At 43.7% G+C, this 144,179-nt stretch overlaps 2 protein-coding genes across 3 annotated transcripts; one reads left to right on the forward strand and one right to left on the reverse strand.

Moving 5' to 3' along the window:
- Positions 1 to 4,898: 4,898 nt before the first annotated feature.
- On the forward strand, positions 4,899 to 8,130 carry DUSP28 (dual specificity phosphatase 28). Its single transcript, XM_077488358.1, has 2 exons — positions 4,899 to 5,360; positions 6,691 to 8,130. Exons 1-2 carry the CDS (start codon positions 5,016 to 5,018, stop codon positions 6,781 to 6,783), a joined length of 438 nt encoding a protein of 145 aa, XP_077344484.1. The 5' UTR covers positions 4,899 to 5,015; the 3' UTR covers positions 6,784 to 8,130.
- A 7,964-nt stretch (positions 8,131 to 16,094) lies between these two features.
- Positions 16,095 to 106,288, reverse strand: LOC143988647 (claudin-15-like). Of its 2 annotated transcripts, XM_077488359.1 has the most exons (6): positions 106,140 to 106,288; positions 100,643 to 100,885; positions 48,004 to 48,168; positions 19,915 to 19,996; positions 17,217 to 17,327; positions 16,095 to 16,797 (listed from the first exon to the last, which is right to left on the reverse strand). In XM_077488359.1, exons 2-6 carry the CDS (start codon positions 100,860 to 100,862, stop codon positions 16,689 to 16,691), a joined length of 687 nt encoding a protein of 228 aa, XP_077344485.1. In that variant the 5' UTR covers positions 100,863 to 100,885; positions 106,140 to 106,288; the 3' UTR covers positions 16,095 to 16,688. The 2 variants fall into 2 exon arrangements, with proteins under 2 accessions (XP_077344485.1, XP_077344486.1); XM_077488360.1 differs by lacking the exons at positions 100,643 to 100,885; positions 106,140 to 106,288 and adding an exon at positions 72,703 to 73,041.
- Between the last annotated feature and the right edge of the window lie 37,891 nt (positions 106,289 to 144,179).

Genomic DNA, 144,179 nt, shown 5'->3' on the forward strand with positions numbered 1-144,179 from the left:
TACAGGTTTGTGCCTATGGAGTATGGTGGGGGAATGTTGCAGGTACTGAGAGAAAATGTTGATTGGTCAGGAACATCTATCCCAGCTATATAGGGATTTCAGAGCAGGTTCAACCATTGTCATGAAGTAGCCTTCAAATGTATAGAACATAAGCAGAAGGATTTGGTAAACGTTCTTTGTCTATCAACACCACTACTAAGATGAGGAAAGTCCAGCTAGACTAATGCCGCGTACACACGACTGGATTTTGTGGCAGACTAGGCCCGATGGTCTTCCCGACGGACTTTCGGCGGAGTTTCGACGGACTTTCGACGGACTTTCCAAGCGAAAGGACTTGGACACATACAATCACACCAAAGTCAGATGGATTTGAACGTGATGATGTACGACTGGACTAGAATAAGGAAGTTCATAGCCAGTAGCCAATAGCTGCCCTAGCGTCGGTTTTTGTCCGTCGGACTGGCATACTCACAAACGGATTTCTCATTAGGGACTGGTTTCGGCGGAAAAATTTGAAACGTGTTCTATTTCAAAAGTACATCTGATCTTTAGACAACAAAGGTCTGATGAAACCCACACAATTGTCGAATTGTCCGGTGGATTTGTTCCGTTGGACCTTTGCTGTCAAAGTCTGGTCATGTGCACGAGGCATAAGAGCTCTGTTTGTCAAGGCAAAGTAGAGGAACTCTAGGGTGGGAGCTTTGTTTTTTAGCCAAAGTATCCCTTTACTACAGGGGTGTGCAAACTTTTCTCAAAGAGGGCCAGATTTGTTGAAGGGAACATACGTTAGGGCCGACCATTTTGCCTGACATTCTTTGAACCATTAAAATTCGTAATACATGTCCAAAAAAACAAAAACAAATGTATTCATCAGTTTAGGCCAATATGTATTCTGCTACATATTTTTGGTAAAAAAATTGCAATAAGCGTATATTGTTTGGTTTGCACAAATGTTATCGCAACTATAAACTATGGGAAAGATTTATGGACTTTTATTTTATTTAAATTTTTTTTACTGGTAGTGGTGGCAATCTGCGGTTTTTAGAGGGATTGTGGCAGACAAATCTGACCCTAAGTGACACTTTTTGGGGACCAGTGACATTATTACATCAATCAGTGCTAAACTAAATGCACTGATCAATGTATAAATGACACTGGCAGGGAAGGGGTTAACACTAGGGGCGATCAAGGGGTTAACTGTGTTCCCTGGTTGTGTTCTAACTGTGTGGGGGCTTGGTTTACTGGAACACCATAGAGATCGCTGGTCCCGATCACTGGGAACAGCAGATCTCCATGATGTCTCCTGTCAGAACAGGGATCTATTTACATTACTCTGTGCACCGCGATCGTGGGTCACCGGCGGACATCAAGTCCGCGGGAACCGTGGGTGAGTTACCGTGGCGTTCAGCAGGTGCGCGCCCACAGTTTCACATGCGCAGACTGCCATACGGGTACGGCGGTTTACGCAGTTGAGCCGACCTGCTGCCGTATATATACAGTGGCTGGTTGGCAAGTGGTTAATGCAGAACTTTATCCATAGAAATTTGATCAAAAATAATGTCCTTTAGCAAGGAACATACATTCCACATAAATAATGATGCTACAAAAATGAGTGTGTGTTGTAAATTGCCTCCAACATTGCTCCTCTTTCTTCTTGCCGAAGGTTACCATTTTGCTGGAGCCCAGAGCCCCTGAAAAGTACTGAATCATTACGTGGAACTAAACCCATTGATTTAACAGTTTAAAAAAAACTGTTACACTCCTGGAATCCTGGGGTATCTAACATTTACTTGCGTCCTCAACTAAAATGTCATACTATGAAATGTCTGGTGTAATAACTGATCATATGTGCAGCTCAATGGCAGGTGCAGATCAAACAGAAGCAGCTTCTTGGGCTGTAAAGGATAGGAGGGTTTAATTCTGCTTTAAACCTGTCAGTAGATCGGCCTCTACAAATTCAGCAGTGCCTAAAAGTGCCTTAACATGAAGAGCAACTGAGCATGTGCAGAGCTGAGTGAAACAGTGTATTACTGAATTTGAAACAGTATGTGCACTTACTTTTAATGTTTTTTTTTTACATAGCTATCCATACCTGCAAAAAGGGCCAGAAGTCATTTTCTGACTAAAGCTCCACTTTAAAATGGAATTTAATCCTCCTATCCTTTACAGCCAGGGAAGCTGCTTCTGTTTTATCTGCAACTGCCATGGAGCTGCACATATGATCAGTTATTACACCAGACATTTCATGGTATGACAGTTTAGTTGAGGACACATGCAAATGTGACAGCCAGCAATCCCGGCATTCCAGGAATGTAACAGTTTTTTTTTTTTAACCATTAATAGATGAGTTTAGTTACGCTTTATAATTTACTGCTAGGGCTTTGTGCTTCAGCAAAATGGCAACCTCCAGCAAGAAGAAAAAGGAGCAATGTTGGAGGCAATTTACAGCACACACTAAGCAGCTGCTCCTGTAGATGACTGATTGGCTGGGGGAAACGCGTTGGGTGGGACTACCAGTGACATCACTTCCAGCCCGTGGAGTGCACACAGCATGGTGCGTCTGGGTTTACATGTGATTCTTTGCAATACCTATGTAAGTGTGATTGCAAATGTATTTTTTAATTAATAAAAGATACTACGCTATGTTGGTTCCGCCTTTGTTCCTTTATTGTCTATTAGAGTGGTAAAAAGCTCCTAGGAGGATCGAGTGCACCATGGTAGCTGGAGGAGAGGAGTAGAGTGAGTGACATCTGGTGACCAGCACAGGTCATTACCCGGGAGGGTGACATTTACAAGTGCAGGTTGACTCATTGCTGTACAGCAGGGTTTTTCAAAATATGGCCCTCCAGTTGTTCAGGAACTACAATCCCCATCATGCCTAGTCATGTCTGTAAATGTCAGAGTTTTACAATGCCTCATGGGACATGTAGTTCCATAATAGCTGGAGGGCCGTAGTTTGAAGATCCCTGCTGTACAGAATAGGTCTCAATTGCTTTCCGGTGAGCGTGGAAAAAAGCACATGTTGTTTTTCATGGAGCACAAAAAAGATTGAATGTAATATCACACAGCACTTATGAGCTATTTTGGCAAGAGCACTTTGCATCTGATTAATGGTACTTGTTATTCACCAAAGGACTGAATTGTATTATAGTTACTAATGAGATTGAACACATTTTTATTAGAGATCTTGTACATATGAGCTGACATCTCTGTGTGTTAGTAATAGTCAGCAGAATTCAATACCGAATACAGGTGATTGATGAACAGCAGCAGTCACAGATACACATTGAGAATATTTAGAAATTGAAGTAAAAGATATCGTAGCATGGGTGTACACATACACACAGTGACTAAAAATGCCTAAAGATCAAGAGCAACTGAGCATGTGCAGGATGAGACAGTGGAGTTGATTTACTAAATCTGGGGAGTGCAAAATCTAGTGCAGCTCTGCATGGTAGCTAATCAGCTTCTAACTTCAGCTTGTTCAATTCATCTTTGACAATAAAACCTGAAAGCTGATTGGTTTCTATGCAGAGCTGCACTAGATTTTACACTCTCCACTTAAAGTAAATCAACCCCAATGTATTACTGGATTTTAAACAGCATAGTCATTTATTTTTAATGTTTTACATAACTATACCTGCAAAAGGGGCGAACCTGATGTGATCTAGCAGGACTAAATTTTATGACTTCCACTTTAACCACTTGCCGACCGGCTCATGCCGATATAAGTCAGCAGAATGGCTCTGTTGGGAGAAACCCAGAATGGGTACATTGTCCCCTTTAAGGGCCCACAGGGGGATGTGTGCGCACGCCGGCTGCACGGTGGGAGGACCCAATGCGTGTGGCCGGCAGGCATGATTGCCACCGGCTGCCTGCAATCGCGTGCACGAGAGCCAGCACGGGTTCTGTGAGGGGAGAGGAGACATATCGTTTGTTCCTACTAAGTAGGAACAGTGATATATCTCCTCCCCTAGTCAGTCCTATCCCCTATTATTATTATTAACACAGTTAACCCCTTGATCGCCCCCTAGTGTTAACCTTTCCCTACCACTGACATTTACACAGTAACCAGTGCATTTTTATAGCTCTGATCACTGTATAAATGTCAACCGTATTTCTTGTGGGAAAAAAAAAATGTCAATGGTCCCAAAAATGTGTCAAAAGTGTCTGATGTGTCTGTCGCAATGCCATGGTACTGTTAAAAATCGCAGATCACCGCCATTACTATTAAAAATAAATAAATAATAAAAATGCCATAAATCTTTCCCATAGTTTGTAGACGCTATAACTTTTGCACAGACCAATCAATATACGCTTATTTCAATTTTTTTCCAAAAATATATAGAATAATACATATTGGCCTAAACTGATGAAGAAATTTGTTTTTTAAAAGCATTTTTGGGGATATTTATTATACCAAAAAGTAAAATATATATATTTTTTTCAAAATTGTCGCTTTTTTTGTTTATAGCGCAAAAAATAAAAGCCACAGAGGTGATCAAAAGCCTCCAGAAGAAAGCTCTATTTGTGGGAAAAAAAGGACGTAAATTTTGTTTGGGTACAGCATTGCACGACCACGCAATTGTCAGTTAAAGCAACGCAGTGCCGAATTATAAAACATGCTCTGGTCAAGAATGGGGTAAAATCTTCCAGGGCTGAAGTGGTTAATTCGCCAATTTGAAACACCAGGATAAAGATCCTTATTTTAAAAAAGTGACAGTTCTTTTCATCTGAGTTCAAAAGGATTTGAAAATTGGAGTCACATTATCTTGTGTAAAGCTTTGTGACTTGAGCCTATGACTATTTTTATAGCTAACAAGGAATGCTTTCCTCGCAGCAGGGATATCTTGTCAGAGGCTCAGATCTTAAAATAACCATGAAAGATCTGGCCAGGACAGAGCCTGGGCTTCTAGTACAACCTAGCTGCAGGTGTCAGGAAGGGATGTATTTCATGTTGGAAGTTCCCGTGCTGCCCCATGCAAGTAACTTGTTACTTGTAGATTGTAGGTGATATGTCTAAACTGTATACAATTACAGATTCTTTATTGATAAGCAATGCTAGAGCTGCCTGCAAAAAGGAGCTTCTCATATCAGAGGGAGTGACGTGTTGCATCAACATTTCCAGGAAGCAGCCATTCCCAGACTATAATCTCCATACTCTTCGGATTCCTGTGTTTGATCACCCACTGCAAAACCTGTCTGAACATTTTGACCAATGTGTGGATCTGATAGACAGCACTGCTCGCAGTGGGGGAAAGTGTCTGGTCTATTGTAAGCACGGACGTAGTCGATCAGCTACAATCTGTATTGCGTACTTGATGAGATGTAAAAACTTGACCCTGTTGGAAGCCTTCCAGGTATAACAGTCTCATGTTTTTGTCTTTAGTTTGTATGTATTTCCATCGTTTGAAGTCCATTAACTATGCAGCTTGTGTTTGCAGTAATTTCAGTGTGTATGCTGTTCCTCCAGTTGTATACACGTCTTTTGGAATGACAGGGACTCTTTTTGGATCCAAATCCCTCTATCGCATTTCCCTCTCAGTCATTCCCCTTTTAGATCAGCATACTTTAAAATATGAAAAGTGTACAGTGCCTTGAAAAAGTATTCATACCCCTTGAAATTTTCCACATTTAGTCATGTTATAACCAAAAACATAAATTTATTTTATTGGTATTTTATGTGATAGACCAACACAAAGTGGCACATAAAATTGTGAAGTTGAAGGAAAATGATAAATGGTTTTCAATTTTTTTTTACAAATACAGATCTGAAAAGTGTGGCATGCACTTGTATTCAGCCCCCCTGAGTCAATACTTTGTAGAACCACCTTTCACTGCAATTACAGCTGCAAGTTTATTTGGGGATGTCTCTACCAGCTTTGCACATCTGTAAGGTGAAATCTTTGCCCATTCTTCTTTGCAAAATAGCTCAAGCTTGGTCAGATTGGATAGAGATAGAGCAATTTTCAAGTCTTGCTACAGATTCTCAATGGGATTTACAGTGCTTTGAAAAAGTATTTATTTCGCAACTCCATTTTACTATTTTACATTTTAAGGAAATATGTAATTGAGCTTTATGACTGGACTTAAGTTAAAGTGGTAGTAAAGTCCATAAAACTATGGACCAGTAAACTATAATAAGGCTTACCTGTAGGTACAGTGAATATCTATTAAACCTGCACTGTTTAGGAGATATTCACACGAGATGCAGCCTGTGATGTCACTAGCGCATGCGTTCTGAAGGGATGGTATACCCGTCCAGTACCTTCAGAGCTTCATGTCGGGGCCAAGACTCCTGCGCGCATGCGCAGGAGTGACTTCATCACGGCTCAGCTATTCATACAGCCGGAGCCAGGTGACAACGTGCCACTGGAAGGCTTCATTCTAAGGTATTTCATAATGTGCTAGCATGCGATGCATACTAGCACATTATGTATTTGCCTTGCTGGGGAGTTTTTTTTTAAATGCCCAAGCTTACTACCGCTTTAAAACGTAAGCTCAATATAAATAAAAATGGTATGAATCTTCTACACAAAATGTGTTTTCATATTAAAGTAGTGCTTCCGTAATTTTCTTTTGGTATTTCCAAGACCAGTGATAAGACCCTGGAATAGCATTGGATATAGGGAGCATTGGGAGAATTTTGTGAAATAAGTCTCACGTGAATAAATATGTTCTCTTTTTTAGATGGTTAAAACAATAAGACCATCGGTAGAGCCCAATGCTGGATTCTGGTCCCAGTTGGAATCATATGAAAAATCTCTTCAAAAGAACAAGTGAATGCAGAATTACTGTGTGGTCCAAACTGTCATATTGTGTATTAATATGCTTTACAATCTAATTTTCAATACAGTAATACTCCCATGCTACCGAGTGATTAAAGACATCACATGTAGGTCTCCTCTTGAACATCATGTCTCCTGAACTGACAAGTACTGGGATGGGAGCTCCTGAGACTACATGGTATTTTTTTATGAATTTCGTCAACCAAGAGTTCCATCTGAAGTGTAAACATTATTTCACAACTTTCTATATTAAGTAGATGTAAACCTAACTGGATGAAATTTAGTTTGCTGAATCATTGAGCATAGTAAACAATGTCATGTTTTTTATTTTCAGATATACTTACATTTTTTCATTTATTTGAATCTCAATGCTGCTGATCTATTTCTCTTCTTTTGCCAATTCCTATTTACATGCATGTGCTTCAATGAGAGCAGCATGTAATTATTCAGGAAAGGTTTCCCATTGATGGCGATGACATTGTGATATGTGTCAGCATAGCATTAACAGTCTCCACCAGTTCTTGGCTTTTTCATCAAAGGTGCATGTGACAAAGTGACAACATAGGAGAACAATTGGAAGACAGGGACATAGTCATCCTGTAACAGAAAATGGCTAACCTAGGACCTTTACAGCAGGATTTGCAAGCAATATTATATTAAAATCTGTAGATTTTAAAGATTTCAAGAGATTAAAAACTATTTTTGAAAGGTAACTTAAGAAGGCAAGAACAAAGTGGATAGCAGGGGCTCTGGCGAGGACTACGGTCAAAATGGCATCCACAGCAGAAAGCCTCTCTGTCACTAAGACACCAGCCAAATATGAGAGTAACCAAGAAGCCTACTTATCCCTCAACCAAGCCCAGATCTTTGCTTCACAAAGCTCTGCAGACCACATCTAAACAGATAACAGGTAGACCCCTGTGTGAAAATAGGGAGCTGGAGCAAAAGACATCATTACTGTGGTTAATGGCCACGAGAAAGACCTGGCATCCCTCCAGGATGAAAATGCCCTGCTCCACTCTAAGGTAGAAGTTGGTGAGATCAGATCTGTTGGCCACTTTAAAAAAAAGAAAAAACTGCGCTATTCAGTTAAAAGATTACCAAGCTGCAACTCCAAAATGTTATACAACACTAAACACAATAAAAACCAAAGAGCTACGCTAAATGATTGACGCATAAGGTGATATTCCGAATAATCACTGCTGAAAACACCAGTTTATGGCAACAAGTGAGACCGTGAAATTCCAGAAAAAATCATGACTCACCCAATGTGGGTGCACTCAATAATATATAAAAAATATGTGCAAAAAAGAAGTGCCTGTGAAACACTATAAATTACTCACATAGGCTAGTATCTACATGATCAAAATACAATTATAAACATACATAAAATTTACATCCAATGTAGTGATGATAACCCAAAATGAGGTTAATAAACAGGTGATTAAATTAAAAATTAAATTGAAACAGAAAAGTCCATATAAATTGATAGTGAAAAGTGGTTTCTTCCAGAGTGATGAAATTGAAAGTATCCCACAGAAGTGTGACAAAAATAAAGGCACCTCCACTACAGCAAACACTGCCACTTACCAGATGGTAGTGGTCCATTATTACAGGGAACCACAATATGCAGATGGCTATCACCTCAGCCCGTGATCTCTAAGGACTCCTCAAAGCTCAATGGTGATGATCTCCTCGCAAGTCAATTCAAGTGCAGCCACAACATCCACATGAAATGATAAAGGCCCGCAATAGTGTAAAAAACCTTAGCGTTTATTAAATAAGAGTAAAAGACAAATGCGCACTTACATTTAAGTAAACGGAATTCAGCATAAAAGAAATCGAGCCGGCCACCCTTGAAAAAGCCTGATACTTCCGGGACTACAGCGTATAGCGGTGACGTCAGTACATCACTCCTACACCCTGTGTGTTTTGTCACAAGCAGGACGTCGTCACTGTTGGGCACTTTGTCAGTCCTCCTCCAAGAGCTTGCTCATAATATTCCAGTCAAATACATAGGGATCAAAAGAGTCCACAGAATTCCCATCAAAAGCAGCCAGTGAAATCTTAGAGAAATATTTTAGTTAAGTTACTATTATACCACTCGAAGGACTATCTCCTGCTAGCCAGCTCTTATTTCAAGATCATCAGTATCAGCTTTTTACCGATATAAAATCTTTCACAATCACCAAGAGGAGAGCCATAACACTCTCTCTGGAAACATAGAATTCATTAAATATGGGGATTTTCATTTAGGCTCTTTATACTGTTAATAGCAGACAGCAGTATGCCTGCACTATCCCAAAAGATGTACAAGTCCGCCTAACAAGTTCATAACCTACACACCCTAACATTCTGGTACCAGGAGCCCCACTGTGAAGACCTCATCTCCTAAGCCACAACAAGGACTCCAAAAAGAGTGCATATCATGGCACCTTCATCAGCCCAAGCCCAAAGCCAGCATTTTTGGGATCTCATTCAGCAGGATGATCTGTGCCTCTTCAGTCCTGCAGGCTTCTCCAGTTTCTCCTCTGCACCTGTGATCCCGCGTTCAGAAAAATATTTGCCTGATTGACATGTTAGGCCACTAGTTTAGGAGAAACATGGGAGACACTGTGATTTTAACGTCCCACTGCTAAGGTTCTGCATTTTCAACAGCCCTGCCTTACCAAGCATTTCAGTTCATGTACCTGGGGCTGCATTGCAAACAGCCTTCCTCTGATTTCATGAAACTGGTGGACATCCCTATCCCCTGTTCCACTAGGCCCCCATTTGTTCTGCCTGGTAACTCCTTTGTGAAACCCCACTCTCCCTTAGAAGAATAGACTGTGTAATTTGTCTCTGTTCTGCGCCACCTAATCCTATACAGGGATGCAGGTGTTTATTATCTAGACATCTGGTGAAATCACTCCACACTATGCACCGCAAAGGCTTATGACAATAATCTTTATCCTGTTTCCAGGCCCAGTCCCTTTCAAGGAAAACTCTGCTCTGCTTAGGTCATTTGCATTCTTAGTTAATTGTACTATACCTCTATACCTTTTGGGTATTCTGGAAAGTGAAGTTTTGCCTGGCAGTGTTTGCAGGGAGGAAAATTTGTTTGCGATTTGCAGCTTTTTTAAATTTACCTCCTCCTGGCGTCTCTCCCAGTCTTGATTCCTGGTGGTCATCTCATGTATGCTTTTTTGCCCTCTCCTTCTTCCAGGGGATACAGCTGTCAACTTTTTTCTGATAACAAAACTGATGTTGTTGGCAATATAAGCATTCAGACCTAGACATGTATCCACTAAATGTATTTTGTTCAACGTTTGATATTTAAAGTTCAATGTTATTTCAAATAACATATAATATCATTTTGTTTGTGCTTGTTACTGCATAGCCTTCTGTATTTAAACGTTCCTTGTCTGTAATTGAATTGTGTTTCCATTAATATGAAGTACAGATAGTATGATAGTATTTCTAAAAATGTATGTGATTCTCTTGTGTTGAATAATTCATAGATTTATTCATATACATTTCTCGTCAATCTATGTATTGCTTCTTTGATGAAATAAAGCTGAAACTCATGTCTTGAGGAAGTGGATATGACCATGAAATGCATTGATAAGGGTTTCTGTATAGTAATGTTGTATTTGTACATGTTACTGTTCAGTTTACTGTGAAACATTGACTACAATATAGGACAAAGTTTGATACTGATTTTACTGTTCTAGTTGGGTTAACAACTTTTTCTCTGTACCACACACATTCTCAGCTGCACTTCTTTCAAACGGGTACTGTCAATCCATCCTTATTTTTTTCCAATTTTCAATACTTCTTTTTACCTCCTTAGCTTTTACATATTCTATCAACACTTCTGTGTCTTACACCTCACTGTCTGCTCCCTTTTTCTCAGATGACTGGGGTTCCATAGTGCACCATTCCCTACTGATACTCTTGAGAAGTCGTACATATATAATTAAGTGACCACAATGAGGCTAAACATTCTAAAAACTATGAGGCCTAAATTAGACCAACGAGAACTTAAGCTTTCTTTTAGTTTTGATCTTTGCGGGTAGATAGTAAATGTTTACTTTAGGGCCTCATTTCATACTATACACCTAATATGGATCAATTTCTCTCACATTTCCTCCTGATGATCACTGCCCATCAATGGGAAACACTTGCAGTCATATGAAAAAGTACACCCATGGAAATTGAACACATTTAAACATAGTTTAACATATTTTAAAAGCAAACCTTCATTCAAAAAGTGCTTACAGATATAAGTGACCACTTCTCTATGCAAAGTTTCTTCAGTTGCACAATGCTTGTGGGTTTCCTTGCATGTACTGTCCCTTTTAATATCCCCAACACAACTTCAATAGTATTCAAATCTGGGCTTTGGCTAAGCCAGTCCATAACCCCTTGTTTTTACTTTTTAGCCATTTCTTATGAGGATTTTCTAGTGTGCTTCATTTTAATATCGTATTGAAAGACCAGTTTTTGGTTTAACCTCAACTTTCTGATACATATCCTCATATTCTCATTAAGCACACTTTGATATGATACAGAGTTTATAGTTGACTTGATGACTGCAAGCTTTCCAAACCCTGAGTCAGCAAAGTAACCCTAAGCCACAGTTAGCATAAAGTATGAGAAAACACTGCTCTTAAAGTGATTATAAAGTCCTGTTTAAAAAATAAAAATAAAAAAAAAATAACAAACATGTCATACTTACCTGCGTTGTGCAGTGAATTTGCACAGGGCAGCCTGGATCATCCTTTTCTCTGGTCCCACTTCGGCTTTCTAGGCCCCTCCCTCCTGTCAAGTGCCCCCACAGCAACCTGCAGCTGTGTATGTCCATTCAGACACAGAGCTGTGGTTTGGCTCTGCCCCCCTCTCTTCTGATTGGCTAACTGACTTTGATTGACCAAGACCAAGGCTACGAAAGACCAAGGCTACCTGGCCATACCAGGTACCTTCCTAAATTATTTGGGGGCCCCAAGCATAATAAATCACTACCCCCCCCCCCCCAAGCTACACAATTCAAAATATAATGCCACTACAGAGACACCTCTGTAGAACTTTAATATAAATGTTACAGTGAATTATCTGAGAGACAATATTTTACAAAATATTGTATATTGGCTGTACATCATGTAGGCAGCTTGGTTAGGCTGCAATTTAAGAGGGAGAAATGAGGTACATTTTATCTTGAACTACAAATTAGAGTTCATCATCTGAGAGACATTAACCCAAAGTATTTCATAGTATCTGGAAAGTAAGTGAGCAGTTTGGTTAGGCCACAAGTTAAGAAGGATGGATGAGGTAGTTTGCATTATGAAATAAACATTAGGGTTTATTTTGTAAAAGACAATAGCCATGAATACATGAATATTGTATAGTGGCTGGACAGTATGTAAGCAGGCTGATAAGGCCACAATTTAAGAGGAAGAGATATGGCAGGTTTTATATTGAAATAAAACTTATGCCGCGTACACACGACCAGACTTTTCGAGGGACTAAGTCTGACAGACTTTCGACGGAGTTCTGACAGAGTTCTGACAGAGTTCTGACGGACTTTCCGAATGAACGGACTTGGCCACACACAATCACACCAAAGTCCGACGGATTTGAACGTGATGACGTACGACTGTACTAGAATAAGGAAGTTCATAGCCAGTAGCCAATAGCTGCCCTAGCGTCGGTTTTAGTCCGTCAGACTAGCACACACACGAGCGGATTTCTCAGTAGGAACTGGGTCCGGCAGAGTTCTGTCAGAAAAATTTGAAACATGTTCCATTTCTAAAGTCTGTCAGACTTTTGCAAATCAAAAGTCCGCTGCAGCCCACACACGTTCGAATAGTCTGCCGGAATCATTCCGTCAGACTTTTGATGTTGAAAAGTCTGGTCGTGTGTACGGGGCATTAGAGTGTATTTTCTAAAAGATAATAGGTACAAATATTTTATAGTTGCTAGAAAGAATGTAAACATCTTTGTCCATCTCTGTCATCATGATCTGGCTAAGTCTTCTGGGTTCAGGCAGCTGGAGCATGCCAATTCAACCCACTGTCTGGGGAGGTTTTATTATGGAGAAACAAATCCACCTCTGACCCCTTACAGTGTGGACTGGCTCACTCTTATTAAAATGTCATGGTTTACCAATGACTACTAACCTCCTACTGCTGATGCCACAGACTAAACTTTTAAGGGTCACTCAGCCAACCCACCGCCCCCCCCCCACACACACACACAAAAAAAAGAAAAAAATTGATACTTGCCATCACATACTTGCTTACTTGTGCTATGACTCAGATGCACTGTGAACCCTTTGTGTGGCAAACCAGAACCCCATCCCTACTGGTAGCTACACAGCTACCTAGATATCCAAGGGAACACAATTTGTAGAGTTTAGTAGGCAATGTTTGTTATGACATGATTAGCGCTTATTGATAAATGTACCAAAAAGAGTATTGTTTTAAATTAGCATACAGATATGGCTGCAGCAAAGTTTGTTCTCTGTATAGATTAAATTGTACAAAATTTCCTTATCTGAAAGATTTTAGGCTTTGAGCATGGTGTAAAGATCAATGGAAATCAGTAGTATATAATTTTTCTTTAAAAAGGGTCAAATAAATAATTATTTTATTATTTTTTCTCTTAACTGCCTGTAAAGCCTCTAAAGCATTGTAGATTGTGGGTGCAGTGTCAGGCTCCTGCAGACTGTCAGTAAAGTGGTCTGCCCATACCTCCCATAAGGGCAGATGGTTACTGAAGTCCAGAAAGATAAATGAACCCAGAGAGTGCTCATGAATCCCCTCATAGTTAATTAAGAACTACAAGCCATCTGTCATGCTGGAAGACGGTACTTGTAGTTCATTCATTCACAGAACCATGAGGGCCGAGCCCCACACAGCCATGTTGTTTTTGAATTCTGACAGCAGGTGCGGGCAGAAGATCCCCCGTCCATTGTCACAATAGGGGATCAGGTCTGGGTGCGGGCAGGTGATTTAGTAACATGTTACATATTACACCCTGAATTTGGCTGTAACATGTAACATGTTATTAAAGGTAAACTTATCCTTTAAAGTGTAAATAAAGTTAAAACATTATTTTTTAGTTTTGGATAGAGTGGAGAGGGATTAAAACACTACTATTACTGTGCCTTGTTGGGGAGAATCACCCTCTCTATTTGTCCTGTTTACCGTTATCATTGAAAGTGAAAGTAAAAGAAAATCCCAAATTTTGAATTGACATAAGAATACTAATAGAGGGGGAAATTGTCCATTAGTTAGTTCTGGTGACCCTGGTGACACAAACTCCGGGATTCCTTCACTTTGGAGGTATTTTCTCTCCCTTCTTGTTTTGGCTGTGGGACAGGAAGTGAAGGGAGATCTTCTCATTTGGACACAGATGGCAAAAACCAAAACTGACATGGGCTTTAACTCTCCCTTAAGCCCCGTATTCACAGGCTGAATATCAGGAGATATCGGCCAGTTCAAAAAACACCGGCTGACATTCAGCCAATGTGTATGCCACCCTGTCGACAGAAGCCAGTCGTTTGGCCAGCTTCTTTCAGACGAGCATGCTGGAAAACCAGCAGTCTACATACTCCCAATCAGCACTCTCAGCCAATGTCAGAGAGCACTGATCGGAGTGTTCTGATTGGGGGCTGTCCCCCTGTCAGAACACAACAGCTCAACAGGAAAGATCTGACCGGAGCTGACAGTTTGTTTTCGTTCAGCCCACTGGGTTGAATGAAAAAAACTCATAGTGTGTACCAGGGTTTACCCTATCCAAAATGAGAAAGACAAGTTTTGCCTTTAGCGACACATTTTGTGTTCCTTTGTGCCTTAACACCACACCTTTAGCATAAAAGAAAAAGTAGGTCCTTGAACATGCTATGTGTGTATATTTCTTAATAATAAACCATTGTTCAAGGACTCACTCTATCGGTAGTTACACACCATTGTACTGCAATAAAATAAACTGTAAGATGTAACAGATAAATCCTTCGGGACAGTTTCTATATTACACAATAGTGCTGTGTTGTAATATAGTTCTGAACAGCATTCAGGGTGTAAAGGGAAAATTTCTAGTTACTTGCAAAGTAGCATTTGCAGGATATAATTTTTTTCTTTTCTTTCTAACCTCTTCAAGTGAACCTTTCACTATAAAAAGTAACATCAACTTAACCAAAATTGGACCACCGGTGTAAATGTAAAATGTGTATTTTACTAGATTGGGGATGCAGTCATAAGTAGTATAGGATGTGTTTTATAAATGTAAATCATAAAATGATTTCTTCTTCTATCTATATAATTATCTTGTTTTTCCTAGGTAAGAGGTACAGAGGTAGTTTATTAGCATATAATAAAAAGTTTAGGAGCCACTGAGCTCCTTACAGAGGTCTTGAAACATAATTTTCATTGTCAACTGTGGGAAAAACTAAAATAGCTAAGCACCAGTTGAAATTGTGTTACCTCATAGGCTACTTAGCTTCTAGGATTTGGCCAGCCCTGGCACAACATGATAGCACAGTCATGTTTTACTCACAACTGCATTATATCAGAGATAAAGGAAATTACTTACTACAAAATATGGGTGGTAAGCTACCACACATTGCATTTTTATTTTTGTATTTCGGCCCGCATTACATTTTGAACTTAAGCTAGCCATACACTAGTAGAATTTAATTTGAAACTTATCATTTTCAAAACACTTTCTAATTTTAAGTGGGGTCAAAATGAAGTTCGGTTTTGACTGTTGACAAAAGTTAGAAGGCAGGGGATGTAAAAATTTTCTTGATCAGGCAATTTTTTATCGGTGTAAGTTATTTTCATTCAGGAAAGTCCGGTCATTTTTTTGTTAAAAGCAAAACAAATTTTTGAAGTACTTTTAAACAACATTTGTCAAATTATTGAATGTACTGGGAATTTTTATATAAATGATCACGTGAATAAACATTTGTTTGAGAATCTACTAGTATATGGTCAGCTGTAGGATAATAAATAGTGTTAGATTTTTAGGGGTGACATTTTTATTTTATTGCTGTGATCAGTTATATATTTGTGTGTGATTAAATATTTTTGGGTTAATCAAATAGTAATATTGTGCCCAAAACTACCATTTTATTACTGATTGTGAAGTGTCTTCAGTTTTCCTATCAGAGTTTTTTTTGGTCTCTAAATGCACATCCATAAAAGGCTAACAACTTCCTCAACACCTCATAGATGGAGGTCCTGAGCATGTCTGGGGGTAGCTACACACATTGAGCCCAAATAGGTTATAATGCTGTTCTTGGTTATCTCTCAATTGAACATATACATTTTAAAGAAAATTTATTAGGAATAAATATTCTTAAAACAATATCATTCATTTTCACCAATGTTTTTAGTGGTCCCAAAAATGTTACATTATACTAAACACTAAAGGGTTGGTTCACAGACAAGACAATTTGCTTTTTGTCTAATTGCTTCAGTTTAGACCAACGCACTGCATTGGTGTGTGCTGAAACAAAGTAAGGCAAGTTGAATTTTTGCACAGCTTGTTAAGGCATGCTATAACACATCACAATGGTCTGCTGAGTATAAATTTGAACTGTCACGTTTAATACAATTTAAAAAATGGGGGAAAAAAAGCAAGCATTGTGATGCATTGCACACCAGTGGGCGTGCATTAATTCACACTTTAATGTGCCCCATTGCTGTTAATGGGCCCTTAGGTAAGACATTTATACAAAAGCCTAATTGTAGTATATACTGAGTTCTTTGTCAGTGCTTCTTATTTCTGCCTATTTTATGTACACAGAACAAATTCTAATATCCATGGTGCTTAACAAATTGAACCATACAATAAAAAGCATAAACTACATGCAAAATTGTGAAACTGAACACAGTCTTGAGTCTGGATTGCAGATTAAACATAGGCTCTGTCCATTGAAGCACCTTCTTTCCTCTCTTTCCTCTCTTTGAATTGGGTGAATTCACTGTCTGGTGCTCCTCCTGGATAGTTGTATTTGTAGATTCTGAATAAAGAAAGCAATGCAATATTTATAATGTTCAAGTAAAACATGACCATCATCACTAAAGTCATAACTTCCTTCTGGTGATTTTGTAACAAGGACTGCTACTATGTACAGTGTAATAGCTCTCTGAAGTCTGACAACCCTCATAGTCAGTATCCCCACTCTTGGCCAAAGCACTTTGGCAACAGAATACGCTGTCTGCTGCCTGCTAATAATTATTCATAATGCACAAAGAAAAAGACATCAGGATTAGTAGATAAATTGTGAAAACCCCTTGAAAAACTGCAATCAGGCCCACAATCCTGGGTATCTGTTTGGACCTTCTGAGTGCTATCAAATGTTTGCTTAATTTATACACTGTTCTAGATTTCCAACCACTGAGATCCCCTTCATAGGTATCCATGATAAATGATACATACCCTTTTTTGGCAGTTTTTTTCTTCTTGCATGAGCAGCACAGGAAAGAACCTCCAAGAATTGCCAGAAGAGATCCAGCCCATCCAATATAGAGAGCAGAGCCAAGCTCATACCTGAGATGGTAGAATATACATACAGTGGTGAATAAGTCAGACTTTCTAGAAATTGGCACGGTTTAGTGCAATCCAAGCAATACATGTTAACAGTTTATGTACCTGGCCTGCATATGTATTGCCAAAACATTTTAAGCCCCTGTCATTGCTTTTTTTATTTGTTTTTCCATTGTTGATTGGGTAGATTTCCCTTCACTTTTTATTGAAAATCATAAAAGGGTTATAAAACATATCAAGTTTACATTTCAGTAATGAATTGCAAACAATATAAAGAAATTAGATCAAAATCTGGTTAGTTATTCCCCAGAGTCTGAGCTTGTTATTGGAAACAAATATATGGAAGGAGCTAAGCGCCAAGCTAGATTGACAGACTAATAGATATTTTTAATCATGAATACAATTAAAGCGTGATTTTCCTTCACTTTCTGGCCTGGAGATACTAAGGAAATACTTTAGGAAGTGAGAGTAAATTTCTGCTTAAATAGGTGTCCCCATTGGAAGACTTCCTCTCTATTCCGGTTAAAGTGACAACTGTAAATTTTGGCTATACCACCTGCACCTGAGATAATGATCATCAGGGAAAATAGAGAGGATAAATCTCTCCAGTGCGGACACGGACGATCTAACTGAAACAAGAAAACAAAGCATTTTCTTTAGCTATACCTTCAATAGGAATTTCATGTATTGATTAGACTAGTCTACCACCTAACAAAATGCTGATCTGTTGTGGATTAAAGTAAAGTTGTCATGGGAGAGACAGGAAGGCTGCCATTGTTGGTCTCTCTTTCAAAAAATGTTAGTTGCTGACTGCTTTGTTGACCTCCATGCTTCAGTACTTTTGGGCACTGACCAATGTTAGCTCTTGAAGCTCGTGACAGGTGTACTTTAAAATATATGTAAAGGCATTTTTATTTTAGCTTGGATAAGAATAGGGAAGGGTTAGATCCTCTATCAGGTTTTAATTGGTGACTACAAATAATTCACCCCCCTATTTGTCCTGGTGACAAAATGATTAGAAATCCAAAAATGTTGTTGGCATCAGAGCAGTGAGGGAAAATTTGGGGGCACCTGTTCTTGTGACAATAGTTTAAATTGGAGTTTCACCTCAAAAGAAAAAAATATATATTAATGTGCTTAAAAAAAAAAAAAAAAAAAAAAAATTGAGATTTTTTTTTTAATCAACTCTAAATGCCTGTTGCTATGGGGTCCCTCGTAGTCTGCTTCCTTCAACGCCTGGGCTCCTGACGTCACTTCCCTTGGCCCAGGAAGGGAGATCGCCTCTCCTCCCTCCCTCTTGTCAACAATCTGGGACACATGACAGGTCCCAGATGATTGCGCAGACAGTCGCAGTGCACGGCTCACACATGCTCAGTGGGTGCCCGGCTGTGAAGCCACAGCCGGGCGCCCACAGTTAAAATACCAGCGCCACCGAGCGGAGGGGGAGGTGAGTGGGGCTTCTATCCCCCACATCGCTGGACTCTGGGACATGTAAGTGTCTGATTATTAAAAGTCAGCAGCTGCAGTATTTGTAGCTGCTGACTTTTTTTTTTTTTTTAAACGGAACACCGCTTTAGGCCGGGTTCACACCGCTGCGATGCGGGAACGCCGCGAATCCGCGGCGTTTTCCCGCATCGCATTACTCCCGCCGGCAGTTCACACTGCCCTATGCGGACGGCTGGGAGTGTCAATGTTATGTTAATGACACCCCCAGATCCGTCGGCATATCGCAGTGCGATCTGCCGACTCGCACAGGAATCGGATCGCATGGTGTGAACCCCCATGCGATCCGATTCCGTTGCGGACCCAAAAAAGGGTCCCGTGCGAGTTTGCTGCGGGACCGCTGCGAGTTCAGCCATACTATCTGTATGGCTGAACTCGCAGCGCTACGGAGATCGGATGTGATTTGCTGTGCGAGTCACATCCGGTTCTCCCCCCCGCAGCAGTGTGAACCCAGCCTTAAGGTGGAAATTCTGTTCACTTTGGAAAATTCTCCTCTCATTTCTTGTGGTGTGTCTAGCAAAGGAAGTGAGTTGAAATCTAACAAATGGGACATAGATGAAAAAAAAATAGCTTGACAGAGGTTTTTACCCTTCCTTACTCTATTAAAAAAAAAAAAGTTTTGGCTGGATATAAACATTTAAGTGTGCATCAGCAATATATAACTCATCAGGGATGTATTATAACCCACATAAATATATATGGGGGCAGCATAGATTCTAAGTCATTGCTAGCAGTACCTTTGTCCCTTTTTTCTGACAGACAAGTAGAGTGTTGTGTCTCTGTATTGTAATGCGATTACCAGTTCATTGTATAACAGTGTTTTTTAATAAATAGAACATGGTTACTTCCCAGGTGATAAACCAGTATATGTTTTTAACTGATTTCTGTATACAGTAGGTAGTGCCATATATCTCTTTCCTGACGTATACATTGACCATTCATTTATTCCCACCCCTGAAGGAGTGTAATAATCCAATGTCTGTCACTTTAGAAAAAATCTATTTTTTGTAACACATGCAATATATCTTTTTTACCCAATGCAAATCGGATAATCACTCAAATATAATGTAAAACAGAAATCACTTACTTCATTCCAATGTAGCGAGGATCGAAGAACTCTTTGGTGATATTGGCTGCATACCAAGACACTGCCACTAAGCAGGAGAGCCCTATGTGTGCAAAAAAATAATGTTAGATCTCTAGTATTGCACAGATTTATAACTATTTTTCACTGTACTATGCTGTATATGTGCCTAGTGACTTGGATCAGTTGGTTCTAGGAATCTAAAAGCAAGGAGTTTTACCAAATGTTACTGTACGGTTTGTAATTATATATGTACGCATACCGCAGCCAAATTATACAGCTATTGGCAGATCCTACTTTGAAGGCAACGTAGGTAGAGTGGACAGCGAGATAGTCTGAGACCCTATAAGAGCAGTCACGGTCCATGTAACAACCTCTCGTGTCCAACCCTCAAAGCACAGGCACACCCCAAGCTCTAGGCAAGGTCCTACTCACAATGTCCAGTGCCAGCTCCCCAACCAGCTACCCTGTGACATTCATGAGTGAAAACAGTCCTTCCCCAGCCCAGCTTTCTAAGGTAGTGTCCTCCAGCAAATTATTTTTAATCCAGGCTCCTTTAGGCACTCAGCCAAGAACATGCTGAGGTCTAGCAGCAACCGTTCTTAATTAACACGGACTGCCACCCAGGGGTAGACTCTGATCAGGCCTTCCCAAACATTTATCTTCTCCCCGGCCACACCTTTGAAGCTACCTCCCAGGAATTTTCTGCAATCAGATAAAAGTTCATAACACAGGGACTGATCTCCCCACACAATTTCTTGAAGCTTCTATCAGAAACAGGCAGGAGCAATCAACCCCCAGGCTTAGCGAGAGCCTGAACAGACCTAAAAGTACAGGTACAGCAGAGCCAAAAACAAAATTTATCCAGCTTATGGCAGGAGCTCTACATACATATGAAGAACGACTGTGAATATATCATAGACATGTGTTCTGCTATAAATGTTGGTGCAGAGTGTTGTCTTAAAAAGTTGGAAGGTACATTGGCTCATAAACAGGGGCGGACTGACAACTCATGGGGCCCCCGGGCAATAGGAGATTATGGGGCCCCCAGGCAATAGATTATGGGGCCACACAGTAAAAACACACACACACATACAGTATACACAAATAGACATACAATGTACGCACACAGTATACACACACAGGATACACATACACACACTGAAAGGGTACTGGAGAGGCGGGGAAGCTATAATCTTGGGATTTTTAAATAAACACAGATTTTTACATACTGTCCCTGGTTTTATTGAGGCTGGCAACCCTGATGGGGCCCCTTGGGCAGTGCCCAAGTGCCCAAATGGTCAGTCCGCCCCTGCTCATGAAACATGCAGGTTGGGCTTCTTTCTTAGTTGTTATACACAGTGATTGTGTTTTATGATTTAGTCTGATCACACTGTAGACCAGCCAATCTAAACCAAGGCTCTGTGAAACTCTAATTCCGCGTAAACACGAGTGGACTTACGGCAGAAAAGGTCAGACGGAATGATTCAGTCGGACATTCGGCTTTGTGTGTGGGCTTCATCTGACTTTTTTTTTTCAAAAATTATGACGGACCTAGAAATAGAATATGTTTTAAATCTTTCCGCCAGAACCAGTTCCTATCTAGAAAATCACTCGTCTGTATGCTGTTCCGACGGACCAAAAACGACACAAGGGCAGCTATTGGCTACTTTCTATTGAACTTCCTTTTTCTAGTCCTGTCGTACGTCATGGCGTTCTAAGCAATCAGACTTTGGTGTGATCGTGTGTAGGCAAGTCCGTTTCGGCGTAACTCCCTCGAAAAGTTCTTCGGAGTTCAGTCCGACGAGAAGTCCGCTCGTGTGTACGCGGCATAAGGTTCCTTCTTCAGAGGTTGCCAGGGGTTGATTGACCTTCCATCTGCATAGTTCTGTGTTCACTGGCACTTGGTAGATCAAGCAAAATGACACCAATTATCTTTTTAGCTGTTAGGAAGGGTAGTATTCTGATCACCAATGTAAGGGGGGCATCCTTCCTGTTGATACCAGTAGAGTTAACTCTAGCAGGAGTTCCCTGAGATCTAAAAAATATTTCAAGGGTTCCTCAGTGGTAAAAAGGTTGAGAAAGGCTTCATTAGACATTATCTCAGCAATCCTTCAGTAGGCATGCTACTCACATCTCTTTAATCAAATAGCCATTAGATGGAACATCTTTCAGGGATACCTATCACAATTTGACCTTTTCTGTTGATTGTAATTGCCTTCCATTTTTTTAAGCCAACATCACTGGCACAATCATACATTGAAACGGCAAGTAGCATGTAAGAGTAACATAACTGTACTGATTCTGTAAGCAGCAACTCTAATCAGCTAAGTACACACTACAAAGAACAAAGTAGATTTTAGCATATAAGATTATACTGAACTGGGAAGCCTAGGGTGGGGGCTATTTAGAGTGCCCTGTACCTTGAAGTACCATTTTTTTTCTTGGTGCTTGGGTGGCGGATCTGGCCAAGGAGGGAGTTTAGTAAATAAAAGGGCAAACACATTAAGGTTAGCACCAATCTTTTTTTACCAGAATAATTGCACGACCAGTTACAATGTAAGAGAAAATGATTCTCTTACAAGTCTACAAATCTTCATATTAAAGCAGAGTTCCACCCACTTTTGAAAGGTGGTCTTAAACTAAACTCACTCGCCCCCCCTTTCCCTGCGACCTGCCAAGTTGCATGGTTGAATAAGGGTCTTGTATGGATTTTAGGGGGGGGACCCCCACGCCATTTTAAACAAAAAGTTTGGCTTGGAGTTCCTCTTCCTATCCATACCAGACCCGAAGGGCCTGGTAATGGACTGAGAGGGGGGGGGGGGCACCCACACCATTTTTTTCAATGATTTTTTATGTTTATTGCCAGGATCCAACAATACATTACAGCCACCAGCAATTTTAAATGACATTACTTTTCTTTCTAAATGTTATTTTGCTGCGGTACTGTTATAAACATGGGAAAGAGGTGCTACTTTACAGGGAGACTAAGGGAACCCCTAGGCACAATATTTAAAGGAATATTTAATTTTTATTTTTTCACTTTAAGCATTAATTAAATGACTGCTCCTGAAAAAACGTCCATTTGAAAAACTATTTTTTGCATTGATACATCTCCCCTGGGGCAGTAACCGGCTCCCCAAACACTTTTTATGGCAATAACTTGCAAATAAGCCTTTAAAATAAACACTTTTGATTTTTCACATTCGTGTCCCATAGACTTTAACAGTGTTTGCATGTTTGCACAAATTTTTTGTCTGTTCGCATGTTCTGGTGCCAACTGAACCGGGGGGGTGTTCAGCTCATGCCTACTGGAAAACTCATTCCTGGTGTAGCACTTTACATCTCAGATTCATTCAGACCCAAATCAAAGAAAATTTGGAGATCTTTTGGCATGCCATTTCCCAAATCTAGCAATATTGTTTTTCTGGATTTGTGAATTCAGGAAGATTGGCACTGGAAGCCTAGGGTTATTCTATGTATATGGGAATGTGAAGTGGTGTTCAGACAGAGTATTTGGATTCTCAGCAGCTTTTTTGGTGGACAGAATGTTCAGCTGAAAAAGTAATCCAGCTTTTTCCGTGGACCCTTCCAGGTAGTGTTAAAGGTGAGATCTAAAAACTATGGGGTGGATTTACTAAAGGCAAATATTTTGTGCACTTTGCATGTGCAGTTGCACTAGTTTTCCCCAGAGCTTAGAATATCCATTTGAGTGCAAGGAAAATGAAAAAAAAAACAGCATTTTTGCTTGCACATGATTGGATGATGTAAATAAGCAGAACTTTACCACATTTGCTAAGCTCTGGGGAAAAATCTGTGCAACTGCACTTGCAAAGTGGGAAGCCTATTTTTCCTTAGTAAATCCACCCCTATGTCTTACAGTTTCAGACAAAAGAAGGTTAGGATAGAGCACAGAGCCCAAGGAAGATTCTGAGATACTGACCAAGTTAAAACAACATAGAAATTCTCAGTTTTAGTAACCGTATGGGCATGAAAACTTTAGACTGGTGCCATGGGCCATATGTGTCTCTCTACATACATATATATATACATATATATATATATATATATATATATATATATATATATATATTAATACTGTTTATACAGTATGTGTGTATATATATATATATATATATATGTAGCACTGACCCCCGAAGGAGCGGATGATTTGTTGACCTTGACCTCGTGTAAATCAAGGGGGTTTCCCGAGGTCCAAAATGGCCCAAAGAATTGTAGAAACCGACAGTGGATCCGCTTTTGGGATTTTTATTTGCAAAGAGGGAGTAGACAAAACACAGTCTCTAAATGAGGGTTAGAAGGTTTAGGTAGAAAGTTCAGGTACTCTTGGAACTGCTCAAAATAGAAAGTCTCTCACTATAGAAATCCAGAGAATAGCCACTCACAACTGGATTCTAACAGCTACTGGATAGACCTCCTCTCACTAGACCCAGCAGCCGATAGAGTGTTCAGATAAAACAAAGCCACTGCTTTATCTCTGCTATATTTGTCGGGGTTTCCACCCATGGTGATACACTCCCCGAATTTAGGGCCAACCAACCGGAGATACTGCAGGTTGTGGCAACATCATCCGCGTTAGCCCAAAGCATCTCCTGGGACATTGTCTCAAAGAGGTCATCATCCCCAGCTTCAGAAAGAGAGTCCAACTCCGAATCCCTGAACTCCTCTGCTGGCAAATAATTTCTCACAGTCCTGCCCAACACAATGGCCCCAGATCTCTCACCATCAGTGTTAGTAGACTTCTCTGATACGATCTCCTTCCTCCGGTCCAGTCCAGGTGAACTTCTGGATGGTCCTCGACTGCAGCCGCAGGAGGACTTAACTCTACCCACTTTCTCTAAAGCAGGCAAGGGCGTAGCGGTATTGGTGGACGAAGCGGTGACCATGACCTACGGAGTAGTTCCTCCGACATTGGCAGTAGTAGTAGTAGTAGCCACATCTCCCTCCGGGATGCTGACAGCAACAGGCATCGTAGCTGTGGTAGGCCTCACCAAACGAGTATAGACAGCAGACTCCCTCAGTGGCCACACTCGTGGTCCAGTCCATGCGGTAGGCCTTTGGTGATACAATGGGCTGTTCCACATTACAAGGGCACTTTCCACAGCCGAGACAATGAACGAATGGCCGAGAGCTTGTGATCAGTCCTTCACACTTGCCACAAAGCATTCCAAGGGCCTCGGTGTCACCCGATGTGTACAGGATGAAATGCCCTTGAGGTGCCAGGCGAATCCCTGTATAGGTCAACACAGTTCCTGGGAGTCTCACACTCGCAGGGATCCCCGCAGATGGCATTCTGGGGCCCATGGTGGGTGATGTTCCCGGAACTCTAAAGATCTTTTTCTCTTCTGCTTCCGCAACAAAGCACAACCTCCTTCCTCTCTCTCCTACGACACTCTCCTGCAGTGCCTCATGTAGGGAAAGGAAATAGACAAGACTCCTCCCACTTGCTCCTCTGGTCATACAACTCGCAGGCTTTTTCCAACTCCACCCACAGTTTACACGCCAATAGTTCCAAAATTTCAACCCTCTACCCTGTAGTTACCATGTGTACCGTTCTTTCGTTGCGAGGGGTAACAGAAAATCCCAGACCTAAGCCCCCACATGTAACACTGCCCCCCGAAGGAGTAGCTGATTTGTTGGGCTTACTGTTACCTTCTTGACCTCGGGTACGTCTAGGGGTTTCCCGAGGTAGCTGGCACAAAGAATTGTAGAAACGAACACTGGATCCACTTTTGGGATTTTTATTTGCAAAAAAGGAGTAGCCAAAACACAGTCTCTCAATGAGGGTTAGAGGGTTTAGGTAAAAAGTTCAGGTACTCTTGGAACTGCTCAAAATAGAAAGTCTCTCACTATAGAAATCCAGAGAATAGCCACTCACAACTGGATTCTAACAGCTACCAGATGGACCTCCTCTCACTAGTTCCAGCAGCCAATAGAGTGTTCAGAAAAAGCAAAGCCTCTGCCACAGACTTGCATGTAGAACATTTGAACAAAGTCTCTGCCACAGACTTGTTGTAGAACACTGGTTGAATAAAGTCTCTGCTACAGACTTGTTGTAGAACACTTGTTGAATATAGTCTCTGCCACAGACTTGTTGTAGCTGAAGGATGTAGACAAATTTAGAGAGCCCTCATACGGTATCAGTATCTTGAAGCCGGTCCGGCGATACCGTACGAGTGTAGATTCACTTGGTGTTTTTCAACTAAGCCTCCGGGCTCTTATTGAGAAGACAGCCTTCAGTGTGGCCTTCTCCGGAACAGTCCTCCCCTGGTAGCTTCCTCAGTTGCTGGGCCTCTCCACAGATGAGACGGTACTGGACCACCTTTAAATCCTCCTTCCAGTTACTTTGCCTCGGGCTAGCCAGCCCCAAGACTCGGAATTGGATGGATCCACACCCCAGGCCAGGAGAGCCATGGGGGCTGGTCAGGAGGACCAGGACCAAACAGACAGAAAGATCTTCTGGACCGGAACCCAGAAGCATGTGATCTCAGCACCTTAAGTACCCTCTCCCAGAATGCACAGCAGGATGACACTCCCGATGGGCTGGTTCAGAGAAAAAGTGGCACTCAATGCACCCAGTTGAACTGCGTTCTCACACTTGCCAGTGATGACAGCGCCACCTGTGGCTAAGCAGAACACAGTGCAATCCAGCTAGACTGGTACTGTAACCATAATTTGGTATAATTAAGCCCAAAACCAAACTACGGTTTTAGGAACTTTAAATAGAGAAAAACACATAGCACGTGCCCCACATTTTTGTAAATATTTCATTATATCTTTTCATGTGACAACACTGAAGAAATTACACTTTGCTACAATGTAAAATAGTGAGTGTACAGCTTGTATAACAGTGTAAATTTGCTTTCCTCTAAAAATAACTTAACACAGCCATTAATGCCTAAACCGCTGGCAACAAAAGTGAGTACACCCCTAATTGAAAATGTAAAAATTGGGCCCAATTAGACATTTTCGCTCCCCGGTGTCATGTGACTCGTTAGTGTTACAAGGTCTCGGGTGTGAATGGGGAGCAGGTGTATTAAATTTGATGTTATCGCTTTCACTCTCTCATACTGGTCACTTGAAGTTCAACATGGCACCTCATGGCAAAGAACTATCTGAGGATAGGAAAAAAGAATTGTTGCTCTACATAAAGTTGGCCTAGGCTATAAGAAGATTGCCAAGACCCTAAAACTGAGCTGCAGCATGGTGGCCAAGACCATACAGCAGTTTAACAGGACAGGTTCTACTCAGAACAAGCCTCGCCATGTGAGGGGTAGGGATGAGCAGAACACCCCCCGGTTCGGTTCGCACCAGAACTTTCGAACGGACCCCAAATTCGTATGAACTTTAGAACCCCATTGAAGTCTATGGGACTCGAACATTAGAAATTAAAAGTGCTAATTTTAACGGCTAATATGCAAGATGCTGTCCTAAAAAGGGGTTGGGACCTGGCTCCTGCCGCAGGGGACATGGGTCAATGCCTAAAATGTTTTTAAAAATGGCCATTTTGGCGGGAGCACTGATTTTAATGACGATTAAAGTGAAAAAAAAAAGTGAAATATTCCTTTAAATATAGTGCCTGGGGGGTGTCTGTAGTATGCCTGTGAAGTGCCACGTGTTTCCCGTGTTTAGAACAGTCCCTGCACAAAATCACATTAAACGGAAATAACATAATTTAAAACTGCTTGCGGTTTTAATGTTATATCTGGTTCCTGCAATATGGTTGAAAATCATTGAGAAAAATGGCATGGGTAGCCCCCCCTGCCCGTTACCAGCCCCTTTGGGTCTTGCACGGATATTAAGGGGAACCCCGTACCCATATTAAAAAAAGGAAATGCGTGTGGCCCCCAGGCCCTATATACTCAGAACAACAGTATACAGTCGGTGCAAACAGGGACTGTGCAAGTTTGTTGTGTTAAGTTGAATCTGTTTGTAATTTTCAACTGGTACATTTTTAAAGTGTAGCTCCAGTCAAAAAAACGATTTTTAAGCTTTTTGGAAAACATAGGGAAGGGTTATCACCCCTGTATAATTTGTTTTGTAGTCCATCTTTTTTCATCTCACTTGCTGTTGTCTCCTTCCGTTTGCAAGTAGGAGATGTTTGTAAGTTGGATGTTTGAAAGTAGGGGCCTGCCCTATATGCTCTGCAGAAATGGTGGAACAAGGTGTTGGTTTTGCCACAACATTGTAAGTCCTCAAAGTGACTCTTGGTGGGCGCTGGAGCGCCCTGCTGTGAACGATTGTATCAAGAATTGTAATTACATGCCATTGTTGAACAGTGGTAGAAATATTGACCTTTGGTGGTTGTGGTGCTGGTGCCACAACACTATAAGTCCTCACAGTTACTCTGGGTGGGCACAGGAACGGGCCCTCCTGTGAAATATTATATCAAGAATTGTAATTACATGTCCCTGTTAAACAGGGGCAGAAAAATTGGGCCTTAGGCACTGGTGCTGGTGCCACCACACTGCAACCTCTCCCATATACTCTAGTTTTATTGCATGAATTAGCCCTGCTGCAAAGCATTGCATCAAAAATTGTAATTAAACGCCCCTGTTAAACAGGGGCAGAAAAATTGGGCCTTAGGCACTGGTGCTGGTGCCACCACACTGCAACCTCTCCTATATACTCTAGTTTTATTGCAGCAATTAGCCCTGCTGCAAAGCATTGCATCAAAAATTGTAATTAAACGCCCCTGTTAAACAGGGGCAGAAAAATTGGGCCTTAGGCACTGGTGCTGGTGCCACCACACTGCAACCTCTCCCATATACTCTAGTTTTATTGCAGGAATTAGCCCTGCTGCAAAGCATTGCATCAAAAATTGTAATTAAACGCCCCTGTTAAACAGGGGCAGAAAAATTGGGCCTTAGGCACTAGTGCTGGTGCCACCACACTGCAACCTCTCCCATATACTCTATTTTTATTGCAGGAATTATCCCTGCTGCAAAGCATTGCATCAAAAATTGTAATTAAACGCCCCTGTTAAACAAGGGCAGAAAAATTGTTCTGATGGCATCACCCAGAACCAGAAATGTTCTTCCAACATATCAGCGGAGGAGGAAGAGGATAGACAATAAACATAACAGGACAGTCACTCAGCATCAGCATAGGCAGTCTTGAAGGGATGTGATATTTCAAAAAAAATTATTCGGTTACATCAGCTTCAGGTGCTTGGTAGCTGTGGGTGATCTAAGACTGATTCATCTTGATGAAGGTCAGTCGATCAACTGATTCGGTGGACAGGCGCACCCTGTGATCGGTAACAAAGCCACCAGCAGCACTGAAGGTGCGTTCCGAAAGAACGCTGGATGCATGACAGGCCAGTAGCTCAATTGCATACTGTGCAAGCTCTGGCCAGTGATCCATCCTCAAGACCCAGTAAGCCAGAGGATTTTCGGTGGGAAAGGTGTCCAAGTCTGACCTTGCCCCTAGGTATTCCTGCACCATGTAAATCAGACGCTGGCGATGGTTGCTGGAACCAATCATACCTTGGGGCTGCGGACTAAAAAATTGTCAGACGGCCACCTTCTCCACCGCTCCTTCTGACCGATGCCTCAGCAACACGTTGTCCAGGACCAGGAGTTTGTAACCTCCTAGTCTCTGGGAACGCGTTGCACAGACCTTTCTGCAAGGCCTCACGGAGATGTCTCATCCTCTGCTCCCTCTGCGATGGCAAGATAAGGTCGGCAACCTTACCCTTGTACCGTGGATCAAGGAGAGTGGCCAGCCAGTAATGGTCCCTCTCCTTGATCCGAAGAATACGAGGATCCTTCCGCAGGCTTTGCAGGATCAGGGAGGCCATGCAGCGTACGTTATCTGAGGCATTCGGTCCGGAGTCCTCTGGGTCACTAAGGACAACATGATCCGCAGCTACCTCCTCCCAGCCACGTACAAGTCCACGGGTTTCTTGGGACTGTAAATCATCCCTACAAGACTGTTGCTGCTGCTGATGCTGAGTGCCAGCCTCCACCTCCATGCTGACACAATCATCCTCCTCCTCCTCTTCCTCCTCCTCGTTCTCTTCCTGTGTGATGGGTGGCACAGCAGGAACACTGTCTGGATAAAGGGGGCCTTGAGAGGCAAGGAAGTCCTCCTCTTCCTGCCTCGTTTCTGCCTCAAGTGCCCCATCCATTATTCCACGCAGCGTATGCTCCAAGAGGTGGACAAGAGGTACAGTGTCACTGATGCATGCACTGTCACTGCTCACCATCCTTGTGGCCTCCTCAAATGGTGACAGGACAGTGCATGCATCCCTGATCATGCCCCACTGGCGTGGTGAGAAAAAACCGAGCTCCCCTGACCCTGTCCTGGTGCCGTCGTCGCACAGGTACTCATTGATGGCCCTCTGCTGCGTGTGCAGCCGCTGCAGCATGGCCAAGGTTGAGTTCCACCTGGTGGGCATGTCACATATAAGGCGGTTCTTGGGCAGGTTCAACTCCTTTTGGAGCTCAGCCAGCCGAGCACAGGCATTAAATGATCGGCGGAAATGCACACAGACTTTCCTGGCCTGCTTCAGGACATCCTGTAATCCCGGGTACCTGCCCAAGAACCGCTGTACCACCAAGTTAAGGACGTGAGCTACACAGGGCACATGGGTCAGTTGTCCCTGTCGGAGGGCGGAGAGGAGGTTTGTGCCATTGTCGCAAACCACCATTCCTGTCTTAAGCTGCCGTGGCGTCAACCACCTCTCGGCCTGCCCCTGCAGAGCTGACAAAACATCTGCCCCAGTGTGGCTCCTGTCCCCCAAACAAACCAGCGCAAGCACGGCATGGCATCGTTTTGCCTGCGTACTTGCGTAGCCCCTGGAACGCCTACGGAGCACCGCTGGTTCTGAGGACAGAGCACTGGAAGAGGCCATGGAGGAAGAAGAAGAGGAGGGGGTGGAGGAGAGAGGTGTGTCACAACCAATAGTAGCATTTTGGAGGCGTGGTGGCGGAACAACCTCCAACACTACTGCACCTTGTCCTGCATCCTTCCCAGCTGCCAGAAGAGTGACCCAATGGGCCGTGAAAGACAGGTAACGTCCCTGTCCATGCCTGCTGGACCATGAGTCAGCGGTAATATGCACCTTACCGCTGACCGCCCTGTCCAGCGAGGCAAGGACATTGCCTTCCACATGCCGGTAGAGAGCCGGAATCGCCTTCCGTGAGAAAAAGTGGCGTTTGGGGACCTGCCACTGAGGAACCGCACATTGTACAAACTCACGGAAGGGGGCCGAGTCTACCAACTGAAAAGGCAGCAGTTGAAGTGCTAGCAATTTAGCCAAGCTAGCATTCAACCGCTGGGCATGTGGATGGCTGGGAGTGAACTTCTTTCACTGGTCCAGCAGCTGGGGCAGGGACATTTGCCTGCTATAATCGGATGTGGGTGTACTGCTAGCAGAGTGCCTGGAAGCACTTGGCTGTGACACACCTAATTCTACACCTTCATTCCTCTCAGAGCAGGTTTCAGAGAGGACTGAAGGTCTAGTGGGGTTGGAGATGCCAGCTGATGAGGAGCAAGGAGAGGTCTGCTTTGTTATTTGGTGTGGGTCTTTGAGGTACGCTTGCCAACGAGCTGCATGGCAGGTCAACATATGTCTGGTCAAGCATGTGGTGCCCAAGCGGCTGATGTTTTGGCCACGCGAGATACGTTTGAGACATATGTTGCAAATAGCAGAGGTGCGATCTGATGCACTCGTCTCAAAAAAGGCCCACACCAAAGAACTTTTAGAATAACGCGCAGAGGCAGCGCCCTGCACAGGCGGAGCTCTGCGGTGTGATTCAGTTGGTGTGCTGCCCCTAAGCTGGCCCCCGGAGGGCATCCTGCCTCGTTGGACATGTGCCTCCTCCTCTCTCCTACCAGGCACCCACGTGGAGTCAGTGCCCTCATCATCCCCTCCCTCTTCATCGCTGTAGCAAACCTGGCAGTATGCTGCAGCTTGTGGAACATGACTGCCAGATTGCTGTGCTTCTTGAGCATCCCCTCTCTCTGCATTCACGCTACTGCCTTCCTCTAGCTGAGTATCATTATCAGAGCCTACAAAACACTGGGCATCCTCCTGAAGCATGTACCCAACACTGTGCTCAAAGAGTTCAGGAGACTCCTCAGGAGGACGTGGTGGGTCTTGGGAAGGAGTCACTGATGATGACATTGAGAGGAGGGAAGACTATGCGTTGGCAGCTGCTTTGCTAGTACCCTGAGACTGGGTGAGAGAGGATGAGGAGGATGAAGAGGGCTTGGTCATCCACTCTACCAAGTCATTGGCATGTTGCGGCTCAACATGTCCAGCTGCCGAAAAGAAGGACAAGCTTGTCCCATGGCCACGTGCTGATGATGACGATGCACCGCGTCCACGACCAGCACTGTTGTCTCTAGACACAGAGCCTGCTTGCCCTCTTTTATCGGCTCGCGCCTGTCTGCCTCTCCTTGCTGGCCTTCTAGACATGGTAATGGCCTGAAGGGAGTTGGGAAAAACAGCAATTGGGTAGTGTATATTGTGCTGGAGGCACACAACACCCACTAACTCCTGCAGATGCCTTTATTATAGAACACCAGCAATAAAGGGTAAATACAGATGTATACTGTGCTGTGCTGGAGGCACACACAACTTCCAATAACTCCTGCAGATGGCAGATGGCTCAAATAGAGAAGAGCTATGTAGGTGGATATAGCGGTGTGTACTGGGTACAGAGCACGCAGACAGCACGCACAAGCTCCTAACACTGACTGCAAGCTCTATTATAAAAGATAGATATATCGCTAGCTATATAGGTGAATATAGCGGTGTATACTGCGGTCAGGGCACGCAGACAACAACCACTACAGAAGAGCAAGATCGAAAAATCGGCCGATAACGATCGGTGTATACTGTGTTGAACGTACACAGAACACCCACTAACTGCTTCAGATGCCAACACACTACACAAGGCCGCAGCGCTGGCGGCCTTATATAGTGTGGGGCGTGTACTACACAGCCTGAGCTATGATTGGCCACAGGCATCCTGCCTGTGGCCAATCATGGCTCTCCTCGCTGCCGGCGCTGTGATTGGCCAAGCATGCGGGGTCACAGTGCATGCTTGGCCAATCATGAGCCAGCAATGCACTGCGCCATCGCAGTGCATTGTGGGCCGTGAGCGCCACACTAATTTGGCACGAACGGCCCATAACGTTCGGAATTCGCCGAACGGGCGAACAGCCGATGTTCGAGTCGAACGTATGTTTCGACTCGAACACGAAGCTCATCCCTAGTGAGGGGTGTATATATGCGATAAATGTGAGATGCTGTGTATATATATATATATATATATATATATATATATATATATATATATATATATATATAGCACTAACTCCCAAAGGAGCGGCTGATTTAATTGGGCTTACCGTTACCTTCTTCACCTCGTGCTTGTCTAGGGGTTTCCCGAGGTAGATGGCACAAGAACTGCAGAGACTGACACCAGATCCACTGGAAGGGATTTTTATTTGCAAAAGAAGTAATTAACTAACACAGTCTCTCAACGTAGGGTCAGAGGGTTTAGGTGAGAAAAGTCCAGATACCCTTAGTGCTTAGTCAGTATGAAAAAATAACACATCTCTCATATCAGGAAATCCAGAGAATAGCTAGCCACTCACAGCTGGATCCTCACCCTTATTGGATAGTCTTTCTCTCACCAGGTCCAGCAGCCAACAAGGTGTTTAAATCAGATACAAGTCTCTGCCACAGACTTGGTGTAGAACACTTTGCTAAAACTGAAAAATTTGTAGACAACTTGTAGAACCCTCATATAGTACCAGTATCTTGCAGCCGGTCCGGTGATACCACACAAGATTGGATTCACTTGGGGTCTTCCAACTTGTCCAGGCTCTTAAGAAGCCAACCTTTGCGTGGCCTTCTCCCGAAGAGTCCTCCCCTGGAAACCTTCACAGTTGCTGGGCCTCTCCACTAACCTAGACAGCACCAGACCACCTCCAAATACTTCCTTCAGTTTCCTTACCTCGGGCTAACCAGCCCTGAGGTTTGAAGTCAGATGGATCCACACCCCAGGCCATGGCAGTCCTGGGGGCTGGTCAGGAGAACCAGTACCAAACAGTCAGAAAACACTTCTGGACCAGAACCCCCGCAACATGTGACATCCGCACCTTAAGTACCCTCTCTCAGAAGGCACAGCAAGAGTGACGCTCCCACTGGGCTGGTTCTGAGAGAGAGTAACCTTAATGCACCCAACTATACTGCATTCTGCACCCTGCCATGACGACAGCGCCATCCATGGTCAAGCAGAACACCGGGCAGTCCAGCCAGATCGGTGCCGAGGTCCAAATTTAGAATAATTGAACCCAAAAATCTCTGGAATATTTTTCCATTAGAGTTAAGTGCAGCTATTAGTAACAGTATCTCAGCTCAGTATGCATTTATCCAATTTGATGCATGCAGCACTTCCTGAGGAAATAAAAATAACTAAGAAGGATTAAACACTAAACACTTTTGTGCATACTGAAGTTTTATACTTTCTTCTAAAAGTTTAGTTTCCTCAAAAACAAACTTTCTGTTATTGCTGTGGGGGAATCCATTCCTAGGTTTGTGATAAAAGTATATTAAAGTAATGGTGATTTATGGTTGTTGTAGGTCTGTCCATCACTCAGCAGCAGTAGACAGTCCTCCTAGATGTGTGTCTGCTGTTTGTTGTATGCAGGTCTCACAATTTATTCTTCTCTGAATCTGGTCTCATGGCTATAAATTGCAGAACACACAAAAAGGCAATGCAAGAAAGCAGAGGCATTGCTGATGTTTTGCATGATTTTAGGTAGTGCACTGCAATCTATAACAGATAGACAGATATGAGTGATGTTTAATGAATAAATCTTTTCCATATTGGAAAGAATATGCATTGATATGCAAGCTTCTGTCAATATTAGTTTCAGAAAATGTTTGTGATACAAACACAAACTGTTTTTTTTCCAAAAGATTGCAGATATACTAGTGAAGGTAGATAGCCTTACATTAGGAGGTACACAGAAAGTTTTTGCCACTTATGCAGAACAACTCTGTAGCAAAATATACTTAGTTTAGATTACCAGGTGCAAACATAGCATATAGAGCATAAAAGTGAATGGAATGGAAATTATAGCAAATTATCATAAAATACACATTTAATGTTATTTTTAAAACAGTGGTGTGAGTTCCAGCCACAAACATTTTTTTTTAAAAGTCAGCAGCTACAGTGCCTTGAAAAAGTATTCACCCCCCTTGGCTTTTAACCAATTTTGTTAAATTACAGCCTTTAGTTCAATGTTTTTTTTAATCTGAATTATATGTGATGGATCAGAATAAATTGGTGAAGTAAAATTAGAAAAATATATACATGAAACTATTTTTCAGAAATAAAAAACTGATAATTGGCATGTGTGTATGTATTCACCCCCTTTGTTATGAAGCCCATAAAAAGCTCTGGTGCAACCAATTATCTTCAGAAGTCACATAATTAGTGAAATGATGTCCACCTGTGTACAATCTAAGTGTCACATGATCTGTCATTACATATACACACCTTTTTGAAAGCAAGAGGCACCACTAACCAAACACTGCCATGAAGACCAAGGAACTCTCCAAACAAGTAAGGGACAATGTTGTTGAGAAGTACAAGTCAGGGTTAGGTTATAAAAAATATCCAAATCTTTGATGATCCCTAGGAGCACCATCAAATCTATCATAACCAAATGGAAAGAACATGGCACAACAGCAAACCTGTCAAGAGATGGCCACACACCAAAACTCACGGACCAGGAAAGGAGGGCATTAATCAGAGAGGCAGCACAGAGATCTGAGGTAACCCAGGAGGAGCTGCAGAGTTCCACAGCAGAAACTGGAGTATCTGTACGTAGGACGACAATAAGCCATACGCTCCATAGATTTGGGATTTATGACAGAGTGGCCAGAAGAAAGCCATTACTTTCAGCAAAAAACAAAATGGCACATTTTGAGTTTGAGAAAAGGCATGTGGGAGACTCCCAAAATGTATGGAGGAAGGTGCTCTGGTCTAATGAGACTAAAATTGAACTTTTTGGCCATCAAAGAAAACGCTGTCTGACGCAAACCAAACCCAACACATCACTCAAAGAACACCATCCCCACAGTGAAACATGATGGTGGCAGGATATATATACAGTATGTACAGGAATTTATTTTATTGGAATTTTATGTGATAGACCAACACAAAGTGGCACATAAAATTGGGAAGTTGAAGGAAAATGATAAATGGTTTTCAATTATTTTTTACAAATACAGATGTGAAAAGTGTGGCGTGCATTTGTATTCCGCCCCCATGAGTCAATACTTTGTAGAACCACCTTTCACTGCAATTACAGCTGCAAGTCTATTTTGACACACCTTCTCATTCAAAGAGTTTTCTTTATTTTCATGACTATGAAAATTGTAGATTCACACTGAAGGCATCAAAACTATGAATTAACACATGTGGAATTATATACTTAATACAAAGTGTTAAACAACTGAAAATATGTCTTATATTCTAGGTTCTTCAAAGTAGCCACCTTTTGCTTTGATTACTGCTTCACACACTCTTGGCATTCTGTTGATGAGCTTCAAGAGGTAGTCACCTGAAATGGCTTTCACGTCACAGGTGTGCCCTGTCAGGTTTAAGAAGTGGGATTTCAAGCCTTATAAATGGGGTTGGGACCATCAGTTGTGTTGTGCAGGAGGTGGATACAGTACAAAGCTGATAGTCCTACTGAATAGACTGTTAGGCTGCTTTCACAGCGTCGGCGGTAAAGCGCCGCTATTTTTAGCGGCGCTTTACCGTCGTTTTAGCGGCGGTGTGCGGGTGCTAGTGGGGTGGTTTTAACCCCCGCTAGCGGCCGAAAAGGGGTTAAACCCGCCCGCAAAGCGCCGCTTTGCCGGCGGTATTGCCGCGGTGTCCCATTGATTTCAATGGGTAGGAGCGGTATAGGAGCGGTGAATACACCGCTCCTTCACTGCTGCAAAGATGCGGCTAGCAGGACTTTTTTCACCGTCCTGCCAGCGCATCGCTCCAGTGTGAAAGCCCTCCGGCTTTCACACTGGAGTTAAAGGGGCCGGTTTTTTTCAGGCGTTACACAGGCGCTATTTTTAGCGCTGTAACACCTGAATACCGCCCCAGTGTGAAAGCAGCCTTAGAATTTGTATTATGGCAAGAAAAAAGCAGCTAAGTAAAGAAAAACGAGTGGCCATCATTACTTTAAGAAATGAAGGTCAGTCAGTCCGAACAATTGGGAAAACTTTGAAAGTGTCCCCAAGTGCAGTGGCAAAAACCATCAAACGCTACAAAGAAACTGGCTCACTTGAGGACCGCCCCAGGAAAGGAAGACCAAGAGTCACCTCTGCTGCGGACGATAAGTTCATCCGAGTCACCAGCCTCAGAAATCGCAGGTTAACAGCAGCTCAGATTAGAGAACAGGTCAATGCCACACAGAGTTCTAGCAGCAGACACATCTCTAGAACAACTGTTAAGAGGAGACTGTGTGAATCAGGCCTTCATGGTAAAATAGCTGCTAGGAAACCACTGCTGAGGACAGGCAACAAGCAGAAGAGACTTGTTTGGGCTAAAGAACACAAGGAATGGACATTAGACCAGTGGAAATCTGTGCATTGGTCTGATGAGTCCAAGTTTGAGATCTTTGGTTCCAACCACCGTGTCTTTGTGCAATGCAGAAGAGGTGAACGGATGGACTCTACATGCCTGGTTCCCACCGTGAAGCATGGAGGAGGAGGTGTGATGATGTGGGGGTGCTTTGCTGGTGACACTGTTGGGGATTTATTCAAAATTGAAGGCATACTGAACCAGCATGGCTACCACAGCATCTTGTAGCGGCATGCTATTCCATCCGGTTTAAGTTTAGTTGGACCATCATTTATTTTTCAAAAGGACAATGACCCCAAACACACCTCCAGGCTGTGTAAGGGCTATTTGACCAAGAAGGCGAATGATGGGGTGCTGCGCCAGATGACCTGGCCTCCACAGTCACCGGACCTGAACCCGATCGAGATGGTTTGGGGTGAGCTGGACCGCAGAATGAAGGCAAAAGGGCCAACAAGTGCTAAGCATCTCTGGGAACTCCTTCAAGACTGTTGGAAAGCCATTTCATGTGACTACCTCTTGAAGCTCATCAACAGAATGCCAAGAGTGTGCAGAGCAGTAATCAAAGCAAAAGGTGGCTACTTTGAAGAACCTAGAATATAAGACATATTTTCAGTTGTTTCACACTTTTTTGTTCAGTATATAATTCCACATGTGTTAATTCATAGTTTTGATGCCTTCAGTGTGAATCTACAATTTTCATAGTCATGAAAATAAAGAAAACTCTTTGAATGAGAAGGTGTGTCAAAACTTTTGGTCTGTACTGTATATATATCAAATACACTGCCACTAACTAACCTGCCTGCCTAATCCAGCTCAATCTATCTCCGTCCACACGCTATAAATGGCCACTATGTAAGCAGTCTTATATAGTGTGGGGTATGGACTTAGTCCCCCTGAGCTATGATTGGCCAAAGGCACCCTGCCTATGGTCAATTATGGCTCTCTCAGCAGAGCATGCTGTGATGTGGTGCATGCTTTGGCCAATCATCATACAGCAATGCACTGCGATCTCGCAGTGCATTGTGGGGCGTTCTGCGGTGCTCGAATTTCCAGCAAACGCCCCATATGTTCGGTTTGTGGCACTTTGTCCGATCGGAATTCTCTACACATTATCGGAGTATGTCCGATTGGAGCATTTTCTCGGAAAATATTTCCGGCAAGTTGGAAAAGTTGGTCCGATGGATATTCCGACGGAAACAGTCCGATGCAGACCACACACAGTTGGAATATCCGACAAAACGCTCCGATTGGACACATTCCGACGGAATCTCCGACCGTGTGTACAAGAGCTAAGAAGGAGAGGAATAGAGAAGACAAGATCAAATAGCCTTTTTACACAATGCAGAGGATTAACCCCCTAGGTTCTACAGTGAGTATAACAAGCATGCTTTACTGCATTAACAGACTGATTTCACTGTTGTGTTTTTTAGTAACACTTTAATTTAGTATTTCAGGAGAATACTTATGTTTTCTGACTATTCTCTGCTAGTCCAACCTTCAAAGAGAAATTGAATGAGCTGAATTGGATGATATTGACAGAAGTCACATGCTTCCAGAAGTAAGGAATGGAACAAAATCTTTTTGGATTAATTTCTTATGTTATGATTAGGAGAGTCTGATGGATCCACCTCCATCCAACCCAAACACAATAAGTAGGAATCATCTTATTTCAATTTTATACCTTTCTTTATGTATTGCAATATGTTTCCATTTCATATGTAGTGCATTTTTTATAATAATAAAAAATGTTAATGCAAAAAGAATCGTCTGATTATCCAAGAGTCAAAGATTAATGTGCTGTACTCTCCGAATAAAAAAAACACAACTATCCGAATTAATACATATTCTTTCGTTATGTTATTAGGTTAAATTAATTTCACCCTTGCCAACTTACTCTGTTGGGCCAGGCACATACACATTAAACAAATGGTCTCTTAAGTTCAACCCCAATACAAAAAGAATCTTATTTGAATATTCACACTACACTAGCATAAAAATCAATGTATCTGAATAAATTCGGATTATTCATTATGTTACATTATTCTGGATGCTTCAAACAGTAACAAAAAGCCCAAACTATCGCATCATGTCATCTGAATGAATACAAATGAATTTGTTGTTTTCATTATAATTTATTTCAGATTAGCTGAAATTCGTTATTGTGATTCAGAGATACTTCCGAAACTCTGAATTACGAAAATTTCATCTGAATTTCAATTTTTAACGCACATGTCTAAAATCCAATAGTGTTATCCAAAGAACCCTCAATCCCATGTGTTAACATAAATCTTTATAACCCTACAATGTTGTCCAAAAAATAAATCAAGCCAAGATGTTTCAGATGTTCTATTCACTCTGTGCAGTATCTCCAGTGATTCACTCCACTCCTCCACCACAAGTGTAGATGTGCTCTCACCTTGAAAGAGTGGCCTGTATATTAAAGAGGTCATATACAACTTTTTTCTCCTTCCTGGGGTCGAGACTCTGTAGGCACCAATCTGCTCCACTCTCATTCAAGGCAAACAAAAACATACGGTACCACATAGTGTGTGTAGTACCCTCCTAGAAAGATTGCTAGATGATAGGAACATTTTGTTTTTGGCTGGGTGCTAGCCAGTCCAGTTTTTTGATTTGTATAGTTGTGCATTTGGTTTCTCCCTAAACTCAGTGAGATTGTGGTTTCTCCCTATTGTCAGTAAGTGCCACTAGCACCACTGGCTATAGTATGAGGTTTCCCTGCCAGGCTGAGCTATGCGTATTCATATTTTCTCCAGCCATCCCAGTATGAGGTTCAGACCACTGGAGCATTTTGGCAGAGAATATAAATATTTGGAAAAGGGCCATTTGCTTGTAGAGGTCTAAGGAGTTGCTGCTAGGCTGTCTATGCTGCTAGGCCCAGATGCCTGATTTGAGCCTAGCATGTGCTGGGTGAACTGCCCTATATACTTAGCCTTGTAGATTTACTTACTGAGGAAGCTGCCATCTGTTAAAGCTTGGATGCTGATCTATACTGATGTTCATCAGGGTCCTGGTTGTAGCAGACCTGGGGGGCTCTTACTTACAACTACAGAGACATCTCTGGGACTTCACCCTTGAGGAACCAGTCTACTAATACTTCATTGGAAGGCAACAGGATGTTAAATCTGGACAGCTATTCCCTGACCTTGTAAAGACTGCTCATCCGTGGTGATGTTTGGTGCTTTAGGGATATAAGAGCCAGTATAGTTATATAGGTTACAACTCCCAAGGTGTCCCTGATTTGGCCATTCCCTCCAGTCTCAAAGGTCAAGAAATGCTATTTACAGGACAATGAAGTTAGTGTCCACTTCTTTGGACCGAGCATGGTCGGAGTATCCTATGCTCTATACCCCTGCCAAGTTTCTCAGCATTAAAAATTCAAAATAACTGGTTACTGGGTCAGTGTGCATGGAGTCATTATTGGGTGTGTGCTGGCAGCCTCTGCATAATCAGGAAAATAACCATGGTCATCATCATTTGTGCTGCCATTATCAGGAAATGCACAGTGACTGTTTTTACTACAGTCAATCATCACCAATCAGTGGCACTTTTGGGGGTACCACTATACATGTCCTACCTAAAACCACATTTATTAAAAGCTTTCAAGTTGTATTAAACCCTGGTATTTTAGTTTTACTTACAGGTAAGCTTATATTAATGTTGACCTGTAGGTAAAATTTATATCTCCTAAACGTGCACCATTTAGGAGATATTCTTGCGAACAGCAGCTGGTGACGCCACCAGCGCATGGGCTCTGAAGGAACAGCATTCAGGGGAGTGACATCATCACCAATTAGATGCCCAAAGTCCCCGAACCCAGAAGGAAGATCGGGTGAAGATGGAAGCCTCTGCAATGGTTATAGTGCACCGCTGGAGGGCTTTGTTTTAAGTTAAGTCTTTCATAATGTGCATTATGATATTGCCTTGCAGGTGGAAACTTTTTTTTTTTTACTAGTTTTCTACCACTTTTTAAACCACACTCATATTAAAATGTGCACCTATACCTCAGTGCACAAGGTAAACAACATTAATATTGTGGCACAAGTGCAACATGCAGCCTCTAGTAGTATGAAAACCTGTAATTCTGGCCACTTCCTAGTTAATGCACAATGTGGTCAAAAAGCCCCACCCAACATGTTTTGTCACAGGTCACATTAAATGTAACAGAGTGAAACATAACACAGTGATGATGCTACTTCATAGTACATTTGTTGTTTCCATAAAATGACAAAAAAAAATAGTTATTTCAATAGACCCTGTAAGGATCAAGGTATGTGGAAACAAAATGGTTGACAGTATGTTTTACTAAAATACTTGTCTATCTTTATCCTTCTCAGTAATATAAGGACTCATCATCTTTAGTCACGTACGCATAAGAAGAGGCCACATCAGCCCTAAAAAGCAGTCTACGCCCAGAAGATTGTCTTATCAGCTGATAACACCTGGAGAATTGCCTTTTCTTTGCAAATTGTTGTTTTTTTTACATTGCTGATGCTTGCCTTTTTCTGTCTATAAAAGAGATGTAATAAAGAACCTCAGAGTCAGAGTTAAGCACGGACTTCTGAGCAGAAATACTGAGTACCTCCGTGTCTCTTTGCTTAGATAAGAACTCTAACTAACAATTGGGAAACGGTAACATAACCTGACAAATAGGTGACTTGTTGAGGTCACACCTAACATTTCTGGCGCCGCGAACAGGGACCCGCAGAAAGAAACTACAAGAGGCGAACGAACATAAGGACGGAACAAAGAGGTCGGGCACATCAAGAACCACAGACAAAAACCTGCGCAGGTAAGAAAAGCTTTATTTTCTTATAAACTCTGTGCTTCTTAGATTTGTGCCCACCTGATCTGTCTGAATTGTTCTTCAGGTAAACACCAACCTCTGTAGTAAGCGGGTCTTGAACTTAATATTTTGACTTATGTTACCATTGTTTCTTGTCTGTCTACTTGTCATCTGTCTGTTGTGAATGAAATAAGCCCTGTTTGTATGGTGTGAATTGAAACATATATCATCCCAATGGGTAACGGAATGCGCCCTTAACTCGTAAGAGTACTTTGGGGGTCTGACACTTACGTTTGATATATGCCTTTTGACTCATGAGCCTGAAAACGGGTTGAAAGTATAAGTCCTGACTGCCTCGATAAAGCAGGAATAAGAAACGAATGCTGAGAGATTCCATGGTAATGGGAAGGGAATAAGGTCTCCACAAAGTCCCGGAGACCTAGTCATATGTGTTTGGCCACCAAAAGGGAATGCTTGTATATGTTGTAGCCGTCAGTCTGGTCATAATATTTGTCAGTTGGCTAGCATATAAAGTAATTCGATTTCAGAAATCTCATCTAGGAGAGGTTTTTAGTATTTTGGCACCCTAGGAGGAGAAGGCAACGAGACACTTAGTAAGTGATCCAAACGCCACCTAGGCAAGACTGTCAAAATGGGCCAGACACATGGTATACCCCAGGGGGAATCTCAGAAATGTTATACTGTTAAAGATATAATTATAATGTTGTATGGGAAGGATAAGGCACAGGGCACGAATAGGGTTCTCAAGAAATTTGGAATGGATGGATCTCGGAAAGAATTTCAAACTTACCAAACAGACGTTATGGGTTTAACAAGAAGTACAGGTTCTGATAGAAAACATGTTAGTAGGTGTCATATCTAGAGGTCATCTTTGACCTAATTTTGTGAGTGTGGGGGGTGTGGAGTATGCAATACTGATGTGTCCTGTGAAGTTTGTTCACAGCTGCTGACAGCCCATTCAAATGACCCCCCCTTCTTTCTGACCAGGTCAGTGAGAATGTAAAGCAAACTGTATTGACATGCAAATGACCTGAGCCAAGACTTGTACTAATGAACTAAAAAGGTGCATTTACTAAATTGTGTTTGTTCTATCATTGTTACAATTCCTGGCTGAAAAAGGGTGCAAGGTGAATAGAACTAAGTTACAGGTATGTCAGAAAAAGGTTGTCTTTTTGGGCCACTGTATATCCCAGGGTACTCGACACCTCACTGAAGAACGAGTCCAGGCCATAAGACAAATGAATGTCCCACGCAACTTTAAGCAACTTCGTATGTTTCTGGGAATGGTGTCATATTGTAGACAATGGATACCACATGCCAGTTCTCTGATGCAGCCATTATATGATTGCTTGAAAATAGTACCCTATGTACTCACAGAAGCAGGTCATGAATCTTTTAGCACCTTAAAAAGGTTACTAATTTCGGCACCTGCGATCGGGATCCCTGATTATACCAAAACATTTCATTTGTACATTGCTGAAATCACGGGACACGCAACAGGGGTGTTGACACAACAACACATCAAACAAAGGCCGGTAGCATACTTCTCGGCAGCTCTCGATCCTGTCTCTAGAGGATCACCGTCCTGTGTACGAGCAGTTGCAGCAGTGTCAATTATCATTGACAAATCCTCAGAAATTGTCTTAGACAATCCTGTAGTGGTACATACCACACATGACATACACGCCATCTTGTCGCAGGTCCAGCCAAAACACATATCAATGGCAAGGCAGCTGCGTCTACAATGCACCTTGCTCCTACCCCCCAATGTTACCTTTCAGCGATGCACTTCTTTTAACTTAGCACAGCTTTTACCATTACAGACAGATTTGACAGGGGGGAGTAATGATGATAATGGTGTAGACACAGCACAAGATACTCAGGATTCTGACACACTTTCGTTTCAGGACATAACATCTGATGAACACGATTGTTTCCAACTTATGGAACAAGAAACCACGGGGTTCCCACATGTCACAGACATACCCATTGCAAATGCAGAACACACACTGTACATAGATGGTAGTAGATTTGCCGATGACAAAGGTAAATATCACACAGGTTATGCTGTGGTAACGGACACACAGGTAATTGAGGCAAAGTCACTACCAGCACACATGTCGGCACAAGAAGCGGAACTAACCGCTCTGGAGAAAGCCTTAGAACACTTGGAGGGACAAGAAGGGAACGTTTACACTGATTCCGCATACGCCTACGGAGTTGCACATGATTATGGCCAAATATGGAAAGCTAGAGGTTACCTTACAGCAGCAGGCACACCTGTTAAACATGGTGAAGGAATCAAAAGAGTCCTGAACAATCTTCAAAAGGTTAAAAGAGTAGCCATCATGAAGATAGCGGCACACACGAGCGCAAAAACAACTGAGGCAAAAGGAAACGCATTTGCAGATTTAACTGCAAAGAAGGCAGCTCTAGGGGAAGTAAGCCCTGAGACCTTAGCCACGGTACAGGTGAGTATGCCCGAAACCACATGGCAGCAGCTAATCGAACTACAGGAACAAGCAGGGGCTATTGAGAAGGACCGTTGGGTTAAGGAGGGAGCTGCACCAGGCCTTGACAATGTATGGAGAGAAGGAGACAAAATATGTCTACCCGCTTCTCTATACCCCGCAATGGCAGCGGCTGTCCACTTACCCACTCATGTCAGCTCCAATTCTATGTATAGGATTGTAAGCCAAGGATGGCTAGCCCCTGGATTCAGTAGTACTGCAAGGAACTACTGTGCTGCATGCCAAATCTGTCTGATTAATAACCCAGGACAGAGAGTGAAAACCCCACGTAAACATCAGGTCCGGGCCCAATATCCCTTTCAGAGACTGCAGATTGACTACATACAAATGCCTAAGAGCAGCCCCTTTGAATTTGTTCTCGTGTGCATCTGCCTATTTTCAGGCTGGCCGAAAGTTATCCTGTAAAATCAGCTACGGCAAAAGCCACCGCCAAGAAACTGATTACTGAGCTGATACCTAGGTTTGGTCTCCCAGAAACAATAGAATCAGATAGGGGGACACATTTCACGGGAGAAATAATGCAAAATGTGATGGCAATGTTAGGGGTTCAACAAAGTTTTCATACCCCTTACCACCTACAGAGTTCAGGATCAGTAGAAAGAGTAAATGGTACAATCAAGCTGAAAATACAAAAGGCCATGCAGGAGTTGAACAAACCATGGCCTGAGTGCCTACCCTTAGCTTTGTTCTCTATTAGGTACACCCCAACAGGAAAAACCGGGTTATCCCCATATGAAATACTGTTTGGAAGTGCACCTAGATTAGGTTTATATTTTCCTCAAAGTATGCAATTGCAATGTGATAGTTTAACTACGTATGTAATACAGTTGCAACAGCGTCTGACTAAAATCCACAAGAGTGTGTATTCTTCTCTTCCAGACCCTAATTCTGTCACAGGTACACACGATCTACAACCAGGAGACTATGTGTATGTAAAGAAACATACCAGGAAGACACTGGAACCAAGGTTTGAAGGTCCTTTCCAGGTGCTATTGATTACAGCAACCTCAGTGAAATTGGAAGGGAAACCTACCTGGATCCACGCTTCTCATTGTAAAAAGGAGCCAGTTGGCAAATGACAACATGTATCTTTTTATTCTTTTTGTTTCAGTAATCCTGGCTAATAGTTTGGTTACCTCACAGAATAAAATACACAAGGATGAAGGATTTTCTAAAAAAATGTTATTACTGAAGTTTAAATATGCTTATGCCCAGAAGTCAGGATATGAGAAATGTTGGATTTGTAGCAAATTACACCCCAGTACAGCAAGTATACCACTGATGGCAGTTCCTATAAACTATACTGATCTTGCTAACAGTAGCATTAACATAATTAGAACAAATACCAGCGAGACAGTAATGTTTAAGTCAAATGGCCTCGCCTTTTCCCCTGATTGGTGTTTCAACCTAGGGAACACAACGGGAGGAAATGGAGAATGCCAAGACAGCAAATTTAACTTGTCCATTTTCATACCAGAAGCTACTCCTGGGAAAAACACGGTCTTCTACCCTAGTATAACCCACACACACCAATCGTTAGCTGAGTTCCTCGGTAATATTTCAGACAACAACACCAGGTGGTTAGTGAGTAAGCTATCTCTTTATGGATACACCTCCCTTTATAGAAATAATATCGGTAGTAGATCAGTAGCACTGGGAAATAATATATATATCTGTTGTGAGGATAAATGTTATACTTGGATACCTAGAAGAGCTCAGGGATGGTGCTACCTCGCAAGTTTAGTACCAGTAATGGGAGTAGTAGGTGATGAACGAGGTGATCACCTATTAGAAGCTAGCATGCACCCTAGGTATCCCCTCAGGTATCGTAGTAAAAGAGAAATATTCCTGAAGAAGGACATGGCATGGGCTTGGTTCCCGTCCTGGACAGGATGGGGTATAGACTTAATGAAACGACTAAATAACTATACAGGAATTATTAATGATGTTTTGGAGAAAAACTCTGATGACATTACTAAGTTAAATCTGGAGACCAGAGCCATCAGACAACAATTAGAATTACATGAATTAGCAATTGAAAGTATGAGTGCAGCACTGACAGGACTCTGTGAAACTACTGAGGACTATGAGTGCTGTACTTGGATACATAACACCAGCATTGAGGTACCTGACTATTATGACATCATTGCACAACACCGTACGGAAGTAAAGAATTTACAAGAGAAGGCCCGAAATATTGGTCGCGACTGGGATCCGTTTGGTGAAACTTTTAGTTTCTCAGGGTTATTCTCTTGGGTTAAGAAGGCAGCAATGACGATTATAGTGGTGCTCTTATTCGTATTTTTCTTTTATGCATGCTTTAAGTTGTTTATGTGCTTTTGCAAGAAAGCCAAGGTAAATGCTGTAGAAAAGATGGAACTTTTGTAAGTTGATAAGTTGGATAAGATAGGTGGATTTAGTTTCTTGACATCACCCATCTTGCAGAAAAGCCACTCTTCCTGAATTTTAGATGTTGGTACTGTCCAGGGGGATGGGTGTATACCCCTCTGACAACTCGCGGTCAGGGAGAGTACTCTGGATATAGGCCGACTAGAACTTGTTCAGGTGGACCCAGGGCAAGAGGGAGGGGTGATGTCAAAGGGGGAAATGTAAGGATCAAGGTATGTGGAAACAAAATGGTTGACAGTATGTTTTACTAAAATACTTGTCTATCTTTATCCTTCTCAGTAATATAAGGACTCATCATCTTTAGTCACGTACGCATAAGAAGAGGCCACATCAGCCCTAAAAAGCAGTCTACGCCCAGAAGATTGTCTTATCAGCTGATAACACCTGGAGAATTGCCTTTTCTTTGCAAATTGTTGTTTTTTTTACATTGCTGATGCTTGCCTTTTTCTGTCTATAAAAGAGATGTAATAAAGAACCTCAGAGTCAGAGTTAAGCACGGACTTCTGAGCAGAAATACTGAGTACCTCCGTGTCTCTTTGCTTAGATAAGAACTCTAACTAACAATTGGGAAACGGTAACATAACCTGACAAATAGGTGACTTGTTGAGGTCACACCTAACAACCCCTTGACTTAAAAAATTTACTTATTTCAGCGTGTACTGCAATATGTTAGAGATATAAAGTCAGGTACCTGCTACGATGAAAATCAACCCTCCAGACAGAGCAATCTTTCCTTTGGTGTGTTCATCTTTGCTACCAAATTTGGTGCACTTCAGTCCAAACAGGGAGATTAAACAAGCGAGGAGGCCAAGGATGAGAGAGATGATCATCAAAGCACGACAAGCCTGGACATGAGCTGAAGACACAGACACAAAATGGTTAATTCAGCCTGTACATGTTGTAGAAATAATAAGATATTGATCTTTACATTAAACCTGAACTTGAGGCAAAGTTCTGCCACACTGCGCAGCTCTATCTAGCAGAGGAAGGGTTGTGAGCTTTCTCCTTTAGTTTCACTTTGACATACAGGTCTTCTTCCAACCCTCACCCAGTGACTGGACAGTGAAAGGATAAGCAGTACACTGATTAGCTAAGTTCTCTGCTTCCTCCTCCTGTCAGCATTACCCTCTGCACTGCAGAACACAACATCTTGTTCTGCCTCCCCCTGTCTTAGCACTGCATAATAGACTGCAAGATGCTGATATTAAGTCAAACTTACATACCTACACTGCCTGCATTTAAAAATATACTGTATATACAGGTGTATCTCAAAAATTAATTCATTCATTACGGTATGCATTATATAACTGTCTTGAGTTCAGCTTTAGGTTATTGTTAACATATATTATTTAACCCAAAGAATATAAGCTCACATGTTCAAAGTTCATCATAGGCAGCAACAACTGACATAGCCTAACAAACAACACCTATAGTAAAGCAAATTATATTGAAGTTCCCAAGTGCTTATAACAGTGTTAGTACTTAAAGGAGCAAACAGCAAACATTTTTTTATTTTGGTAAGGCCTTGTTGACATGTATGGCAGGGTTTACCACCCTTCTGAAAAGCGATCTGTGGTGGATTGCTTTTCAGAAACATCTGACAGGCAGTTTAGAAGTGATACATCACTTCCCGAATGCCTGTTTTATCCGGTGTCTGTTGACAAAAGTATGTCAGTGGTGGAGGTGCAGAAATCACCTCCCTGTAAGGCCGGCCATACATGGAGCACATTTCTTTCCTGCAGCCACGGGTTGCAGGAAAGAAATTATCCCGATTCCCCCATCAATGCAGACAGTGGGGCCATTGTCTTCTCTTCTATCAGCGGGGAGACAAGGAAAGCCATCCCCACTGGGAGAAGACAGTGATTATTGCTAGTAGCAAAAGCAGCCACTAGCGATGATTGCAGGTAAAACTTGAATGTTGGTCGTGCCCAAGCTGATTGATCGAGCAACTTGGTACATTCAGCCTCCCCATTAACGGTTCAACCTGTGCATCGCCTGTCTAAGGGGGGGTTTCCCCCAAAAAATGGGGGGGTATGAATGTTCTCTCTAATGCCGCGTGCACACGATCAGACTATCCGGCGACTTAGTCTGGCGGACAAACCGCCGGATAGTCCGCCGGACTGTCCGAACGAGCGGACCTGCCCACACACGGGACTTTTCCACCGTACGTTTGAAATGAACGGACTTGCCCACACACGGAGGAAAGACCGTTCATTTTGAATGCGGCTCCAGATAGCCGGGACTAGCGAAGGCAGTCAATGTCGCTGCCTTTGGTGGCGAAATTGACACATCGCTGGCCCCGTCACCTGGTATGGACTTAAAGGGGAAACCCTACGCCGAAAAAAGGTGTAGGGGGTTCCCCCCTAGGTCCATGTCAGACCCTTATCCGAGTCCGGCGGACAATTTTTGAGTCAAAACTACTTTCTACGTCCGCCGGACTTTTGGGTAAAAAAGTCCACCGGAGCCCACACACGGGCGGATTGTCCAGCGGACTCTGGTCCACTGGACTTTTCCGCCGAATAGTTTGATCGTGTGTACGTGGCATAAAGCTGATCTCCAGGTTTTATTCGACTTGAAATTATTACTATTATTGTTTACACCAAGCTGGTCAAAATTAACAATTTTCTTTACTAACAGATGCAGCAGCTGTGTGTGCTGTATAAACTGTATGTAGCCTGTTCTTACGGCCCCTTGGCTGGCCATGTATATGAGGCCTAACTTTACATGTTATGATTGTAGAGTATATGGATTGTTTTTTTTTTATTTGCTAGTCTTTATTTATATTGTATTTACTTTTTGCATGCAGACCAAGCTGTTCAGAAAAAGCACAGTTGATGATATATGCCTGTTGTACCACGAACTTGTGTTTAAAAGTATCCTGTTCTCTTTGTATTACTTCATTTGTGAAAAATATCTGGTAACCTTGCCAGTCCCCCTGCTTTCCTATTTCAAACTGACCATGCTGGCATAAGAGCACATCCATCCCAGTTTGGGAAGTTCAGTGTGCTGCTTTTTCTCCTTCCCCACCTCTCCAAGTCCCTTATACAGTTAAGAACAGATATTATGTGATCATTTATTTAAAAAAAAAAAAGAAGAAAGGGGTATATATATATATATATATATATATATATATACAGTGACTTGCGAAAGTATTCGGCCCCCTTGAACTTTTCAACCTTTTGCACATTTCGGGCTTCAAACATAAAGATATAAACATTTTATTTTTTGTGAAGAATCACCAACAAGTGGGACACAATTGTGAAGTGGAACGAAATCTATTGGATTTTTGAAACTTTTTTAACTAATAAAAAAATTAAAAGTGGGGCGTGCAAAATTATTTGGCCCCCCTTGAGTTAATACTTTGTAGAGCCACCTTTTGCTGCGATTACAGCTGCAAGTCGCTTGGGGTATGTCTCTATCAGTTTTGCACATCGAGAGACTGAAATTCTTGCCCATTCTTCCTTGCAAAACAGCTCGAGCTCAGTGAGGTTGGATGGAGAGCGTTTGTGAACAGCAGTTTTCAGCTCTTTCCACAGATTCTCGATTGGATTCAGGTCTGGACTTTGACTTGGCCATTCTAACACCTGGATACGTTTATTTGTGAACCATTCCTTTGTAGATTTTGCTGTATGTTTGGGATCATTGTCTTGTTGGAAGATAAATCTCCGTCCCAGTTTCAGGTCTTTTGCAGACTCCAACAGGTTTTCATCCAGAATGGTCCTGTATTTGGCTGCATCCATCTTCCCCTCAATTTTAACCATCTTCCCTGTCCCTGCTGAAGAAAAGCAGGCCCAAACCATGATGCTGCCACCACCATGTTTGACAGTGGGGATGGTGTGTTGAGGGTGATGAGCTGTGTTGCTTTTACACCAAACATATCGTTTTGCATTGTCGGTAAAAAGTTCGATTTTGGTTTCATCTGACCAGAGCACCTTCTTCCACATGTTTGGTGTGTCTCCCAGGTGGCTTGTGGCAAACTTTAGACGAGACTATTTATGGATATCTTTGAGAAATGGCTTTCTTCTTGCCACTCTTCCATAAAGGCCAGATTTGTGCAGTGTACGACTGATTGTTGTCCTATGGACAGACTCTCCCACCTCAGCTGTAGTTCCCTGCAGTTCATCCAGAGTGATCATGGGCTTCTTGGCTGCATCTCTGATCAGTCTTCTCCTTGTCTGAGCTGAAAGTTTAGAGGGACGGCCAGGTCTTGGTAGATTTGCAGTGGTCTGATACTCCTTCCATTTTAAAATGATCGCTTGCACAGTGCTCCTTGGGATGTTTAAAGCTTGGGAAATCTTTTTGTATCCAAATCCAGCTTTAAACTTCTCCACAACAGTATTATGGACCTGCCTGGTGTGTTCCTTGGTCTTCATGATGCTCTCTGCGCTTTCAACAGAACCCTGAGACTATCACAGAGCAGGTGCATTTATACAGAGACTTGATTACACACAGGTGGATTCTATTTATCACCATCAGTCATTTAGGACAACATTGGATCATTCAGAGATCCTCGCTGAACTTCTGGAGCGAGTTTGCTGCACTGATTGTAAAGTAAAGTAAATAATTTTGCACGCACCACTTTTCAGTTTTTTATTTGCTAAAAAAGTTTAAATTATCCAATAGATTTCGTTCCACTTCACAATTGTGTCCCACTTGTTGGTGATTCTTCACAAAAATTTAAATTTGATATCTTTATGTTTGAAGCCTGAAATGTGGCAAAAGGTTGAAAAGTTCAAGGGGGCCGAATACTTTCGCAAGGCACTGTATATATATCACCCTTCTGATATATATATATATTTTTATTTTTTGTCCCTGGGAAGGACTAGATTGCTGGTGCAATACATCTAATAGACCGTTCAGTGCACCTCACCCATTGACTTTCATATATATATATATATATATATATATATATATATATATATATAGAGAGAGATAGAGAGATAGAAGATACACACACAAATGTTTTGCCTTTCATTTCTATTTTAAACCGAATGGGTTGTTTTCATAGTTTCATAGTTAGTTAGGTTGAATAAAGACACCAGTCCATCAAGTTCAACCTGAGTGTCTACAATTGTCCCTATCCCTGTACATTGCACACTCACATAGGTCCCTACCCTAAATCCAAGGTCCCCATTCATATACTATGGCCAATTTTTTTTTTTTTTTTTTTGACTGAAGCCAATTAACCTACCTGCATGTCTTTGGATTGTGGGAGGAAACCCACGCAGGCACAGGGAGAACATGCAAACTCCAGGCAGGTAGTGTCGTGGTTGGGATTCGAACCAGCGACCCTTCTTACTGCTAGGTGAGAGTGCTAACCACTACACCACTGTGCTGTTTTACAAAGTAACGGTTCACAAAACCTTTTTTCACATAAAAAAACTGCTTCTGTAACTGTTTGAACGGTGTTAGCTGGAGTTAGGTTTTAATATGTTTGTCTTTTACTTGAAGTATATCTAAAACTACATATCAATTTAAGACTACAGAGTGAAAAGGCCGCAGCATGATTTCAGATGCAGAATCAAGTGTTTTACCCTGGTAAGAAGTTGAAAATCAATCTTCTGGTCAGGGGCGGACTGACCATTTGGGCACTCGGGCACTGCCTGAGGGCCCCATGCCACTAAGGGGCCCAATCAGGGTTGCCAGCCTCAATAAAACCAGGAACAGTATGTAAAAATCTGTGTTTTTTTAAAAATCCCAAGATTATAGCTGGCCCGCCTCTCCAGTACCTTTTCAGTGTGTGTGTTTGTATTCTGTGTGTGTATACTGTGTGTGTATATTGTGTCTGTGTGTGTGTGTATACTGTGTGGCCCCATAATCTCCTATTGCCTGGGGGCCCCATGAGTTGTCAGTCTGCCCCTTCTGGTACTAACTGGTATTAAAATGATGTTACAGGTGGGACTAAGAAAACAAAAATGCTAACGTTCATGCTAGTGACCAACTGCATCATTTATGTTTGTTTTTTTTGCTCATAGTTCAACTTCAACCCTTTTGCTGCAGAGCTATTTTTTCATTTTGTAGATGAAAACACACTTAAAACATTATATATTTTCTGAAAGCAGAGACCCTATAGCATAAAACGTTGTTGCAATTTTTTATGCCACACATTTATTAAATCTATATTTTTAGTATAAAATACACTCAAAATAATATTATTGCACACAAAGACAATATACTGTAATTCCCAGTGTTTTTAGTAGAAGATAAAATAAGAGGTTGTGTTAAGTAAATAGATACAAAATATGTCAACCTTCAAAATTGTGTATACAGCAAAAAACTAGGGTATCCAAACTTGTTCATAGGCATCGCTTTAATGTTTATATCTCAACAATATAAAGTTAACCATCAATGTTGGGCATAGTGTTTGAGATGAGCTGCTAAGATCTAAGCCACCAGGAGGCTACAAGAGTACTACTCATGGGATCCATGCCCCATCATGGTAGTGCGGATTGTACTTGTGCTTCTACTTTCCCTTATGACCAAAGAAGGCCTCTTTTGTCTGTTAGTTCTACAGTATGAGGCTGAGCTGTACCTAACAATTTACACAAACAAAACTGGTAAAAGCGGAGTTCCACCCGGAATTTTTTTTTTTTTCATTAACAGACTCCTTTTAACCAATAATTAAAAATTTGGAGGATTTTTTTTTTATATATACTTACCAGAAACCCTGTTGCTCTGTAGTCCTCCTTATCTGCCACTTCCTGGTGCGCGGCACTCCTCGTCACTTCCTCCCTCGCCTGTGCCCCTGGGAAATGATGTGTCATAATTTCCCAGGAGTCTATGGGCACTACTGTGATCATAAATTGCATATTTCCTAACAGGAAATTACACAGTTTAAGGCGGATCACAGTGCCATTTTTAAAAAGGGAAGAAAGCCCTTTGTTGCCAGAATTTTAGAAACAGTCAGCGCTACAGATGCCAGTGAATCACGCATTTGCGAGATCGAGAGGAGCATGCTGTTTACCCAGCATGCACCTCTCCAACGCTTATCGAGGAAGAGATATCGATTGGGCTTCACATGCCCACAATCATAAAGGCAACGGCCACAACAGGAGGGAGAAACTTGTAAATATTACATTTACATAACTTAGCCTTTAAATACCCAATAAATTCAAATCTACAAAATTGTTTGATCTAGAGGGTTAGATTCCCTGTAGTCAGAATTCCACACCTTAGAAAGTGATGTCCTCTGTCACTCAACTGATTTGGCCTGGAGATGTTTTCAGAAAAAGTGCAGTAAGCAAAATGGGTGTATGAGAAATAGATAAAAGTCCTATCTTGCAAAATATAGTGCAGTTCTACCATTGGAAAATCACCCAATAAAATGTGACTGCTTGTTTTGTAAGATAACTTATTATAAATGATTCCATTGCAATTGGGGCTCCCCCCCCCCCATTCTTTGCCTACAAGATGTCCCTATGCAACCCCACTCTACTGTTAAACATGCAAGAGTTTCAAACGCATCAATAACATATCACTTTGCTATCCCCTGGGGGTTTTATTCATACAGAACGTGTGAATCCTCAACTTGCCCATAGAGGTTTATCTTGGAACCTATAACTTTCTTTATCAGTGGAATAGGGACTTCCTGCATGTTTACCACATACATGATAGTATACCTATTCATAAAGACCAATATTGCTGGTTGCAGTGATACCCAGTGACCTATTCAAACCTTGCCAGCTATACAGTCTGAAATCTCTGGCTAACAGAAATATACAATCTAGTATTGCCTGCTCTGGAAGATAGGGTTGCCACCTTTTCTTCAAGCCAAACCCGAACACTTTAGTGGCACACAGCATTTGTTTTATTTTTTTAGACCAGCAGTGGGCACCCCCCATTAGAGACCCTCATTAGCTCAGACCCCCCTCATATCAGTGACCCCCTCCCAATAGAGACCTACATTAGAGAGTGACCCCCCCCTTATAGCGTCCTATTCTGTTGTATTGTCTATGCCTTACCGGCAGGAGGGACAGTCACTGGAGCCGCTGTGTGAGAGGTAACCAGCCAGAGTTATGGAGGCTAAGTGTGTCTGAAACGGCTGGAGTTAAGGGGTGGAGCTGAATGGGAGGTGGAGCATCCCAAGTGTGTGCACAGCAGCAAAAGTGTCATTGGTTGCTAGGACACCGGCAGTCCTAGCAACAAATGACTACAAAGCAGCCACAGCCAGCAGGAATAATTACTAAATTCAAGGATACTCCCCACTGAGTTCCCGCACTGGCTCCATCCCCAGGACAGATACCTGATGGCAGTGCCGGGAAATGGTCATCCAGCTCCCTGGGCAAAGATGACAAACTGCGCCCCCCCATATGTACCCACAGTTCACATCTCGGTCCCAGTGCAGCTCCCACTGGAAATGAAGGCAGCTCCTCTGTCTTCCTCTCTCCAGTCATATGATATGTCACATGACAAGGAGAAGGCAGTCTGCCCTCACTCCCCAGTGACACTGCACTCAGACTGAAGTGTGTTTTCATCAGGTGTCCTCTTTCTTCTGCCCACAGTAGGTATATGTAGGCAATATGTTGCCTCCTCGCCATCTGTTTTAAACCCCCCTAGCTGCACTACAACTGTGTGCACTGCATGCAGTTGTGGGGAGGTTGCACTGTGGCCCCATTCACATGGTAGTGTGTGCTCAAAGTGATGGAGGGTATAATTCCCGCTACAACTGCAAATCCAAATATTGCAGCAGTGTCATCTGTACACCTTCAATTGCTTAAATGGCGGGAGTGATAGGGAGCGGAAAAATGAGGCTCAGCGACATGTTTTCTTGCCCCCAACTGCAAGTGTAAACAACCCAAGGCTAGGTTCACACTGTTCCAAGTGGCAGCATGTAAATAGCACCTATTCCCACACCCACAACCACCTGTAGGCAAAGTTCCCTTTTTTTTTAAGAGATGTGCAAGGCTGCCATTTATTCTTATTGGCACCCCCACGCATCTGACAGGCATGTACTGGCCATCGGAATTACCGGGAGATTCCCGGTGGGCCGATGGCTCAGTGGGCCAGTCTGGTGCAGTCCTGGAGCCGCTCCTCTCTGACAGTGAGCGATCGCGATTCCCTGCCTGTCAGGAGGAGAAGCTTCCGTCATATGCTGGAGAGAGCATTAGGCGTTATGCTCCCTCCAGCCTGCAGGGGGAGATAGACAGCCGGCCGACTTTCTTTCCTCTCTCCCCTATCACTTGTTATCACATGACTGGAGAGAGGAAGATGAGAAGCTGCCTTCAGAACTGTGAGTACATGTGGGGGGAGGACACTGATGTAAGGGGGCTGCTGATGGGACACTCTGATGTAAGGGGACTGTTGATGGGACACTCTGATGTAAGGGGGCTGCTGATGGGACAATCTGTTGTAATGGGGCTGCTGATGGGACACTCTGGTGTAAGGGGGCTGCTGATGGGACAATCTGTTGTAAGGGGGCTGGTGGTGGGACACTCTGATGTAAGGGGGCTGGTGGTGGGACACTCTGATGTAAGGGGGCTGGTGGTGGGACACTCTGGTGTAAGGGGGTTGCTGATGGGACACGCTGGTGTAAGGGGGCTTCTGATGGGACAATCTGTTGTAATGGGGCTGCTGATGGGACACTCTGGTGTAAGGGGGCTGCTGATGGGACAATCTGTTGTAAGGGGGCTGGTGGTGGGACACTCTGATGTAAGGGGGCTGGTGGTGGGACACTCTGATGTAAGGGGGCTGGTGGTGGGACACTCTGGTGTAAGGGGGCTGCTGATGGGACACTCTGGTGTAAAGGGGCTGCTGATGGGACACTCTGATGTAAGGGGGCTGCTGATGGGACAATCTGATGTAAGGGGGCTGCTGATGGGACACTCTGATGTAAGGGGGCTGCTGATGGGACACTCTGATGTAAAGGGGCTGCTGATGGGTCACTCTGATCTAAGGGGGCTGCTGATGGGTCACTCTTATCTAAGGGGGCTGCTGATGGGTCACTCTGATCTAAGGGGGCTGATGATGGGTCACTCTGATCTAAGGGGGCTGATGATGGGTCACTTTGATCTAAGGGGGCTGATGATGGGTCACTCTGATGTAAGGGGGCTGATGATGGGTCACTCTGATGTAAGGGGGCTGATGATGGGTCACTCTGATCTAAGGGGGCTTCTGATGGGACACTCTGATCTAAGGGGGCTGCTGATGGGACACTAATCTAAGGGGGCTGCTGATGGGACACTCTGATGTAAGGGGGATGCTGATGGGACACTCTGATGTAAGGGGGCTGCTGATGGGACACTCTGATGTAAGGGTGCTGCTGGTGGGACACTCTGATGTAAGGGGGCTGCTGATGGGTCACTCTGCTCTAAGGGGGCTGCTGATGGGTCACTCTGATCTAAGGGGGCTGCTGATGGGTCACTCTGATCTAAGGGGGCTGCTGATGGGTCCCTCTGATCTAAGGGGGCTGCTGATGGGTCACTCTGATCTAAGGGGGCTGCTGATGGGTCACTCTGATCTAAGGGGGCTGCTGATGGGTCACTCTGATCTAAGGGGGCTGCTGATGGGTCACTCTGATCTAAGGGGGCTGCTGATGGGTCAGTGATCTAAGGGGGCTGCTGATGGGTCAGTGATCTAAGGGGGCTGCTGATGGCACACTGATCTAAGGGGGCTGCTGATGGGACACTGATCTAAGGGGGCTGCTGATGGGACACTCTGATCTAAGGGGGCTGCTGATGGGACACTCTGATGTAAGGGGGCTGCTGATGGGACACTCTGATGTAAGGGGGCTGCTGATGGAACACTCTGATGTAAGGGGGCTGCTGATGGGACACTCTGATGTAAGGAAGCTGCTGATGGGACACTCTGATGTAAGGGGGCTGCTGATGGGACACTCTGATGTAAGGGGGCTGCTGATGGGACACTCTGATGTAAGGGGGCTGCTGATGGCACACTCTGATGTAAGGGGGCTGCTGATGGGTCACTCCGGTGTAAGGGGGCTGCTGATGGGTCACTCTGGTTTAAGGGGGCTGCTGATGGGACACTCTGATGTAAGGGGGATGCTGATGGGACACTCTGATGTAAGGGGGATGCTGATGGGACACTCTGATGTAAGGGGGCTGCTGATGGGACAATCTGTTGTAAGGGGGCTGCTGATGGGTCACTCTGATGTAAGGGGGCTGCTCATGGGACACTCTGATGTAAGGGGGCTGCTGATGGGTCAATCTGTTGTAAGGGGGCCGGTCTGGATGAAGTCCAGGGCCAAATTTCTGTCCCAGTCCAGCCCTGGCATCTGAAGATGTGGAAAATCGATTTCCTCCGCGACTGTGTTTTCATGAAGGTGCAGGGACCTTTGTCCTGTGTTTCCTGCAGGTGTAGCAGCCAATTTAAATGAATGGGCTGCTGTGCCCACACAAATGCAAGTCACAGCAAAAGCATTGGTGTGAACCTGAAACAATAGTCAGCTAAAAGAAAATACATATAGCACAGTGCCTCCAAACATCATTCACCTAATAAAACAAAGTCACTTTAAAAAATATTTCCACAGAATACTCTCCTAATTAGCAAACCCATCCACAGTGCTCAGCTGAAAAGAGCAGAACGTAGTTGCATTGTACCTGTAATTCTTCTTTGTTCTTGGGTTTAGTCTCTGCATCTTCTGCCCCAGTCTGTCAGCCCGCCCACCACATGCATTGCTTTAGAATTCTTAGTTCTATTGGAGATGCAGTCCTGACATTTTCTGCATCTTTCTCTGGCTTCTATCCCCGCCCACTGGCCACCCACCACCTCTAGAACTTCCATAGATGATGTTCTACAGGAGGTGGGTGGGCCAGTGGGCAGGGACAGAAGATGCCAAAAATGCTAGGACTCAAACTGGACAGAGCTAAGAATTCTAAAGCAATGCATATGGTGGGAGTGCTGACAAGCGGGGACAAAAGCAGACAGAAGATGCAGGATTCAACCCGAGCAGATCTAAGCATTCTAAAGCCTTGCTGGTGGTAGGAGCGGACAGCAGCCGACAGTTTTGATCATGTCACTAAGATACAGGAGGAACTGAAGTGGCCACTGCGCCCCCCCCCCCCATTAACACTGCGCCTGGGGCGGGCATGTGACCCTTCAGCTTCTCCCCTTTTACCGGCTCTGCCTGAAGGATTGGGACTAACTGTGTCCGGGCACAAGTGTCAAAACCCAGGCTGTCTGGGTCATTCCCCACGTTACTGAAAGATCTTTATTTTTTTAGAAAGTGTCTGTCCCACTGAATGTGGATGCCACTAGCAACCCTGTACAATGAAAGGGTTTTCCTCAGATGCAGACTCATCAGTCCTCGGGATTTCCCATAGACTGGAGGACTGGATTTTTCAGTTTTATTGTACTCTTGAATCTACACATACACCAGTGGTCCTTTTCTTTGACAATCCACTATTTCCACCAGGCTTACAACCCCAGCAATTTCAAGGGCGAATAGACAAAGACCTATACTGCATGGCCACTTTCTAATCCACAGGGGCATTTAATACTGAGAACACTTTATTCATAATTTATAACAGCTTCAATTGCTTCCCTATGAAATGTTCTGTCTATATCAAATTCTATATTTTTTCCATACGGCAAAAAAAACAAAAAACAACATCACAAAGAGAACAGTTTTTAAAAAGTTGCATGTGGGCTATGATTTAGAGGGGTAGCTATGATTCAGAGGGGTAGCTATGATTCAGACTGGTAGCATTCTCAGCGATCTCTAACAAACTCCCCCACAGACTTGCCTGGGAGGCCGACTTGGGCTCAGAGATTGATGAGGAGGATTCGAAATCCTGGATGGTTTAAGAAAGCAGTCGGATTAAAACAGACTGTTTGTGCGTTTCCATCCAACGGTCATCTGTTCTGATCTGCAGAACAGTTTCTGTTTTTAGTGGGTCGGATCGGGTGCCAACGGGTGTCAGCAGACACATCAGATGACATCCGCTGCTCCATAGAGAACAATAGGTGGTCCGTTTGAGTCCGCCTGAAAAATGGACAGGCGGACTGTTTGATCCACTGGTGTGAAAGGGGCATAAGAGAGCAAACTTTCCAAGATTGAGGCTGCTTTCCAAGATTTAGACTGGGAGAAAATGCATGTAGGCCCTCTACTAGATCATTTTCAGTTGGTTACTGGGACATAGAATATACCTTCTTTAGCTCTGTGTATACAAAAGAAAATAGGGAAGCTCAAGGGGATATGGGGATAGTATTGATCCACAATGGCTTAAAATTGACTTGGTCCAGAAAAATTTTGACAAAATAAAGGTGAATAAAGCACCTGGACCAGATAGCATACATCCAGGGGTCCCCAATAAGCTGAATTCTATTATCTAAGCCATTGTTTGTAATTTTAATTTTTTTTACAAAACAGTATTACATAAAAGAACCGAAAACAACTTGACATGGTACAATGCAAGTATGAAATACAAAGACTAGATTCAAACGTACATAGTCCACCAGACATAGCAGCATCAATATAGATCCAGCTAACAATATGGAGCTATATTGCTATATATACTTAGCTGGATCAATATTGATGCTGCTATGTCTGCTGGATTATGTATGTTTGAATCTAGTCTTCATTTTTTGAGATTAGTGCTAAGGCTAAAAAAACATACCAAAATAAGAAAAATCCAGCATGGGGAGGGGGAGAGGAAAGGAGAGGCAGAGAAAGGTGGAGGAAGTTGGTTTATCTAATTAGACCAGTCTGCTAACCCATCTAATAGCTTTGTAGGCAGGTAGTGTACTGTGTATCTAGTTAGCATCCAGCTGCCCAGGTCAAGGGTAAAGGATTAATGCTTTTCCGCCTTTTCCCAGTGTGTGCGCATGCTTTCACTGGATCCTAATGGGACTCTGGGGAACACTTTTGGAAATGCATGAGGAACTTATGCTAAAAACTTGCTGGGACCTATGGCCTGCTCTGGAACGCCAATTTGCCGAAAGGACCCTGGAACATGGACTTCTCTGTTAGAGCACTGCCAAGCATGGACTTTTGTCTAAGAAACTCCACCTGTGCAGGTAACCTGGGGCAGCCACAGTCAGGTTCAGTTAGGAAGGGAATGTTGCTACATATTATACATGTTTTGCACAGTTAACAGTAAACATTGATTCAACTGCTCAAAGTCTGGTCTGAAGTTATTCAAGGGGTGCATGTGAGGATTTTGCATATCATCAAATAACTTGGCTCCTTAACCACAATATGGCATATGAGTAACATCACTACGGCAGAGCTTCATGAGTAACTGCAAGGAGAAATAGCAGCCAGTCGTTGGCATGGTACCTGGTTAGGTGACAAGTTCTCTGGTAGCGAGGGATCGGTGCCTTGATTCCCTCCTTAGCTGTCAGTCTCCATTGGTCACCAAGAGTGGAATATCGTTATGGAAATCTATGGCCTGGTCACTTGGTACAGAAAGAGAAGGGTTACGTTAGAGTACATATAAGGTCCAAGCTATGTGCTCGGTGGGACCCCATTCTGTTACTGGGAGTGAGGTAATAGAGGTACGCTGGCTGGTGGAGTGGGCAGAGGCTTGGCCTCTCCTTCCAAATGCAACACATACATCAGTACATGTGTGTGGGACACAGGACGGAGAAGCTTAAGGTGGCACTCTGTACCTTGGGTATCGCAAACATGTGGCTCTCCTCTAAGTTGGGGGAGCACCTTAATGTTTGACTTACATAGGACGACGGCTCCTGCCTGATCCCTGAGCATTGGCGAGTACGCATTAAGGTGAAGTAATACCCTGTGTGCAAGGGTTAGTGACTCAGTTTAATGCCTGGGGTAGCCCATAGAGACCACCCTGAGGGGGAGCTTCTTGTGTGACCCTGAGAGAGAGAAACATAGAGGATGTGAGTGAAGGACAACCTGTCACCCTCCCCCCCCCCCCCGCATCCCCCTTACAGAGTGGCATTGCCACCTGAGCTAAATTTAACACTCCTGCACAGAAACCATGAGTAGCTTAGAAGACTTTATACTGGTGGGGGAATTTCAAGACAGATTGGACCTAGACCACCTAAGACTCACTACTCATCCCTCTCTGTTTGTATTTCCAAATATATTGTAAGACATTACATGACTAAGCTCAAATGAAAGCGTAATTTTTGCAGACCTTTGCTACCATTGGAGTCCATCTGCATGCATCTCATTCTTTTATTCACTTTTAACCTAGGAACAATTTGTCAACTCCCCTTACTTTAAATGGTACTGGCAAATGGCACTTTAACTGGAAAAAAGTACAAACATGTTTTGATGAGGATCAATGAGAACAAATGTGTACTCTAACCTACAAAAAAAATCCATAAAAGCTAGTTATTAGGAGTCCTTCTATAAATTACGCTCAAGATAGTACAGAACTCCACAAAAAGAACACAAAAGCTTTTTTTTGGGGTTTCTATTAGAGAGGGTGTAGAGTTATGGGCTCTATCTTGCACATCTCGTGGGAATGTGTGAATATAAAACCCTATTGGAGACATTTTTACAACTTATGCCGTGTACACACAAGCGGATTTTCCGTTGGAAAAAAACATCCAAGATTTCTTCTAAATTTAGCTCAGGTGGCAATGCCACTCAAGCTTGGCTTGCATAAACACGGTCACAAAAAAGTCTGCTGAACTTTCGACCACTTTCCAATGTTACTTTTTACACATGCCAAGACCTCACTCACTGTATTAAAAAAAAAAAACACTGTCGGTACACCTACTCAATAGAGCCAAAACCCTCATCACTTGCCACTGGAGAAATGTATCTCCTCCTATGGTTGCAGAGGTGAAAGGCAAGGTCAACTAGATTCCACAGATGGAAAAGGCCCAAGTTTTTGCAAATCACAATCTTTACAATTACAGTGCTACGTGTGATTTAAGTCAAATCACAAACCTGAAAAATGTTTTTTAGGACCCATTCCCAATACTTGAGACTCCCGATCTGATCTTAATGAGGGCCTATACTTCTACCCCAACAAAACATTCTATGCCCTATTCTCCTTTTGAGAATATTTTGTTATAGCTTTACTGTTTCTGGCATCTGCTGGCATTACGATCTAAAAAATAGGACATGACCACAGTAGCCTTCACTGATGACACATAATATTTGCTTACCTGTAACAACTGAAACTACTTACCAGCTGCAAACAGTCTTCCCCCATCGCACAAGTGGGAACCGGCGTGTTTCACACTTGTGCGATATGAAAACCCTGCATATCCACTGCGAGTTCCCGCATTGTATCAGACTCGCAAGGCATTTCACACTGCCATATGGGAACTGCTGGGAGTGTCAATACATTGTTAATCACACCCCCATTTCAGTTTGTATATCGGACTGCGAACTGACAGTTCAGACATGAATCGGATCGTATGGGTGTGAACACCTATGCAACCTGATTCTGGTATGGACCAAAAAAAAGGGTTCTGTGCAAGTTTGGTCCGAATGCGATGCGATATTAGCCATACTATCTAATCATATTGCATGTGATTTGCACTGCAGTGTGGTGTGAATCACATGCGATATTGCAGAGCGCACAACTGTGAATCGGCACTCTACTACTTCACTTTCAAAAAACAATTATATAGACAATATTATTATTGATCACACTGGGTGTGTAGCTCATAATAAAGCTGAACAGTCAAATGTGGGGCTGTTTTAGTCACGTACACTGCTCTTATCATTATTTGCTAACACACCTCAATTAGATGGCAACATTGGACCCATCTGTATACTGTAAAAAACAGTCAATGCGTATCTCATCCCTGCCCTGGCAATGTAAGGCCTACTGTGTAATGTAAGAGCGGATAATGATAATCATGCAAATGCTTTTGGTGGTTGCTGAGAAATGATATTCATCTGCCAGCTCTCTGTTGAATAACAATATGGAAATATATTGCTCCAAGCCTCCTTTATTTCATGATGATGGTCTCATCGTCATCCATCAGACAAACTGTAGATAAAAAATCTTTGGGCTCCAGTTAATACATTGTCTGATCAATAAGATTTGTCCAGTAAATGCAGCACCAACTTTATAAGAAGTTGATAAGATATATGGAATATTGTTCAGCGTATTTGGTTATAAATAATGAGCTTCAGATTGTGATTTTTTAGAATGGATTATTTATAAGGCTAAAGCATCCAAAGCTATAGGATGACAGTTATGTGCTCCTGTTTCAGCTAGAACAGGATCATGTTTTAGGGTGTCCTCTGGGCATGCCGCCAGATTGCTCCTTTTGAAGGCCAGTGATTAGGCAGGTTAAAAATCCTGTTTAATTTGCAATTGCTGTCCAACAATAAGGTAGAGCCAAATCTGGTTCTTTGCTTCATCCCTCCCCTTTAAAACAATGTGTTGAAGTGAGCTAGTCAAGCTTACAAGCTTTCACTAGTTCACTCACCTGGAACAAACATTCAGTATGTAAAGTCAGATCTTTTGTCTGTAGGAAGGGAAGGGGTTAACTTATTACCCTTTGATGAAGGCCCCTTCTTGCAGGAAATGACATTTTAACTCTTCCCGTATATAGGGTGGGTGGAGTTTAATAGGGTAGTGGTGGAGTGGAAGGCAAGATGTAGATGTGAGGTAGTAGAACCATGTTTGGTTCCCAGTATGGGCTTCCCCTGTCATGGGTTTTATTATACCTGACCGTGGGGGTTATTTACGAAAAGGCAAATCCACTTTGCACTACAAGTGCACTTGGAAGTAAAGTCACTGTAAATACGAGGGGGACATGCAAGGAAAATAAAAAACAACATTTTAGCTTGCACATGATTGGATGATAAAATCAGCAGAGCTTCCCTCGTTTCAGATCTATACCTTAAATTTACAGTGACTGCACTTACAAGTGCACTTATAGTACAAAGTGGATTTGCCTTTCGTAAATAACCCCCACTATCTGCTAACCTGAAGGGGACAATATCTTAAAGATTATATACAATAAATTGGTGAAAATTCCATGCTCTAACCTGATATAAGATACATTTACAACTAAAATAATACATGCAGTTATTTTACAAAACAATCTCCATCACACTTTCAGTTAAAAAAAATTCAAACATTAAAGTCCAATAAATTGAAAAATTCTCCAATCCGCAGTGTCTTACTTTAATAAGTAGTTCTTGATTGAACTGAACAATCAGTGCTAGGTGGACCAGGGGGAAGACATATGGGGGTTGATTTACTAAAGGCAAATCCATTTTGAACTACAAGTGCACTTGGAAGTGCGGTCGCTGTAGATCTGAGGGGGAGATCTGCTAATTTTATCATCCAATCATGTGCAAGCTAAAATACTGTTTTTTATTTTCCTTGGATGTCCCCCTCAGATCTACAGTGACTGAACTTTCAAGTGCACTTGTAGTGCAAAATGGATTTGCCTTTAGTAAATAACCCCCACAGTGCGGTTTCAAACCCACCATCCGTACACACAGAACCAGATAGTGGAAGTCTGCGCTGGGCACTGGGGTGGGAACTGGCTGAAGAACCTTTTCACAAGTATTCTTGTTCTACGTCAATGACAAAAACTTGAAATCAGAAGATCAGTAAAATAGGCAACTAGAATTTTCAAAGAAGAAAACAGCAATGGCAGAACCCATATTGTTCTCAGCATATGTTTCCTTAAAAAAAAAAAAGAAAAAAGAGAAAACAAACCTATAGCTAAACAGTGAAATGTAGTTTACAGGACAACCCTGTGAACTTTCAGGAAACTAGGGAATTTTAAATTCGTAAGCCATGAGGCCCCTATTTAGTGACATCAAGCCCCCTGATACTTTAAAGTCTCTTCTTCTCTACTTCTACCTGGATATATTGCTGTGGGTCCTGTAGATGTAAGTGTTGTCCTCTGCATTTTGCAAGTATTACCCTTACATTATTGGTTTCTATATAAATTGTTATTATCGAGCAACACAGGAAAATAAAAATATCCACCCTTGCATTGGGGCCATCCTGTACTGCAAGGGTTAAATACTCAACGGGCAGAGGATTGAGGTGTAAATATTTATTTCACACCATGCTCCTGCCTCTAGCTCTACAACCAGTCACCCACATTTGCTCTGTAAGTTGTGACTGGCTCTGATTGCACTCCAGCATCCCCATTGTAACAAATATAGGATTAATATTCTTGTATGGTAAGTGATGGCACTAAGGTTCAGTCCTTAGACTGGAACATCAGGCACAGGACGTGAGCACTGGAGCCAGACCAGAGCGAAGAATTAGGTAAGTGAAAGAGGCTGTTCTACAATCCTCTAGACATAACAAGCAAATAACCCTGGTAGTGAGTGGGACCCCACTGCAAGGGTTGATTTTTATTTATTTTTTCCTGGAGTTGGGCTTTATCCTTACTTAATAATGATTTTATTTTCTTATGGGCTAATTTTTAAGTTAACCAGAACAAGCAATCTAAATTCACTCTGTTAAAGTGAGAGCCGCGCAAGATGGATTCTAAATTCCTGCTATGGGTCCTGCATGATAACCAAGCAACTATCGTTTTCAGTAGAGATCAGCAATGGTAGCCTCCATATTACTTCTGTAGCACCGGTACTCCTGAAGAGTACGCGCTATGTTTTGTAAATTTAGTTTTTCTACGACCATAGTTGGGTCTTAGCCCTTGTACACACGGTCGGACACTCTGACAACCAAATCCGTCGGATTTTGTCTGACGGATTTTGTCCGAAACTGTTGCATACACACAGTCGGACAAAGTTGTCAGAAAATCCGATCGTACTTAACGTGATAACATTATTTCGTTAGGACAGGACTACGTTCAGGCTAGTAGCCAATAGATTTGGTCTAGGAATTTGATCTGAGCATGCGTGACACTTTGTCTGATCAGAATTCTCTACACATGATCGAACAAAGTCTGATCGGATCATGTTGTCGGAAAATTTTATAGCCCAGCTGGAAAACTTGGTCCGTCGGATACTCCAATGAAAACAGTCCGATGGAGCCCACACACTGTCGGATTATCCGACAACACGGTCCTATCGGACATGGTCCATTGGAATGTCCGACCGTGTGTACAAGGGCTTAGGGTTAAAATTATGTAAATTGTGATTCTGGCATCAGTTTGGCTGGACTGTACTATGTTCTGCCTGGTCATAGGTGCATGTATCATCTCTGACAGGCATTAGAACGCAGTCTGGTTGGACACTTTGGGTACCAATCTCTCTCTCTGAGCCAATCACTGGGTGTGTTGTCTCACTGGGTATTCTGGGAGAGGGTACTTAAGGTGCTGGACGTCACGTGGTTCTGGGTTCCGGTCCAGAAGTATGTTCTGACTCCAGGGTCCTGGTCCTCCTGACCAGCCCCCAGAGGCCCTCATGGCCTGGGGTGCGGATCCATCAGTTTCCGAGTCTCGGGACTGGCTAGTCCGAGGCACAGTAACTGGAGTGAGTGTTTCCAGGTGGTCTGGTGCCGTCTCGGGTTTGGAGAGGCCCAGCAACTCAAAACGCAACCAGGGGAGGACTCTTCAGAAGAGGGCCACACACAAAGCTGGCTGCTCGGTAAGAGCCTGGAAGCTGAGCTGAAAGGTCACCAAGTTAATCTGCATTCTTACAATATCGCTGGAATGGCTGCAAGATATGGTACTGTAAGAAAGTTCGTAATTTCATCCTTCGGTTACACTTAAGTTTCTGTGCTAACTTAAAGTTCTACAATCAAGTCTGTGGCAGACTTTGTTAAGCTTAAATCACCTGTCAGCTGCTAAATCCACAAATAGGGATTTATCCAGTAGTTGAAGTATCCAGTTGGGAATGGCTAGTCCCTGGATCATCTAGAGAGAGACATTTCAAGTGTCAGCAGTTCCAAAAGTACCTGAGCTTTACTACACATACCCTCTATTCCCAACTGAGAGACTGTGTTTTGTTCAACGTTTTATGCAAATAAAAATTCCTCAAAAGGGATTCAAGTGTCGGTCTCGGCACTTATTGGGCCATCAACCTCAGGAACCCCTAGACAAGAACGAGGTGCAGAAGGACGTTTTAAATGTTGGTTACCATCTGTCAAGTTAAAACGTTCAGGAGAGGTTGTAAAACGTCCCGTGTACATTAAGCCTTACACAACTCATTTTCTGTACTTTGTGCTAAATGTAGGCCATATTTCCCAACCTCTTGAAATCCTTGTGTTAGAAAACCTCTCGGACTTCAATCATCTCTACAATACCTCTAAAAATTCCATACATACTGTACATCCCATACTAATGATGAGCTGATCACACCTGGGTTCAGTTCAGGGCGGTACCCCAAACATTACCAATGTTCAGGTGCCCAATCCAAACCCGATTAAGCTCTGTTTCACAGTGGCATGATTTGGCATGCAATTTGACATGCCAAATCGCATGTCAAATCGGCGGCAATTGTCAGCAATGGCACTGTCCTAATCGGTGTGGCGCTGCATTTGCGGCACAGCACCGATTTCAAAACGTAGATTCTGTAGTACTTTTTGCGATTTTGGGCTGGAATTTACATTGATAATACATTACATTGATAACAACAGTGATGGACATTTTTTAGGCTAATTATATTAAAATGGCAACAAAAAAATCTGCAAAAATCCTTTAGAGGGGTTGTAAACATCTGAATTGAAAAATGAACACAGTATTGCCTTCTATCATGTGTTGCTTGCCTCTATCCAGAGTGTGATTTCTGTCTCCCCTCTCATATCTCTTGCTATCTGCACGAGTCGTTTCTGGCATGTTATGCCATGCCAACACCAGACAATCCTGGGGGACAGCCCCACCACCCCCTTCCTCAGCACATAGCAGGTGATTGACAGCCTCAGTTGTGCATGTTTCCCTGTAGAGGAGGTTTGACCATTCCCTCCACCCAGGTTTCAGATTACATTCAGCTCTATACCGTGCAGCGTGTGACATCAGACCCCATTCACTGCCACTTGAAGCTCAAAAAAGTTGTTTTAACTCTGGACTTTGAAGTGATGTAGAAGAGAGATGGCTGCAGATAAACAGGTACAAATTATGTAGGAGGATTTGTCTCATCTCTGTGTATTACCTGAGGCTAGTCATTTCACTAGGCATATGAATATGCACTTTAAATAATGTGCCTGGGGGTAGCCCTTACTTTGCCTTTAAAGTGGTGCATCTATACGATGTGCACAACCAACTACAACAAAACACTTAATCAACAAATCAAGCAGGATTCCCTTCCTCTATTCTAGATGCTTATGCTAGATGAGGGTCTGGTATAGATGTCAATGGGGGAACCTAAACAAAAAAACAAAAAATACATAGCAGACATTTTATTCTTAATGTAAAGCATGGCCTACCGATTGAGGCATTGAGATTGAGGCATTGAGGTATAGAGCAGCATGGTACATGGAGTAATAGGTGATAGAGAATGTACATCGTGGCATTCGGTATAAGGTATTGCAGAATAGGGAACATACAGTATGACATTTTGGGTGGGTCCCAACACCCTTTCTTGTGGTTTTTGCATAGTGTGTCCCCCAACTGCCATGCTGTATGTTCCCTGTATGTACAACACCTTATATCAGCCCTCAAAATTTCCACTCGCCTGCTCACATTTGGCAGGTGGCAGGTCCACTCAGCTTAGGCAGTGGGCAGGCCGGTAGGCTCAGGTGGGAGGCAGGTCTGCTCTGCATTGACCAGTGTCAGATCCACTCGGCTTGGGCGAGGGGCAGAACCACTTGGCTTGGGCAAGAGGCTAATGCACTTGGCTCAGGCAAGGGCGGAGCCGCTCAGCACGGGGCAGGGGAGGATCCACTTGGCTTGGGCAGGGTCGCTCAGCTCGGGCCAGCGTCAGGTACACTTGGCTCAAAAGGTGAGGAGGGACGGCGTTGGCTGGGCACTAATGTACTTTGAAATACCCCCATCTCCTTTTGCAATAGTGCAATTTTTTTTCTGTGCGCATGGGGGGGGGGGGGGGCTATCAAATCAGGGAATTTAAACTTATTAGCAGTGGCTCATGTGGGGCCGCCCACTCTCTTTGCAGAGTTAAGACTGCTAAGCATTAGGGTGCTTCAAGAGAGTGTTCAGTAGGTACATTCTTTGCTTTCTGTGATTTTGGATGCCCAGGTCTTGGGAGTACACGGCACATCCCTCAGCCCTGCACTCGTTATGTAGCGCACCCCTCAACTCTGAACTCAGTACATAACGCACCCCTCAACCATGAACTTGGTATGTAGCGCATCCCTCAACCATGAACTTGGTATGTAGCGCATCCCTCAACTCTTGATTCAGTACATAACGCACCTCTCAACCCTGAACTCGATACATAAAGCACCCCTTAACCCTGAACTGGGCACATAGCACACCCCTCAACCCTGAACTCAGTACGAAGCGCACCCCTCAACTCTGAACTCAGTACATAGTGCACCCCTCAACCCTGAACTTGGTACATAGCGCACCCCTCAACCCTGAACTCAGTACGAGGCGCACCCCTCAACCCTGAACTCAGTATGTAGCACACCCCTCAACTCTGAACTCAGTACATAACGCGCCCTTCAACCCTGAACTCGGTATGTAGCGCACCCCTCAACCCTGAACTCGGTACATATCACACCCCTCAACCCTGAACTTAGTACGTAGCGCACCCATCAACTCTGAACTCAGTACATAACGCACCCCTCAACTCAATACATAACTCGCCCCTCAACCCTAAACTCGGTACATCACGCACCCTTCAACCCTGAACTTGGTGCGTAGCGGACCTCTCAACCCTGAAATTGGTGCGTAGTGGACCCCTCAACTCTGAATTCCCTACATAACGCACCCCTCAACCTTGATCTCAGTACATAACACACCCCCCAACCCCAAACTTGGTACGTAGCACACCCCTCAACTCTAAACTCTGTACATAATACACCCCTCAACCCTGAACTCGGTAAATAACGCATCCCTCAACCCTGAACTCGGTGCATAGCGCACCCCTCAACCCTGAACTCTGTATATAGCAAACCCCTCAACCCCAACTCTGTACGCAGCACACCCCTCAACCCTCAACTCGGTATGTAGCACACCCCTCAACCCTACAGTCAGTACATAGAGCACCCCTCAACCCTGCACTCTGTAGGTAGCACATATTTACTTAACAAGGCAGTAATGATGTATGTAGTGCCTATAGTAGTCAATCATATTTTATCCTTATTTTATTTATCACAGTCAGATCAATGAAATATGCTTTATGTTAATATTGTTAACGTTGTTGTTAACATTTATTTTTGTAACTTAATTCTGCATAAAACAGTGTAATTTCATGGGATAATTTATGAGGGCATGTTTAGGGGCAGAATTAGCGGCTGGGTACAGGGTAGGGGCTGGATGGGGCAACTGGTGGCGAGTAACCCTTAAGGCCTGGCTAATAGCTCAAGAGTTGACATTTTCAGCCTTGCCTTATACCATATGCCATGCTGTGCATTCCCTATTCTGCAAAACCTTATGCCAAATGCCATGCTGCACATTCCCTATTCCTCAATGCCTCGTTCTGTATGCCATGATGTAATTGCCTAACTATACAGCCTCATTCCATAAACCATGCTGTATGTTTCCTATTCTGTACTACTTCATTTCATATGCCATGCAGTACATTCAGTAGTTCATACTGGCTTATTCTATATGCCTTGTACATGGTATATACCACACCACCTCATTTTGTATGCTGTATTGTATAATCCTTATTCTACTTGGTATGCCATGCTATATATTCCCCATTTCAAACTTCCAAATTCTGTACACTGTACTGTACCTTAAATATCCCATGATGACCCAATCTGGACTGCATATTTTATACTAAAATTGAATTCAGTGCTGTGATTCCCCTTCCCTGTTTCTGTCCACAGTGCTGGCTCTTAACAGTGTACCGATTATGCTGACAGCTCTACTGTTACCTGTTCTTGGTTATGACATACTTTATGTTGGGATCAATGACAGTATAAAGTATTTCAACGGACCCCATCAAAATTTTCATATGGGGTCCCATGACCTGTAGATAGCCCCCTGATATTGACTACAATTACGCACATCCTTCTGATAGTGCTAGTCACATGGTTATGTCCAACTTTCTCCAACTTTCTGAATCACGAACCCAAAACAAAATTGCAAATCAGGAAAGTCATAGAAAAATCAGGGCTCCCGATGTACATACTTATTCTGGTATACTGTATGTAATCCAAGCAAATAGCATTTACAGAAGGCAAGAGCTATGAATGGCAACCTTATTAATCAAACTGTCTGCAAGAAGAACTGCAAGTCCTAGAAACCAATCAAATTCTTCTCCTTATATTCAAATCTGCAGGGGAATGAATGCAGTGATTTTAATGGTAGCTATGGATAAACAGGTGGTTTCACGTCCAGGACTTTTCACCAAAGTAAAAACCTAACGTGACATTTGAAAAAAAACCAACAAACCTAAACTCAGAAATACAGGTAACCCATAAGAACTGTTACAGGAAAGTGCTTAAGTAGACTTTCCTTCTCGGGATACGAATTAACTTACAAGACAGGGCCAGCAGTGAATCAAAGGTCTTGCAGTTGCTCACACCGGTACTCTGTGTAGCACAGGTCTTCCATAGATTCTCATAATAATAGATTGCAGTAACCACATTGCCGCTCGCCGTGGAGACTTTCCATTTCTCGCTTGCTAAAACAACTCCAGAAAGTAAACTTCCAGCCATCGCCATTAAAAATCCAGACAGTTCCAAAGCAGTAGACATTGTAGCAATTGATTTACTTGATCCAGAGTAAAAAAAAAAAACTAAAAACTTAGAGCAACAAATGCGTTATGGTTGTCCCAAATGAAAGAAAAGTCTTCCCATTGCGGATTTCCCGGTTAGATAAAACATAAAACCTTTGCTCTTTGCTCTGACACTATAGTGTGTGATAAGGATTGCCATGCAGATCATTAATATGACACATTTTCTCACACATGCTCAAGGATGGCCCATCCTAAAAGCCTCTCCCATTGTGAAGTTTATTGCTTTGGATGGTGATAGCTGGAAGGTTAAAGAATATGTAAACCCAACATTTCATTTTTCTGATATGTGCTTGTACTTGTATGATAAAGTATCCTGTTCCCTTTGTGTGAAATCCCTGATGATTCTGCCAGACACTCTGATTCCCTATTAAAAAACTAACCACACTCAGCATCAGAGAACAACGTGGTCAGTCCTCTAGCTGTGCTGAGAACTCAGCCTCTCTCCGATGATTAGACTTGTCCTGACACCCCCCCCCCCCCCCAGCCGCACAGCCTTTCACTTGGAAGCTCATTGTGTTAATGTTTCGCCTCCCCCCAGCTCTTATGCAGCTGAGAGCAGAGGGAATGTAATCAGTTATAAAGTGAAAAGGCTATTTATAATGTTTTGCCTTTCATTTCTATTTTAAATCTAAATGGGTTGTTTTCCAAGGTGAGAGTTTACAATCATTTTAAGGTTATCTTTCCAACTTGAGCTGTGTGTTATGTTATACATGGTAGATAGATTTTCTTGATCGCAGTAATTGGCTTTCCCTTTTGACAAAGGACTCCTTGGGGGACTGTCCAAAAAATGTTTAAATAAATTTGCCATATAAACTATAATCCATTTCCTGGCTTTTGAACTTAAAGTGTTACAAAACCCAGAACCTGCATTCAGCATACCTGGTCTCCCACAGTACACAGAACATGGAAATGCAATTATTTTACTAAATATAAACTGCTAAATACCTTTTATCATCTCATATATAGCAGTCATATGACTTCTATCAGTATCCGGCCGAGCACTGGTTAAAGCTTGTTGGAGGAGTTTTCACTCTCAGTCATCAAGTCCAATGTTCCCCAGATTTTCAGTATTTTTTGTAGGTGTAGTTAAGAGAAAAAGACAGAGGAAAGGATAAAGGAAGAAAGAAGGAGAGGTAGAGAGGGAAAGAGGAGGAAATAAGAAGGACCAGGGGCCAGAGAGGGCGGCTGAGGAGACATCTCCTGCCATAAAAAAGTGTACTATAAAAGAGAGCCATGTAATACTGAAGGTATTCATCAGAGAACTGAAATAGATCCCAGTAGAACCATCTAGCCCTGCATTCCTCAGATTTATCCTGTAGGGCATACGTAAGTTGCTCCATTGTGTTGTATGTTGTTCAAACTGGCAAACCATTGTGTGAAAGTAGATGGGGACTGCTATTCCCCATAGTAGGGATACAAGCTCTAGCAGCGTTTAGAAGATGTTTAAGGAGTTGGTATCCTTTCCTGGATGGAGGAGTCAAGTTCAAAAGGACAGCGGCTGGGTTGTCAGAAAGAGAAATACCTCTAAATCTTTGGATTATTCCAAGGGCCTGCTGCCAAGTAGATAAAACCCTCACTGAATGTCCTACTAGAAGCTGTATATATAGAAAATTTGAGAGTGGGGGGAGGGAAAGATTTTTATCTTTTTAATGCTTTGTTACATCTTAATGTTGCTGATTTCTTACTGCCCCTTTACAATCCCTTCCCTGTCCACATATGGACCTACATACCTTACAACTTGGGAACTTGAGACTAAGCAGTCATGTAGCAACATTTCACCACAATGAAAATGGGAATGGCTAAACTGTACTGAATATTTGTCAGGCTTTATTCCGACTGACTTTCCGAATGAATGGACTTGGACACACACAATCACACCAAAGTCTGACGGATTGGAACGTGATGACATACGACTGGACTAGAATAAGGAAGTTCATAGCCAGTAGCCAATAGCTTCCCTAGCGTCGGTTTTTGTCCATCGGACTAGCATACACACGAGTGGATTTCTCGGTCCGGCGGAGTTCCGGTGGGAAAATTTAAAACGTTCTATTTCTAAAGTCCGCCAGATTTTTGGTAAGCAAATGTCCGATGGAGCCCACACACAATCAAATTGTCTGACGGACTTGTTCCGTCGGACCTTTGCTGTCAAAAAGTCCGGTCGTGTGCACGTGGTATAAGACCCCTTTCACGCTTTTTAGGCATTTTAGTGCTAAAAATAGCACCTGTAAAGAGCTTGAAAAGCCCCTCTCAAGTCTCTCCAGTGTGAAAGTCAGAGTGCTTTCACGCTGGGGCGATGCGCTTGCAGGACGAAAAAAAAGTCCTGCGAGTGGCATCTTTGGGGTGGTGCAGGAGCGGTGTATACACTGCTTCTAAACCACCCCTGTCATTGAAATAAATGGGCAGCGCTGCCGAAGCACCTGCAAAGGAGCTTTTAACCTCTTGTTCCCTTGTTAACCCCTTCTTTGTGGTTTAAAAAAGCTCCCGCCCGCACACCGCTGGTACAGCGCCTGCATATCGCCGCTAGAGCTAGCAAACAACCAATATATTTTAATACATAAACCGTTCAAAATATTTGCTACATATAGAATGGTACATATTTCTCCTCACTATCTTGTGGCCACTTTCCTTATTCCGGAATACATTTGAGTACAGATGTTTGAAGTCCTATTAATCTGATGTTCCAGTGGTGGAAGGGAGCAGAATCTCAACGTGTTATGCCCCATACACACGGTCAGACATTCCGACCACAAAATCCGTCTGATTTTTTCCAACAGATTTTGGCCCAAACTTGTCTTGCATACACAAGGTCGCACAAAGTTGTTGGAATTTCCGATCGTTCTGAACGAGGTGGCGTCAAACACGTACATCGGGACTATAAACGGGCCAGTAGCCAATAGCTTTCGTCTCTTTATTCTGAGCATTCTTGGCACTTTGTCCGTCAGAATTGCCTATACACAATCGTAATTTATGCGATCGGATTTTGTTGTCGGAAAATTTTAGATTTTGCTCTCAAAATCCGACAGAAAAAGTCAGATGGAGCCCACACACGATTGGATTTTCTGTCAACATGATCTGATCGCACATTTTCTGTCGGAAAATCCAACCGCTTTCTCAGGAGACAGAGGCAGAGAGACTAAATGTAGAGTGTTGATCACATTCATATCTCTAAGCCCTTGTACACACGGCCGGACATGCTGAAAACCAAATCTATTGGATTTTGTCCGACCGATTTTGTCCGAAACTGTTGCATACACACAGTCGGACAAAGTTGTCGTAAAATCTGATTGTACATAACGTGATGACGTTATTTCGTTACAACGGGACTACGTTCAGGCTAGTAGCCAATAGCTTTGGTCTAGGAATTTGATCTGAGCATGCATGGCACTTTGTCTGTCAGAGTAGGCTACACATGATCGGAGTATGTCCGATCGGAGCATTTTGTCGGAAAATTTTACGGAAAAGTTGGAAAACTTGGTCCGTCGGATACTCCGACGGAAACAGTCCGATGGAGACCACACACAGTCAGATTATTCCGACAAAACGGTCCGATAGGACACATTCCTTCGGAATCTCCGACCGTGTGTACAAGGGCTAAAAGATAATCCTGCACAGAAGCTGTGATCCATTTTCACAGACTGCATTCTGTGAATTGACAATGGGAGACCATGGCATTCACTCTCTCTTCCCTTCTATTCTCGCCTTGTCCATTCAAAGAATGCAAATAAATACCCAAAAAAAAATACATAAAATATATAAAATAAAAAAAGATACATATGAAAATAAAAATAAATAAGTTAAAAAACATAAACATTAAAAATTGCATATGGGAATCTGCCACTTTGGGCCAATTTAGGCTACAAATTTCCACTTGATTATATAGGATTGATGTTGCAGCACCAGAATCTTGGACAAAATGGGGCTCAGACTGGGGTGGTTTTCATATAGCTTCAAATACTAGCTGATGTCCAGTCAATGTAGAATTGTTGTGGCTACTTTCTCTCAAATAATGCTTGAAAAAATTTAATTTCCAGATAAATCCTGTCTTGCCTCTACCTTTACATTGCGGCCTAACCAAGCTGCTTGCACACCCTCCAGCCACTAAACAATATTTTTGTGGCTTTTGTCTTTCATAAAATATAGCCTGGTTTATTGACTTGTATCATTCTCTTTGCTACCTATTCATGTGCTTGTGTACTGTCCTGACTCACATACACATATCTAAATCTATATTTAGAATATTTTCAAATAATTTGAAGTACATGGATTGGGAGGGAGTTTGAGAAATCTGTGGTTGTAGGTTTGAAGTGTTCTTATGCACTGTTTTGATATTTTATTATTTGTTAAATGGTCCCCATGGTAGCGCACCAGCTCATCATGTCCTTTTGTGACTATATATTGCCTTAAGGGCCGGTTACCATTGGTCCGATATGCGCTCCGACTTCCAAGTCGCATGACATGTCAAAATTAATGGTTCCCTATGAGAGCCATCTTAACTGGTCCGACTTTGAAAATGTTCCCTGCACTACTTTGGTCCGGCTTGGGAATGTTTTCAGCCCACTGATTTGAAAGATTTGTCACATCCAAGTCAGATCATCTTCTTAACTGATCGGACTTGTGGTATGCGATCTTGAAGGGGAACCCCATGCCAAAATGAAAAAAAAAGCATGGGGTTCTCCACCAAGACCATACCAGACTCTTCGGATCTGTTATGGATTTTAAGGGGAACCCCCACACCAAAGTTTAAAAATAAAAGCGGCGTGGGGCTCTCCCCCAAAATCCATATCAGATCCTTATCCGAGTATGCAGCCCGGCAGGTAAGTAAAGGGGGGCAGGATGAGCGAGTGCCCCCCCGGACCATACCATGCCCTCAACAACAACCCCCCACCCCAAAACACCTTGTCTCCATGTTAATGGGGACAAGGGACTCTTCCCAACAACCCTTGGTGGTGGTTGTGGGGGTCTACGGGTGGGGGCTTATTGGAATCTGGAAACCCCCATTAACAAGGGGGCTCCAATCCTGCCCACCCTTATGTGAATGAGTATACATCGTGTACATCATACCCCTACCCATTCACCAAAAAAGTGTCAAAAATAAATAGAAACAGTACACAGGTTTTTGACAAAGTCCTTTATTAAAAATAGCTCCACTGTGTCTTCTTTCTCCGGTGGTCTTCTCCCTCCTCTGGTTCTTTTCCCTTCACTGCCGATGTCTTCTCCCTCCTTCAGTTCTTCTCCCTCCGCTGCCAGTGTCTCCTTCCTCCTGTTCCTCCTGTTCTTCTCTCTTTGCTGCCAATGTCTTCTTCACCTTTTACTGCTGATGTCTTCTTCCTCCGGTTCTTCTGCTGGTTCTTCTCCCGACGTTAGCTCCCGCAGTTGTGCCAGCTCTGCTCTTTGCCGGTTCTGTTATAGACATGGGGTGTGGGTTAGGGGTATGATGTACCCATAATCATTCACATAAGGGGGGGGGCAGGATCTGGGGGCCAGTGATGTAATCTGGAGATCCCGCCCCTTATGATGTCACTGCCCCATCATGCTCCAGGCAGTGACGTCATAAGGGGCAAGGTCTCATTCGGCTATAACATGGCTGCTAGCTGGCTTTAGCACTTCTTGAAGTTTGTTGAAAGCTTCTTTAGAGCGACAATTAGAACTCCCACTAAGATAATTTCCAAACAGGAGCTGAAGGGCACTTTAAAGGCTTAGAGAAAACAGCTTAAAGCTTGTCAACGTTTTTGAGAAAGCATGCGACCGAGCTCTTGATTTTTGTCAAAAGCGCATGTGCAGGATTTTGTCTAGCATACTAACTATCCGCAAATTGTTGTATGACAAACACGAATGTTGTGACGTACTTTGAGAGTATAAAGAGGAAGTTAATTTCTCAAGCACCACCCTTTGGGCCCCTTCTGATAATTTTGTGTTAGTAGAAGTTTGGTGACAGTTGATTTGCGATTTTCAGATCGTACAAAACAAATGCCTTTTAAAATACTTTTGGCATAACTACATCATTATCACCAGCAAAGCAGCTTCATTATTATACCATAAAAGAAGATGAGAATGCGTGCTGCATTTCGACATTTCATCAATTGCCACGTCGCGAATGTTATGTTTACAAGACCAAACCCTTCCCACTCATTCCTTGAATCCGAGCATGCGTGTTTGTACTTTCGACTTTTGTGTGACGATGTCTGTACTGACCACCCGAAAATCAGTTGTTGTGTTCAGATCCGACAAAAATTTTATAGCCTGCACATCCAGCTTTTGTCTGATGAAAAAGTCATTGTAGGAATTGATTTAAATGATTAAGAGGAAAACACTAACACTACAGGATTGGCCAGCAGGGGAAGGACTGCTGAGCCATCACTTCCCCAGAGTAGTTAAATGTTACCAGGGCTTTTTTTCTGCCGGAACGTGGCGGAACGGCATTCCGCCACCTCTGACAGCCCTGCCCTCTCCATCCAGGACATGTTTATTTGTCAGTCATTGACCCAAGTCCCACACCACGACCGCTGCATTTTGTTTTACTTTTCCTGAGCTTCTGGAGGTGTTGTTCCCATCCTGCCCTGCCCAGTGGCTCACATCCTGCCCATAGGCTCATGTTCCACCCCGCAGCTTATGCCCCGTCCCGCCCATCGGCTCACATCCCACCCTGGGGCTCATGTCCTGCCCAGTGGCTCAGGTCCTGTCCCGCCCAGTGGTTCAGGTCCTGTCCCACCCAGCAGCTCACATCCCGGCCTGCCCAGTGGCTCATGTCCCGCCCAGCGGCTCAGGTTCCGTCCCACCCAGCGCCTCCTGTCCCACCCTGCCCAGCGGCTCCCACACCGCCCAGCGGCTCCCGTCCCGCCCTGCCCAGCGGCTCATGTCCTGCACAGCGGGTCCTGTTCCGCCCAACCCCACGACTCCCGTCCCGGCCTGCACTACCTCCCTGTCAGACTTGTGCAGCTAAAGTAAACTGCACTGTGGAAAAAATCCTGGAGAGGAGGTGAGTGCACTGGAAACTATGGAGGGGAGAGAAGGGGGAGGCGGGGCGAGTGGCACCTGTAGGGTTAAGTGACAGCTGTGGACCTCAGTAGGGGGTGAATTTGTGAAGAGGAGGGTGAAGTTGTTAGAGCTGGAAAGGGGGAGAGTTTGTGCAAAGTGCTGCGTAGTGGGGGCAGGTGGTACAGTGGCAAGAGCAGGTAAGGAGGGATAGGAGGGAAGAAGTGGTGAGCAGTGGACAGGAGGGAAAAAGAGGTGAGCTGTGGACAGGAGGGAAGAAGAGGTGAGCCGTGGATAGGAGGGAAGAAGTGGTGAGCCGTGGACAGGAGGGAAGAAGAGGTGAGCTGTGGATAGGAGGGAAGAAGAAGTGAGCTGTGGACAGGAGGGAAGAAGAGGTGAGCTGTGGACAGGAGGGAAGAAGAGGTGAGCCGTGGATAGGAGGGAAGAAGAGGTGAGCTGTGGATAGGAGGGAAGAAGAGGTGAGCTGTGGATAGGAGGGAAGAAGAGGTGAGCTGTGGACAGGAGGGAAGAAGAGGTGAGCCGTGGATAGGAGGGAAGAAGAGGTGAGCCATGGATAGGAGGGAAGAAGTGGTTAGCCGTGGACAGGAGGGAAAAGGTGGTGAGTCGTGGACAGGCAGGAATAAGAGGTGAGCCGTGGACAGGAGGGAAGAAGAGGTGAGCCGTGGACAGGAGGGAAGAAGAGGTGAGCCATGGATAGGAGGGAAGTAATAGTGAGCCATAGACAGGAGGGAAGAAGAGGTGAGCTGTGGACAGGAGGGAAGAAGAGGTAAGCCGTGAACAGTAGGGAAGAAGTGGTGAGCCTTGGATAGGAGGGAAGAAGTGGTGAGCCGAGGACAGGAGGGAAGAAGAGGTGAGCTGTGGATAGGAGGGAAGAAGTGGTAAACCGTGGACAGGAGGGAAGAAGAGGTGAGCTGTGGATAGGAGGGAAGAAGTGGTAAACCGTGGACAGGAGGGAAGAAGAGGTGAGCTGTGGATAGGAGGGAAGAAGTGGTAAACCGTGGACAGGAGGGAAGAAGAGGTGAGCGGTGGACAGGAGGGAAGAAGAGGTGAGCCATGGATAGGAGGGAAGTAATAGTGAGCCATAGACAGGAGGGAAGAAGAAGTGAGCTGTGAACAGGAGGGAAGAAGAGGTGAGCCGTGAACAGTAGGGAAGAAGTGGTGAGCCTTGGATAGGAGGGAAGAAGTGGTGAGCCGAGGACAGGAGGGAAGAAGAGCTGAGCTGTGGATAGGAGGGAAGAAGTGGTAAACCGTGGACAGGAGGGAAGAAGAGGGGAGCTGCTGGCAGGAGTGAAGAACAGGTTAGCTGCGTCCACAGCTAACCTCTTCTTCCCTCCTGTGAATGGGGGGCACAGAGGTAAGCAATAGATGGTTACATTGGGGGGAGATATGTAAGTGCTGTCCGATGATTTTTTTTTTTTCTGTGCCCTGTGTGAAACACACACCTCATCACTGCAGAGTACACTTTCCTGAGCCCTGTGTGTTATGTGCTTCTAAGTGCCGCACTCTGTGCATTTTGGGCCTAGGCAAATTTGGCGCAGCTTTACTTCTCTCCCCCTGTGGAATGGCAGAATTGGGGGTGGAGAGTTGGCTGGGGGGGGCGAGTTCCTGCGCCTATTTTCTGAGAAAAAAAGCCCTGAATGTTACTATGGTAACATTATATTGCTTAGGTCCCAGTGTGTTTAAAAAAAAAACATAAAAATAAAGAAAAAAAAAGTAAAAAAATAAAAATAAAAAAAGTATTTTCCTTTTCTTTTTTCTTTCGCACTGTCATTAGTCAGTGTCCCTAATTATCACCATACCAGTTACCATGATGATGCTGTAGTGCACTGGTGACAGTATGTGGCACAGTAATTAAATCATATTTTCTTGGTAAAAGGACTGTGGCATATGTTACCATGTACACAGTGAGTGTGATCAAGTTTTAAATGCCAGTTAGCGCAATTTTGCCACACCCACAATTTTTAAAAACGTGGCAGACACACTGCCTAAAGCTGGTCATACACCTATAGATTATCTGCAGGTTTTCTATGGTTAAATGGAAAAAGTGCAACAGATTTCTCCATGTACGCTAAACTGTGCATATGGAGGAATCTCCCACTTTTTCCATCTGACCATAGAAAATCTGCAGATAATCATTAGGTGTATCCCCCTCAGGAGAAAAAAATATCTCCTAGGTTACAGGTGGTGTCAATCACAGCTGCTGTGTCATATATGGTGCATAGCACTTCCATTTCATCTGGGTAAGAAGGGGGCAGCTGCAGGACCAGCTCCCTCCCTATACACACTGAATCCCAGAACCCAGGAATTCCTCAGCAGCAGCTGGTATGTTGATTGGACTGGTGGTTATGTAGTTTGATTATCTGGATGACATTTATCTGCAGAGCCCCCACCATTCTACCTGTGTACACCAAAATTATCCTACCGTGTACAGTGTACTGTATGTTATTGTGTTGCTCCCTGTGTGTACATGCAGTGTTATGTCTCAGTGAGTAGAACTTACTGCTGTGTTCCTTAGCTTATTAGGTAATATTGTGCATTGTTTTATCCACTTGATGGAATGAAAGGGGAGCTCAGACTACTGTTCAACGCTGTGGGGTGTAATATGGACTGCAAATACATGTAACACACATAGATGTGTGCAGCCTATTGCATTTGGGTATGCACCGTAAAGCTCAGACACACATGAATCACTCAATTTCTGCAGCATTGGCATAGCCTCTGTTGCCTGTGCTAAGTGGCCCCCTGTTCATTCATAATCTGAAGCATAGTAAACATAGTGTATTGAGTGAGTGTGTTCACTGAGTTCATTTAGAAAACAAAGGGGCTGGTAAATGACATATTTACCAGCCCTTTCCCCCACTCTTTATCCTGAAGCATCCCCTCCAGCAGCTGGGAGGAGAGGAAGGAAGCCAGCAGCACTGTGGGGCAGGTAGGGGCAACACGGGGGTGGAGTGGTAGCTCAGGCAATCTGCACCACATTTAGAGATTAGGGTGTGCCCGGGCACACCTGGCAAAACACCTGCGCTCGCCTATGGTAACACACAGCATTTGGTTTACTGGCTTCCACATATAGCCTAGGTTCACATTGATGCGATTTGGCATGTGAACTGACATGCCAAATCGGCAGCTATTGCTGGCAATAGCACCGTCTGAATTTTCTGTACTATGTTTCTGTACTAACTTTGGCGACTTTGGGTGCGATTTCAATAAACATCTGTGCATGTGCACGGGAGACACTGGTAACGGCACAGTAGCTGAAGCAACGGCACAAACTTGTCATTGCTTCCTTCAGTACGCATGTGCCGATACAAGGGATATCTCCTAAACCGTGCAGGTTTGGGAGATATCCGGGGTAGCAACAGGTAAGCTTTATTATAGGCGTTAAACGTAGATTGCAAGTGTTTACAACCACTTTAATATTTACTTTTTTGTTTTTTGTTTTGTTAGTTAATTTAACATTTAACATATATATTAAACATTTACCATTTTTAAAAAATCTGCAAAAAAAAAACAAAAAAAAACTTTATTTAATTTGTTAATAACTTTGCAATATTTTGTAACAAAATAATAATTTTAGTCTCATTTTAAATAAAACACATTACAGAATAAAATGTGCACATGTATTATTTTTAAACTAACTCAGCTCATAAAAAGAAAAAGTGTGTTTTGTTTAGATTTGTTGTGTTTTATTGTCTGAGGATTGTGAAAAAAAAATCATTGATGCAAAATAATATAAAAAAAATAAAGCCTTGATTTTTCTTAATAAAATAATATATGTTTTACTTTGTTATCTTTAGTAATGTCAAAGTTATTGCTTAATAAACAGGTCAATAGCAGAAGTGTAAAAATAGCTCTGGTTCAAAGGGGATGAACGGGTGTGAGAGGGGACATTGATTACTGACAATTACTGTCTTAGAACCCTGTACTAAAATTTATTTTGTGTCATTTTTGAGAGAGAGATAGCTTTTTTTGGTGCAATTTAATAACCACGGGGTTTTTAGATTTTTTAATATTAAGTATCCTTTTTAAGAAAAAAAACTTGCCTTTATTTTCTGTTACGCTGTATAGAGCATATCAAATAAAAATGCTAGCACGGTACAAACACCCCCAAAATTACACTTTTTAGAAACCGCAAAGTGATCACATTTTTGGGCACAATTTTTCTTGGAAAAGAAGAAACATGCTGGCATTGAGATATTGAGGTGGTTATAACATGGAATTTGGTCATTGTGCACTAACACACTAGTACATCATTATTGTACAGGTCATACACAGTAGGGGGAGGAGGTGAAAGGGGTTAATGTACAGGTCACTTACCTTGGAAGGATGGAGATGAAAGTTTAATGGGTAGGACATGGGAGGTGAAGTATGAAAAGCAAAACATTTGTGTGTGTGTGTGTATATATGTATATACAGGGCCAGGGGTGGACTGACAACTCATGGGGCCCCCCGGCAATAGGAGATTATGGGGCCCCCAGGCAATCTGAGATTATGGGGCCACACAGTATACACACACACAGTATAAAATCACACAGTATACACATACATGTACACACAGTATACACAGACATGTTTCCATTGGCTGAGAAGGTACTGGAGAGGTGGGGCAGCTATCATCTCGGGATTTTTAGACCAAAAGGATGTCGGTAAGGGACATTTCAGAGACAAGTGTAAAAAAAAAACACAGATTTTTACATACTGTTCCTGGTTTTACTGAGGCTGGCAACCCTAATGGGGCCCCCTAGTGGCTCGGGGCCCTCGGGCAGTGGCCCAATGGTCAGTCCGCCCCTGTACAGGGCTTTTTTCAGCGGGAACGTGGGGGAATGCAGTTCCGCTACCTCCAGCACTGAATGTATGTAATAGCAAGGGGTGTGGGGTGTGCTGGAGGGCCTAATGATGCTTGTCACTGGTGGGGATCTATTTTTGTGTGAGGGTCTATTGTTGCTGGTAGGAATCTAGGGTCCATTGTTGCTAGGGGACTCTATTGTTGTGTGAAGGATCTATTGTTGCTGGAGTGGGGTCTATTGGTACTGGGGGATTTATTGTTGCTGGCTTCAGGGGATCTATTTTACTGCTTTTCTAGATATTAGTTATTATCCATACTAAATATTTAGCACCACAAAATGATGCCTCGGGCAGTACTGGGAGCTGGGTAGGGGGTGGAACCAAGGGGCCGTGCTCAGAAGAGCGTGGGGCACGTAGACAAGGGAGAAGTCAGAAGAGGGGAGTTCCTACATCTATTTTTTGAGAAAAGAACTCCTGTATATATATATATATATATATATATATATATATATATATATATATATATATATATATATATTCTACACACCCCCGTTAGACCCCTTTCACACTGGGGCTAAAAATAGCACCTGCAAAGCACCCTGAAAGAGCCGCTGCTGTCTCTCCAATGTGAAAGGCCCGAGGGCTTTCACACTGGAGCGGTGCACTGGCAGGACGCTAAAAAAAGTCCTGCAAGCAGCATCTGTGGAGCATCTCTGTATACACCGCTCCTGTCCATTGAAATCAATGGGGCAGCGCGGCTATACAGCCAACATAGCGCTCTGCAATGGTTTTAACCCTTTCGTGGCTGGTTTTTAACCCTTTCTCGGCTGCTAGCAGAGGGTAAAAGTGCCCCACTAGTGGCCAAATAGTGCAGCGAAATTGACGGTAAAGCGCCGATAAAAATAGCTGTGCTTTACCACCAGCGCACCCACTGCCCCAGTGTGAAAGGGACCTTAAAATGTCAGGTTTCTGTGATGTAAAAAAATGTGACAAAGATAAATCATTTCAGAACTTTTTCTACCTTTTAATGCAACCTATAAATTGTACAACTCAATTAATAAACAAACTGTTAAGGGGGAGGGGGGGGAGTCAAAATAAAAATAAATAAACAATGTGGTTGCATAAGTGTACACACCCTCTTGTAACTGGGGATGTAGCTGTGTTCAGAATTAAGGAGCGGTGTATACCGCCAGCAGCGCTTTGCAGTGATTTTAATACTTTCTCAGGCACTAGTAGGGGGGTAAAACCCCTCCACTAGAGGACGAATGCCTCCACTAAAACGACGGTAAAGTGGTTTTCCTGCCAACGCCGCTCCCGCACCAGTGTGAAAGGGGCCTAAGAGCTTCCCACAAACTATATCAGGAGAACTTTAGTTAGTCACTTTGTAAAGCACCTTGGTATTGCAAACATGTAGGTGTGCAGCCCATAGCATAGGTTATTTAGATTTGCCACAATTCATAGTGGGAAGCTATATGAGTTACTTCTCCTTCCACTATGGCATTTTCATAAACTTACAGTTTCACTAAACCCACATCGTAAACAACTATTAATAAATGATGTATTACATGCTGTTCATATTCACTCAGTCACTATGAAATTTGTTTTCTGTATTCTGCAATAAACCTGGTTGATCTTGCTGCACTCTATCTCCACCTTCTATTAATGTCCCCAATTCAGCTAGGGATCTTGCAGCTATTGAGGCAACTCTGCACATGCTCGGTTTTCAGTGAGCTTCTATGCTGAGCATTTCCTCCCTATCACATCTGAGCAGCCCATGTGACTATACACAGTGGCAGATGTCAGCCCACTCTCTCCCTCCTCCTCCTCAATGCCCACTAACCAGCTAAACACAATGGGGTGAGATATTACCTGTAGATTAATGGAGGCTTCACCTCCCACTTATTCTAAAACACAGGCTGGAAGGGCGTGACAGAACCTGTGACTGGCAGAAATCCACCCACACCATGTTTTTTTCCACAAAATAATAAAGTTTTGATTTCAAATATATATTTGTATGACAATTTAAAACCGTTTATTGATATTATTGTAGCACTGACCCCTGAAGGAGCTGCTGGTTTTAATTGGGCCTGCACTCTACCTAGAAACCCCACTGTCTTGGCTCAATCCCCTTGGCACAGCTGTGGTGCAATGTAACACAGTACAATATACAACAATGCAAAGTACCTGTATTGTACCCTCAGGATCCACTGGCTCCACCTGGTGGGGGAAAAGCAATACACCACACAACTGGATACTTAACCAAAGATATTGTTTACTGTAAATATTTCAACAGGTGGTTACAGTAATTGTGCTGTCATCCCAACATAGGACAACAGCACAATATATTTCAATATGACAAAATACAACATATATGTGTAAATCTATTTATATGAAGCTGGGAGCTCCCCTTGCTTTAAAGGCTATACATGAGGCCTCACTTAAAGTATTTTCAATCCAGGGGGTTTTCTTTTCTTCGCTAGCTCAAGTCACTCATTTGTAATTGTAATCCAAAGTAATGCTGAAATGCTCCTGGTGTAATTGCAGTAACTTATTTACATGCACTGAGGCACCAAAGTGAATAGGCCCCAACCCTGCTCAGTGTCAGTGGCTCTGCTAAGCCTCCATGGAACTGCAGATTCCAGTGAGGCCTGTATGCGTGTCTAACTGTGTGCAAAGATTAACAAATGGTGGGTCATAACCCACTCACCAACTGGATCAGAGTTCCGTGTGATCACTTTGGTCCGGTGACTGTCGCTTGTCTTTCTGTCAGCTAGGCCAGATGCTCTGTATCGCTCCACTGAATCGATCCGGTTCTCCGATTCTCCACTGAATGTCTTTGGACCTTCTCAATCCGGCTACCGTCTCTCAGGCTCCATCAGGTCACCTCACAAGAACAAACAGGCTGGCACTCTGTGATGGCTGACAGCCGCTGCCTCTCGGGACACCCCTCCACAGATCCGCACAGGCAGGTAGCGTGGTCCCAAGAGACCTAAAATGGGCGCTGCTGTCCCTTATATCCCCTACCCAGCATGCACTGCGTAAGAGAGTGTTCATGGGTAGGTCACACACGGACTCCTGGGTAACAAGGTCAACCTTCAGAATCCAAACAGTCACTTCCTGTACAAGTCTTTAGGTTGTTCTCAAGTAAATGATAAACAGGTGCATAACCCATATTTGGTCACTAGATGGCTCTAGAGCGAAACCACAGTAATGTCCATGTACATCACATTAAAGTGGAAGTAAACTCCCCTATCGTTTTCAGCCAAGGAAGCTGCCATCTTTGCCTCTGTTTAATCTTCAACTGCTATGGTGCTGCACATGTGATTCGTTATGACACCAGCCATTGGATGGTTTGATAGTTTGGCTGAGAGCACAGCCAATGTGCAGTTAGCATTCCCGGCATGCCTTTTTTTTAACTGTTTAAATCCATGGGTTTACTTCCACTTTAAAGCATGCATAATCACATCAATAAACAAGGATGTCAGCGCTACATTTTTTATTTATGTTTACTCTGTATTTCAAAGGCTGGGGTTTTTTTTGTTTTGTTTTTTATTTATTTTTACTTTGAACATGTGACCAGCAGCAGAGGACTGGAAGCTCCTCCTGCTTATGTTTCCCTGCAGACAGGCTGGGAAGGAGCTGGGTCATGTGAAAAAGGTACTTAGATGTTTTGTTTTATTAAAATAATTACAGTGCCATCATCCATATACAGAAATGGAAAGGGACAATGTAAATGAAACAATATGTGTTTAGTATAATTTTAATCAAAGTGGATGAGCAAAAACCTTTTTACATGTATATCTAAGTTGAAAAGACAACAGTAAAAAAAAGAGAACAAAATTTGAAGACTTTTGGTATCAGGTTTGAAAATAACTGCACCTGCTTTGATCAGTAAACTGTAATCCTCCTAATCTCTTAGAACAAACAGCACAAAAAAGCAATTAATGTTTGACAGAATATTGATATCTAGTAGGACGGATCTAAGCCCTGAGTAAATAGTCTCTGTCACAGTTTATTTTATCATCAGATCACGTGACTTATAACGCCTGGAAATTGACCAAAGGTTCAGTAGAAGGATTAATTATCTGAGCCACAGAGACAATGACACACCGATACTGCACCCACTCCACTATGGCTGAGACAACACCTCCTCTTTCTCATAATCACGTATAGTGGGATGACACATCACATCATGTATTTAAAAACTGCTTTCAGTACTCAAAATTGTATTTTTTTTTAAATTTGCCAAATTCTTATTTGTAACAAAAACAAGCACGAGACAATGTTATCGTGTTTATTCTGTGAATGGTGCTTGCTTCCATGTCACAGACACAGACATGTTTTATAGTGTACGAATGGCTAATTGGCCAATACACCATAAAATAAAAAAAATAAAAAATTATTTAGAACTAAATGTATTTGCTATAATGCTGGTAACTGGTAGGAAGAACAATACTTTGCACACTGTGTTGAAAGGGTTTTCCTCTTTCAGCGGTGATGTTAAAATCCCCCTACTTGCTTAGCCATAATGAGCAGAGTGGGCTACAGACCCTCCTACATGACTCAATGCAGCAGGTGCAAAACATTCCACTCCCCTGACCATCTACAGTCAGGTCCATAAATATTAGGACATCAACACAATTCTAATATTTTTGGCTCTATACCCCACCACCATGGATTTGAAATAAAACGAACAAGATGTGCTTTAAATGCAGACTTTAAGCTTTAATTGGAGAGTATTTACATCCAAATAAGATGAACGGTGTAGGAATTACAACAGTTTGTATATGTGCCTCCCACTTTTTAAGGGACCAAAAGTAATGGGAGAGATTAACAATCATCCATCAAACTTTCACTTACATTACATTACAGCCTGAAGTTTGGAATACATGGACATCACCAGACGCTGGGTTTCATCCCTGGTGGTGCTCTGCCAGGCCTTTACTGCAACTGTCTTCACTTCCTGCTTGTTTTTGGGGCATTTTCCCTTCAGTTTTGTCTTCAGCAAGTGAAATGCATGCTCAATCGGTTTCAGTTCAGGTGATTGACTTGGCCATTGCATAACATTACACTTCTGTCCCTTAAAAAACTCTTTGGTTGCTTTCGCAGTATGCTTCGAGTCATTGTCCATCTGCACTGTGAAGTATTTTAGTATATTGCCAGGAGCACAAGTGCAATAAAGTTTTGGGGTTGTATAGGTACGAACTGAAATAACAATGGAGGCCTATAGTCCCTTAAACAAACTCTGTCACCTTGCTGGTAAAATTATTTTCAGTACTTTTCTTTTTCACAAATATGTTTTTATTGACTTGAAATGTGTCTCTGAACTTGCCAGCAAATATGACTACTTCAAGAGTCAATTTCCTAACACAGCCCCCACCATCCTTTCTTGCAAATACCAACCCTCTCTTCTGCTGGGAGTGCCCAACTACTGTTTGTGTTGGTCAACCTCCTCCACCCCTCCCCTCAACTTCATAAATAACCTTTTATAGAAAGAAGTGAAGGAGGACGCTATAGAGTGTCATTTGAGTAACACCTCTAAATCTACTTGGGCTGCTGATATCAAATCCAAGATGGTTTGTTAGAGGAATTATTATACAGCTCAGTGATAGGGAGAAGAGGAGGAGATCACAGCGTCTAGACACCATAATATCTACTATTAAATATTAGACAAACAAAACCAATTCAATCCTGATCCCACGCTAAAAGAAAAATTAGTCCTGCTCAGGCAAGAACTAAGGAATATGCTTTTAGAATCTCATACTAAAACTCAAACAAAATTTAAAGCAAATCACAGAAAACAAAGCCGGGAAAGCACTAGCACTTAGAATCAAAGGCCATCACATTAGATCCAAGATTCCACACCTCTTCCACCCAGCCACAAAGCAGAAACTCATAGCTCCTCAAGCTATTGCAGACGCATTCAGCCATTACTACCAAACACTATACAATTTGAAAGATGACACTAACACCAAACAACCATCCATAGAAGATATTGACTAATTTTTGCAAGAAATTAAGCTACCAAAACTCTCACAACAACACCTCACCTCACTGAACGCACCATTCACCTCTCTAGAAATTCTAAATGTTATCTCTAGCTTGCCATCCAATAAATCACCAGGCCCTGACGGCCTAACAGGTGAATATTACAAACAATTTTGTACCACCTTAGCACCTTACCTTTCACAAATGTGCAATGACGCTGCCTCTTCCTCTTCTCTTCCAAAATGAAATGCTTAATGCTCTGATAATCACCTTACTGAAGCCAGGGAAAGAACCTACAACACCTCAAAACTTCAGACCAATCTCGCTTCTTAACATAGACACAAAGCTATATGTCAAACTCATAGCAAATAGACTAGTAAAAATTATGCCCACATTAATACACCCAGACCAATTTGGCTTCACAAAAGGGATACAGACTCACGACGCAACCCGGAGACTCATCAACATAATTCATTATGCTGAGACCAAAAGAACGCCTTCTCTGCTTCTTTCTCTAGATGCAGACAAGGCGTTTGATAGAGTCCACTGGTCATATCTGGAAGCAACACTCCATAAATTTGGCTTCCAGGGCCATATACTGTCAGCAATAATGGCCTTGTACTCATCCCCCTCAGTCAAAGTTTACACAGAAGGGATGATTTCAGGACCACTCCCAATCACAAATGGAACCCGCCAGGGATGTCCCTTATCGCCACTTGTCTTCAACCTACTAATGGAGCCCCTGGCGTAACACATTAGAATGCATAGAAATATCACTGGATTCAAAATTGGACATACTGAACATAAAATGAATCTATTTGCTGACGATGTAATAAAGAACTAATCCAGTCTCCTCCCTGGCTTCAGTTCAAAAAGTTCTAATGAGATTCAGCTCTATTTCGTATTATAAAGTCAATGAAAGTATGTCATACATCTTAGAGCTAGGTCTTGATGCAATAACCAGTAATTAGGGATGAGCTTCGTGTTCGAGTCGAACATACGTTCGACTCGAACATCGGCTGTTCTTCCGTTCGGCGAAGTCCGAACATTTTGGTCCTTTCGCGCCAAATTTGTGTGGTGCTCATGGCCCACAATGCACTGCGATGGCGCAGTGCATTGCTGGCTCATGATTGGCCAAGCATGCACTGTGACCCCGCATGCTTGGCCAATCACAGCGCCAGCAGCGAGGAGAGCCATGATTGGCCACAGGCAGGATGCCTGTGGCCAATCATAGCTCAGGCTGTGTAGTGCACGCCCCACACTATATAAGGCCGCCAGCGCGGCGGCCTTGTGTAGTGTGTTGGCGTCTGAAGCAGTGGGTGTTCTATGTACCTTCAACACAGTACACACCGATCGTTTTCGGACGATTTTCGATCTTGCTGTTGTGGTTGTTGTCTGCGTGCCCTGACCGCAGTATACACCGCTATATTCACCTCACCTATATAGCTGGTGATCTATCTTTTATAATAGAGCTTGCAGTCAGTAGTGTTAGGAGCTAGTGCGTGCTGTCTGCGTGCTCTGTACCCAGTACATACCGCTATATCCACCTACATAGCTCTTCTCTATTTGAGCCCACTTGCCATCTGCAGGAGTTATTAGAAGTTGTGTGTGCCTCCAGCACAGCACAGTATACATCTGTATATACCCCTTTATCTCTGGTGTTCTATAATAAAGGCATCTGCAGGAGTTAGTGGGTGTTGTGTGCCTCTAGCACAATATACACTACCCAACTGCTTTTTTACCCAACTCCCTTCAGGCCATTACCATGTCTGGAAGGCCAGCAAGGAGAGGCAGACAGGCGCGAGACGATAAAAGAGGGCAAGCAGGCTCTGTGTTTAGAGACAACAGTGCTGGTCGTGGACGCAGTGCATTGTCATCAGCACGTGGCCATGGAACACGCTTGTCCTTCTTTTTGGCAGCTGGACATGTTGAGCCGCAACATGCCAACGACTTGGTAGAGTGGATGACCAAGCCCTCTTCATCCTCCTCATCCTCTCTCACCCAGTCTCAGGGTACTAGCAAAGCAGCTGCCAACGCATTGTCTTCCCTCCTCTCAATGTCATCATCAGTGACTCCTTCCCTAGACCGACCACGTCCTCCTAAGGAGTCTCCTGAACTCTTTGAGCACAGTGTTGGGTACATGCTCCAGGAGGATGCCCAGTGTTTTGTAGGCTCTGATGATGACACTCAGCTAGAGGAAGGCAGTAGCGTGAATGCAGAGAGAGGGGATGCTCAAGAAGGACAGCAATCTGGCAGTCATGTTCCACAAGCTGCAGCATACTGCCAGGTTTGCTACAGCGATGAAGAGGGAGGGGATGATGAGGGCACTGACTCCACGTGGGTGCCTGGTAGGAGAGAGGAGGAGGAGGAGGAGGAGGAGGCACATGTCCAAAGAGGCAAGATGCCCTCCGGGGGCCAGCTTAGGGGCAGCACACTGACTGAATCACACCGCAGAGCTCCGCCTGTGCAGGGCGCTGCCTCTGCACGTTATGCTAAAAGTTCTTTGGTGTGGGCCTTTTTTGAGACGAGTGCATCAGATCGCACCGCTGCTATTTGCAACATATGTCTCAAGCGTATCTTGCGTGGCCAAAACATCAGCCGCTTGGGCACCACATGCTTGACCAGACATATGTTGACCTGCCATGCAGCTCGTTGGCAAGCGTACCTCAAAGACCCACACCAAAGAACAAAGCGGCCCTCTCCTGCTCCTCATCAGCTGGCATCTCCAACCCCACTAGACCTTCAGTCCTCTCTGAAACCTGCTCTGAGAGGAATGAAGGTGTAGAATTAGGTGTGTCACAGCCAAGTGTTTCCGGGCACTCTGCTAGCAGTACACCCACGTCCGATTATAGCAGGCAAATGTCCCTGCCCCAGCTGCTGGACCGGCGAAAGAAGTTCACTCCCAGCCATCCACATGCCCAGCGGTTGAATGCTAGCTTGGCTAAATTGCTAGCACTTCAACTGCTGCCTTTTCAGTTGGTAGACTCGCCCCCCTTCCGTGAGTTTGTACAATGTGCGGTTCCTCAGTGGCAGGTCCCCAAACGCCACTTTTTCTCACGGAAGGCAATTCCGGCTCTCTACCGGCATGTGGAAGGCAATGTCCTTGCCTTGCTGGACAGGGTGGTCAGCGGTAAGGTGCATATTACCGCTGACTCATGGTCCAGCAGGCATGGACAGGGACGTTACCTGTCTTTCACGGCCCATTGGGTCACTCTTCTGGCAGCTGGGAAGGATGCAGGACAAGGTGCAGTAGTGTTGGAGGTTGTTCCGCCACCACGCCTTCAAAATGCTACTATTGGTTGTGACACACCTCTCTCCTCCACCCCCTCCTCTTCTTCTTCCTCCATGGCCTCTTCCAGTGCTCTGTCCTCAGAACCAGCAGTGCTCCGTAGGCGTTCCAGGGGCTACGCAAGTACGCAGGCAAAACGATGCCATGCCGTGCTTGCGCTGGTTTGTTTGGGGGACAGGAGCCACACTGGGGCGGATGTTTTGTCAGCTCTGCAGGGGCAGGCCGAGAGGTGGTTGACGCCATGCCAGCTTAAGCCAGGAATGGTGGTTTGCGACAATGGCACCAACCTCCTCTCCGCCCTCCGACAGGGACAACTGACCCATGTGCCCTGTGTAGCTCACGTCCTTAACCTGGTGGTGCAGCGGTTCTTGGGCAGGTACCCCGGCTTACAGGATGTCCTGAAGCAGGCCAGGAAAGTCTGTGTGCATTTCTGCCGATCATTTAATGCCTGTGCTCGGCTGGCTGAGCTCCAAAAGGAGTTGAACCTGCCCAAGAACCGCCTTATATGTGACATGCCCACCAGGTGGAACTCAACGTTGGCCATGCTGCAGCGGCTGCACACGCAGCAGAGGGCCATCAATGAGTACCTGTGCGACTACGGCACCAGGACAGGGTCAGGGGAGCTCGGATTTTTCTCACCACGCCAGTGGGGCATGATCAGGGATGCATGCACTGTCCTGTCACCGTTTGAGGAGGCCACAAGGATGGTGAGCAGTGACAGTGCATGCATCAGTGACACTGTACCTCTTGTCCACCTCTTGGAGCATACGCTGCGTGGAATAATGGACAGGGCACTTGAGGCAGAACAGAGGCAGGAAGAGGAGGACTTCCTTGCCTCTCAAGGCCCCCTTTATCCAGACAGTGTTCCTGCTGTGCCACCCATCACACAGGAAGAGGATGAGGAGGAGAAAGAGGAGGAGGAGGATGATTGTGTCAGCATGGAGGTGGAGGCTGGCACTCAGCATCAGCAGCAGCAGTCTTGTAGGGATGATTTACAGTCCCAAGAAACACGTGGACTTGTACTTGGCTGGGAGGAGGTAGCTGCGGATCATGTTGTCCTTAGTAACCCAGAGGACTCCGGACTGAATGCCTCAGCTAACCTACGCTGCATGGCCTCCCTGATCCTGCAAAGCCTGCGGAAGGATCCTCGTATTCTTCGGATCAAGGAGAGGGACCATTACTGGCTGGCCACTCTCCTTGATCCACGGTACAAGGATAAGGTTGCCGACCTTATCTTGCCATCGCAGAGGGAGCAGAGGATGAGACATCTCCAGGAGGCCTTGCAGAAAGGTCTGTGCAACGCGTTCCCAGAGACTGGGAGGTTACAAATGTTGCTGAGGCATCGGTCAGAAGGAGCGGTGGAGAAGGTGGCCGTCTGACTGATGCTTTCAGACAATTTTTTAGTCCGCAGCCCCAAGGTATGATCGGTTCCAGCAACCATTGCCAGCGTCTGATTTACATGGTGCAGGAATACCTAGGGGCAAGGTCAGACTTGGACACCTTTCCCACCGGAAATCCTCTGGCTTACTGGGTCTTGAGGATGGATCACTGGCCAGAGCTTGCACAGTATGCAATTGAGCTACTGGCCTGTCCCGCATCCAGCGTTCTTTCAGAACGCACCTTCAGTGCTGCTGGTGGCTTTGTTACCGATCACAGGGTGCGGCTGTCTACCGAATCAGTTGATCGACTGACCTTCATCAAGATGAATCAGTCTTGGATCACCCACAGCTACCAAGCACCTGAAGCTGATGTAACCGAATAATTTTTTTGAAAATATCACATCCCTTCAAGACTGCCTATGCTCATGCTGAGTGACTGTCCTGTTATGTTGATTGTCTATCCTCTTCCTCCTCCGATGATATGTTGGAAGAACATTTCTGTTTCTGGGTGATGCCATCAGCCCAATTTTTCTGCCCCTGTTTAACAGGGGCGTTTAAGTACAATTTTTGATGCAATGCTTTGCAGCAGGGCTAATTCCTGCAATAAAACAAGAGTATATGGGAGAGGTTGCAGTGTTGTGGGACCAGCACCAGTGCCTAAGGCCCAATTTTTCTGCCCCTCTTTAACAGGGGCGTTTAAGTACAATTTTTGATGCAATGCTTTGCAGCAGGGCTAATTCCTGCAATAAAACTAGAGTATATGGGAGAGGTTGCAGTGTCGTGGCACCAGCACCAGTGCCTAAGGCCCAATTTTTCTGCCCCTCTTTAACAGGGGCGTTTAAGTACAATTTTTGATGCAATGCTTTGCAGCAGGGCTAATTCCTGCAATAAAAGTAGAGTATATGGGAGAGGTTGCAGTGTGGTGGCACCAGCATCAGTGCCATCAGCCCAATTTTTCTGCCCCTGTTTAACAGGGGCGTTTAATTACAATTTTTGATGCAATGCTTTGCAGCAGGGCTAATTCCTGCAATAAAACTAGAGTATATGGGAGAGGTTGCAGTGTGGTGGCACCAGCACCAGTGCCATCAGCCAAATTTTTCTGCCCCTGTTTAACAGGGACATGTAATTACAATTCTTGATATAATATTTCACAGGAGGGCCCGTTCCTGTGCCCACCCAGAGTAACTGTGAGGACTTATAGTGTTGTGGCACCAGCACCACAACCACCAAAGGTCAATTTTTCTACCACTGTTCAACAATGGCATGTAATTACAATTCTTGATATAATCATTCACAGCAGGGCGCTCCAGCGCCCAGCAAGAGTCACTTTGAGGGCTTACAATGTTGTGGCAAAACCAACACCTTGTTCCGCCATTTCTGCAGAGCATATAGGGCAGGCCCCTACTTTCAAACATCCAACTTACAAACATCTCCTACATGCAAACGGAAGGAGACAACAGCAAGTGAGATGAAAAAAGATGGACGACAAAACAAATTATACAGGGGTAATAACCCTTCCCTATGTTTTCCAAAAAGCTACACTTTAAAAATGTACCAGTTGAAAATTACAAACAGATTCAACTTAACACAACAAACCTACACAGTCCCTGTCTTGTTTGCACCGCCTGTATACTGCTGTTCTGAGTATATAGGGCCTGGGGGCCACACGCATTTCCTTTTTTTAATATGGGTACGGGGTTCCCCTTAATATGCGTACAAGACCCAAAAGGGCTGGTAATGGGCAGGGAGGGCTACCCATGCCATTTTTCTCAATGATTTTCAACCATATTGCAGGAACCAGATATAACATTAAAACCGCAAGCAGCTTTAAATGACGTTATTTCCGTTAAATGTCATTTTGTGCAGGGACTGTTCTAAACACGGGAAACACGTGGCACTTCACAGGCATACTACAGACACCCGCCAGGCACCATATTTAAAGGAATATTTCACTTTTTTTTCCACTTTAATCGTCATTAAAATCAGTGCTCCCGCCAAAACGGCCGTTTTTAAAACTTTTTTTGCATTGACCCATGTCCCCTGGGGCAGGAGCCAGGTCCCCAAACCCTTTTTAGGACAGTATCTTGCATATTAGCCGTTAAAATTAGCACTTTTAATTTCGAACGTTCGAGTCCCATAGACTTCAATGGGGTTCTAACGTTCGTACGAATTTGGGGTCCGTTCGAAAGTTCTGGTGCAAACCGAACCGGGGGGTGTTCGGCTCATCCCTACTAGTAATATTCTACGCAACCTTTATATATAATCATGGCCAGAAACTGGTATATCTTACTTGGGCATTACACTCACCAACTCAGTAAAAGGTTTATTCAGCTATAATTACTTAGAAGCCAAACAAATGTTAATCAAAGAAACAACCAAATTAGCCAAATTCAAGCTCTCTTGGTCAGGTAGATTAGCAGCTTTCAAAATGCTCATCCTCAGGGTCAGATTAAGAGCATCATGGGCCTTGGGGTTGAGGATTTCGGTGGGCCTCAGATCTACAGCGACTGCACTTCCAAGTGCACTTTCAGTGCAATTTCAGGTGCACTTTGCACTTGTAGTTTGCGCTTGTAGTGCAAAGTGTATTTGCCTTTAGTAAATAACCCCCTATGAATTTTTTTAAATAGTGACAGGGAGTTCAGGGAGAAGATTCTTCTCTTGCTGTCACTAGATGCAGTAGATAGGGGAGATGCTGCAGTGGGAAGTGGGAACATGTTACATGTTCCCAAAGGTGAACTTACCCTTTAACCACTTTCCAGCGGGCACTTTCACCCCCTTCCTGCCCAGGCCAATTTTCAGCTTTCAGCTCTGTCACACTTTGAATGACAATTGTGCAGTCATGCAACACTGTACCCAAATGAAATATTTATATTTTTTTACACAAATAGAGCTTTCTTTTGGTGGTATTTAAACACCGCTAGGGGTTTTTATTTTCTGCTAAACATGAAAAAAAGATAGACATTTAAAGAAGAAAAAATGTTTTTCATAGTTTGTTATAAAATTTTGCTATAAGTAATTTATCTTCTTCACTGATGGGTACTGATGATGCTACACTGATAGGTGGCCCTGACGAGGCAGCACTGATTATCACCAATGACATGAGGCATCACTGATGGTGATGTCACACCAGCCAAGACGTCAAGCTCCACCTACAGGGGAGGAGCATGCTCAGCCTTGGCGCACTGGCCACAAGAGGCTCTCCTCTGCATGATAGCCCCTATGTCAATCCAGCCCTGCTCATCCTACCTAGAGTACATTTCGCACACTACCCATCCCATTATCCAACTCATATCTCAAATATCTACAAACTATTGTTAGTCGCTATACATGGCAGAGCAAAAAAACAAGAAACAACCACTCTAAACTCATTAAACATAGAATGGCAGGTGGAATGGGATACACAGATATCAAAGATTACTACCTAGCTACCATACTCTCCCAACTGAAAGAATGGACCAAACCTCACCAAAGCACACTATGGGGAAACATGAAGAACAATGCTACACCAGGACCAAATCTTAATGTGGAAGTAAACCTATTGATTTAAACAGTTAAAAAAAAATGCATGCCGGGAATGCTAACTGCACATTGGCTGTGCTCTCAGCCAAACTATCAAACCATCCAATGGCTGGTGTCATAACAAATCACATGTGCAGCACCATAGCAGTTGAAGATTAAACAGAGGCAAAGATGGCAGCTTCCTTGGCTGAAAACAGTAGGGGAGTTTACTTCCACTTTAAATATTGGCTACTTAGCACCTCTGCTTCGGTCTCCAATATACACCTCTACTCACCAACCATACAAGCATCACTCAAAGCCTGGAAAACTCTACATAACACTAAGTGGTCCTCGCTCACCACTAAACATCTACAAATACCCTTACAAACACTCCATTTACTATCTCCTGATCTAGGAAGCCATTTGCACTAATCCAATCCATCTACAAAGCACCTACGTCAGACTTTCTCTCCTATCATCAAATTCAAACATGTTTATCTACACATGCGAAAATAGAAGGGACATTGCCTATCAAGCTACGGAACTTCTATTTCTCACATAAGTCAAACACAAAAGGCATTTCTCTTATCTACTCCACATTACAAGAAAAAAATACCTTCTATAAATCCAAACCATTTAAAGACTGGGAAATGGACACTCAGATGCAATACCAACAATGGCAACAAGCACTAAGATCGATCTATAAAGCCACACGTTGCATTTCCTTATGGGAACTAACAAACAAAATCACACTCAGATGGTACGCCACTCAGACTGGCTAAGTTCCAAACCAATACCACATCTCTCTGCTGGAGAAACTGCAACCACACAGGAACTCTAATTCATATTCTATGGAATCGTCCAGAGGTAGCAAATCTATGGAAAGAAGTAGCACATCTGATACAAGAAATAGGCGCTTCAACATAACTCTTACACCGCCATTAGCTATTCTCAATATGATCCCAGAAACAACTCCACACACATTCAAAACAATCCTCACTCACATCCTCCTTGCAACCAGACATCTTATTACTAGAAATTGGAAAACACCAAATATCCCAACTATACTAGGCGTGATCACCCTAGTACACTCGCACTGCACTTACGAACTCATAGGATCAAAGGGTCTCACCTCACACTCCAACATTTAAAAAAGTTGGCTTCAATGGCAAAACTGATACAAACATAGTATTGAATAATTTTCCTTCTGAATTTATATACATTTGTCTTGACGCTTTAATGCAACTTCAATCAGCATAATGCTCTCGACCTCGCCCCCCTCCCCACCCTTTCCCCTCCTTATACCCCTATCTACTGACCCCTCTTCTTCCAATGGTTCATAGAATACACTATTGTTTTACTTATACAGTACCTGTTTTCTAAATAAATATGTGTATTACTGTTGTAAGCTGAGTAAGATATGTTATAATATATCCAGATTTACTGAAAATGCAGTTTACATTATTGTTAAAATGTAAACTTTAATAAAAATCTATTAAAAAAAAAAAACATAATTTATTTGATCTGAACAGAAGCTAGTGTTTTGCATAACATATTGAATTCAATCAGTTTAGTTGCAATGAATGATCCATTGTATGATCATATCGATATCTTCTTCTTTTTTCAGGCCTTTGGTTTTAACTTAGTTTGCCTGCCTGGTTTATGTTATAGAATGATTCTAGCATAGTTGCAGTACAAGAATTCAGTAAACACGTATAATATTTGTAGTACAACTAATAAAATTACTTACTGGAAAGACTGAAAAGTGACGAGAACTTCTTACACTGCACAGAGCCCACAGAGGTGCCCACACAGTTCATCCAGAGCCCTTCGAATACGGCAGTGGAAGTGATGATGTTAGTGGAAGGGCTGGAGGTTTTCCATTTAGTCGATACTGTGGATACAAGGACACAGGTCATCCCTCCCAAAGCAAGCAGCAAGGCACAGACCTGGAAGGGGGTTTTGTCCATGATGAGCTGTATATATCTTGTGCCTAAGTAAACATATAGATATCAGGATCCAATTGTAAATTCAAGGTATATTTCCAGCTAAAAGACAGTTATCCATCTTATTCAACACTGAATAACAGCAAAACACTTAAATATATAGACATTTTAACACCTGACCAAATTGTAAACTATCTATTAGACAACAACTTCTAATCTTAACTCCAGGGAAAAGTTGATTGTTTGTCTTACTGTAACTTTGCATTTATATGTTACATCCATAATGTTTAAATGTAACCCTGGTAAAATAATAAAAATATAAATTTAACATAAAAAATATATATTTTTTGTGTTTGAGAGATTCCTCAAACTGTGATGAACACTCAGTGTTTGATTACTTAGCCAATATGCTATTGTTTGCCATAGAGAAGAGCTTCAAATAGCATGTTTTATACATAAATATATAACGTAAGTTTGCACATACAGTATATTGGCATAACTGTTCAAGGAAAATGTTCAGTTTGGATTATTTTCAATCACCTGTTGTCTAAAGGTACAAAGGTGCCTACAGACATAGGAAAACATCCGTCCAATACAACTGAAAGAGATGTAAGAGATGTAGAAAATGGGTAGAAAGGAAGACAGAACAGGAAAGACCACTAGTGTAGTAGGAGAATGAGCCCTTCAGGAGATGTTTTTTGACTAATTGGTTATTCTGGTAGGATTATATTTACACTGGTAGCATCACTTGTATTATAAATCTAATACAAGACAGGATTCATAAATAGTGATGAGCAAATTGGACAATGTTTGGTTTGCTGCACATTAGCCAAACCTATTGGAACAGTGAAGTCTATGGAAGTCGAATCTTGTTAATTTTGTCCCTTATCAAGACTACTGTGCAAGCTTTTATTTAAAAAAGAAAAGGATAACTGGGCACTGCTATGGGGGATGTGTACCAATGTAAAATAACATTTTTTTAAATAGCTGTATCCTTTAGATAACAAGCTTTGGGGATGCTGTAAACCTGCAGATAAAGTTGCAGATGCAGTAAGGCTCCATTGGAGTCCACCTGCTCAGAGTGGAATCTGTCCACTGATCCCGATTGAGCAGGCGGATAGCTGGCCCATGTCTGCTCCACTTATGCAGAGCAGACACAGACACAGACACCGTGGACCGCCTGTTCTTTTACACCCAACTGCCATCCGATATGCCAGATGGATGGTGAATGGCTTCCCATCCGCCTGTTTGGGTATAGGATTGGATCGGATGTCAGCGGGTGTCAACAAACACATATCCGTTGACTCAATGTCAACTCAATGTCATGGAGAGGGGCTATTTAAACCCGGCCATCATTTTCAGCTGGCTGAGGAGTATAGAGGAGCTTGGGACATTCTTTTATCGCGACATGAAGGTATAGAACATTTTTCTGTATGGCTATGTCTGGGAACTCTCTAATTGGGAACATTCTAATTGGGTACATCTGCGATTTTTGATATATATTATTATTTTTCAAACCAGGTCATCCTTTGATAGTGATCTGATTATTGGGAAGGCGTCTTACTCTTGTTTAAGGTTGTTTGCAATTGCCCCTCCCATGGGGGGATCCATCGAGATACCCCATATTAGCGGTGTGGGAGTCACAAAAGGTGAGAGATCTTTTACTGTGATTGAACACAGCCAATATAAATGTTTCCAGGTGAAATCGTGTGCCATAGCACCAGATTATTATTAATTAATTTTTAATTTTTATATATATATATATATATATATTGTTTGCATACAGACCTCATCGGTGTTAAACAACCATCTACCAGACAATTTTTCAGTGTATGGTCAACCCGAGCTCCTGAACTTATTTAGATCTTTTTGTTTGCTTACTAGCGGGAGGTAGGTTCTGATCAGTATTAGAAGCCTGTTTTGGTCTGCTTCCCTACTTCCCTCTACGTTTGACTAAGTTTTTTCTTTTTCTTTGATGATTTGGTGTTTTTACAGGCAATATATTGATATGATATAGAAGCAAGGTTGTAGCAAATTTACCCCTCTCTACGGGTCATCTGGCACTCTATGGACCATTTCTCTGGCGTAAGTGCATAACAGGATTTTTGGGAACCATTTCTGCACTGGATCTGATCCCTATGCCCCCCTATTTTGGAGGTAGGGGGAACATGTGATATCATGTTTTGCATTGGAACATATACTTTCAGTAATTTTGCATTGGAACATATACTTTCAGTAATTTTGTTGGGGATACACATCTGCAAAAATTGTATTTGTGTTAACATATGTCTAAATATTTGGATGTACTCATTTTTGTGTTCTTTTCTAGTTATATACATCTTGAGGATTTACTCTTTTATACACCCAGATAAAGCATTTTGTGTCCTTTGAGGAAGTCCTATGGGCGAAACATGTTGAAAAATGGGAACAGAATGATCTAGTTATTATATTAATATTAATACTGTAATCTCTGTTATTTCTGTAATGGGTTATATGTATAGGCCTATGATAACAGATATGATTTCAGGCATTATATATGCTCTTTTTTAAATCTGTGTTAATAAATATCTCATTGTTATTTTATTTATTTTTTGTATTATGTGCTTTTTTTATCTTGGTATCTTTAGGGCCGGTTCACACTGCGACGCGAGGCGAGGCGACACGGCTCGCCTCGCCTCGCTCCCGCAAGTCGCCCCCATTCTGTACAATGGAACTGTTCTGAGAGGAGCGACTCGAGTCGCTCCGACTCAGAAAAAAGGTTCCTGTACTACTTTGGGGCGACTTCGGGGGCGACTTGCATTGACTTCTATACAGAAGTCCTCTGCAAGTCGCCGCTGAGGTCCGTGCAGGTCGCGGCGAGGCAAGTCGGAGACGCCTCGCCGCGCATCGCTGTGTGAACCGGCCCTTAAAGCCCGGTATCTCCAAGTCTCTTTCGTGTCTTTACAAACAGAAGTCAGGGATTTTTATTTATCAGCAGTTTAATTATAAGTACTAGATGTCAGATCCCAAGCTGGTGTTTGTAAACAAACTAGGGGATCTGTCATCCAGCAGCAGTTGCCCTACTAATTGACAGATTCCCACTGGCCTTTGTTTGTGAAATATGTTCATGATCATAAAGACATGTTCGGTAGAATAAATAGCCCCTGTCTAAAATTGGCCCTAGTAAGTGTATTTATGCATGTTTGACAAGGGCCTTAGATTGTAAGCTCCTAGATGGCAGATATTTATGTGAATGTACAAATGGTAATGTGTTGCCTAAATTGTTGGCACTGTATAAAAACCTGGAATAAATAAAGATAAACATTTAATCAATGATGCCACCCAGGATCACTGATACAGTTGTTTACATTCTGGCAGCACCAGGGATGTCACTTGTAATGGGAGTTGCAGCTTTCCAGCATCATTTGATAATGGGTTGTTGTGGCAGCGAGTCAACATCGGCAGGTGGTGCTCATGGTGATTAACATGGTCTACATTGCTGGAAGATGTGCATGACATTTGGAGTCGCACTTAGTGTGCCTCTCCCCACCCCCGCCAGGCCCCATGTCCTCAATATTGGGAGGGTACCTTGCAAGGGGATCTTGCATCCCCACATCCTGTGCCCCAAACAGATGTGAGAGATTGCATGGGGAAATTATCGGATCCTAGAAACTCCTTTAAAACAAGGGGCTCAAAGATATCTGGGCCTTCGATGTATTTAAATAACGTTGTTAGTCATACACAGTAGCAGGAAAATAGTAGAGGCATTTTATCCACAAAAGGGGATGTTCGTTTTGTAAAGTGAATTTTAGTAAGTAAGGTGAACCTGTCTTCACTTTGAATCTTTTACTATGTGTGAGGGAAATCTAAAAAAAAACTAAAAAAAAAACCCCAGAATATGTGCTACCTCATGATTGGGTATTTAAAATGAACACTGTGCTACATTATAGTGCAGGGATATGCAATTAGCAGACCTCTAGCTGTTGCAGAACTACAAGTCCCATGAGGCATAGCGAGCCTCTGACAGCTACAAGCATGACACCCAGAGGCCGAGGCATAATGGGACTTGTAGTTCTGCAACAGCTGGAGGTCTGCCAATTGCATATCCCTGTTATAGCAGATGTTCACCCCTCAATCGAATGTTGCCTCTCCTTGACCCCTCCTTCCCTCCGCTAAGTAAAATGAGCTCTCTCTCTTTTTTTATGCACTTTTTTTTATTACATTTCTTTTTTATATAATTTTTTAGGAAAAATCTTCAGTCCATGCACATCATTCGCCTAGGCTATTGGTAATCGCCGAATTGTCTTTTCAGTTGCAAAAGTATTTCAATACATAATATGATTTATCAGATTTTTTTTTTTTTAAATCATCAGAACAACATCAGGGACATTTTTGTTATACTATTTATCCATATCTGTAACTCCAACAAATACAGAGTTCATAGATTATTCAAATGAGTCGAATTATCAGACAAGTTGTTAGCATGAAATATCTGCTGAGCGGGCGAGTACTTTAAATGAACAGGACCTACAACCAGGAAAGGATGGGTTAACAAAAGGGGGGTGGAGGGGGATGAGGCAGAAGATCTGCTTTATTTGCACATATTTACCATTATGCTACTGTTTAAAATGAACCCCCAATATATTTTAGTGCTTTCAACCTTTTTCAGTTATCTTCAGCAAGCATGATGTCAAATGTATTTCTCTATACAGTATAACCACATGCAGTATACACATGCAAATTATTTAAAAGGAAATCATTTTCTTTTACATCTTTCACCTATTGAATATGTTCCTACTGGACAAATAGCAGAAATAATTTGTTTTCAGAACAAACGTAATAACTACTACTCTTGTATTTTGTCTATAGAACAGCATAAAACTACCACCAAAATCTTTCAGAAAATTTCAGCACAAAAGCAGTGCGGACAGGAAGGGATAAATGGTGGTAATAAATCTTTCAGACTAACAACATGGCTGATACCAACAATCTATTTACTCTGTATTGATTGGGGGTATAGATATGGATAAATAATACAACAAAAATGTTGTTTTTAATTAAAATTATTCTGATGATTAAAAATAAATAAATCTGCTAAATCATAATATATATTGGAATCCTTTTGCAACTGAAAAGACAACTCAGTCATTACTAATAGCTTTCTAAAAGACAAGGAGCATAGTTTCATCCCAAACTAGAATATAGATTTAAATTCCCTTTATTCCCCAAGGTTTTGTGATATCATCCTTATTTGAAAAAAAAAAATACATTAAGAATTGTAGATCCTGTATAATAATATACGTAGATGAAAATTCTATTTACCTATTCCAGGTTTAAGATCCTTTCTTTCGGATGGCCTGACCAGGACTTTGCTATCCAACAGTTACAGACTGTGTGTTGTACAAACTTTGGTTTACATCAGAGAGGTCCAGGGTTAAACATCAGAGACCTTGATGTCAGTTTACTTTTATAGTTTCACTACGTAGCTGAAACACGACACACATCTTTATCGCACCAACATTTAGCTTACTTTAGGATATGTCTAGCCTTCATTTCCAGGTTGGCAAGATTTAAAAATATTCCTACTTTTAAATAATGGTTGAGCTTGAGGTTTAAGAGGTCATTAGCTCAAAAAAAAAAAAAATACCCATAACCAGTTGTAAGTTCCATGTACTTTGTATACACAGCAGATAGGCAAGAAAAGACACTGAATCCAAAAATAAGTCAGTTCTGTGACTATGAAGCATACATAGGTGCAATATGCAATAAGGAAATAAACAAATAGTAACCTTACTTTTAGGAGCCTTTCTCACTGATTTTCACATATTCTACCATTTTTGTATACAGGTGACAGATTAAAAAGAAAACGTGTCATATACTTTTTCCTCCAACTGCTATACTAAAAAGCCAAACGATTGATGTTCCCCCTGTATAGTTAATAATGGAGGGAAAATAAAGAGGCTGTTAAGGCTGGGCTCTGCCCTTCCTTCTCTGAGCTGACTGCTCAGCTTTTGGCTAATTGCCAGCTCCCATCTCTCTCCACAGTTACTAAGCTGTTGATGATCCTGCTTGTCAGTCCTGCCTACTTAAGCCATCCAATCCAGATGAGCTCTGCCTTCACCTTGGTCACATCACAAGAAACTATCTCCTGCTTTCCTGTTTAAAGACTGGCTTTGCTGACATCCCTTTTGCTACAGATCCTGCTTGCTGTTCCACTTCTTTGATCCCTGACTCCTGGCTGGGCTCACTATCTGTTCCAGTTACTGAACTTTGGCTATGTTTTCTACATTTGTTCTTTTTACTTTTATTATTAAACAAGTGTGATTTACTGTACTTCTGTCTCGGTCTAAGTTCATGGTTTCTGACAGAGGCCCTGTCATTTCATTTTCCTTCTCTCTTTAGTGTGTAGATTTACAGAAAGTGGCAACTGTAAAATATGTAGGCATTTAGAGGCCAAAACCTTTTGTAAGAACCCTCTGGGGTTGACCCTCTAAAGGCAAATAGGCTTTTCACTTTGCAAGGGAAGTTGCAATTTGCAATCTAATATTCCTCATAGCTTAGTGAATAGGTGAATCTCTGCTAACTTCCATACAGATGTAAAATAGTTGGGGGTAGCTATTTTAGATTACTGCAAAATGGTGTGGCTAGGCAGTGTGAAAAGCAAAAGAATTCTAGGATGCATCATTAGAATGGTCACCAATAGTAGGAAGGAGGTCCTGATTCCCTATATAGATCTTTAGTTAGACATAATTTAGAATACTGTGTCCAGTTCTGGATACCTCACTTACAAAAAGATATTGATAAGATAAATCCATAGACGGGCAACAAAAATTGTAAAAGTTCTGAGGGATAAAACATATCAGGAGAGACTGGAGGAACTTAATATGCACAGTTTGGAGGAAAGAAGGGAAAGGGGAGACATGATTAAAACTTTTAAATATATTTAGGAGGGCAGTATTTTCTACTTATATATATTACATTATGGTAATGGGTAGGAACAACCAAAGGGGAAATCTGCCTGTAAAATATGCAACAAATGGAAAGCTAGTGTCTGGCTCCCACTAAGTTCAACCTATGACTAAAATATAATGATTGGAGGTATTACACATCAGTTTGTTTTCCACCTATTGAATGCAAGCCTTCTCCAGGGAGTGAATTTTTGGTACTTTATCTGGCGCATACTATTAAATCAATATCAATTCGGCAATACATTGACCTCAGGAAATATCGTTCATTAGAAGAGAGTTTTTAGAAGGTTTGTCTAAAGCTGCCCATGGACATTAGATGACAGTTTCCCGATCTGACATTTTTGGTATAGATTAATCTAATGTCTATGGAGTAGTGTACAACAGCCCCATATGTGCATATTTGGGAACAAAGCGAGCAAGCAGATTAAAAAAGGTTAGTAGATCAATACTAATTTCCCCAACACTGGGATTGTCTGTTTCCCTTTCCTCCTCCATTACACTAAGCTGGAGCTCAAATGTACCACTGACTTCTTAGAGATTTTGAAAGAAAATTTAAAAGCTGTATATACAGTACATGTATTTAATTCTGTATGCGTCCTTGGCAATATATTAACTCTTCTGCCAAATATTGAAATTCCTAAGTCCCTGAGAAGAATCCAGGCCTATGTGCTGCTTACAGTTTTAATATATATATATATATATATATATATATATATATATATATATATATATATATATATATATATATATTTTTTTATTTTTATTTTTGTATAATCTTGTTTTATTGATTTATAAACAATAAAATAGGAACAAACCAGGTAAGTACAATTGCAAGCCTTCTCAAGAAACATACAGTGTTAAATCATGACATATTCATATCTCACAAAAGGAAGTACATCCCTCACATTATTATAAATATTTTATTATATCTTTTCATGTGACAACACTGAAGAAATGACACTTTGCTACAATGTAAAGTAGTGAGTATTCAGCTTGTATAATAGTGTAAATTTGTTGTCCCCTCAAAATAACTCAACATACAGCCATTAATGTCTAAACCACTGGCAACAAAAGTGAGTACACCCCTAAGTGAAAATATCTGAAGTGGGCCCAATTAGCCATTTTCCCTCCCCGTTGTCATGTGACTCGTTAGTGCTATAAGGTCTCAGGTGTGAATGGGGAGCAGGTGTGTTAAATTTGTCGTTTTCGCTCTCACTCTATCATACTGGTCACTGGACGTTCAACGTGGCGCCTCATGGTGAAGAACTCTCTGAGGATCTGAAAAAAAGAATTGTTGCTCTACATAAAGATGGCCTAGGCTATAAGAAGATTGCCAAGAGACCCTGAAACTGAGCTGCAGCACAGGGGCCAAGACCGTACAGCAGTTTACCAGGACATTTTCCACTCAGAACAGACCTTGCTATGGTCAACCAAAGAAGTTGAGTGCACATGCTTAGTGCTATGTTCAGAGGTTGTCTTTCGGAAAAAGACGTATGAGTGCTGCCAGCATTGCTGCAGAGGTTGAAGGGGTGGAGGGGTCAGCCTGTCAGTGCTCAGACCATGCGCCGCACACTGCATCAAATTGGTCTGCATGGTTGTCATCTCAGAAGGAAGCCTCTTCTAAAGATGATGCACAAGAAAGCCTGCAAACAGTTTGCTGAAGACAAGCAGACTAAGGACATGGATTTCTGGAACCATGTCCTGATGAGACCAAGATCAACTAATTTGGCTCAGATGGTGTCAAGCGTGTGTGACGGCAACCAGGCGAGGAGTACAAAGACAAGTGTGTATTGCCTACAGTCAAGCATGGTGGTGGGAGTGTCATGGTCTGTGGCTGCTGGCGCTGGGGAGCTACAGTTCATTGAGGGAACCATGAATACCAACATCCATTGTGACATACTAGAGCAGAGCACAATTCCCTCCCTTTGGAGACTGGGCCGCAGGGCAGTATTCCAACATGATAACGACCCCAAACACACCTCCAAGACAACTACTGCCTTGCTAAAGAAGCTGAGGGTAAAGGTGATGGACTAGCCAAGCATGTCTCCGGACCCAAACCCTATTGAGCTTCTGTGGGGCATCCTCAAACAGAAGGTGGAGGAGTGCAAGGTCTCTAACATCCACCAGCTCCGTGATGTCATCATGGAGCAGTGGAAGAGGACACCAGTGGCAACCTGTGAAGCTCTGGTTAACTCCATGCCCAAGAGGGTTAAGGCAATGCTGGAAAATAATGGTGGCCACACAAAATATTGACACTTTGGGCCCAATTTGGACATTTTCACTTTTGTTGCCAGCGGTTTAGACATTATTGTGTTGAGTTATTTTGAGGGGACAGCAAAGTTACACAGTTATATAAGCTGTACACTCACTACTCTACATTGTAGTAAAGTTTTTGTAAATATTTTACTATATCTTTTCATGTGACAACACTGAAGAAATTACACTTTACATTGTAGCAAAGTGTAATTTATTCAGTGTGGTCACATGAAAAGGTATAATAAAATATTTACAAAAATGTAAGGGGTGTACTCACTTTTGTGAGATAGTGTAGAAGAGGAGAAAAAAAACACAACAGGCGCAAACAACCAGTACATTGTCATGGTAGCTCACTATCTGTAATACACCAGAGAAATGCAAGAAAGGGAGGGGAGATGGGGGGGGGGGGGATATAAGTGGGAGATAAAGAAGAAGAAATTAGAAAAAGAGAAGGCATTACCTACTAACTATTGCCCGGGTATTGTAAACTTCAATAAGTGGGAATAAATCATAACGCTAATGTGGTTCAAAACATTCAAAAGGTTACCGTAAGTTATATAAAAAAAAAAGTACCGTATATACTCGAGTATAAGCCGAGATTTTCAGCCCCTTTTTTTAGGCTAAAAGTGCCCCCCTCGGCTTATACTCGAGTCACGCAGATCAGGTAGGCAGACGGCGGCCATTCCACTATTCAAAAGCCACGCCTCCCTGTCTGTGATAGGCGGAACACTCAATTTCCCAGCAGTCAGTGTTCCGCCTATCACGGACATCCGCTCATTCTCATACTACGGACGAGGATGAGAGGATGTCCGTGATAGGCGGAACACTGACTGCTGGGAAATTGAGTGTTCCGCCTATCACAGACAGAGAGGGGCGGCTTTTGAACAGTGGAATGGCCGCCGTCTGTCAGACGAGGAGGAGAGGTGCGGCATGGCACACAGAGGCTGCAGAAGGCAAAGAGGCTGCAGATTGGCACAGGTAGGCTGCGATGGACACAGGGAGGGACGGGACACAGGGAGGTATGCAGATGGGCATTGTTGACCCTCTTTTCCACTCTTTTAAGCTGTAACAGTAGCTGCTGCATGTCTCACCCTCGGCTTATACACGAGTCAATAAGTTTTCCCAGTTTTTTTGTGGTAAATTAGGGGCCTCGGCTTATATTCGGATCGACCTATACTCGAGTATATACGGTATATTCAATCTATTCTATCTGGTATCGCTGTTGAATTGTACATCTAATTTTGCATTGGAAATGGAGTGAGTACAAAGAAGGGCAACAAAGCTAATAAAGGTTCTGGAGGATATTAGTTATGAGGAAAGGTTGCGAAAACTGAATTTATTCTCTCTGGAGAAGAGATGTTTGAGAGGGGATATGATTTCAATATACAAATACCGTACTGGTGACCCCACAATAGGGATAAAACTTTTTTGCAGAAGGGACTTTAACAAGACTCGTGGCCACTCATTAAAATTAGAAGAAAAGAGGTTTAACCTTAAACTACGTAGAGGGTTCTTTACTGCAAGAGCGGCAAGGATGTGGAATTCCCTTCCACAGGCGTTGGTCTCAGTGGAGGGCATTGATAGTTTCAAGAAACTTTTAGATAAGCACCTGAACGACCACAACATACAGGGATATACAATGTTATACTGACATATAATGACACATAGGTTGGACTTGATGGACTTGTGTCTTTTTTCAACCTCACCTACTATGTAACTAGAACTATGTACATCCACCCCGTCCAAACATTGTTACATTTCTCTTGTTGATTTTGTTTCCCAATTTTTTTATATAGATGAGGCATACGGTAATATAGAAACCTCAAAACTGGTGTACATATAGTAGAACACTTCCACAAACAGGACCCTAGTCACAACACCATATTGCAGTAAAGGATAAACAAGTAATTGAAGACCAGATAGCGGACCTAAGGGTCTAGGAAGTCTCTGCATCCCGCACAACATTTTTGACGGTATACACCGTTTTATTAAAAGTGTGTCTAGCGGATGACATTTGTGATCAAATGTCACACACATTGTAAATTTCATTTTTGACCTCGGGACAATAAAGGTTCTGAGGATTAATTATTGTAGGTAGGCCTAACACCAGTCTGGCCAGGCTGTGTTTAGAAGTTCTGCCTGGTGATGTGAAGGGTGAGGTGCACATGACAGGCTAGAACCAAGTCTGGTTGGATGTTTTGGTATTGGTCCTCTCGGAGCCAATCAGCGAGAGTGCCGGGGCCCGCTGAGGAGTCTGGGAGGGGTACTTAAACAGGTGTGGGTCACGTGTTCAGGGTTCAGGAATTGTTCGAGAGACCCGTGTGGTCTGTTCTGGTTCCAGGACCGGGGTAGCCCCGTGAGGGGTCCCAGTCACGGGTGTTCGACATCCCGCAGCATGTTCCTGTCAGTGGCCCCTGATAGACCTGCCTAGTCTGGGGTAGGGATCCGTCTGTAACCGAGTCTCAGAACCTGCTGGTCCGAGGCGCTGTAACTGAGGGAGGATTCAAAGTGTCCGGGTGTGCTCTCGGCTTGGAGGGACATCACAGGTCGTGGAAGTGACCGAGGGAGGACTCTTCTGAGGAGGGCCGGCAAGTGGCATCCTGAGAAGTGCCTGGTTACTGAGTTGGGAAGGACATTGATGAATTCAAACTTTTCCTGTACCACAAAGGAAGCGGGAAACATTCCAGGTATGGTTGGAAAAAGGTTCCTGTATACTCTAAGTTGATTGTTCAAGTTTTGAGTCAACGTGCTGACTGCCATGATCTCTGGCTAGAGATCTGTTCAGCTTTGAAGTACCCAGCTTTGAGTGGCTACTCTCTGGGTGGAAATAGAGACTTTGTTAAACCCGCAGTTCAAGGTGCCTGAGTTCTTCACCCGTGCCCTCTGTTCCCTAAGAGACTGTGTTTGTGAAAGTTCTACTGCAAAATAAACCTTTTTGAAAGGACTTCATCTGTGTCAGTGTACAAGTCATTGGGTATCAACCCTGGGAACCCCTAGACGCGGAGGAGCAGGCCAGGAGAAGGTAACCGGTAAGCCCATTAAGTCAAGGCCGCCCTTCAATGGGTTATGGCCGCTACATGTAGAAAGAGCGAGTTTGACCCTGAGGGCCAAACAGCAAGGAAGAGCAATAGAAAAAGTAAAGAAAGAGGAGGGGGGGCAAACCACCAACCAATCTCACCATTCTGGCCTGGGGAGCCGTCACATTTACCTCCACTCCCAGGGGAGTTAAGTCAACCGCTCTGCATTCTCCTCAGAATAAACAAACTCGTGCCATTAAAACCATTTTTTTAGGAATTTTTCATGAAGGTCCTTTTCCGTGGCCACCAAGTCCTCCATTGCATTAATTTCGGCTACCCTTTTCAACCATATGGCTTCTGACAGCAGCTGTGTCTGCTTCCAAAACAGTGGGATACAGCTCTTTGCGACTGTGAGCAGGAGAGGTAAATGGATCTCCTTTAGATCTTACTTGGAATCTTGTGGTGGTGCAGGAGAAAGAGTGCAGGGGTCCATGGTAACTCCCGATCAGTGAAATTCTGGACATTGCGGTGGACCTCTGTCCTGAAAATGTGGAGAAGATAACCTTGTTCCTCCCCACACCTGCAGCAGAGATCTGAGCTCCGAGGGACACTTGTTGATTTTTAACCATATGCACTAAGCGTTCTGCCTCCATGATGGTATCTATTTCCCTTTTCCAGTCAGGAAGTGTGGGATGTGCAGTTTGCTTCCAAAATCTAGGGATTAGAAATTTTTGCTTTTTGGATTCAGCAGATGGGAAAGTACACTCCTTTTATAAACCTTTATGGAAGATGGGATCCCATGGAAATGGAACTGAAATGCGAAGTTGATGATGGGCCCTATATATATTTTCTTTATCCAGGGTGTGATAGCTTCCCAAAAACTCTAATTTTAGGACAGGACCACCAAATGTGGAGAAATATGAGTTGAGCAGAGCCCCTCTAGCAACGGTCCCTAACATTAGAGAATATCTGGGCTAAGCGTAATGGTGAGGAATTTATAGGAAGACTTTTGAATGTGGGAACTAATGGAGGAGGTATGGGCCAATGTAATGAATCGGGGGGGGGTCAAAAACCACTCCAAGCTCCTTCTCCCATTCCCTAATGTAATAATAAACAGCCATTGAATAGGTTTTTAATACCATCTTATACATTTGGGATAACAGATGTCTGAAATCAGGGATTTTTCTACATATTGATTCAAACAGTGTGAGGTAATTTATAGAGCACGGTTTATGCTCTAATTTTGCTATAAAGTCAGTCAGCTGGCAGTACCGCTGGGGCACAAGGGGAAAGGTTCAGAATGTGGACTGCAAAATCTGAAGGAGTTAAAGGGTTCCCTGAGGGGTCAGTTTCCCACGGGTAGTATCTCCCTCCATTGCCCAGGAGCGACAAAATCCACTTATTATGCCCTGAGAAAAAAACAAAAATATCCCTCTAGGGGTGCAAGCGGGGACAGTATAGTGGCCATTTTCATTTAACCTGTCCCAAACCATCAGGGTAGACCGAGTCAGGGGAGAGGTCCAATCAGAAAGACCTCTGGATACAGATGGAATCCAGGGTGCACCTGCCAGTTTCCTACCCACCATTGATTTTTCCAAAGGGAGCCACAGCTTGGACAATGCGTCTTGGTAGCAGTTTCATATGCCAATGAGAGCCATAGCCTTATAATAAAGGACGATAACTGTGAGCGATCATAGCCTTATTATAAAGGGTGATATCTGTCAATGTGACCGGGGATTGGTCAGAAATTATTATAGACTCAATGGAGTTGGAAAGGACATTGCTCAAATAAAACTGATCAATTAAAAGAAGTTCAAGGAAGGAATATGTATCAAATGTTTTGAAATAGTAACTATAGTTCTTGTCCTGGACATGCATCACCCACCACTAACTATCCACCAAGTGGAAGGCACAAAGAAGTCGAGTGCTCTGTAAGTATGGATATCCCTTAAGCCACACATTGAAGAAAGGCCACTTGTGATGGTATGTGGCAACCTCAGCGTGGGCTCCTGCCAGGCCAAGCCCCCAATGCTTTCCACTCCGCCCCTCAGAGCTTAATCATGGGGATACAAATATTCTGCCTCCTGTTCTTGTTGTTATAGTCATCAAGTTGGTCTAGTAAAGAGTTAAGGACATCCTCATGGTGCATGGCAGTCTGTTACATGACAGTGATAGTCTGCAACATCTCATCCAGACTAGTCTCCGTAGCCTCTACTCTGTGACCCAGAGCTGCAGTGTCCCCCTTATCCTCTCTATAGCCTGTTTGCATGAGAGCTCCACTGCTGCTATCAATTGTTGAATGTCAGCTTAGGTAGGGCTCTTATGTGTTCTCTGAGATCCCATCAGCAGGATCAGGCTCTGACAGAGGGGAAAATCTGCACACTGAATGGGAGGCTGGGGATGGGCTAGAGCACAGTACCTGTGGTGAAGCTAGTTGAGCCAGTGTGCCACAGCTGTGTACTGGAGAGGAGTGATGAGAAGTCTTGTGGTGGGACCCTCTTGGCTGCATCCCGGGAGCCAGCTGTGCATGGAGTGAAGAAAGCCTGCAGTGCATTCGTTCATGAGCCACTGTCACTGGGAGGATGTGAAGAGGTGCAGCGTTTAGGTGGCATGATACGGGCAGGAAAGGAGACAGGAGGCCACTGCTGAAGGTTAGTTTGCCCAAGGGAAAGCGAGAGCTCAGTGTCCAAGCGTCCTCACACATGGCAGTCAGGCCACACCCCCACTAACAGTTTTAATGTTAATGAGATAACTACATACCGGTAAGCATGTTTATAAAAAAAAAAAATCAAATGTGCTAAATAAACAGCACAGTTATCTTGAAACATGTGGAATGTATCTTTTTGTGTTTATTCCAAAGGGGGTATTAATAATTTGCAACCACTGATCATATTAGGATAAGAGTTGCCTATTTAAAAAAAAAAAATCTAAGGCAAGGTCATCTCAGGTCGGTAGAAATAATAAAAGCAACAAAAAAAATTGTATTGTAAATTCTAATGTTAATTGTATATGTAATGAACAAGTCATTTGTATGTAATACAATGTCATTTGTTTGGTAGATATGTATATGTTTGCATAATTTTTCATCGAGTTATGTTAAAATAAAAAAATTATTAAGCTCATGCTTCCTGTAAAGAGGATAGGAATAAATGAATGACTACACTCCGAGGTAAGTGATAAGTCTCTTTAATGTAAAATCTGTAACATAAATGACACCACAGGACAAGAAAGCAGGTACAGGTAGATGCGTTTCACATACAGTGATGCTGCGTTTATTCATTATTCATTCATTAGGTAATGAATAAGCGTAGTGTCATTGTGTGAAACACGTCTACCTGTACCTGCTTTCTTGTCCTGTGGTGTCATTATGTTACATTATCCCTTGGATTTTTTCTGACGGATTTTGGCCGAAACTATTCTTGCATACACATGGTCGCACAAAGTTGTCGGAAACGAAGTGACGTTCGTAATGTATGACAGAACTACGTAGAGGCCAGTAGCCAATAGCTTTAGTCTCCAATTTTTTTCTGAGCATGCGTGGCACTTTGTGCGTCGGAATTCTCTACACACGATCAGAAAAATCTGATTTTGTTATCGGAAAATTTAAAGCCCGAGGGCTTTCACACTGGAGCGGTGCGCTTGCAGGACGGTCAAAAAAGTCCTGCAAGCCGCATCTTGGCAGCACTGTAGGAGCGGTGTATTCACCTCTCCTAAAGCGCCCCTAACCATTGAAAGCAATGGGGCAGCGCCACCAAAGCACCACTGCATTGGCGCTTTGCTGGCATTTTTAACCCTTTTTTGTCCGCAGCCGAATAGTGCCACTAAAATGAAGGTAAAGCAACGCTTTACTGCTGGCGCACGCCCGCCCGCCCCAGTGTAAAAGTAGCCTTGTACACCCTTTCACACTGGGGCATCGGGGCCGTCGATGGTAATGCGCCGCTACCTTTATCGTAGCTTTACCGTCCTTTTTGCGGGGGTTTTCGGCTGCTAGCAGAGAAGTTTTAACCCCTGCTAGCGACCGAAAAAGGGTTAAAACCACCCGCAAAGTGCCGCTGCAGCAGCGCTTTGCCGACGTTACTGCAGTGGTGCCCAATAAGTTCAATGGGCAGGAGTGGTGTATACACTGCTCCTTCACTTCTCCAAAGATTCTGCTAGCAGGACTTTTTTTAGTGCCCTGCCAGCACACTGCTCCAGTGTGAAAGCCCTCCAGCTTTCACACTGGAGAGACAGGAGTGGCGCTTTACAGGTGCTATGCAGGTGCTATTTTTAGCGCTGTAGCACTTGTAAAGCGCCTCAGTGTGAAAGGGGTCTTAGTCCATGTTTCATGGCTCATTCACAGCACAACATGTTATTCTGCTATGGCATTGTTCTAAAATGCATTGGAAAAAGCAGGTGCACTTTGGTGGCATCTCACCAGTGACAGTATAAGTAGTGACCACTCACCTGCTTTCATGGCATTGTCTCCTTGCTGGCTAAACCAGCTCCATCACTACTTCTTTACTCGCAATGTTACGGAGTGTTGTAAGAGTCAGTGAGTGTTTCCTGTGGACATGTTCCTGAGTGTGTCAGCATGGTGCTGGCTGTGCCTGCAGACAGGTTTCTGGCTTTCTCTGTACAACACTGATTGAATATCGGCTAAATTAGTCATGTTTCTGGTGTGTCTTTTTCCTCTGAAGAAGTCATACTCCTGATGTAACACGTAAGGGGGCAGAGCCAGCAACGTAGGATGTTCCACTACATGCCACAGAAATAGAACAAGGAAAGAACTTGACGTCACACGTAGAAGTACACTATAGCCTTAAGGGGACGGGTCCTGACTATCCATCCACAAGCTGCAACCTTCATCGGGAGTATTGCTGGGCGGTTTTCTACAAATGTTACTTGTCTGTTGTGCACCAAAATTCTACTTTTATTGTAAAGTATAACATACATAAACATGTTTAACATCGGGATAACAGAGGAGAAGCTTTGAGAAATAATACAGGAGTTATTTCATTGAATCTGGACAGAGCACTACGATATGTTATTAAGAACACAATATCGGCTAAATTAGTGTCTTGCATATCCATAACGTAGTTTAAGGAGCTCATTACATTTACAATATACATGCTGTAGGATAAATTCTGCTTCCAAAGAATACACAATTATAACTTTACTGTGGTGAGATCAGGGCAGACCAGGGGAGTCCCCATTTATGCCCAGCACCCCCAAGGGGATCAAGCTGTGCTGGGCGGGGGTCTTAACCCTAGAGCCATTCCCCCATCCCACCACATGACAAAAGTTGACAAACTACAGTTACAAAATGAATTTGTATAAGCGACTGAAACTCACAACTGATAATTTCTGTGTATTCTTCTGTCCTCCCACTTAATCAGAGATTATTGAGAGAAAATAATAGGATAGAGTAGAAGGTATAAAGGAGCAAAGAAGGGGAGAGAAAGAAGGAGATATGGATTGAGATTGTCTATCAAGTTTTGGGGGGGATTTATTAAAATATCAGTCTGGCATACTGTTAGGAATGAGGGAGATGCCCATATGCTGAGCCCAGGGTTCCCATGTGGCTTCAAATTTGGTGAGAGTGTCTGACAGTATACTAGAAAGTTTTTCTTGAGACATTATCCATGATATTTTCCTTTGGGCAGCTTTGACGGAAATATTTGGTTGTTTCCAAGCTTTAGCTACTGTTAATTTAGCACCCACTAATATAAAATGAATTAGCCTCTGAGTATGCAAAGGGGTCTTTGGGAATTGTTCGTTAAGTAGAGCTATTGTTGGGGACCTAGGAACCTGGCTACCGGCAAGCTTGTCTATATTGTTGAATATTTTCCTCCAAAAGGGGTGTATTCTGGGACATTCCCACCAAATGTGGGCCATTATTCCTGTTAGTTGGCATCCTCTGAAGCATATGGGATCAGCAGAGGCATACATAGAGGCTAATCTGTAGGGAGTGTAGTACCACCTAGAGATCACTTTCACACTGTCCTCTGTGAGGGATGTATTTAAGATTTAGGATTAAAGGATTTATAGCAAGCAGATTGCCAGGCTTCCAGGTCCCAGCTAAATCGGAGGTCCGCTTCCCATCTCGTCATGAAAGGGGATTTGGAGTCCGGGAGCACCAGTGACAAGTATCGTAGATCGAGATCCCTCTCCTCTGTTTCAAGCCCTGTCCACGCCATAGTTCATATGACGTGTACCTAGGCAGGAGTGTTTTTTCCAACCATATAGAGTGTAAAAAGTGAGAGATTTGTTGAAATCTAGTGTTCTGTTGTGGGAAAATCCAGCTTATTAATGCAATGCTTGAGGGAGAGAGGGCCTGAAGGAGATTAGAAATGTCCAATTTGCATATTTTGCATATCAGACGGACGAGTTGAGGACTCCCCCCCCCCCCCCCCCCCCAGATTCGCTATCGCTCTGTTGCATCTCTCCTATCCAGTGGAGTAGAAAATCGACTGCGAAAAATTGGTACTCGTGGTGTACATTCGGGGGGAGGGGGAGGGGAGGAAGTTGAGGCCAAGTCAAGGGTATGACCACAAAAAGGGTTTATGGCTTTTTATATTATTGTGGATAAATGTGTGTGATGGCTATTACTTAGTTCCAAGAGAATTATTGTATATATGTATTTGGTAAACCAATAAAAATGGACTGAAATAAAAAAAAAAAAAATTCCAATTCGGTACAGTCCTTTGTCCAACCACCATTTGAATGCTAAAATGTTCTGGCCTGGGGGGAAGTCAGGGTTCTTGAACAAACGGGACAGTGGTTTGCTAGCTGAGGTTAGGGCCTTAGACTTGCATAACTGGTCCCATAGGGCAAGGGAGTGAGATAGGGTCGGTGCCATTATCGGCGGGCGGGATTTTGGAGGGCACCACATAAAAAAATCTATAGTGTGGTGGGGTACTGTCTGCCTTTCAATTGGGACCCAATCTGGTTTTTCATATCTGAAATATATTATTGAGATCTGTGCTAGTCTTGCTGCAAAAAAGTATTGGAGTAATTTAGGAAGACCTAAGCCCCCCTTTTTTCTATGACAGTACAAAGAGATTTGTGGTATTCTGTAACCTCCCTTGCCCCATATGAATTGTAGAATCTTACTCTGAAAGGCTTTAATGTGGCCCTTTTTAATTGGGATGGGTAGGGAGCGAAACAAGTATAGGAATTTAGGGAGTAGATTCATTTTTATAGAGTTTATCCTTACTATCCATGAAAGGTTATGGTTGGCCCATGCTTTGAGCTCTGTTTCTAGTTTCCGGAACATAGGGGGATAATTGCTATAATAGAGGGATTCTATCTTGGGTGTTAAGTTAATTCCCAGGTATTTAATGGACATTTTGTTCCATTAAAAGTGGAAAGATTTTTGGAGCAGGGACACAGTATTCTGTTGGAGGGATACATTCATAGCTAAGGACTTGAAATAGTTCACTTGAAGCCCTGAGATACCTGAGAATTCCTCTAGGGTCTGGCATAAATTCGGGAGTGATGTGATGGGGGAGGTGATGAATAACAAGATGTCGTAAAGCCTAAAAGCATAAAGCCTGCAAAAAATTGCTATAGCAGGGTTTTGATTGCTAGTGCAAAGATTAGTGGGGAGAGTGGGCAACCTTGCCTATTGCCTTTTACGATATGAATAGAATTCGAGTAGTATCCCTGGAGGCGAATTCTTGCCTGGGGTTGAGAGTAGAGAGCTCTGATTAGCCCCATGAATCTGTCACCAAAACCCCATCTCTCCAGTAGTGTAAAGATGTATGGCCAGGATACAGAGTCGAAGGCTTTTTTAAGTCTAAAGAAAGTAATATGCCTGCATGTTTGGGCCCCCCTTACCAGTTAGATTGGAGAATAGAGATTATGTCAATTGCTCTGTGGCCCATACACACTATTACATTTTCTGCTGACTTTTTCCTTCAGATTTACCAAAACCATATAATATGAGGTCAAACTTTACGAATTTCAATTTGTATGCAATCAGGCAGGCCCTTGCACTACATTGTTTTGGTAAATCTAGGAAAACAAATCTGCGGAAAATCTGATAGTGTGCATGGGGCTTAAGATGTTAGCGAAGGTCTTATAGTATGGGTTAGATAGTCCGTCAGGACCCGAAGCAATCCACTTTTTAGTTCCTTGATAACCCCTAAAACCACCTCTTCTGTGAAAGTGAAAGGGGCTTCCAATAAATTTTTATGGTCGAGAGACAGGAGTGGGATGGGTAAATTATTGAGAAATGTCTTGATAGAGACTCATTGTTTTTTGGGGTAGTAGCCATATATACAGTGCCTTGCGAAAGTATTCGGCCCCCTTGAACTTTTCAACCTTTTGCCACATTTCAGGCTTCAAACGTAAAGATATAACATTTTTATTTTTTGTGAAGAATCACCAACAAGTGGGACACAATTGTGAAGTGGAACGAAATCTATTGGATATTTTAAATTTTTTTAGCAAATAAAAAACTGAAAAGTGGTGCGTGCAAAATTATTCGGCCCCTTTACTTTCAGTGCAGCAAACTCACTCTAGAAGTTCAACGAGGATCTCTGAATGATCCAATGTTGTCCTAAATGACTGATGGTGATAAATAGAATCCACCTGTGTGTAATCAAGTCTCTGTATAAATGCACCTGCTCTGTGATAGTCTCAGGGTTCTGTTGAAAGTGCAGAGAGCATCATGAAGACCAAGGAACACACCAGGCAGGTCCGTAATACTGTTGTGGAGAAGTTTAAAGCCGGATTTGGATACAAAAAGATTTCCCAAGCTTTAAACATCCCAAGGAGCACTGTGCAAGCGATCATTTTGAAATGGAAGGAGTATCAGACCACTGCAAATCTACCAAGACCTGGCCGTCCCTCTAAACTTTCATCTCAGACAAGGAGAAGACTGATCAGAGATGCAGCCAAGAGGCCCATGATCACTCAGGATGAACTGCAGAGAACTACAGCTGAGGTGGGAGAGTCTGTCCATAGGACAACAATCAGTCGTACACTGCACAAATCTGGCCTTTATGGAAGAGTGGCAAGAAGAAAGCCATTTCTCAAAGATATCCATAAAAAGTCTCGTCTAAAGTTTGCCACAAGCCACCTGGGAGACACACCAAACATGTGGAAGAAGGTGCTCTGGTCAGATGAAACCAAAATCGAACTTTTTGCCCACAATGCAAAACGATATGTTTGCCGTAAAAGTAACATAGCTCATCACCCTCAACACACCATCCCCACTGTCAAACATGGTGGTGGCAGCATCATGGTTTGGGCCTGCTTTTCTTCAACAGGGACAGGGAAGATGGTTAAAATTGAGGGGAAGATGGATGCAGCCAAATACAGGACCATTCTGTATGAAAAGACCTGAAACTGGGACGGAGATTTATCTTCCAACAAGACAATGATCCCAAACATACAGCAAAATCTACAAAGGAATGGTTCACAAATAAACGTATCCAGGTGTTAGAATGGTCAAGTCAAAGTCCAGACCTGAATCCAATCGAGAATCTGTGGAAAGAGCTGAAAACTGCTGTTCACAAACGCTTTCCATCCAACCTCACTGAGCTCGAGCTGTTTTGCAAGGAAGAATGGGCAAGAATTTCAGTCTCTCGATGTGCAAAACTGATAAAGACATACCCCAAGCGACTTGCAGCTGTAATCGCAGCAAAAGGTGGCTCTACAAAGTATTAACGCAAGGGGGCCGAATAATTTTGCACGCCCCACTTTTCATTTTTTTATTAGTTAAAAAAGTTTCAAAAATCCAATAGATTTCGTTCCACTTCACAATTGTGTCCTACTTGTTGGTGATTCTTCACAAAAAATAAAAATGTTATATCTTTATGTTTGAAGCCTGAAATGTGGCAAAAGGTTGAAAAGTTCAAGGGGGCCGAATACTTTCGCAAGGCACTGTAGTTTTGTGTAAAAGGTCTGAAAAGTATCTAGGATTTTCATCAGGTTAGCTGTCAGGCCGTGTCCCGGGATTCTGATCTGGGGCATTATATTCAGTATTCTGGGGGATAATTTGGCTGCTAACATAGAACCAATCTTATCTTTCGGTGTATAGTATTTGTTTTTATTCCATCGCATGCTTCTTTCTGTTTGTGCTGTGAGAGCTAGGTTAAGTTCCAGCTTGATTTTGTCTAGTTGGGCTATGTTATTATTTGAAGGTTTTTTTTGTGTTGTGCTCGTAATGACGTGTACTCCCTTTCCAGTCTCTCTATATCGGCCATTCTTTCCCTTTTTATTTGGGAAGATGATTTCCCCACTAATGAAAGCCTTGTGGGCTGCCCACACGGTTTCCATTAAAGTGTCCTCCGTAGAGTTCAATTTAAAATATTCTAGCAATGAATTCTCAAGCATAGTGACTCCGATTGGGTCCGATAGAAAGGATTCATTCAATCTCCAGGGTTTCTGTCCTGATTTTGGAGCTGTTAGGCGCAAGGTCATGTTTACTATCACATGATCCGACAAAATCGTGTCTCTGATCCAGGATTGAGCTACTGAAGGGATCGCATGTGTGTGTATTAGGATGTGATCTATTCGGTCAAATGTGTTGTGAGGGGCAGTGTAGTGCTTGAATTCTCTTGTGGAGGGATTCACTTCTCTCCAGACATCGGCCAGTCCCTGTGCATGTATCAATTTAGCTATTTTGTAGCTGACGTTGAGGGGGCGTGTTAACTGTTGTCCTGGAGGCTTTGGTTTATCTATTGCTTGATCAAAGGAGAAATTGGCGTCGCCCCCAAAGATGACTGTTCCCTCTAACATGGGGTTAAGAGTATTAAATAGGTGGGAAAAAAACTGCTTGGCCTTTGTTAGGTGCGTAGTATGACACTAGGGAGTACACTTGTCCTTCCAATGTGCCTTTGACTAAAATTAACCTGCCCTCCGTGTCTTTATACTTTGAGGTCCAGTTAAATTTGCACATTTTTCGACAAAACTATGGCCAGTCCTTCGGTTTTATTTTCTGCGTTTGCAAGATCAAATTTAGGGAAGTGCCCATGCATGAACTTAGGACTGTACCGAACCAGAAAGTGTGTCTCCTGCATCATTATAATGTCTATTAATTTGAGGGATTTATATGATTTAAAAATTTTCCTGCATTTCAGAGGGGAGTTTAAGCCTTGCACATTGTGAGAGGCAACCTTAAGGGCCGGTTCACACAGCGAGGCGCGGCGAGGCGTCTCCGACTTGCCTCGCCGCGACCTGCGGGGACCTCAGCGGCGACTTGCAGAGGACTTCTGTATAGAAGTCAATGCAAGTCGCCCCCGAAGTCGCCCCGAAGTAGTACAGGAACCTTTTTTCTGAGTTGGAGCGACTCGAGCCGCTCCTCTCAGAACGGTTCCATTGTACAGAACGGGGGCGACTTGCGGGAGCGAGGCGAGCCGTGTCGCCTCGCATCGCCTCGCTGTGTGAACCGGCCCTTATGGTGTTTAGTGTGGAGTTAGCCATAGGAGCAGAAGGGAGGGATGTAGAGGCATTCACCTTCACTTACTGTGGGAAGTCTTCTTTTGTGTTCAGGTATACCTGGAGTATCCCCCTTGAGCAGTATCGAGTACTTATTGTTTGAAAGCCAGGAGCCGAGATTATCTGCCAGAGATAAACTAGTTAGCTTGGTAGACAAGCTAACTAGTTTTTCTTTATGATGTGTCTACATGCTTGGTTGCATGGTAGACAAATCATGAAGAGAAAGATAAAAGAGGAAAGAAAAGGAGGTCTTCTCCCTAAGAAGTTGATAGGTCCCAGGTGTCAGGCTAGGTGCAGATAACAAGTAACAGTTCAGGTGTGCTGATTATACAAAGAGTTCAAAGCACATACCATGAGCAGGTCTAAGCAGAGCAGGTCAGCTGAGACTTGTAGTACACCGCTGCAGACGAAGGTAGATGATTGCTGGACCTTGTAGTTCACTGCTGTAGGTGAGGATAGATGATTGCTGGACCTTGTAGTTCACTGCTGTAGATGAGGATAGATGATTGCTGGACCTTGTGGTTCACTGCTGCAGATGAGGGTACTAGTAGAATCAGGCAAAGCGTAGTCTAGGCAAGCTGGGTCATACACAGGTAGATCAGAATCCAAACGGTACAGAATCAGAAGCAAGTACGGAGGGTCAAACAAGCCGGGTCAAACACGAAAGTCACAGAGCAAATATCAGCTGGATCAAACACGAGTGAACTCTAACACGAGCGCTGACTGAATGCTGATACAGGTGATTTAAACGTGAGCAGGCCAATCACTGTTGTTTCCCAGACACAGGCTGTGTCAGGTGAGTTGTGCTGGGTCCTAAAGGGATTCTAGTACTGACAGTACCCCCCCTTTCTCGAGGGGTTGCTCCTGCACCCCCAGGCTTACTTGGATAACGGAGATGGAACTTCTTCTTAAGTCGGTCAGCATGAAGATCACGAGCTGGTACCCAAGATCGATCCTCTGGGCCGAACCCTTTCCAATGAACAAGATATTGTAAGGAATTGTGCACTCGTCTGGAATCAAGAATAAATGCCACTTCATATTCTTGACTGTCCAACATATCCACAGGTTCTGGTTCATTTACTAGGAGGCTGGAATGAACAGGTTTCAACAATGAAACATGAAAGACATTTGGAATGCGCATGGATGGGGGAAGTTTTAATCTGTAGGACACAGGATTAACAATCTCCGAGATTTCATAAGGCCCGATGAATTTTGGGCCAAGCTTTTTAGATGGAACATGCAGGGACAGATTCCGAGATGATAACCACACTTTGTCACCAACTTTATATTGTGGAGCCTTTAAGCGCTTCTTGTCAGCAGTTTTCTTAAAAGCCTGCACAGAGCGGGAAATAGCATGATTTACATCGGACCAGATTTTGGAGAAATGTTCAATAGTGGTGTTGGCATCTGGAACATCAGAGGGCGGAAGATCAAAGGAGCACACACGAGGATGCAACCCGTAAACACAAAAGAAAGGAGAGGTCCCTGTAGATGTGCTGGCACAATTATTAAAGGCAAACTCTGCCCATGGAAGGATGTTGACCCACTCCACCTCATCTTTGGCCATCAGACAACGTACCATCTTCTCTAGAGTCTGATTAGTCCTTTCTGTTTGGCCATTAGTCTCAGGATGATATGCTGAAGAATATGATAATTTAATCCCCAGCTGAGAGCAAAGGGCCTTCCAAAACTGGGCTATGAACTGAGAGCCACGGTCAGAGACAATGTTAACTGGTGCCCCATGGAGCCTGAAAATGTGCTTAATGAATAAAGATGCCAGTTCTTTAGCAGATGGAAGCTTCGGAAGCGGAACAAAGTGGGCCATCTTACTGAACCTGTCTACCACCACCCAGATCGTGGAACATCCCTGGGACAGAGGCAAGTCTGTGATAAAGTCCATAGATAAATGGGTCCAGGGACAGGTAGGTATTGGTAGAGGACGAAGGAGACCGGGGGGCTTAGAGGTACTGCTCTTGCTTCTGGCGCAAACTTCACAGGCATGGACGAAGGCTAACACATCCTGCCTAAGCGATGGCCACCAGAGGTTGCGAGAGACAATCTCAAAAGTTTGTCTAAACCCTGGATGTGCTGCGGGTTTTGATGCATGTACTTGTTGCAATACCTGCAAACGAAGAGCCAGGGGCACAAAGAGCATACCAGGGGGAGTGGAGGGAGGGGCTTCAGCCTGTGCTGGTAACAAGGCCTCAGAGATGTCAGTCTGGGTAAAAGCCAAAATCCTATCCTCAGAGATAATGGGTTGAGGAGGAAGCGGAGGAGGAGACTCTGATAAAAAACTACGAGACAAGGCATCGGCCTTAATGTTTTTTGGACCTGGTAAATAAGAAATTGTAAAGTCAAATCTGGAGAAGAACAATGACCACCTGGCTTGACGCGAGTTCAGTCTTTTAGCAGAACGGATATATTCAAGGTTTTTGTGGTCAGTCAGAACTATGAATGGATAGCGAGCTCCCTCCAGCCAATGTCTCCACTCCTCTAAAGCTAGCTTTATGGCTAAAAGTTCTCTGTTGCCTATATCGTAATTGCGTTCTGCTGGGGAATATTTACGGGACAAGAAGGCACAAGGGTGGATGGCAGCGCTTACAGGATCTTTTTGTGACAAAAGCGCCCCCACTCCTACTTCAGATGCATCTACCTCTACAATAAAAGGTAGCTCAGGAACAGGATGGCGTAGAATTGGTGCAGAGGTAAAGGCTTTCTTTAACTGGGTGAAGGCTGCCTGGGCTTCAGTAGTCCATTTAAATGTACTAGGAGTCTTCCTGGTGAGAGAGGTGATGGGATGTGCAATGGTGGCAAAGTTCTTAATGAATTTTCGATAGAAATTTGCAAAGCCCAGGAAGCGTTGAACTGCCTTCAGGTCTGAAGGTGGTGCCCAGTCTAGAATGGCTTGAACTTTGGCTGGGTCCATGGTGAGGCCTGTGTCAGAAATTAGGTAGCCCAGGAAAGGTACTTGTTTAACATGGAAAATACATTTTTCAGGCTTTACAAAAAGGGAGTGAGTCTTTAGTCGGGCTAATACCGAGCAGACATGCTTCTGATGTGTTTCAAGATTGGGAGAGTAAATCAAAATATCGTCTAAATAAACAAGCATGAAGCGACCCATCATGTCACGGAAAATGTCATTCATGAAGTTCTGAAAGACGGCTGGTGCATTCCTGAGGCCGAAAGGCATGACAAGACATTCGTAATGACCATCCTTGGTGTTAAAGGCCGTCTTCCATTCATCGCCTGCACGGATTCGCACCAGATTATAGGCTCCCCTTAAATCCAGTTTGGAGAAGATTTTGGCTCCCTGGATTTGAGAGAACAACTCTGTGATGAGAGGGAGAGGATACCGATTGGGAATGGTTATTTTATTTAGACCTCTGTAATCAACACAAAGTCGCAGTCCTCCATCCTTCTTCGGGACAAAGAAGCATCCTGCTCCTGCGGGAGAAGTGGAGGGACGGATGAAACCCTTAGCTAGGTTTTCCTGGATGTATTCTTGCAAAGCAAGATTCTCTGGTTCAGACAGTGGAAAGACTCTCCCTCGAGGAGGTGTAGTGTCAGGCAAGAGGTCAATGGGACAATCATAACTGCGATGAGGAGGTAAAGTGTCAGCAATTCCTTTAGAAAACACATCCCGAAAGTCCTTATAACAAAGTGGAATCTGTTCTATTCCCACTTGACAGGTATCAAGTCGAACAAGGTGTTGGATGCAGCTCTTTTTACACTGATTGGACCAAGCCAGAATATCTCTTGTTGGCCAGTCAATTACAGGATTGTGCTTCTGAAGCCAAGGAAGGCCTAGGATCAAAGGAGTGGATGGAGAGTCAATGACAAGACAAGAAATCTTCTCCCAATGCAAAGCCCCTACTTGTAACTGGAAAGGGTTGGTGGATTTGAGCACCAGGTCTTGTGAGAGAGGCCGATTATCCACAGAGATCAGGCGGACTGGACAATCTAGAGCATGAGTTTCCAGGGACAAAGAGGTGATCAGAGTTCTATCAATAAAATTCTCAGCTGCTCCAGAATCCACCAAGGCCAGCAGTTCATGAGCCCCTGTCCCAAAGTGAATGACAGCGGGTAAAAGTATGCGATTATCCCCCTGGGGAGATGAGAGTAGACCTAAGGTGACCTCCCCGCAATCACCTAGGTCCTGGCGTTTCCCGGACGTGTAGGGCACGAACGGAGCATATGACCCTTGAGGCCACAGTATAAGCAGAGTCCCATATTACGCCTGCGTTTGTGTTCCTGGGCAGATAACCGGGTGGAGCCTAACTGCATAGGTTCTTCCTCAAATTTGGCACTGGAGATGGAATAATCAGGTGGTAATGAAGGTATACAGTTTGCCACAGCCATTGTTTGTTCTCGCCTCCTCTCTCGCTGGCGGCGGTCAATTCTAATAGCTAGACACATAGCCTCCTCCAGTGAGGCTGGGTAGGAGAAGTTGACCAGAGCGTCTTTAATCGCATCTGAAAGGCCAATTCTAAACTGGCTGCGGAGAGCTGCATCATTCCAGCCAGATTCCGGGGCCCACCTGCGAAACTCTGAGCAATACATTTCAGCTGTGGTAGTTCCTTGTTTTAAGTTACGCAGGGTCGATTCTGCAGTAGCAGCACGATCTGGATCATCATATAGCAACCCAAGGGCTTCAAAGAAGGCATCTACTGTTAGTAAGGCTGGATGGTTAGGTTCCAGGTTAAAGGCCCAAGCCTGGGGGTCACCCTGTAGCAGAGAGATAATGATTTGAACCCTCTGAGTTTCATGGCCAGACGAGGATGGCCTCAACTTGAAATATAATTTGCAGCTGTTTTTAAAGTTGCAAAACGCTTTACGGTCACCAGAAAACCGGTCGGGCAAAGGAATTTTAGGTTCAGATGGAGTTTTAGTAATGGTGGTAGTAGAAGGAGATTGCACCTTGGTGAGCTCTGTGGCCATTTCCTGAACTTGATGTGATAAACAGCAAAGTTCTTGTGCAAACAACTGAGCCTGTTCAGGATTCATGATAGGTTTCCCTTTATGTATTGGCTCGTGTTAATGTCAGGCTAGGTGCAGATAACAAGTAACAGTTCAGGTGTGCTGATTATACAAAGAGTTCAAAGCACATACCATGAGCAGGTCTAAGCAGAGCAGGTCAGCTGAGACTTGTAGTACACCGCTGCAGACGAAGGTAGATGATTGCTGGACCTTGTAGTTCACTGCTGTAGGTGAGGATAGATGATTGCTGGACCTTGTAGTTCACTGCTGTAGATGAGGATAGATGATTGCTGGACCTTGTGGTTCACTGCTGCAGATGAGGGTACTAGTAGAATCAGGCAAAGCGTAGTCTAGGCAAGCTGGGTCATACACAGGTAGATCAGAATCCAAACGGTACAGAATCAGAAGCAAGTACGGAGGGTCAAACAAGCCGGGTCAAACACGAAAGTCACAGAGCAAATATCAGCTGGATCAAACACGAGTGAACTCTAACACGAGCGCTGACTGAATGCTGATACAGGTGATTTAAACGTGAGCAGGCCAATCACTGTTGTTTCCCAGACACAGGCTGTGTCAGGTGAGTTGTGCTGGGTCCTAAAGGGATTCTAGTACTGACACCAGGGGGGAGAAGGGAACACCAGAAGCTATCGTATCCAAAAAATAATGGAATATATCTGAGCTAAACATCTCGGACGTCCTATACCTTGAAGGCCGAATGGATTTCAAGGAATAGGCGGAGGCATATAAGGACCACCCCAGACCAGGGCACTCAATACAAAAAAATAAAAAAATTTGACTATATTGCTTACATATAAGTAGGGTTAATAGGAAGGAACACTGAGATAAAACAAAGTAAACTGGGTACATGCACACATTGAAGGTAGAGAGCTAAACAAAAATCACTTTAATGGCAACTAGCTTGACCCTTCACATTCCACAGGACAATTCCAGGACAATTTGTGGAAACACTCAGGTAGGACCATTGTCCCCCAATCTTTTCGTTTTCATCTTTGACCAAAGGAGGTCAAGGGGCTGATGGGTGGAGGCCTCTTAGTGGATCCTGTAGAGGAAGAATACGTATCCATTTCTGCTTCCTGGGAAATAATTTTCAGGCTTAGTAGAAGTTTTTCTCATGAATCAAAATGGGAGAAGGCATGGTTTTGGCTTTTGTATGAGAATTTTATCACTAAACGTGAATACCCACTTGTATTTGATGTCCTTCTGGGCCAGGGCGGACAGTAAGGGCTTCAGGGTGTGCCTTCATTGGATGGTTGAGGGTGCAAGATCAGCAAAAATCTGAATTGCGTGGCCCTGAAAGGTCACCTATGATAAAGCACGTGCTTGTTTCATGACAGCTTCTTTTACTGCGTAGTGGTGTGGTTTGACAATTATGTCTCTAGGCGAGCCATCCTTCCTGGGGGGTCCCAGGGCTCTGTGAGCTCTGTCCAGTTCTAAATGCTGTTGGTGGATGTTAGCTAATAGGGTTTTAAGCAGGTCTTGGAATGCTGTAGATACATCCGTCACAGTTTACGGTAAACCGCTGATCCTAAAATGATACCGCCTGGATTTGTTCTCGAGGTCATCTATGCGTGATAAAGCAGTATATAGTTGGTCCTGCAAGGCTTGGATTAGGTCAGTGTTTTGGTTAGACACTGCAGCAGTGAGCTCAAATTTGTTTTCTATTGCCTCCATCCTTGAGCCTATGTTTTGCAGATCCGATTTTATGTCCCCAGTTATTTTGGCTGCCATTGTGGCTAATCCTCTTTCTAGGAGGGCTGAAAGTTTATCATATAGATCTGCTGCGTTAAAGCTGTGATCTTGGGGGTGTAGACCTGGTGCGGTGAAGTCAGGATAGGTAGGTCTGCCAGGCCCTGCAGGAGAGAAGGCCTGATCTGCCATAGTATAGCCAATGAGCGATCTGTGTAAGTGGGTGAAAGGGTTGTGGCCTGCTGGCAGTTCCCAAGAATAAGGGGTTTGTATGTCAGCATGGCTGGGGTGAGGACTTGCCTGAAATCTGCGACCCCCTCCATTTTGAAATCATGAGGCTGATTGCCTGTAGCGGCCACGGAGGCCATCTTGGAAAACCAGGCGCAGGTGGATGCCTCGAATTGCAGACCTAAATCTTGGCATGCAGCCAAGTTGTTCATCCAAGGGTGCTCTCTAGTGGTTTGGACGGCAGGGCCCCTCTTTGCTTTCCTTCCTGGGGCAGGCTGTGCTTAGCTGGGAGCGCCGTTGGTCTGGTGAGGTGCGGAGGTCCGGGCTCAAGCGGCTATTTTGGATAATGCGCACTCATTGTATGAAGTTTTTAAATAAATGCGGTTGTTTTTATGGTAAACGCTATGATGGTCCATGTATTTTGTTTATGATCTTCCAACTGTGATATCGGCTGAGCATCATTGCGAGAATATAGACCAGGAGGAGACAAGAGGAGGATCAGACCCTATCCAGATATTGCCTGTAAAGGGACAAGCGCTTTAGACCTACTATTAACCATAGGTCAATATAGGAGGTGAGTGGCCAGTGGTGGTGGTTATACATGGTGTGAAGATCTCTTAACCACTTAACCACTTGCTTACTGGGCACTTAAACACCCTTCCTGCCCAGACCAATTTTCAGCTTTCGGTGCTCTCAAACTTTGAATGACAATTACTCAGTCATGCAACACTGTAACCAAATGAATTTTTTGTCCTTTTTTCCCCACAAATAGAGCTTTCTTTTGGTGGTATTTGATCACCTCTGGGGTTTTTATTTTTTGCGCTATAAATGAAAAAAGACCGAAAATTTAGAAAAAAAAACGCATATTTCTTTGTTTCTGTGACAACATTATGCAAATTATTAATTTTTCTTCATAAATTTTGGCCACAATTTATACTGCTACATATCTTTGGTAAAAATAACCCAAATTAGTGGATATTATTTGGTCTTTGTGAAAGTTAGAGAGTCTACAAGCTGTGGTGCGAATCATACAAAATTGATCACATCTGATGTATTGGTGGCCTATCTCATTTCTTGTGACCCGAACAAGCCAGGAAAGTACAAATACCCCCCAAATGACCCCTTTTTGGAAAGAAGACATTCCAAGGTATTTAGTAAGAGGAATGGTGAGCTTTTTGATGTTGTCATTTTTTTCCCACAATTCTTTGCAAAATTAAGATTTTTTATTTATTTTATTTTTTTCCACAAAATTGTCATTGTAATAGGTTATTTTTCTCACATGGCATGTGTATACCACAAATGACACCCCCAAAAAAATTCTGCTACTCCTCCTGAGTATTACAATACCACATGTGTGGGACTTTTTCACAGCCTGGCCACATAGAGAGGCCCAACATGCAGGGAGCGCCATCAGGTGTTCTAGAGCATAAATTACACATCTAACTTGTTGACTACCTATTACCTATTACGCGCATTGCGGAAGTAAACACGAGGACGTCCAGGGACAGCCTCCCGAACGAGAGCGTCTGCTCTATAGCCGTCATTCGGCTATAGGGCGGGCGGGAAGCGGTTAAGGACCGAGCCTCTTTCTGAGATTTGTTGTTTACAAGTTAAAAACATTTTTTTTGCTAGAAAATTACTTAGAACCCCCAAACATTATATATATATATTTTCTAACACCTTAGAGAATAAAATGGCGGTTGCAATACTTTCTGTCACACCGTATTTGAGCAGCGGGCTTACAAGCGCACTTTTTTTGGAAAAAATACACTTTTTTGAATTAAAAAATAAGACAAGAGTAAAGTTAGCCCAATTTTTTTATATTGTGAAAGATAATGTTACGCCGAGTAAATTGATACCTAACATGTCACGCTTCCACGCTCATGGAATGGCGACAAACTTTTACCCTTAAAAATCTCCATAAGCGACATTTAAAAAATTCTACAGGTTGCATGTTTTGAGTTACAGAGGCGGTCTAGGGCTAGAATTATTGCACTCGCTCTACCAATTGCGGTGATACCTCACATGTGTGGTTTGAATACTGTTTGTATATGCCAGCGCTACTCACGTATGCGTTCGCTTCTGCATGCAAGCTCGTCGGGATGGGGCATGTTAAAAAAAAAATCTTATTTATTTTACCTTTTATTTTGACACAGTTTTTTTTTTTTTAAATGTCACTTGTATTCCTATTACAGGAAATGTAAACATGTAATAGAAAAAGGCATGACAGGACCTCTTAAATATGAGATCTGGGATCAAAAAGACCTCAGATCTCATATTTCGTTTCATTTAAATTTTTTTTTTTTTCAAATGGCCCTTGAAGAGCTGTGGGTGAAAGTGACGTTTTGACATTGCTTCCGCCTATCAATTGTATGGAGACAGGTGGGGGCCATCTTCTTCTCACTCATCTCCATACTGAGCCAGCAAGAGGACACAATCGCCTCCACTGCTGCCAACGGGTCTGGTAAGTGGCGGAGGGCACCGGATCGCGGAGGGAGAGGGGGGACCCTGCTCCCGCCACTGATAAAAGTGATCTTTTGGGGAATTCACTGCAGAAACCACTTTTATCTTGAAGCGGACCGCCCGCTGAAAAGGAGGAAACCGGGGCTAGCTGCTGCCATAACAACAATATTCCTCTTCAAATCATGACGTAAACTGTGGCGGGCGGTCCGTAAGTGGTTAATGATAGGCACGGTTTAGAAGAGTACAATTGTTAACAGCACATTCACGTGGACTTTTATCATTCTAAAGTTTTCTGTTTTTTCATTTTATTTCTACACTATTATTTTGTCTCCCTGGTATAGGGGGATTGTATATTTAATATGTTACACTCTTGATGGATTTGCATTTTACATATAAATATGTTTTTATTTTTTGCTAAACAAACAAAAAAAGACCGAAAATTTTGAAAAAAAACCCATAATGTTTTTAATAGTTTGTTATAAAATTTTGAAAAACGTTGGCGATCACATTGGCTGACAGCTGATCACGTGGTAAAGGGCTGCTGTGATTGGCCCTTTACCCACATCTGTAATCAGCCTAATCTCCCAAGGACTCAGCAATCACAGAGCACACCAACCACACGCCACGGGGGGCACGTGGGGCAGTCCATGGACACCCTCCTGGAATTTCAAGCCCGCGTTGTAGCCGTCTTTTGGCTATAACACGGGTGGGAAGTGGTTAATTACAACAAAGTATTAAAGACCTTGAGTGATAAAATAAGTGCATATACATACACCTTCCAACAATGAAATAGCAATGTTGTCAGCCCTTTATACAATCCGGACTATATAATTTTGCAAAGAAATAATTTTTCTTCATAAATTTAACACAAAATGTATTCTGCTACATTTCTTTGGTGAAAATACCCCAAATCAGTGTTTATTATTTAGCCTGTAGGTAAGTTATACAGTCCTGTAACTAGTACTGGTATATATCTGAAAATTGATCAATCCTGATATACTGAAGGCCTATCTCGTTTCATGAGGCCCTAAATGCCAGGACAGAGAGGACCGGAGCGAAAATGGAGCTGGGAGGAATGTAGAGGAGGGCCGGGCATGACAGTGTGCCAAGTGACACACTAAGGGGTGGGGTTTTAGAGCGGGTAGGCGGAGAAACGAAGGGGAGCGGCCATATAAAAAGGGGGCGGAGTTACGAACGGGCAGTCAGAAGGGAGGACGCGCGAGGAGGCAGTTTTTCCCACCCACCCTCCCTAGTTGGTTGTGTTTTAGTTTTGGATGTTCTAATGGTTTGTTTGTCATTTCAGGTTGGATCATTGTGGGTCGTCACGACAGCGGTGGGGTTGGCGGTATTTATTGTTGGTCAGTGACGGTAGCATAAAAAGAGGTGGTTAAGTAGGTGGGGGGCTCATCGGGAGATGGCCCCTCCGGTGTGTACATCAAATTTTTGATGTTAATGGTGTTTGTTGCACTGCGGGAAAAGTGGTTGTCTCCGAGCGGCACAGTAAGAGGCATGATGGTTTTTTTTTAAATGAAAAAATAAATGTTGCATACTGTTAACACACTGGGGTTTATTTAATATAGCACCTAGTCAGCACATGGGTAAACAATGGTCACAAGTGACTAAAGTCCATAGAAAAGATCTTGTCGGAAAAGCCTTCACTATAGCACACAGGGAATAAATAGTCATGAAATCAAATTCACTATAGGTCATGTAGCGCAGGCTCCTGACGAGCAGGCGCTATGTTTTTTTCAAAGTTAATTTTCCTGAAACCATAGTTGGGTTTTGGGGCTAATCTTCTAAATTTCTGGTTTCAGTAACAGTCCAGCTGGGTTGCTCTGGGTTCTCCTTGACCGCAGGTGTCGCTGCCACCACCGGCAAGAGTAAGAATGCAGTTTGGCTGGGTGTATTGAATGCCACTGTTCTCTCGGAACCAGCCCAGTGGGAGTGTTCTCCTGCTGCGCATTCTGGGAGGTGGTATTTAGGGTACCGACATCACGTGCTTCGGGGTTCCGGAGATTATTTTCTGTCTGTGAGGTTCTGGTGGTCCTCCTGAACCAGCCCCATGGCCCTCCTGGCCTGGGGTACGGAACCATGCATTTCGAGTCTCGGGGCTGGCTGGCCCGAGGCAACGCAACTGCAGGGACAGGCCCAAGTGGATTTTGTGGCCTATTGATCCAAGGGTGGTCCGGTGCCGTCTCATCTGAAGGGAGAGGCCCAGCAACTGAAGAACCCCAGGGGAGGACTCTTCAGGAGAAAGCCGTGCACAAGGCTGGCTTCTCTGAAGGAGCCTGGAGGCTTAGTTGAAGGACACAACCTGGATCAACACTCATACGGTATCGCCGGATCGGCCGAGAGATACTGGTACAGTATGATAGCTCTTTAAATTTATCTACATCCCTCAGTAACACACAAGTCTGTGGCAGGGACTTTGTCAAACATCCTATGCTCTAGTGTACATTATACCGTATATACTCGAGTATATTGTTTGGAGATGATCTGCTTTTAATTTTCTTGAAATATTGTTGTGAAAGCAGAAATGCACTTAAAAGTCTGAGAAGAGATAAATTCATCCTGTTTTTAGAACTCTGTACTCACACAACTGAGCATGCCCAGACTGAAAACTAGTCACAATTCTACTCTCATTTCATTTCAGCCCTGTGCTATAGTGAATTCCGAAATGTGTGAATGCCAAATAAGCATTCACGACTGGGAATTTGTGAGCGCTAGCAAACTACAACACTCAAAGTCTACTTGAAGGTGACTGCTCAGATTCGAAAAACTGATGTTTTGTTTGTGTTGACTGAAGGTCCTAGAAAAAGGACAGGCAGCATCTAAATCTACTATTTCTAAATGGATTCAGCAAGTAACTGTTCAGGCTTATGGTTTAAAGAGGGAGATTCCACCCTCTCAAATCAAAGCGCACTCCACTAGGACTGTTAGTGCTTCATGGGAGTGCATCACCAAGCTTCCATGGTTCAAATCTGCAAAGCCTCAACTTGGTCTTCAGTCCACACATTTACCAGATTCTATCAGGTAGATGTAAAAAGACATGAGGATATCGCCTTTTGGCGCAGTGTACTGCAGGCAGCATTATAAGCCTTCTGATCTTATGGTGCTCTACTTTTGTCGTGTCTCCCTCCCCTCTGTTGGCATTGCTCTGGGACATCCCACATAGTAATTAATATGGCTCTGTGTCCCATGATGTACTATTAAGAAAATAGGATTTTTATAACAGCTTACTTGTAAAATCTTTTTCTTTGAAGTACATCACGGGACACAGAGGTCCCTCCACTCTTTCTGGTATACATGTGTCTTGCTTTGCTACAAAAACTGAGGTACTCCCAGTAGTGGGAGGGGTTATATAGGGAGTGGACTTCCTGTCTTAGGGTGTGCCAGTGTCTATCACCCGAAGGTGGCCTATAGTATATAATATATATTTTTTAATAGGAATTCCCAGCTTCTTATCTGTTGGATCCCTAAGCATTTGAGCATTGTCTATCAGACAAGTCAAACTTTCATTCACAGAGGATATAGCATCGACAATTGCTGGTATCTCAGCGAGGAGGAGAGCTGTGACAAACCGCCGTACAGAGGTGGTGTAGAATGGAACAGCATATGCTGATCGTTCTGGCTTCTCCCTCTACTCAGGGATAGGGGGGCCTCCGATCCTACATGATTGGCGTGTGCGTGGCGGGTGCTTTAGCAGACAAAACTGCCCCAAAGCATAATGTTTCCACCTCGACTGTAGGGATGGTGTTCTTAGGGTCATAGTCAGCATTTTTCTTCTGACTATCTAAGTCAAATGAGACCAAAATTTACCTCTTTGGCATTAACTCAACTCGCCGTGTTGGAGGAAGAAAAATGCTGACTATGACCCTAAGAACACTATCCTTAAAGTCAAGCAAAGAGGTGGAAAAATTATGTTTCTCTGCTAAAGCTACAGGCCAACATTACCGCATTGAGGGGCTAACGGACCATGTATTGTAAAATCTTTGATAAGAACCTTCTTCCCTCAGCCTGAAGACTGAAAATGGGTTGTGGATGGGTCTTCCAGCATGACAATGGCCCCAAAACATACTGCTAAGGCAATAAAGGAGTGGCTCGAGAAGAAGCACATTAAGGTCTTTTAGTGGCCTAACTCATCTCCAGACCTTAATCCTATAGAAGCTGAAACTTCGAGATGCCAAGAGACAGACAAGAAACCTTAAGGATTTAGAGAAGATCTGTAAAGAAGAATGCACCAAAATCCCTCCTGAGACATGTGCAAACCTGGTCACCAACTACAAGAAACGTCTTACCTCTGTGCTTGCCAACAAGGGTTTCTCCACCAAGTCATGTTTTGCTTGGGGATCAAATACTTATTTTACTCACTGGCCTGCAACTGTCACGTACCTGGTTGGAGAGCCCAAGCGTGCAGGGAGCGGCGCCTCGTAAGCCCCGGCTCGAGAGCCCCTGGAGATGGGAACAGGGATTCAGGAGTCCGGAGGGCACAAGTGCCAGACTGGTTAGCTGGTAGAAGAGACCGGAGCAGATGGTGGACCGGAGCGGAAGGTGCAACCAGCGCAGGATGCTGGACAGGAACTGCTGGACAGCTGGCACAGGCGAACAGGCAGGAGCTGCAGAAGTAGTAGTCAGTGCAGGTCCGTAGGCAGACTGGCAGACGTGGTCAGGGACGAGCTGGGTCGGCAACAATCGGGCAGCAGAGGTACAAGGCAGAAGGCAGAAGCATGGTCAATCAGGCAAAGGGTCGGAGGCAGGCGGCAAACAGGCAAAGTCCAGGAACAGGCCGGGTACAGAATCAGGAACACACACACAGGAACAGATAGCAGGAGTCACAGGAACGCTGTAGACGGGACAGCACAGAGGAGCAGGAGCAGGTCCCTTAAGTAGGCAACTGGGCGCCAAGAACGGTCGCACGGTACGTCTACGTACCCCCGCGGGTGACCGTGCTCCCGTTCGTGACCCCGGGTACCCGCGTACGCCCGTTCGGCTCGTCGCGCACCCGCGTGCGCCCGCTCGTGTCAACGCGCACCCGCGTGCGCCTGTTGGGGACTACGTGCACTCGCGTGCGTTCGTTAGCGCCAACCCGCGTCCGAAGGCACCGACGATCCCCTCGTACAGGGAACCTGCGGGTAAGTCTTACTTGGGTGACCGGGGTGGTGGAACGACCGTGACATTGCCCCCCCCAAGGGGCAACCTCCGGATGCCCAACTGTGCCATCTTATCCGGGTGAGCTCTTTTGAAGGCATGGATTAGTCTTTCAGCATGCAGGTTGGACTCCGGTTCCCATGAATTCTCCTCAGGGCCATATCCCCTCCATTTAACCAGAAACTGGGTCTGGTTACGTCTCCTCCTGCAATCCAAGATAGCTTCAACCTCAAACTCCAATTCCCCATCAATCATCACGGGTTCTGGGGGGTTGGTACTCCGGTCGGCAAAGGGGTCCGGAACCGCAGGCTTGAGCAATGAAACATGAAAAACCGGGTGGATCCGGAATGACCCCGGGAGTTTCAGCTCAAAGGCTACTTCATTTAGTTTCCTCAGAATGGGGAATGGACCCACAAACTTCGGACCCAGCTTCCTGGAAGGGCAGGCCAACTTCAAGTTTAAAGTAGACAGCCAGACCTGGTCCCCGACCTGGAGGTTAAGTTCGCCCCTTCTCTTCCTATCGAAGACTTCCTTATAGTGTTCCTGGGTCTTAGCCAGCGTTTCTTGAAGGATCCTGTTGTTATTCCTGAAGAAGTTAAGGTCCTCCTGGACCGCCGGTACTGAACACTCAGGAAGATTACCGGGCAGAAAAAGTGGGTGGAAACCGAAGTTTGCAAAGAAGGGGGACTGCTTGGTGGCCGAATGGACGGAATTATTATATGCAAATTCTGCTAAAGGTAGAAGCGATACCCAATCGTCCTGGGAGAAGGAAGAGAAGCAACGCAGATACTGCTCCAGCGTTTGGTTGGTTCTCTCGGTCTGGCCGTTAGTTTGAGGGTGATAGGCCGAAGATAGGCGAAGCTCAATTTTCAGGGCCCCACAGAGAGCCTTCCAAAACCTGGACGTGAATTGAACTCCCCTGTCAGAGGTGATGTCAGCAGGAATGCCGTGGAGCCTTACTACTTCTTTAATAAAAGTCCTGGCCATCTCTGTGGCCGATGGAGTCCCCTTCATGGGTAAGAAGTGAGCCATTTTAGTAAATCTGTCCACCACCACCAGAATCGAGGAAAAGTCTTCAGAGGGGGGCAGTTCCACGATAAAATCCATGGATATCATCTTCCACGGCCTATCCGGGATGGGTAATGGCCTCAGCAAGCCCCAAACCTTCGACTTACTCCCCTTATTCCTGATGCAGGTGGTACACGCTTCTACATATTCCCTGCAGTGTTTCTTCATCTGGGGCCACCAAAACGTGCGTTGAAGTAAGTCTGAGGTTTTGAATGCCCCAAAGTGACCGGCCAATGGGTGGTCGTGGCAGGAGCTGAGGACCGCAGTACGTAACTCCTGGGGGACAAAGATTCTGTCCTGGTGCCAGAGAAGACCGTCCTTGGAGGTTAAAGAGGTGTCAGAAGATAGAGCCGGATCACTGGAGGCCTGTTTAATTCGGGACAAGAGATCTTCTTGGAGCAGGAGAAAGTTTCCTGGGGGAAGAATGGTGTCTGGCGTAGGAGATACCACTGGCTCATTGTACATCCGGGAAAGAGCATCGGGCTTCACGTTCTTCGACCCGGGCCTGTACGTGATATGGAACACGAACCTGGAAAAGAAAAGTGCCCACCGGGCCTGTCTTGGCTTCAGTCGCTTGGCAGATTTAAGATACTCCAGGTTCTTGTGGTCCGTATAAACCAGGATCGGATGGGAAGCACCTTCAAGGAGGTAGCGCCATTCCTCCAACGCCGCCTTGATCGCCAGTAATTCCCGGTCTCCGACATCGTAGTTCCGCTCAGCTTCTGAGAGTTTACGGGAGAAAAAGGCCACCGGGTACAAAAGTGACTTAGGCCCCTGTCTCTGGGATAATACCGCCCCAACGGCTACTTCCGAAGCATCTACCTCCAGGATATAGGGCAGCGTGGCGTCGGGGTGTCTCAGGATCGAAGCTGAAACAAATAGGTTCTTCAGGGTTTCGAAGGCTTCTTGCGCCTTGGGAGTCCACAGGAATCTTTGACCCTGTTTGGTCAGCTCCGTGATGGGGGAGATAATGGATGAAAATCCTCTGATAAACCTTCTATAGAAATTGGCAAATCCCACGAACCGTTGGACCCCTTTCCGGTCCGAGGGAGCGGGCCAGTCTAGGATGGCTGAGACTTTCTGGGGATCCATTTCTATTCCATTTACCGAAATGATCAAGCCCAAGAATTGAATGCTCTGTTGCTCGAAGACGCACTTCTCCGGTTTGGCGTACAGGCCATGGAGACGGAGACGAGCCAGGACAATCTTCACATGTTCCCGGTGTTCGACTAAAGAGGAAGAAAAGATTAGTATATCGTCAAGGTATATAACAACAAACAGGTCTAAGTACTCTCTGAAGACATCATTAACGAAATGCTGGAATGTAGCAGGGGCATTACAGAGTCCGAAGGGCATGACGAGATACTCATAATGCCCGAAGCGGGTACGAAAGGCGGTCTTCCACTCATCGCCTTTGCGGATACGGACCAGGTTGTAGGCGCCCCGCAGATCCAGCTTGGAGAACACCCTAGCCGACCCCAGTCTCTGGAACAATTCAGGCACCAACGGTAGAGGGTAGCGGTTTTTCACAGTAACCTTATTGAGTGCCCGGTAGTCTACACATGGTCGTAGGGAGTGGTCCTTCTTCTGGACGAAGAAAATCCCTGCACCTGCCGGGGAAGTGGAAGGTCGGATAAAGCCCTTCCTTAAATTATCATCCAGGTAGGTCTTTAGAGCTCCCAGCTCGGTCTCAGATAGGGGAAAGATTCTCCCGAAGGGAATCTCCGCTCCCGGAAGCAAGTCTATCGGGCAATCATACAGTCTGTGGGGAGGTAGAGTCTCTGCGCCCTTCTTACTAAAAACGTCCAAAAATTGGTGATAGACTTCGGGCACTGCCAGTTGGATCTCGGTGTCTGTCTCCAAGCAGAGCAGGGAAGGAGGGTCCGTCTTGATGGCTGGAAGGCAATACTGATGACAATAGGTAGATGGAAACTCGATCTTTCCAGTGAACCAATTTATCAGGGGATTGTGGGCCTTCAACCAGGGTATGCCAAGAATTATGGGAAAGAGAGGAGACTCGATAATGTCCAGACACAGGTGCTCCTGGTGGTCCCCCGTGATGGTGACAAGAAGGGGAGATGTTTCCTGGGTTACAGGTCCGGATCTCAGAGAGGAACCGTCGGCCAAATAGATTGGAAGTTCCTTGGCCCTGGGCCGAAGGGGAATGTTGTTTCTCAGGGCGAAGGATAGGTCCATAAAACCGCTACAGGCCCCAGAGTCAATGATCGCGTTGACGCTGATAGTCTTGCCGGAGAACTGTAAAAGAAGAGGCACAGCCAGGTGAGAGATGGTACTGGTACTAGGCGGAGTAGGAGAAGAGGCGGGAGGTATAAGCAGGCACTTACGCGACTTGGCGGGGCAAGTGCGAACATAATGTCCAGATCCCCCGCAGTAGAGGCACAGGTTACCAGATCTTCGGCGTTGGCGCTCTTCGGGGGTCAGAGGTGAACGTAGTAGTCCCAGCTGCATGGGTTCCGATAAATCCGGAGAAGAAGGACCAGGAAGAACCGGTGGATTGGCACTTGGAACCCGTGGCATCATCCAGACTGGGCGAGAGGTGGAAGAAGAGCGCTCCAGACGACGCTCTCTTAACCGCCTATCGATCTGGACAGAGAGGTCGATGAGCGCTTCCAGGGTCTCAGGAGTTCCTACACGGGCCAGTTCGTCCTTCAAAGCCTCCGAGAGTCCCATGCGGAACTGGTAACGGAGGGCTGAGTTGTTCCACTCTGTGTCGGCGCTCCAGCGCCTGAACTCAGACACATAGTCCTCTACTGGCCTGCGACCTTGCTGGAGTGCATGCAAAGCCGCTTCTGCGGTGGCTGCGAGCTGGGGGTCCTCATATAGACGAGACATGGCTTGGAAGAAGACATCTAAGGAGTCCAGAGAGGGGTCTTTTCGTTCAAGGAGGCGATGTGCCCAGGCCTGGGGTTCGTCGGTAAGCAAGGAGATAACGAACCCTACTTTCGTAGCCTCGAGAGAAAAGGTCCGGGGTTGAAGGGCGAAGAAGAGCTCGCAGGAATTCCGGAAGGCCCTAAACTTATTCCGGTTACCGGAAAAATGGTCTGGTGTAGGGACCCTTGGCTCTGGCGGCAACATGACCACTGAAGGAGGGCCTGGGGATCCTGAGGCAACTGGAGCTGCGGCAGATAGGGCTTGAACCCGTTCCTCCAAACGACCGTAACCCTCTTGCAGGTTCTTCACGGCCTGGGTGAGGCCGGCTAGATGGTGGCACAGTTCATCCATCGGAGACGCTCCCTGCGAGGGCTCGGACATGGCTGTCCCGTACTGTCACGTACCTGGTTGGAGAGCCCAAGCGTGCAGGGAGCGGCGCCTCGTAAGCCCCGGCTCGAGAGCCCCTGGAGATGGGAACAGGGATTCAGGAGTCCGGAGGGCACAAGTGCCAGACTGGTTAGCTGGTAGAAGAGACCGGAGCAGATGGTGGACCGGAGCGGAAGGTGCAACCAGCGCAGGATGCTGGACAGGAACTGCTGGACAGCTGGCACAGGCGAACAGGCAGGAGCTGCAGAAGTAGTAGTCAGTGCAGGTCCGTAGGCAGACTGGCAGACGTGGTCAGGGACGAGCTGGGTCGGCAACAATCGGGCAGCAGAGGTACAAGGCAGAAGGCAGAAGCGTGGTCAATCAGGCAAAGGGTCGGAGGCAGGCGGCAAACAGGCAAAGTCCAGGAACAGGCCGGGTACAGAATCAGGAACACACACACAGGAACAGATAGCAGGAGTCACAGGAACGCTGTAGACGGGACAGCACAGAGGAGCAGGAGCAGGTCCCTTAAGTAGGCAACTGGGCGGCAAGAACGGTCGCACGGTACGTCTACGTACCCCCGCGGGTGACCGTGCTCCCGTTCGTGACCCCGCGTACCCGCGTACGCCCGTTCGGCTCGTCGCGCACCCGCGTGCGCCCGCTCGTGTCAACGCGCACCCGCGTGCGCCTGTTGGGGACTACGTGCACTCGCGTGCGTTCGTTAGCGCCAACCCGCGTCCGAAGGCACCGACGATCCCCTCGTACAGGGAACCTGCGGGTAAGTCTTACTTGGGTGACCGGGGTGGTGGAACGACCGTGACAGCAACTTAATTTATAGCATTTGT

Source organism: Lithobates pipiens, unplaced genomic scaffold, assembly GCF_037356315.1.
Source record: "Lithobates pipiens isolate NorthernLeopardFrog02 unplaced genomic scaffold, aLitPip1_a1.2 Scaffold_18, whole genome shotgun sequence".
NCBI classification, from domain to species: Eukaryota; Metazoa; Chordata; class Amphibia; order Anura; family Ranidae; genus Lithobates; species Lithobates pipiens.

What these genes read in the sequence shown, in the direction of transcription:
- DUSP28 (XM_077488358.1), top strand. Translation starts at nt 5,016, where the DNA reads ATGTCTAAACTGTATACAATTACAGATTCTTTATTGATAAGCAATGCT. An exon ending in CCCTGTTGGAAGCCTTCCAG is followed by an intron (nt 5,361 to 6,690) that starts GTATAACAGTCT and finishes TCTCTTTTTTAG; the next exon opens with ATGGTTAAAACAATAAGACC.
- LOC143988647 (XM_077488359.1), bottom strand. Translation starts at nt 100,862, where the DNA reads ATGGACAAAACCCCCTTCCAGGTCTGTGCCTTGCTGCTTGCTTTGGGA. An exon ending in GTTGATTTTCATCGTAGCAG is followed by an intron (nt 19,997 to 48,003) that starts GTACCTGACTTT and finishes TTGCACACATAG; the next exon opens with GGCTCTCCTGCTTAGTGGCA. An exon ending in CCTCGCTACATTGGAATGAA is followed by an intron (nt 17,328 to 19,914) that starts GTAAGTGATTTC and finishes CTACCATCTCAG; the next exon opens with GTATGAGCTTGGCTCTGCTC.